Genomic DNA, 144,179 nt, shown 5'->3' with positions numbered 1-144,179 from the left:
AAACCCAGGGGCCAGGAGCTTCTTCAGGTCTTCCTCATGAGTGCAGGGGCCCAAGGACTTGGGCCATCTTCTACTGCTTTCTCAGGCCATAGCAGAGAACTGGATTGGAAGTGGAGCAGCAGGGACTTGAACCAGTGCCCATATGGGATGCTGGCACTGCAGGCAGCAGCTTTACCTACTACACCACAGTGCCAGCCCCTTGATTTATTTTATTGTTTTTCTTTTGGGAACTTCATGGTTTTAAGATTGAGTTAATCTTACTCCTTATTGTGATGCATGCTCACCACTTATCTAGACCGTATATGTAATTACTAACAGTTTTCACTGGGCACAACTAGTTTACAAAAGTCTCACACACTAACATGACATGCAAGAAGTTGTAGCTCATACTGATTATTAATACAGGACTGAGTTTCACCTGAATATCAAATGAAGCTGTTAGTTTCTCCAGACTCCTTCACTCTGTATTTTGCTGTCACTTGCTGCTATTCAGGGGTATTAGATTGTGGCCTGTATATTCCTGCTATTTTTCTGTGCCTCCGCGGTTCCCCCAACCTCCCTTGGGCCGGGACAAGGCGCAGCCCCAGGAACCCTGTGCCACCTGGCTGGCACGTGGAGGCCCCGCCCACGGGCAGGGCAGCAAGCTCCATAGGCCCACGGCCAAGCCTGACCCTGCAGCCTGCCTGGACGGCCGGAGGCACAGAGTTGGGAGGGCTCCCCCGGCCAAGCCAAGGTTGGCACAGCGCACCCCCAAAGCCTCCTTTGGCACTGCCCGGGAGGATGGACCTGGCTGCTCCTCAGCTGGCTGGCTCCCTCCCTCTGGTCGGGCATTGCAAACCCAGACCCACTTCTGGTCCCTGTATTCCTAGCTTGAGAATGCGCTGTCTAGGATTCCCAGCACCTGTGGCCTGTATGCCCCCCCTCTTGGCCATTAGTAGAAGCCAGGTGGCCTCATGGCCTAACCACTGGTGTGAAGCTCCACTCTCATTCTAATGGGATTCACTGCTCCTGCTTCCCTGCCTGCCCTCCAGCTAAGTTTTAAAAGGAGCTGTTCCTGAACATGTGGTTCTCTGCTCTGTCTTGCTCCCTTCTCTCCTTTCCCCTTTCCTCTCAGCTGTTCTCATCTTCTGTCTCTAGCTCTCTCCTCTCTCCCTCTTTCTCTCCATCTCCTGGCCTCTATCTCTCACATTCTCCTTCTCCTTGTTTTCCTTCTTTGCTTCTCCCCTCTGGCCTGCTGCGTTTTAGTCAATAAATCCTTTCCCTTACTCCAGTGTTTGGTGTGTTTTGTGGTGACCTTACAATAAGGGAATCTCCACGAGAAGGAGACCTGAAAAATGGATGGAGTTTTTTAACTGCAATTTGGATGAGCAGAATAATCACAGCTAACAATCAATCAGAGGCTGGGGACAAAATCCTGTCTAGCTTGCTCTTGTAAAACAAAAATCCAGCTGAATAGTAGGATAGGCAAATTCTTTCTATTCTCTTGATAAAACTAGAAGCTCAGAAGGGTGGGATCATTGCTTCCTCGATATTCTCATGATAAAGCTAGAAACTGCTAATAGACAGGTCCTGGGGAGAAGCAAGCATCTTGTCCACTCTTACAAGGACTCCCCATTAGGTCATCTAGTCCTTACACCAGCACCCCCTGCCTTAGAACCTCTTTATAAACCCCCAATCACCCTCCTCCAACAGCATGGTAGTCCTAATGAAAGCACCCTACATTCCCCTCATCTTGTGAGTAATATTTGCAGAAGAGTTTTGGAAGCCTACAGAAAAAAAGGAGATGATTTGGAAGGGCAGGCTTTTGACCCAGCTGACAGAGAACCCTCCCCCCAACTGAGGCAGAATGCACCTCCCACCTGACACCCTGGACTCCCCTGACTGGCTGGTGGGAGCTTCCTCAGAACAAAGTCTGAAAATCTGCATAATTATCAATTGAATAGACTCATTGTTTTATTTCTAGCCTGGTGCTCCAATTACCCCTGTCCCTTTAAACATCCTCTGTGCTGCACAGTTTGGTAGCAAAAGGCTTCTTTGGTTTGAGAGGACTTTCTTTCCCAAGACTGTAGCTGCCTTCTGGAAATATTTATTTATTGGAAAGTCAGAGTTACACAGAGAGGAGAGGCAGAGAGAGAGAGGCCTTCCATCCAATGATTCACTCCTCAATTGGCCATAATAGCCAGAGCTGCATCCATCTGAAGCCAGGAGCCAGGAGCTTCTTCGGGGTCTCCCACACAGGTTAGGGGCCCAAGGACTTGGGCCATCTTCTACTGCTTTCCCAGGCCATTGCACTGAGCTGGATGGGAAGAGGAGCAGCCTGGACTAGAACTGGTGCCCATATGGGATGCCAGCGCTTCAGGCCAGGGCATTAACCCACTGAACCACAGCACTGGCCCCTGGAATGTATTTTTCAAGTGGCTTAACCCTTTCACATTAGTAAGGAGGGCAATGGTCACTTGTACCTCCACCCCAGAGCTGCTCTTGAGCTAATATTTTGTTACAGTCGAATTAGAGTTGAATTGCTCTTGCCACCCCAAAAACGCTCCAAGAGACCTTCTCTCATGTAATTAACAAAGGGTAAAGTTTATTGATGTTCCGACATGTCGGGGCCCCCGTCCCAGTACAGGCGAGCGGCCTCGAATAGTCTTGGGTTGGGGTTTTTATACACATTGAAACAAAGAAAATCAATCATTGCATAGAGCAGACAGTGGTATAGAGTAAACAATTGATACAAGTTAAGTGATTTTACAACCAGTTGATTTATGAATACAGGGAGTGATACCTAGGAATGCAGCCGAATGGCGATAAGGGACACATGGTGGAGTCAGGGGTCCAGGAGGCAGAGATATATGGTGACTTCTTCTATCTCACTTAGGTGAAACTGAGGTTACGCTCACATTGGGGTAATTTACTGACTAATGGCTATGCAGAGCAAGTCTAACGAGGTCAGGAAAGTTCACCAGAGGAGGTTGGGGGGGAGTGGCTTTTAACTTTTTAACCCTTCAATTTTAGCTGGGACTCTGGGGACATCCCAGCAGCTTCTGAGAGCACTTTCTCTCTGGGACTTTCTTTTATCTTCCTGCTGTGCATTAGCTACCTTGCAGGGAGTCCATGGCTCCCCTTTGTGCCTAGAGTCAACAGCTCAGAGACTGGGTAAGTTGAACCAGGGGCATACCTGCAATTTCTGCCTCTGCTCTTTGGGCTCATGGCATTTGGACCTGGTTTAGGTCATTTTTTGTGATACTGGTGTGTGGGAGACAGATTCTAAGATTTTTACTTCAGCCTCCCTGTGAGGAAATTTGGATATTTTTTGGAAGAGTACTCATTTGATTATTTGTATGAGGATTTCTTCCTCTTTGGTGAAATATGAGTGGTTCAATTTAATTTCCATCCAAAATCACCTTGAGTTGCATCGTGGCTGATTGGGCAAGATATAGTCAGGATCTTATGACTAAGAAAAAAAAATGGTGTTCTATTGCAATATTGCATGGCCTGCATATGTGTTAAATTTAAGAGAAGGTGGTTGTTAAGTGGAATTTTTAAATGTTTATTTTATTTGAAAAGCAGAATTACAGAGAGGCAGAGGCGGGGGGAGGGTGTCCTGTTAGGAAAAGAGTCACAGAATAGAGAGGAGGCAGTGTACCAATTTATATCCAGACCAAATTTATTCAGAGAAAATAAATCCGTAGAGATGGGTAACCAACTGCCACTGTCAATGTGCCCATGATGGAACACCTGACAGAAGACCCTGACCCCCAGGGAAGGTGGGGGATGGGGGTGAGGTAGGGGGCAGCAAGCAGAGGGGAATTCCTGGAACTGGTCTTTCAGGTGGCTGTAAGGGGTGGAGTATGAAGACAATAGAGTGTGAGACCCAATTGAGTTTTTTCTTTAAAATTTTTTATTTACTTGAAAGTCAGAGTTACACAGAGAGGGAGAGAGAAGGCTTCCATCCTCTGGTTAACTCCCCAGATGGCCACAATGGCCAGAGAGGTACATCGATCCGAAGCCAGGAGCCAGGAGCTTCTTCTGGGTCTCCCACATGGATGCAAGGGGCCCAAGGACTTGGGCCATCTTCCATTGCTTTCCCAGGCAATAGAAGAGAGCTGCATTAGAAATGGAGCAGCCAGTGAATTAGGCAGGCATACAGGTTAAAATTGATCAGATTTATGAACTGGAAAACCACGCCTTCACCACGCTGCTGTGTGACCTCATCCCCCTACCTGGCCACACCTGGATGCCCACCAGCCAATCAGGTTAATTAACCACTCTCCTTTGGAAGTGGGTTAAAAGCTGGGCCACCCCTTGGCACAGCCAGCTTTTTTTCCCTGGCCTCTTGCTAGGAAGGGGGATTGCTGTAGCCCCACACCTCCAGGGCGCATGGCCTTTGGGCCATGTGCTCTAGGCTTCCTGGCCTAGATGCTCATCCACATGGCTGGTTCCTGGTGCTTGGTATGAACCCCTATTTACCTCTCTCTTAAATAAAGCTCTCACTCTCCTATGTATTTTTCTCACTAAATAAAAGCTTAAAATGTACCATGCTGCCTCATTTATCTGTGCCGGTATTTAGAATTCTCCTCTAAATATTAGGCAAGAACCCTCTTGGGCTTATTAATATTGGGGATTTAGTAATAAGCCCGTGGTGAAATCGTAAGGCACCCAAAATTCCAGTAGCACATGTGGCACCCTAGATAGCATTTCTAGGGAACTTTAAGGGGCCACATTTTAGTGTAAAATTTAGGGGGTCTTCTCCAATTTCACCAGAACTCAAACCGGTGCCCATATGAGATTCTTGCACTGCAGGCAGCGGCTTTACCTGCTATGCCACAGCCACAGTGCAGGCCCTCCAATTGTGTTTCAAGGACAAAGAATACATTCCAATGTTTATCTCTTTTGGGCAATGCAGGAGAATGGCTGCCCAAGCTTCAGTTCTACCTCTGTAGGGTTAAAAAGTTAAAAGCCGCTCCCCCCCACCTCCTCTGGTGAACTTTCCTGACCTCGTTAGACTTGCTCTGCATAGCCATCCTCTATAAAGTTAATTAGTCAGTAAATTACCCCAATGTGAGCGTAACCTTAGTTTCACCTAAGTAAGATAGAAGAAGTCACCGTATATCTCTTTGCCTCCTGGAACCCTGACCCCACCATATGGCCCTTATCGCCATTCAGCTGCATTCCTAGGTATCATCAAGGCAGTTCCTGCAACCTTGTTGTGTTTGTTGTGTGGCCCTCCCTTTTGGCAATAGGAGGCTTTTTGATACTCCCTGTATAGGCCATATGGTTCTCTGAGGTCTAATCAGGCCCTTACTCGATATCCTGTACTCCCTGTATTCATAAATCAACTGGTTGTAAAATCACTTAACCTGTATCAATTGTTTACTCTATACCTCTGTCTGATCTATGCAATGATTGATTTTCTTTGTTTAAACGTGTATAAAAACCCCAACCCAAGACTATTTGGGGCCGCTCGCCTGTACTGGGACGGGGGCCCCGACATGTCGGATCATCAATAAACCTTACCCTTTGTTAATTGCATGAGAGAAAGTCTCTTGGAGCATTTTTGGGGTGGCAAGAGCAATCCAACTCTAACACCTCAACCCAATAGTAGAGCAGAGACCTTGGGGCTCCCTGATCTCTTAAACATCTATTGTATGGGTCAGTGCCATGGCTCACTTGATTAATCCTCCACCTGCAGCACCAGCATCCCATATGGGCACCGAGTTCTAGTCCCAGTTGTTCCTCTTCCAGTCCAACTCTTCTGTGGCCCAGGAAGGCAGTGGAGGATGGCCCAAGTGCTTAGGAACCTGCACCCACATGGGAGACCAGGAGGAAGCACCTGGCTCCTGGCTTTGGATCTGCACAGCGCTGTCCATAGTGGCCATTTGGGGGGTGAACCAATGGAAGGAAGACCTTTTTCTCTGTCTCTCTCTCTCACCATCTGTGAAATAAATTTAAAAAATTTAAAAAAATCTATTGTAAATTTCCAGATGCCTCTGATAAAATTGACTATGAGGAACAAGAGTTAATAATGCAATAAAAGATGTTTCTCTAACAGAGTGCCTACTGAATATGAAATGAAGATATAATTATGTTTATGTATGTTAGTGTCCAGTACCATCACTGGGACTAGAGTTGCTTTCCGAGTTAAATGCTGAAGTAAAGTTTTCAGGTTTCCACTGAGGAACAATAGGGTTAACTGAGGTTACCAATAGAGGAAATAATTATATTCAGTTGATTGGAGCTTTTAAAAAGGAATTTTAACCATACTAAAGCCATCCTCCTTCCCTTTTCCTTTTCACATTTTATATAGCAAAAATCAATTACTGATACTGTATATTGCCTGAATTACTCTGGGGAATAGTAGCATTTGTATAATGGTGGACTTTTGCCCCAGTTAACAAAGAAGCCTTCACCCAACTGATGCTGAGCCCCCTGGTTAAGAGGCCTCATCAGAAAAAAAGCTTGGGCATTTACATATTGTCAATTAAGGTGACTCATTGTTTTATTTACCTTCCCCTGAAGCTACCCTTGTCCTTTAAGAAACCCTTTAGCAGTTATGGCTTGGGATAGCAGTAGAAGATGGCCCAAGTCCTTGGGCTCCTGCACCCAAGTGGGAGACCCAGAATAATCTCTGGCTCCTGGCCTCGGATTGACACAGCTCTGGCCATCACAGCCAATTGGGGAGTGAACCTTTGGATGAAAGACCTCTCTCTCTACCTCTCATTCTCTGTGTAACTCTGACTTTCAAATAAATAAATAAATCTTTTAAAAATTTAACCTGTAACAGAGATATTACATTTTATATCAAGAGCTCTCTCTCTCTGGGGCTGTACTGTGGCATATAGAGCTGGACCTCCACCTGTAGTACCACCATCCCATGTGGGTACCATTTCATGTCCCTGTTGGTCCTCTCCTGCTCTGGATCTCTGCTTTGTGGCCTGGGAATGTGGTGGGAGATGCCCAGGGGGGCTTGGGACCCAGTACCCGTGTGGGGGATATGGGGGAGGCCCTGGCTCCTGGCTTTGGATCAGACCAGCCCTGGCCATTGTGGCCATTTTGGGGGTGGCCTTGCTGGTAGAGGACCTTTATCTCTGGCTCTCCCACTCTCTGTGGCTCTGTCTCTCAAATGAATAAATAAAATCTTAAAAAAAGAGAGATATTTCTTTCCCCAAGATGCCAGCTTGTAGAAATAAGCTCTTTCCTCTTATCAACATTCATATCTGTACAATTGGCTACCCACATGGTGAGCCATAGGGCCTGATTAAAAGATTTAAAAAGAATTGCAGAGATTTCTATATTTTTCTGTGCCATAATGTATGCTATGCATTATATGTGTGTACTGTTGTATGTGTAAAAGTTGGTTGTGCTTATTTGTGTGATTTAAAATCACAACGTAATTTTCACCTAAGCACAAACAATAGATGAAAAGATGATGCAATGTTCATTGCTTCCTATGAAGTCCAATTTAAAGTTGTTCTTTGGCAAGATCATGACTTAAGAGATTAGCCATACTTATCTAATGTTTTAGTTTCTCAGGCAATGTAAGTATAATTGCTAAAAAATGAATTGGTGGTCTTTGCTGTGGCACCTTGTGCATCATCAGGTCCCTGCAACCTAAGGGATGTCTCCCTCTCCTCATCTTCCTGAGATATAAACTCAAGTATTCACTGACTGGAGAGGAGGTAGAGAAGATAATGTAGCAGTGCTGGGTCAGAATCCACAGCAAGGTTCAAGCTGATGCTGCAAGCCTTGCTGGATTCATGGATATGTGTGAGATGGAGCAAACATCAGCATCAAGCCAACAGGTGAGCATTTCTGCCTGATCTTTGACACCAAGGGGCCATCTTGCTGTTCACTACATCACAGCAGAAGCCATGTGGTGGCAGACATGAGCTGGAGGTGGTATACAAACTGAACACACACTGAAGAGAATGCCCAGTACAAGCTGTGCAAGGTGAGGAGGATGACTGTGGGTACAAAGGGAATCCGACTCCTGATGGCCCATGATGCTTGTGCCATGCGCAACCCAGATCCTCTCATCAAGGTGATCACGGGATGGATTACTGATTTGGGGCCCCTATCCAATTTGACATGAGGTAATGAACCTCAGGTTTTCCTGCCCAGGGATAAGAGCATCTCTGACTTACAGTGGCTGCAGAGAGATAAAGCAGTGTAGCAGCTAGAGAGACCAAGGGCTACTCTGCAGTAGGATGATTTTTTTTTGAATTGCTAAGTGTAAAAGATAGAGTTTTCTAAATACATGTACTCTTGGCTTCTTAAAATATATAGAAGGCATTGGGCCTTTTGGTAAATGTTTTCATAAGTTGTTAACATATAACTGTTCAAAGTTACCTGCTAAGTTTTCACTAAACAGTAAGTTACCAAGGATAAGAAATAATTTTTTAAGATTTATTTATTTTAATATTTGCAAATCAGAATAACAGAGAGAGGGAGAGGAGAAGGAGAGAGAGGGAGAGAGAGAGAGAGAGAGAGAGAGAGAGAGAGAGAGGTCCTCCATCCACTGGTTCACTCTCCAGATGGCTGCAATGGCTGGACCTTGCAGATAACAAGCCAGAAGCCAGGAGTCTCCTTCCACTCACCCACATGGGTGCAGGGGCTAAAGGATTCTGGACCACCTTCCACTGCTTTCCTAGGTCATTAGCAGGGAGCTGGATTGGAATGGAGCAACCAGGACTTGAACCAGTGCCCTTATGGGATGCCAGCACTCCAGCACTGCAGGTGGAGGCTTAACCTACTATGCCACAGCACCAGCCCCAATAAGAAATAATTCTAAGTCAACATCCCAAAGTTTAGAATTTTTGAAAGATTTATTTATGTATTTGAAAGGCTGAGTGAGAGAGACAGAGGCAGACATCTTCCATCTACTGGTTCATCCCCAGATGTCTGTAATAATCAAGCACTGGGCCAGACTGAAGGCAGGAGCCTGGAGCTCCATTCAGGTCTCCTACATCAGTAGCAGGGGCCTAAACACCTGTGCCATTTTCCTCTGCTTTTCCCAGGCCATTAGCAGGGAGCTTGATCTGAGGTAGAGCAGCTGCAATATGAACCAGTGCCCATATGGGATGCCAGCATCACAGGTGGTGGCCTTACCCATACATCACAACACTGGCCCTGACATTAAAAATTTTCAAAGTGGGGGGCAGAATCATCGGTTAAATGCAGTCTATCATACCTGCATCCCATAAGAGTGCTTTTTTGAGTCCAAGCTGCTGCACTTCTAATCCAGTACCCTGCTAATATGCCTGGGATAGCAGAAGATGGCCCAAGTGCTGGGACCCCTGCCACACATGTGGGAGAACCACATGGACTTCCCTGGCTTCTGGCTTCAATCTGTCCCAGCTCTGGCTGTTGTAGATGGATGGGGAGTGAACCAGATAGACAATCTCTTTCTCATTGGCTTTATTTTCTGGAATTCTGTCTTTCAAATAAATAAAACTAGGATTTAGTCCCCTATGTTAAATCAGTAAAGTTTTTTTAGAAAATATAAATAATGATAAATATTTGCTAGAGGTGTTTAATATTTGATTTTAAAGTCTAATAACTTTCTAAAAAAAGATTTATTTATCTGAAAGGCAGAGATACAAAGTGAGAAAGAGGAAAAAAAGAGATCTTCCATCCAATGACTCACTACCCAAATGGCCTCAATGGGTGGGGGTTGGGTCAGGCAGGAGCCAGTAAGCAGGAGCTAGGAGCGCCTGCTGAGTCTCCCACACAGGTGCAGGGACTCAAGTACTTAGCCCACCTTCCTCTGCTTTTCCCAGGTGCATTAGCAGAGAGCTGGATCAGAAGTAGAGCAGCTGGGACTCAACTGAGCCAGAGTCCACATGAGATGCTGGCACTGAGGAGGAGGCTTAACCTTCTATACCACAGTGCCTAAAATTTTGAGAGAGAGAGAGAGAGAGAGAGAGAGGGAGAGGGAGAGGCAGAGTGAAATGTCTTCCATCCACGGGTTCACTCCCCAAATGGCCGTAATGGCTGGAGCTGAGCCAATCCAAGAGGAGCCAGGAGCTTCTTGTGGGTCCCCCATTCTCAAGCACATCTTGCACTTCTTTCCTAGGATTAGCCTACTACGCTCCAGTGCCTGGCCCCTCTAATAACATTTTCAACCATCTTCTCAACTGCAGCTTCTTACAATTTCCATTTGATTGACTCCTTTCCAACAACTAGCCATCTCTTATAAGCTATTTTCTCCTCCTTTATTGTTTAGTTATGGCCTGTCATGAGAAATGCTTGTCTTTACAGCTGATATTGTGGCACAGCGGGTTAAGATGCTGCCTGTGATGGCAGCAACCCATATGGGCACTGGTTTGATTCCTCGTGGCCCACTTCTGATTCATCTCCTAGCTAATGCACCTGGGAAAACAGGAGAGGATGGCCCAAGTCCTTGGGACCCTGCACCCATGTGGGAGACCTGGATGAGTCTCCTGGCAGTGGCTTCTGTCTGGCCCAGTTCTGGCTGTAGTGGCCATTTGGCTAATGAACTAGCCAATGGAAGATCTCTCTCTCTCTGTAACTCTACCTTGGAAATAAATTAATCTTGAAAGAGAAATATTTATCTCAGGAGACTGGGGATCATAAGGGTACTTGATTCTTTACACCTAATTTTTTAAAAAGCTTCATTTATTTATTTGAAAGTCAGAATCACACAGAGAGAGGAGAGGCAGGAAGAGAGAGAGACACATCTTCCATCTGCTGGTTCACTCCCCAGATGGCCGCAACAGCCAGAGCTGTGCTGATGTGAAGCCAGGAGCCAGGAGCTTCTTCCAGGTCTCCCAAGGGAGTGAAGGGACCCAAGGTCTTGGGCCATCTTCTAATGCTTTCCCAGGCCATAGCAGAGAGCTGGATAGGAAGTGGAGCAGCTGGGACTCAAACCAGTGCCCTTATGAGACGCTGGCAGTGCGGGCAGTAGCTTGACCTGCTGTGCCACAGTGCCAACCCCTACACCTAATTTCTTTAAGCTTTCTTTTTATTTGGAAGGCAGAGTTTACAGAGAGAGGGAGAGACAGAGATCTTTGGTCTACTGCTTCACACCCCAAATGGCCACAATGGCTGAACTTGAGCCACAATGGCCAGAAATCAGGAGCTTCTTCTCAGTCTCCCACCTCACTGTCAGGGGCCCAAGGACTTGGCCATTTTTCATTGGTTTCTTAGGCACATTAGCAGGGAAGTGTATCAGAAATGGAATAGTCCAGGACTACAATCAGTGCACATGTGGAAGCCTGTGTCACAGGTGGTGGCTTTTACACACCACACCACATCACTGGCCCCTACACATGATTTTTCTAGATGTATTTAAATTGTTCTATGGGATTTTTTTTCTGCTTGTGTTTCTAAGGTGTATTATTTTCTTTTATTTATTTATTTATTTGAAATGCAGAGTTACAGAGAGGCAGAGAGAGAGAGAGAGGTCTTCCATCTGATAGTTCACTCCCCAGATGACCACAATGGCCAAAGCTGCACTGAGCTGCAGCCAGGAGCTTCTTTTGGGTCACCCACAGGGATACAGGGGCCTAAGGACTTGGGCCATCCTCTTCTGCTTTCCCAGGCCATAGCAGAGAGCTGGATCAGAAGTGGAGCATCCAGGACTTAAACTGACACCGATATGGGATCTCAGCACTGCAGGTGGTGGTTTTACTTGCTAAGCCACAGTGCTGGCCACTGGTGTATTCTTTTCTAAGTTTTCTCATTCTTTTATAATGCTGAATTTATATATACCTGAGAGAGAATGAGAAGTAAATGGAAATATATAGAGACGTTTTTTTTTAAAAAAAAGATTTTATTTATTTATTTGATGGGCATAGTTACCGGGAGAGGAGAGACATAAATTTTTTATCCACTGGTTCAGCCTCCAAATGGCCAAAACAGTTGGAGATGGGCTGAACCCAAGCTAGGAGCCAGGAGCTTCCTCTGGGTCTCCCAGGTGGGTTTAAGGGCCCAAGGACTTGAGCTATCTTCCACTGCTTTCCCAGGACAAAAACAGAGAGCTGGATCAGAAGAGGAGAAGCTGGGACTAGAACCGATGCCCATATGGGATGCTGGCGCTTCAGGCCAAGGCATTAACCTGCTGCGCCACATGCTGGCCCCTTTTTTCTGTATTTGTGTTAAGCACTATGTATTAAAAATTCCATAGATATAACCCATGGACTTGCAGTGCTATCTATCTATGAGCGCCATCTACTGCAGCTAATGGTCTTTTAATGGCTTTCTCAGGTAACCAATGACCCAGCTTCTTCAAGGCTTCCACATTTAAGCTGTGCATCAGCTGTCATTTTGACCTCAGGCTGATAGAATGGTGTCTACTGATGGTCACTGTGGCTTCAGTATTCTTTTTTTATTGAACCAACCAAATAGGTGTTTTCAGGAGATTCTTTGAGTCTTGCAGGTATAAATTGTGTGCAAACAATCTTTTTTTTTTCAAGACTTAAAAGTTAAGCTATTGCCTGTAGTGCCAGCATCCCATATGGGTACCAGTCTCACTTCTTTGCATCATATTCTTGTTGATTTTTTTCCAAATTTCAACTTCCTGTGCCAGTGTCCACAGAGTCTTTCATGCACACATCATGGAACTGAACACTTTCAACCCTCTGCGTAACCAATTAGTACTGAATTGCGTTCACGCTTCCTGTCTTTTTCTTCACTATTCTGACTACTCTATGTCTAATGGTTAGTGATCACGTCTTCTCCATTTTTCCTCCCTATCTCTCCATTCTCCTTCCAGACGTTGGCTCTTAAATTCAAATTTTCTGGGGGCTGGTGATGTTGCACCAGCATCCAATATGGGTACCCATTTGTGTCTTGACTGCTCATCTTCTGATCCAGCTCTCTGCTTGTGGCCTGGGAACATAGTGTAAGATGGCCCAAGTGCTTGGGTTCTGGCACCCACATGGGAGACTTTGAAGGAGCTCCTGGCTCCTGGCTTCTGAGTGACTCAACTCTGGCCACTGAGGCCATTTGGGGAGTGAACCAGCAGATGGATGAAATATTTTCTATCCCTCCCTCTCTGTGTCTGTAGTTGTACCTCTCAAATAAATCAATAAAATCTTTTTTTAAATCTTGTCCCTTTTATCTGTTCTTTTTAAATTTTTATTTTTATTTATTTGAAAGTTAGAGTTACAGATAGAGGTAGAGCCAGAGAGAGAGAGGTCTTCCTTCCACTGGTTCACTCCCCAAATGTCTTCAACAGCCAGAGTTGAGCTGATCCAAAGCCAGGAGCCAAGAGTTTCTTTTGGGTCTCCCACATGGGTATAGGGGCCCGTGTACTTGGGCCATCTTCCACTGTTTTCCTAGGCCATAGAAGAGAGCTGGGTTGGAAGTAGAGCAGCTGAGACTCAAACCGGTGCCCGTATGGGATGCTGGCACTGCAGGCTGGGGCTTTAACCCACTATACGACAGTGCCAGCCCCAATAAAATCTTTAAAAAAATGCTAATCTTCTAAGATTATTTTCCATGTTTCTGTGCCCTGTTTGAGGACATAGGCAATATCTTTTATGTAAGCAATAGCAATTACATTGATTTTTGGAAGAAATATGAAAAAGATTATATATATACTTTTGTTTATAAATAATTTTCAAAAACAGTGATTCATTCAGTTAACACTTCTTTGAACATGTTTACTGTTTTTTTCTCCTCACAGTCCAGGACCACTCACCTAGATATGGTGCAGTTTGTAGTTCCCATCCCTTGGCCTAGTTTTTTCTTTGTCTTTTTGCCAGTGTGTTTTTCAATTTTGTATTCATGAGAATACATTGCTGAAGAGACAACCATCTATATCTTTTTTGTGAAGTGTAACCTGATGACACAAAAAATTTTTATTTACTACTTATTTATTTATTTGAAAGAGAGTTACAGAGAGAGAATGAGATAGATCTCCCATATGCTGGTTGCCACAAATTGCCACAATGGCTGAGAGAGAAGGAAGCATGGAGATCACCCATCAACTCTTCTTCTCCACAACTGCTCTACAATAGCCTGGGCTCAACCAGCTTGAGGCCTAGTGCCTACAACTCAAGCCAGGTTTGTCCCATGAATGGCAGGGTTCCAGATACTTGGCCCATTCCTGGATCTCTCCTAAGAGCACATTTCCAGGAAACTGGAATGTAGTGCTGAGGCAGGATTCAGAATCAGGCACTCAAATATAGGATGTGGGCATTCACAGAGGCATCATTAGCACTAGACCAACTGCATCCCTGATTTTCCTGTGAGATACATTGTGGGCAGAAAATATCATATCATAGTTCAATTCTACAACAACTATGGAGGCTATTTGATGACCCAGCATATCATTTCTCTGGAAAATATTGCATACATACTTGCAGAGACTATGTATTCTCTTGCTGAATGAAGCGAGGTGGGATGTGTATGTGTGTAATCAATTAAATCAAAATGTTCCATGGTTTTTCAGTGTGTTTTAGTTGTCCTGTCTCTTATTCCAAGTAGTATATTGTCATGTTCAGGTACTGCTCTTGACCGGTCTACTCTTTATTTTTACTCATTTTTCATGAACTGTTCAACATGTTTCCTTAGAAACGTGTGTTCGTATAATTGTCATTTTGACCAGATTCACTGATGCTCTTGCTAGAGAAAATATGTCTTATTTGTCTCCATTAATATCTTTTGTTTTCAAGTCCATTCTGTCCAGTATTGGATTGTCCATATAGTATAGCCAGTTCTCTTATCATCATTCTGTTTTTTAAAAGAATAATTCATTTGAAAGGCAGAGTTGCAGAGAAGCAGAATGAGAGTGTAATGGCATTAGAAAGCACAGCCTGTAATAGATTAGTAAGATGCTCACCAGTGGCAACACTAAACTTATGGTTTCTTCTGAAAGAGTTCAATGTTCAGGACAACTTCAGGTAGGCAAGACAACTTATTTTTTTTTAAGATTTATTTATTTATTTATTATTTATTTGAATGGCATAGCTGAGAGACAGAGAGAGGGAGAGAGAGGGAGTGAGAGAGAAAGGTCTTCCATCCACTGGTTCAATCCCCAGATGCCTGCAGTGGCTAGAGCTGCATTGAGCCAAAGCCAGGAGCCAGGTGCCATCTTCCACTGCTTTTCTAGGCCATAGCAGAGAGCTGGATCAGAAGTGGAGCAGCCAGGACTCAAAGCAGAGCTCATATGGGATGATTGATTTATTTGAAAGGCAGAGTCACAGAGGAAGAAAAGGTAGGGGAAAAGGTCTTCCATCCAGTAGTTTACTCCCCAAATGGCTGCAAAGGCTGGAGCTGAGTCAGTCTGAAGCCAGGAGTCAGGAGCTTCTTCCAGATCAGCCACACATGTACAGGTTCCACACACTTGGGCCAAATTCCATTGCTTTCCCAGGCCATGGCAGAGAACTCGATCAGAAGTGGGCAGCTGGGACTCAAACCAGCACACATATGGGATGTCGGCACTGCAGGCAGTGGCTTTACCCACTATGCCACAGTGCTGGCCCCTCAAGTTTTATCCTGCTATGGATTGCATGGAGCATTTCTCTTTGTATTAATACAAAAAGTTTTTAAAAACATTTTAATCCTATACACATTATATTGTTTTGTTTTTTAGTGTAACCTGATAATCTTTGCCTTTTTAAAATATTCTACTGAGAAATAGTTGTACATGTTTGTAGGGTATGATGTATTCATTTGATGAATGTTAATTCTGGGATTTGGGATTCTCAAATGAGAATTGTTCACATTCTTCACCTCATATTCTATGGTGGGAACATTTAAAAGCCTCTACAAGAGGGGAGGGAGTATTGAGTAGTTGCCCCTCTGAAGCCACACTATTTTTTTAGATTCATTTTGTTGGAAATAGGTACAGAAAAAGGTAGGGAGATCAATAGCTAGAAAGATAGATGTGTCTTCTATGCACTGGCTCACTCACGAAATGACAATTGCCAGAGTTGAGCTAATCCAAAGCCAGGGTCTTCTCCTGGGTCTCCTACATCAGTGCAGGGGCCCAAGGACTTGGCCATCACCCACTACTTTCCAAGGTGCCTTGCCAGGGAGCTGGATTGGAAGGGAGCAGCCAGGCTCCCATATGGGATGCAGATGCTGCAGGCTGGTACACCACAGCACAAGCCAAATCACTAATTTACAACTTCAAAATATTTCTACATGTCTTCAAAAGCAGAGGTGTTGAAATTAATATAATCATGACTGGTGCTGAGTTGTCATCCTAAACAATAAACAGAGTTACAAGGCAATAGCAGAATATTATACTATAATTGACATTATATAAGAAACTAGAAATGTTGATTAATCATACATTAATAAGCCCCATAACACATTTTTTGAAAAAAGATTTATTTATTTATTTGAAAAGCAGAGTTACATAGAGGCAAAAGCAGAGAGAAAGTCTTCCATCCACTGTTCACTCCCCAAATAATTGTAATAGCCAGAGATGGGCCAATACAAAGGCAGAAGCCTTGGAGCTTCTTCCAGTTCTCCCCTGTGGGTGCAGGGTCCCAAGGACTTGGGCCATCTTCTACTGCTTTCCCAGGCCACAGCAGAGAGCTGGATTGGAAGTGGAGCAGCTGGGACTAGAACCAGCACCCATATGGGGTGCCGGCACTTCAGGCCATGGCATTAACCCACTGTGCCACAGTGCCAGCCCCTTAGTGCTTTTTTTAAAAAAGTTTTTTTCTTTCCCTCAGAGTTCTGGAAATTTTTATCAAAATTAGTCAAAAACCTGCAATTAAGAACATTTGGGTCTGGCACTGTGGCTTAGCAGGTAAAGCTACTGCCTGCCATGCCAGCATCCCATATTGGGTGCTGGTTCAAGTCCCAGCTGCTCTGCTTCAGACCCAGCTCTCTGCTGTGGCCTGGGAAAGCAGTAGAAGATGGCCCAAATCCTTGGGCCCATGCACTTGTGTGGGAGACTCAAAAGAAGCTCCTGGTTTCAGGTTGGTATAGCTCTGGCCATTCATCTGGAGTGAACCAGCAGATGGAAGACCTCACTCACTGCCTCTGCCTCTCTGTAACTTAGGTCATATATAAGGACTTTTGAAAGTCTTAATCTTGGCCCAGCACTGTAGCATAGCAGGTAAAGCCATTGCAAGCAGCTTTGGCATCCCTATGGGCTTTGGTTTGAGTCTCAGCTGCTTCACTTGTGGTCCAGCTCCCTACTGATATGCCTGGGAAGGCTGTGAAGGATGGTCTAAGTGCTTGAGACCCTGCAACGAAGTGGGAGACCCAGAAGAAACTCCTGGCTTTGGATCAGCCCAGCTCCGGCCATTGCAGCCATTTGAGGAGTAAACCAGTGGGTTGGATCTCTCTCTCTTTCTAACTCTGCCTTTCAAATAAGATAAATTTTTTTTTAATCTCTCTTCTTTTCTCATATTCCCAGGTAAGAAGTCAGATTGCTTCACTTGCTCACCTGTCTGCCTTGCAAATCCCATGCCCCACTCTCCCTCTGTCAGAGCCTCATTCACATTGTAGGTCAGAGGAGCATAAAGGGAAAGACATGGGGTCAGGAGACCAGCTCACCTTCCCAGGGCTGTCCCTGTCACATCAACCCCTGAAAGTGTTGTTGCTATGGTAACTCTCCAACCTTGAAGCTAGTGCTTCAGACTTCCTCTGACTGTAGGTCCCCATGTATCCCCTGGCCTCAGCAGGCACTCTAGATGCAGATTTGGTCCATGAGTACTGAAGTGCTGGCCAGGCAGAGGCAGGGCTAGCTCAAACTCCTGCCTATCACCCATTCTTTGTGTGTCAACAGCTGGAGCCAGCACCATGAGGCCACAAATATCTTCCCGCCTTCTGTGCCCTGCCTACCCTGTTGGCAAATGTGCAATGAGGCCAGCCTGTGAGGCTTCTGCTGTATCCTTGGATGAATGGGTTCTAGTGGGTTGGGGCTTTTTCTCTTCACATGGTTTTGAAAGTGTCAACATAGTGCTTGCCCACCTCTAGTCTTAGGGGATTTTTCATTTTCTGGGAGCTTATACTCAGGAGGTTGGCAGCTGGGCACTTGTGAGCTGCGAAAGGGATTATTTATTTATCTTTTTTGCCTTTTAAAAATTTTTATTTATTTGAAAGAATTATTTATTTATTTGAAAGAGAGAAGTAGAGACAGAGAGGTCTTCCATCCAATGGTTCACTCCCCAGATGGCTGCAACTGCTAGAGCTGCACTGATCCAAAGCCAAGAGCCAGGAGCTTCTTCCAGGTCTCCCACAAGGGAGAGAGGGTCTTAATAATTACTTCATAATGCATGACAGTTTAGATAAGATGGTCTTGATGTTTGATCTTACCTAGAGGGACATACCTGTCGCTCCCCCTCTTCGCGGAGGAACGACACAGGACCCTGCGCTGTTCTTTTGTCTGCTCGGCCCTCCCTGGGTTTGCTGCTGGTTCTTCCCGGGTTGGCTACTGACCCTTCCACCTCTGTGGAAGGACGGTTCCCCCTGCCACTTTCCCCACTTCCGTGGGGGAGCGGCACACCACCGGCCGGCTCTCTCGGGGGTTGCTCAGATGTTCCTCAGGTGTTCCTGGTGCATGTTGTCCCTCTCCTCCTTTATAGTCCTCTTCCACCAATCCCAACTCTGCTACCCACACGCCGAGTACGCTGCTCTCCTCCAATCAGGAGCAGGATCAGCTCCTGCAGGTCATCACTCAAGTTGGCGAGAGACAGCTGCGTAGAAGCTGTTACTCTCTTCTCAGCGCCATATTGTGGGAGAGCAGATGCATAGAATAAGTCTTAATTCCAGTAACTTAGTCTAGTCCGAGTTGCTCCCCACAATACCTTTCCTTATGAGCATAATCTTATCTTTCTTTTTTATTTTTATTTATTCTAAAGGTTTATTTTTATTTTATTTATCTGAAAGAATTACAAAGAGAAAGAGAAGTTCCCCATATGCTGGTTCACTCTGCAAATGGCCACATGAGCAGAACTATTCCAAATCCAGGAGCAGAGCTTCTTCCTAGTTCTCCCACATGGATCCAGAGGCTCAAGGAGTTGTGCCATCCTCTGCTGCTTTCCCAGGTGCATTAGCAGGGAGCTGGATCAAAAGTGAAGCATCTGGGTCTTGAACTGGCATCCATATGGTGAGCCAGCACTGCATGCTGGGGCTTTAACCTGCTGTGCCACAGTACCAGCCCTGGAAAACACTGTGATAACATAGCTGTGACCACAGATTTCTAGCTCTGGCCACCAAGGATTAGGGATGGGATTGAGCACCCCCTTGGCTGACCTTCCCAAAGGCTGCCTCTGTAGTCCACTTTAACAGAGATTAGGAGGAAGAAGAATTATTTAGGCAGCAGGACCAATGTAAGGATAGATGGCAGGCCAATTAATGGCTGCCTTACATAGGAGTCTTCCACCAAGGAGACCCAACAAAGCCGGTCTACCTCAAATGGCACTGATTGGCAATATGAGCAATCTGGGCATTGGGCAAGCAGCGGTCATGCTAGAAGATGGCTCGTGAAGGGGCCTGACAACTCTACCAAGAGCGACACTAGTGGAAATGGAACTGCCCTGGAGGTTGAAGGACTCCAGGGTCAGAGCTTCAGACCCTGTTGGCCCTCCCTAAACTGAAAAAGCCCTTCACTCTTCCCAACTTCCAAAGTAACCAGCATGGTTGAAGGGATGACCTAGGATCAGTAACATTGCAGGTAGAGCTCTAAATTTCTTTTAGAGATGTCACCTATTAAAACTAATCTATTCAAGCCAGCTCTCCTCCCAGGCCAGCTAGGTAATGGAAGTCAACAGGGTGTCTTCTCTAAGGAGGTTCCCACCTCATTTATGACGTCACTTCCAGTACCCCATGTGAAGAGTTAGATAGGTCTGGGCCTCACTTATACCTGGCCAGGCCTTAACATCAACCTGATAATTATCAAGCCTTTCTTGTCAGTTTCCTTTTATCCCTCAATGGGAAAACTCCCTCTTGGTTTGGACAGCACCTTTCTTAGATACTCTAATACTGACTGTCTTGGTCTCTGTGTATCTAATTTGCTTGTTAGATTCATTTTCTCCAGACTTAGGCAGAGAAATTCTAGATGGTCATGCACATGAAACCTTGAATGGAGACAGTTTCTGTGAGCTGGCACTGCAACCCCCTTGAGAGGCCAGCTTCTGCTGGAACGCTGTCTTGATCACAGGTCCCTACTTTGCCCCTATTCAGCTGGAAGAAAGCAGAACAGTCTTCGCCTTAACCCCTGACAGCAGCCAGGGTTCCATACACAGAGGGAGGAAATGAGGGGCCCCAGAACTAGAAGCAGGCCAGACTAACTACCCCACAGCTCCTTGACTGCACATACACACTAAACAAAGCAGGAGCACTCAGGCGTACATCTGTCTTCACATTAACTGGGCAGGACTCTTTTGCTCTCCTATATCCCTCTTTGTTCTCCTCATTTTGGCCATCTTTCCCACCATGGGCAATGTTTCTAATTTCTCCTTTTATCCTCATAATCATAATGCTTCCATTATTACCATGTACAATTAATATATTTCAAAAGTCTTTACAGGAGCACATGACTACTATATCCCCAGCAATTATGCAGGAAAAACCCAAGACTGCTCTTCAGTCAATCCAATCCAGAGTATAGATACCCACCCCATGTCAATGATTCATATCAGCAAGAAGTAACCAGAAAGAAACTGGCACCCCATATCCTTATCTATACTCAGAGACAGGACTGATGGAACAAGGACATAAGCCTCAGTCATTTCAGGTTCTTGTTATTTCTTTTGTTTCCTTCCTTCCTTCCTTCCTTCCTTCCTTCCTTCCTTCCTTCCTTCCTTCCTTCCTTTCTCCCTCCCTCCCTTTCTTCCTTCCTTTAATTCATTCATTCATTCATTTCAGATTCTTCTGTTTCCTTCCTTCCTTCCTTCCTTCCTTCCTTTCAAGATTTATTTTTAATTTGAAAGAGTTACACAGAGAGAGAAGGAGAGGCAGAGAGAGAGAGAAAGAGGTCTTCTATCTGCTGCTTCACTCCTCATATGTCTGCAATGGCCAGAGCTGAGCTGATTGGAAGCCAGGAGTCAGGAACTTCCTCTGGGTCTCCCACGTGGGTGCAGGGGCCCAAGAACTTGGGCCATCTTCTACTGCTTTCCCAGGCCATAGCAGGGAGCTGGATAGGAAGTGGAGCAGCCATGTATCAAACCAGTGCCCACATAGGGTGCTGGCACTGCAGGTGGTGGCTTTACTCACTATTCCACAGTGCCAGCCCCTATATTTTATAAGAAGTTATTTTAAAAGTTTCATGGACAATACACGTTATCATTTAATTTTATAACCATGAAATTTTGAGTACTTTTATATAAAGCATTGTTAAAGAACTAAAAATCATGAGGGTTATAGAATTTATGTATGTAAATTCCACAGAAGAGAAAAAGCTGCCTAACCTGGACCTCCATATCTGTTCAAGCTGATGTATTAAGACATTTAAATTGATGTAATGATTGAAAGTTTTAGAAGTTCCCAAAACAGATGTGCCTATTTTTATTCTATTTGATTGTAAGTAAAATATGCAACTTGTTTTTTATTATTATTATTTTTAAAATAAAATTAGGCCCAGCACTGTGAAAATAGTGGGTAAAGCCAGCAACTATGGTGCTGGTATCCCATATGGCCACCAGTTCAAACCCCAGATGGTCCAAGTATTTGGGGTCCTGCACCTCTGTGGGCAACCCAGAAGGAGCACCTGGCTTCTGGATATGGATTAGCCCAGCCCTGGCCATTGTGGCCATTTGGGATGTGAACCAACAAATGGAACCAATCTCTCTCTCTCTCTTTCTCTCTATTTCTCTATACTCTCGCTATAGCTATCTCTATAATTCTTTCAAATACATTTAAAAAATCTCCATCAAAATGGGTTTAAATATTTTCAGCTATTTCCTACAATACAGAAGTATAAAGGACCTTTGAAGAAACATGAAAGAATTCTTTTTTTTTTTTTTGACAGGCAGAGTGGATAGTGAAAGAGAGAGAGACAGAGAGAAAAGTTTTCCTTTGCTGTTGGTTAACCCTCCAATGGCCACCGCGGCCAGTGCGCTGCAGCCGGTGCACCATTCTGATCCAAAGCCAGGAGGAAGGTGCTTCACCTGGTCTCCCATGTGGGTGCAGGGCCCAAGCACTTGGGCCATCCTCCACTGCACTTGCTGGCCACAGCAAAGAGCTGGCCTGGAAGAGGGGCAACCGGGACAGAATCCAGTGCCCCGACCGGGACTAGGACCTGGTGTGCTGGTGCCACAGGTGGAGGATTAGCCTATTGAGCCGTGGCACTGGCCTAAAGAATTCATTTTAACTTTGGATAAAATCACCTATTTTTTCTCTTTTTAAGGATATATTGCACTCATTTGAAAGGCAGATTTGTAAGGAAGGAGAAACAGAGTCAGAGACTTTCCATCTGCTGCTTCACTCCCCAGATGGCTGCAATGGCCAGAGCTGGGTAAAACCAAAGCCAGGAGAAAGAAGCTTCATCCTGGTCTTCCAAGTGAATGGCAGGGACCCAATCATGTGGGTCATTTCAGCTGCTTTCCCAGGCCATTGGCTGGGAGCTGGATAGAAGTGGAGCATCAGGACCTGAACAGGTACCCATATGAGATGCCAGCATTGCAGATAGGACATAACCTCTTCAGCCACATTGATGAGCTCCTAAAATCACCTATTTCTAAAGAGTTTATTTTTATTTATATTCTTTTTATAAAAGACTTATTTGTTTATTTGAAAGTCAAAGTTTACAGAGAAGAGGGAAAGACAGAGAGATCTTCCATCATCTGGTTCATTCCCCAAATGGCTACAAAGGCAGGGGTTGGGTTAGGTCAAACCAGGAGCTTTTTCCAGGCCTGCCACATGGATGAAGGAGCCCAAGCACTTGGCCAATTCTCTGATGTTTCCCCAGGCCATCATCAAGGAGCTGGATCAGAAGTGTAGCAGCCAGAACTTGAACTGGCACCCATATAGGACTTCATTCTCACAAATGGTGGCTTAAATGCTAGCCCCTCCTTATATCCTTTATAAAATTATTTTAAAAGTCTCCTTCTAAATAAACAAAAGATATCTCTATTATTTACCAAGGTTAGTGTTCAATTTATTAACTGTCTCTATTTACAAGTCAAACTAACACCAGCATTTGTTCGAAGACCCAAATGGGGGGCAGTGCCATGATGCAACAGGCTAAAGCCCTAGCCTGCAGCACTGGCATCCCTTATGGGCACCAGTTCGAGTCTTGGCTGCTCCTCTTCTGATCCAGCTTTCTGCTATGGCCTGGGAAAGCAGTGGAAGATGTCCCAGGTCCTTGGGCCCCTAACCCACATGGGACACCTGGATGAAGCTCCTGGCTCCTGGCTCCTGGCTCCTGGATTGGATCAGTTCAGCTCTGGCTGTTGCGGTCATTGGGGAGAGAACAAGTGGAATGGAAGACATCTTCTCTCTCTCGCTCTGGCTCTGGCTCTGGCTCTACCTCTCTCTGTTACTCTGTCTTTCAAGCAAATAAAATACATCTTTAAAAAAGAAACTTAAATGAGTCCTACCCCTTGGGCATAAACTCAGCTAAATCTACAGTGTCGTGTCTGTAATCTGTCCATAGTGAAACTCAAGTCTGGTGCATATCTCTCTTCTGCTAGACATTACTGTGTCCTTCCTTTAAGAATCAAGAACAGGGGCCAGCATTTGGTGCAGATTAAGCAGCTGCTCACAATGCTGGCATCCCAGGTGAACTCAGGTTCCAGTCCCAGTTCTGATCCAGTTCACTACTAATGTGTGTAGGAAAGCAGCAGAACATTGCTGAAGTACTTGCGCACCTCCCACCTATATGAAAGAACCAGTTGGAGTTCCATGCTCCTGGTTTTTGCCTGGCCTAGTCCCAGCAATGGTAGTTATTTGGGGAGTGAACCAGCAGGTGGACGATCTCTCTCTCCCTCTATCTCTCTTTCTCTCTCTCTCTTTCCCTATCTCACCCTCTCCCTCCTCTGTAAATCTGACTTTCAGATAAGTAAATAAATAAATCCTTTTAAAAAAAGAAACCAAGAAAGCAAAATAGATTCAAGAATAAACTAAATAAATATTTTAATAGAGTCCAGAAAAGACTATAAATGTGCTACTACTGCACATTTGTCACTATGATGTGCTGAATAAAAATAATTAATGTATATTATCCTGCACTTATTTGGATGATTGATTACTGGTAATTAGTATTTAGTTTTAAAGAAAAAATTTCAAGTGACAATACTCATCAACAGGAAAAAGTTGAAACAAAGCACTCTCTTAATCTCACAAAGTCATGTGAATAGGAGAAGACATATCTGATTTTTTATAATCAGCCTTCCTAAAATTTACAATTTTTTTCTGGCAACAGTTAATTTGATCATCATAGAAAGTTCTTTGAAGACTCTTGTTAAACTTGTACCTCTTTGAAAAAGTAAATTTTACTGCACGATACTGCAGGAGGTAAATTTTTGATTTATAGGAAATTTGAAAACCAATTATGATTAGTCTCTATTTTCTGATTTACTTTATAGAACAGAAATTACACAGATAAATGTCACTAGGTCTAATTTTTTAAAAATATTTACTTATTTATTTGATAAGCAGTCACAGATAGACAAGGGGAAAGACCAAGAGAGAGGTCTTCCATTTGCTAGTTCACTCCCCAAATGGACACAATGGCCAGAGCTGGACCAACTCAAAGCCAGGAGCCATGAGCTTCTTCATACATGGGTGCAGGGGTTCAAACACTTGGGCCATCTTCCACTGCTTTCCCAGGTCATTAGCACAGAGCTGGATTGGAAGTGGAGCAGCCGAGACATGAACCAGCACCTGTATGAGATACCAGTGCCACGGCAGAGGCTTAATGACTATGGCACAGCACCAGCCACCACTTTATCTAAATTTACAGTAAACCCATGAGTTGTACCACAATGCTGTTTTGTTTTCTTTCTTTCTTTCTTTCTTTCTTTCTTTCTTTCTTTCTTTCTTTCTTTCTTTCTTTCTTTCTTTCTTTCTTTCTTTCTTTCTTTCTTTCTTTCTCTCTTTCTCTTTCTCTTTCTCTTTCTCTTTCTCTTTCTCTTTCTCTTTCTCTTTCTCTTTCTCTCTTTCTCTCCCTTTCTCTCTTTCTTTCTCTCTTTCTTTCTATTTCTTTTCTTTCTTTCGGTTAATTTTTCTGTGTCATGAATCTTGCACATTGCATCCAAGGACATGGACCAGGGAGAGAGGCTTATGATTACTGTGTGCAAGAACTCTCCTCTTGAGGGTCAAAGCATCTGACAAGGAAGCTCTCCTGGATTAAGTCCTCAAGTGCCTCTCTCAATAACAAGCAAGAGAAGGTGTGCTAACTGGAGAGCATCTTTGGTTGAATTAACTCTGGGAGGTCTGAGTGTTACTGGAGTCCTCGTTGGGATATAATAATGGGTCATGAGTCATTTGAATATGACTATTCACCACTAGAGGGCTCTGTAGGGTCAATTACATTTTCACAGTCATTGACACCTGATTCCCCACTGTTGTCCCTGGCTGCTCTTTTGGGGAAGAAAATCTGCTCCACTTGCAGGATACTTAAGTCCAGCAGTGGAGGAAGCATAATTGAAAGAGCCCACAGCTGAGATAAAGGCAAAAAGACACTTGCTTCCATGTGAGAGTGACTGAGAAAACTGTCTTGGTTGGGTAAAACTCATCATGGAGAGGATCAAGGACCTCTGCGTCTCCAAGCGTATTTCTACCTCCCAGCTGTGAACCCATAATAGGGAATCCATTGATTAAACAATGATTCCATACTTCCATGTGATGCTTCTCTGCTTAACATTGCCATATATTTTTACCTAGCATGATTAATTTTATCACTTCCGCCTGACAACACTCAACAATTTACACGCTGCGCTCTGCATTTGCACACACTGCCAGCACTTTCACTTGATGTGCATTATAAACCTGATAAATTGTCCTAATGATTTTTATTATTCCATCATTGTAAAAATGCCAGTGTCATGTTCTTTAATAAGTTTGGCATAATACTGAAAGGTGGGAGCCTTTGCCATTGAAGACACTGTATTTTTGCTCACTAGTATTACCTAGATTAGGAGTAGTGCTATCCTCTGGTTATACCTTCAATTTGAACTAAATTCTAAAACATGAATGAAATTACTGATAATGAAGATGAAGCTGAAGAGAAGGAAGCCAAGACTGGGCACTCTGGTGGTGTGAGTGAGCTGTTTATGGGTGAACTGTTCTTAATACAAAACCTGCTGCTGCAGGTTTGCCAAGTTATGTACCTCTCAATAACCTTTTTCACATATCTTTAAGAATTCTGTCACAAATATCATCCTTTAATTTCACTTTCACAGTTACAGAAAATGAAGTTTTGAACAAAGCTGCTGATTATGGATTTCCATTATTTGCAGAAAATCTGTCTTGCTAATGTGTGAGTCACTGATGCTAAAATATTCCTCTTATCTCTCCCAGCAAGAAACTTTCATTGCCCACACTTTCGCTGGTGCTATAGAAACTTAGAGTGCTGAAGGTGTAGTCCAAAATGGGGACTGTCATGATGAAATTCTCTGAGTGCATTATTTTAATATCATGCATTTTAAATAATCATTTATTGCATTTTTGTGTTGCTATTGACTAACTCACAGTATCATGTTATCCTTTGCCTGTTCAGCTGAGCTATACTGCAATCTTCTTTAGGGACATGATCATCACTTTTTACCCAGAGATCAGTATTCATTACACATCTCCTCTGAGTTAGGCAAGTATCAAGGAATGAGGTTGTGTTGGTAAATAATTTACTTATACTGTGTGTTCTGTGGAATTTAAAGTTTAAAAGAGATAATTTATCATAACCACCTCAAAGGTCCTTTGGTACATCTTTCTGAATCACTTATGGATGAGAACTCCTTTGAAAGAAGAAATGAAGTAGGTGACATGTGGAGCCACTGCCTGTAATGCCAGCATCTCATGTGAGCACTGGTTTGAGTCCCAGCTGCTCCATTATGATCCATCTCCCTGTTACTGCATCTATTTGGGGAATGAACCAGCAGATGGAAGATCTCTATCTCCACTGCAACCTTCTCTCTCTGTATCTCTGCCTTTCAAACAAATACTGTAAATCTTATTTTAAAAGATCTTAGGGTCCAGCACTGTGGCATAGTGGGCTTAGCCTCTGCCTGTGGTGCCAGTTTGAGTTCCATCTGTTCTTCTTCCTATCCAGCTCTCTGCTTTGGCCCAGAAAAGCAGCAGAAGATGGCCCAAATGCTTGGGCTCCTGCACCCATATGGGAGAGAAGAGTGAAGCTCCAGGCTTCTGGCCCCTGGCTTCAGATCAACCCAACTCAGTCTGTTGTGTCTACTGGGAAGTAAACCAGTGGACAGAAGATTTTTCTCTTTGTCTCTCCCTTTGTTTGTAACTCTACCTCTCAAATAAAATAATAATTTTTTATAAAAAAGTTGAGTCTCACATTTGGAAGTTTTAGTAATTTTGATGGGTTGAGAGGAAATTTGTAAAGTTTGTGATACAACTGGGAGCCTTCTGAGTCCTAGCATGTACGAAGAGAATAGCAAGCAGACAGTTGGTAGACAAGACCTAATAGCATTGTCTTTCTGAAGACCACAGTAAGTCCTATGGTCCCTGTTCAAAGGTCATGGGAAACCATCCACACGGTTGAAAGAGGAGTGTGACTTGATGAGATTTTTGTTTGTAAAATGGCCTTAGTACTAAAGAACATCTCCAGAGAAAACATAGAGGAGTACAGCTGAATGGTAAATCTTCATTAATAGTAACAAGATTTGATGAAAGAAATGGCACCTTTAAGGGAAATGTAATTCAGGGAAGGGAGATAAGAACTAGTGAATCTTTTCTCCTAGGATGGTACTTACACCAACTGTAGATATTGGGGCCCTAATTTGGTGTGTTGAAGAGGATTCCACTAGGATCTGGAATAACTTGAGCATCAGAACACATAATTTCAGACTGTAATACATTTAACAAGATAAGAATCTATGAACTCCTAGTGATATAGTACATAATGACACACTAACTAGGACAGAAGAGTGAGCCCTTAGCTTTGATGCTAGATCAAAATATAATAAATATAAATGACATGCTTATTAACATTTCTATGGTCCTGTTTCTAAGAGGAACCATAAATAATTAGAATTTGCAGACACTAAACACACAAAATATGTCATTAAAACAAAAATTATTTTAACACCCATTATAAATTAAACCTGTTTGATTTAAAATGACCAAAAACTCACAATTGTAGCCAAATTTACACACACACAGAGTTTATTTGCTTTTCATATCCAATGTAGTGCATCTCACTATAGTATGCTACTTCAAGACCAAAGATGCTTCTATCTTATAAGTTCACCTAGGCAGAATACATTGGTTTCATTTGCTCAGGCTAAAATGAGAAATTTTGGAAAGCATGAAAATAATTTCTTAACATTCTTATAGAGATAGGCATATGATATTTTGATGTTTCTACTGGAAGTCAAGATTGTCCAGTTGAGCTACTTAGTGCCATAGGGGCTATATAAAATGAATCATGCGGATATTTAGAAAGTATAAGTCTTCCGGTCATCAAATAGTTTTTTGATTCTTTTAATGTAAAAAGATTCTCATAATGTAAAAAGACAAATTGTATAATCAACTTTAAATATGAAATGAGAAAAAAATTGTAGTCACTAACATGTACACATGTTTCAAAATGTCTGTAGGCTATTAATATAAAAGTTTTTGCAAAAAATTAAGTTCATGCATTATGAGAAATCTTATAAAGTTCAGAAAAAATACTTATTATGAAAAAACTGCATGGAATTCAAAGTTTTCAACAAAATAGATATCTTTTAGTTTCATTTACTCATGATTTTTAAAATTAGTCTCATATATAATATATGCATCAAAACCATATATAGTGGAAAAACCTTCATATATTTATTTTTCTAGATACATACATGCATGCTCTAACATTAGAACAGGATAATGATAGGAGATACTAAGCAGTCAGTAATCTGGAGGAATATAAATGTTCTCAGGAAGTCATGAGTAGAAGCTCTCAAGTTTACAATAATTGGTAGGAACTTTCTTAATTAGAACTCCTGATCTGGCTTCTAAAAGTGGCTTCCTAGACTTTACCTAGTCCCTCAGATAATTTTTTAAATATCTGGAATCTTCCTTTTTTCCTGATCAAATATAGCAGTGTCTGAAATTAGTGTTGGACCTCATACTCCTTGAGGGTCTACATAGCCTTGCAAGCATGCTTTATGGACGTGAGTGAGAAGACACATAGCATTGTTTTAAACAGTTTCTTTTTTAATGATATATATTCATTTGAAAGTCAAATTTAGAGACAGAGGGAGAGACAGATCTTCCATCCACTGTTTCATTTCCCATATGGGAGCAGTAGTCAACTGGCTGGATCAGACTAAAGCCAGGATCCAGGAACTCCATCCATGTCTCCCAAGGTATGCAAAGGCCAAAGTACTTAGGCCACTTTTGGTTTCTCTCCCAGGTGTATTAGCAGGGAGCTGGATTGAAGTGGAGCAACTGTGCCACAGAAAAGCACCCGTACAGGATACCTGAATTGCAGGTGTTGGCTTAATCTGTTGTGCCAAAGTGCCAGTCCCAGATACTGTGATAGTTCATCTTAGACAATATGTGCTACTCAAACTGTGTCAATTTTCTTATTGTTTTGTGTTGAAGTATCACATCGTAAATATAGATATATTTTAATATATATTAAGTATATAGATATTTCTCAAATCTCTATAATTTTTGAGTCCTCATATATCCATCTCTTTCATCCTCCTCTTTCCCTCACTCTACATTATTATTGTCAGTGTTTAATTATATGAGAAACAAGTGAAATGCCAGATACCAAAACAAATTTAATTCTTGAATTATTACCTTGAGTTGGGGTTTTCTTGTGGCAACTATTTATTTTGAGGTTTTGGTTTTTTAAATTTAAGAATAGACTTAGCAATCTCTACACATGATTATCTAAGTGTGTCAATTGTTTCCATTTTGCAGCTTTGGCAGCATCATTCTCTCATGTGTGCATGTATTTTTCCTAAACCATTGAAGAGAAGTGAAGACTACCCTTTTACTATCAAGTAGTTCTGTGTCTAGTTTCTACGAAAAATATGACTTTTTAAAGTAATATCCATATAATAATGATTATGAAAGCCAAAAAAGTTAATATTCATGCAACATTATTACCTAATTCAAAGTAATCTCTTCTAAAGCATAGCCATATGAATACTTAATGTGGCAACTCTACCAAAGCACAAGGACATCCTTCTTGAGTATTTGTGGAAAATTATGTAGTTAAAAGTGATTGTGGGTGACTTTCGACAATTCTTTAATCATATAACTGCATGTACACACCAATATATGTAAAATATTATCAATATAAAAATTTGGAAAGTTCAGAAAAATTAAAAAAGAAACTATATCATTTGAGATAAACCTCTGTGCCTTTACACACATATATATTTCAGTGTGAATATAATATATAATAGACTTGATATTTTTATTTTTGTTTTACATTTGATGAGAGCAGTATTTTTATTTCATATTATATATTCAACAGGCAGAGAGATGGTAGGGTGGATGACATAAAGACAGACAGAACTCTCACTGTCTGGTTTGTTCCCCAAATGCTTGCAAATTCTGGGGTTGACCTGGGACCAAAACAAGAGCCATGAGCTCAGCCTATGTCTCCCATGTGAGTGGCAATAACTCAGGTACTTGAATTATCATCTGCTACCTCCAAGTATGTATACTAGTAGGGAGCCTGAAATGGCAATAGAACTGAGACTCAAAGCCAGCCACACTGACATGGGATATAAGCACCCAGATAGGCATCTAAACTGCTAGGCCAAAGGCTTGACCCTGAGAACAGTATTTTAATATGTTGCAACATATCATAAAATATTTAACCAGTCCCATACCACACTATTCAGCAATATATATTTTGAGGTTTTAAAACAATGAAGACATTTATATATATGCATTTTTAGCTCTTAATGTTTCCTTAGGTTAATTATTAAAAATATGATTTGATTTTCATTTCACTGATTGCTAGTGATCTTGAACATTTTTTCATGCATCTGTTGGCCATTTGGATTTCCTCTTTTGAAAAATGTCTATTGGCCGGCGCCACGGCTCAATAGGCTAATCCTCTGCCTTGCGGCGCCGGCATACCGGGTTCTAGTCCCGGTTGGGGCGCCGGATTCTGTCCTGGTTGCCCCTCTTCCAGGCCAGCTCTCTGCTATGGCCCGGGAGTGCAGTGGAGGATGGCCTAGGACCTTGGGCCCTGCACCTGCATGGGAGACCAGGTGAAGCACCTGCCTCCTGGCTTCGGATCAGCGCGCTGCACTGGCCGCAGCGTGCCAGCCGCGGTGGCCATTGGAGGGTGAACCAATGGCAAAGGAAGACCTTTCTCTCTTTCTCTCTCTCACTGTGCACTCTGCCTGTCAAAAAATTAATTAAAAAAAGAAAAATGTCTATTTAGGTCCTTGGCCCATCTCTTAAGTGGGTTGTTTGTTTTGTTATTGTGGAGTTTCTTGATCTCTTTGTAGATTCTGGTTATTAATCCTTTGTTGGTTGCATAATTTGCAAATATTTTTCCCATTCTGTTGGTTGCCTTTTCACTTTCCTGACTGTTTATTTTGAAGTACAGAAACTTCTCAATTTGATGCAATCCCAATTGTTAATTTTGGCTTTCACTGCCTGTGCCTTTGGGGTCTTTTCCAAAAAGTCTTTGCCTGTGCCTATATCTTACAGCATTTCTCTGATGTTCTCTAACAATTTGATGGTGTTGGGTCATAGATTTAGATCTTTAATCCATGTTGAGTGGATTTTTGTGTAAGATGTAAGATAGGGGTCTTGCTTCATGCTTCTGCATGTGGAGCTCCGGTTTTCCCAGCACCATGTGTTGAATAGACTGTCTTTGCTCCAGGAATTGGTTTTAGGTCCTTGATCAAATATAAGTTGGCTGTAGATGTTTTGATTGATTTCTGGTGTTTCTATTCTGTTCTATTTTTCTATCCATCCCTTTCTGCATCAATAAAATGCTGTTTTGATTATAACTGAATGGCTTACATAAAGAAATCAACTAACAACAAATGTTGGTGAGGATGTGGGGAAAAAGGGACACTAACCCACTGTTGCTGGGAATGCAAACTGGTCAAGCCACTATGGAAGTCAGTTTGGAGATTCCTCTGCAACCTGAATATAGGTCTACCATACAACCCAGCCATCTCACTCCTTGGAATTTACCCAAAAAGGAAATTAAATTGGCAAATAGAGAAGAGCTGTCTGTACCTCAATGTTCATTGCAGCTCAATTCACAATAGCTAAGACATGGAATCAACCAAAATGACCATCAACAGAAGACTGGATAAAGAAATTATGGGATATGTACTCTATAGAATACTATACAGCAGTAAAAAAATGAAATCTGGCCATTTGCAACAAAATGGAGGAATCTGGAAAACAAGCTGAGTGAAATAAGCCAATCCCAAAGGGACAAATATCATATGTTCTCCCTGATCTGTGACAACTAACTGAGCACCTAAAAGGAAACCTATTGAAGTGAAATGGACACTATGAGAAACAGTGACTTCATCAGCCCTTGTCCTGACTGTCGTGGAACAACATATTATTTTATTCCTTTTAGTGTTTTTTTTTTAATTCTTCTTAATACTGTTGATTGAACTCTTTAATTAACACACAATTATTCTTAGTCATTTAAATTTAAGTGAAAAGTGGTCACTGTTAAACATAAGAGTGGGAATAAGAGAGGGAGGAGATGTACAGTTCGGCACATGCTCAAATAGAATTACCCCTCATGATAGAGCTAGAAATGTGCCAGGGGAATTCCCATTCATTCCAATCAAGGTGGCATGTACCAATGCCATCTTATTTGTTAAAGTGATCCATTAAAGTTCATAATTGATTGAAAAGATAGGATTAATTGTCAAAGGGATTACATAAATCAGACCAGTGTGTGCAAATAATTGATAGAATAAAAAGGAGAGAATGATCCTACATAGGAAGCAGGATACACAGCAGACTTATAGAATGGCAAAAACCCTAAGCATCACTCTTGTCTCAGAATCAGCCCTTAAGTCATTCTGATCTGGCTAAAAATCCCATGAGAGTTTCTCAGGCATGGAAAGCCAAGACATTGTGGCAAAAAATTGACCTAAATGAAAGATCTCTGTGAGTGAGATCCCAGCGGAAAGAATGGACCATCAAAGAAGGCAGTACCTTTCTCTGAAGGCAGGAGAGAACTTCCACTTTGACCATGGCCTTGTCTAAATAAGATCAGAGTTGGTGAACTCAAGAGGCTTCCATAGCCTTGGCAGCTCATGTCAAGAGCCTCGGGTGATTACTGACATCATAAATAAGAATGTCAATTGTTAAATCAACAATGGGAGTCACTGTGCACCTGGTCCCCATGTAGGACCTCTGCCCTTAATGTGTTGTACTATGCGAATTAGTGGTAAAACCACTACTCAAACAGTACTCTATACTTTGTGTGTCTTTGTGGGTGCAGTCTGTTGAAATCTTTATGTAGTATATACTAAGTTGATCTTCTGTATATAAAGATAATTGAAAATGAATCATGATGAAGAATGGGATGGGAGAGGGAATGGGAGATGGGATGGTTGCAGGTGGGAGGGAGGTTATTGGGGGGAAAGCTGCAATAACTCAAAAGTTGTACTTTGGAAATTTATATTTATTAAATAAATGTTGAAAAAATATAATTTGGGGTGGGTGCAGTGGTGCAGCCTGAAGTGCCGGCATCCCTTATGGGCACCAGTTTTAGACCCAGCTGTTCCAATTCTGATCCAGCTCTCTTCTATGGCCTGGGAAAGCAGTAGAAGATGGCTCAAGTCCTTGTGCCCCTGAACCCGCATGGGAGACCCAGAGGAAGCTCCTAGCTTCTGGATTCAGATCAGCACAGCTCCAGCCATTGCTGCCAATTGGTGAGTGAATCATCAGATGGAAGACCTCTCTCTCTCTCTCTCTCTCTCTGCCTCTGCTCTCTCTGTGTAACTCTGACTTTCAATAAATAAATAAATCTGAAAAAAAAACCAGAATTTTGAGTTCAAATGCATCAGGAGCTTTTAAAGGTTGACAATATATATTGTAAAACTGCACAGAGAAGTATTTTCCTTGATATATTCAGCATTGATGATCATTCTCTTTTCTCCTTTCAGCTGAAAGAGTATGCTGGAGAAAACTAATAACTTTGTTTATTTACTCATAGACAATTATAGCATTATTAAAATTCTTGGTGTGAAAAGCAATAGGAATTTAGAATATGAGTATCATATATAACTGACCTTAATAAATCAATTATTTACTGTCTGATATTTGTATTATAAGCCAATTGATGCTACTTTTTATATTTCCAAAAATGCAAAAAGATTATCATACAACTGACATATCAGAGTTTTCAACACTTCTAAAATTTATCATATTATTTTATGATAATATATGATATTTTATCATTTATTTGAAAGGCAGTGAGAAAGAGAGTTTCCATCCTCTTGTTCACTCTCAAAGGGGATGCAACAGCTAGGGCTAACCAGGCTGAAGCCAGGAGCTGGGAGTTTCTTTTGGGTCTCAAATATTTGGGCCATCATCTTCTGTCTTCCCAGATGTATTATCAGGGAAGGGAGATGGCTACTTATTTCTGTGGCAATATGTGTTTTTGCATATGGCAAGTGGTCAGAAGAAAAAAATTACTAGACTTTGTTGAACATTTTGAGTTCTTTTTATTTTATCCACTTATTCTCCAAAGTTACGCCATCATAGTTACTATTTATTTTCCTCTTCCCTTAGTTGGAGGTGAGGTGGGGCTTTCGTTGTGTATACTTATATTTGAACTGTCAGCTGTTCTTTTTTGTGCATTCATTGTGTATGTTGTATTTTGCTTTTGTTTTTACTTTTATTGCCGTTTCACTTGTTAAAATGGGTGTCCTTAATTTATTTTTAAATACAATTCTTTATTAGTTGCATGTTTGGCAATGTTATCAGGCTGACATATTAATTATTATATGGTATTATTCTTGAATCAAATTTTATGTTTTAGGGTTGTCATGTTTGTGAGTACTTTAATGTATTATTGACAGTTTCATTTTTTGCAAAAAAGAGAGTTTCTTCAGCATTAAAAATGTGTTTACTTATACTTCTTTCCCCCTCTAGTATGTAAAGTTTTCTGTGTTAACACAGATATGTTTCTGGCTTACTTGGCTTTTCCATTATTGATTCAAACATCACATTTTTTTTAATTACTATAAATATTTACATTGAACTTAATAAGAAGCTTTAGCAGCTACTAGGATATTTTCATACACTCATTCATTTTGAAAATGATCTTGAGAGTTCTTGATCTTTTTAATCTTTAAGGATGTTAGGGCATGCTTGAAAAATAAATAGAAAGCATTAGTATTACTTTGATTTGATAAGCATTGAATTTAAAGATAAATTTATAGACAATTAAGGTCTCCAGTGATTTTTCTTAAATTTTACATTTTTATCACTGTTTTGTTTTCATTGTCTTTATGCTACAGTGGCATCTTTTTTTAAAAAAATAAAAACTCATAAAATTCCAATTTTCAATATATTGTGTTAAACTCTATTACTGTTGAGTACCAGAATAGATTGTGTTACTACCCAGTTATTGCTCATTCCATATCTTACTGTGTTCTGAGAGAAATTTGCTATATGTATATTAGCAAGAATGAGACAGTTTTCAGCCAGTCATGTTACCCACTATCCTGCATGGAATGTTTGGAATCCTGCAGATTGGCTTTTTTTTTTAACTTTTATTTAATGAATATAAATTTCCAAGGTACAGATTATGGATTACAATGGCTTCCCCACCCCATAACTTCCCTCCCATCTGCAACCCTCCCATCTCCCACTCCCTCTCCCCTTCCATTCACATCAAGATTCATTTTCAATTCTCTTTATATACAGAAGATCAGTTTAGTATATATTAAGTAAAGATTTCAACAGCTTGCACCCACATAGAAAGAGAAGTGATCACAATGTACAGCACATTAAAGACAAAGATCCTACATGAGGAGTAAGTGTACAGTGACTCCTGCTGTTGACTTAACAAATTGACACTCTTGTTTATGGCTTCAGAAATCTCCCTAGGTTCTTGTCATGAGTTGCCAAGGCTATGGAAGCCTTTTGAGTTCACTGACTCTGATCATATTTAGACAAGGTTATAGTCAAAGTGGAAGCACTCTCCTCCCTTCAGAGAAACATTCCTCCTCCTTTGATAACCTGTTCTTTCCACTGGGATCTCACTCATGGAGATCTTTCATTTAAGTCATTTTTTTGACAGAGTGTCTTGGCTTTCCATGCCTGAAATACTCTCATGGGCTTTTCAGCAAGATCCGCAAGCCTTAAGGGCTGATTTTGAGGCCAGAGTGCTGTTTAGGACATCCACCATTCTATGAGTCTGCTGTGTATCCCGCTTCCCATGTTGGATCGTTCTCTCCCTTTTTTATTCTATCGGTTAGTATTTTCAGACACTAGTCTTGTTTATGTGATCCCTTTGACTCTTAGTCCTATCATTATGATCAATTGTGAACTGAAATTGATCACTTGGACTAGTGAGATGCCATTGGTACATGCCACCTTGATGAGATTGAATTGAAGTCCCCTGGTATGTTTCTAACTCTACCGTTTGGGGAAAGTCAGCTTGAGCATGTCCCAAATTGTACATCTCTTCCCTCTCTTATTCCCACTCTTATATTTAACAGGGATCATTTTTTCAGTTAAGTATCAACACTTAAAAATAACTGTGTATTAATTACAGAATTCAACCAATAGTATTAAGTAGAACAAACAAACAAACAAATACTAGGAGGGATAAAGTATTAAGTTGTTCATCAACAGCCAGGGCAAGGGCTGATCAAGTCACCGTTTCTCAGTGTCCATTTCACTTCAACAGGTTTCCTTTTTGGTGCACAGTTAGTTGTCACCGATCAGGGAGAATATATGATATTTGTCCCTTTGGAACTGGCTTATTTCACTCAGCATGATGTTTTCCAGATTCCTCCATCTTGTTGCAAATGACTGGATTTCATTGTTTCTTACTGTGGTATAGTATTCTAAAGAGTACATGTCCCATAATTTCTTTATCCAGTCTACTGTTGATGGGCATTTGGGTTGATTCCAGGTCTTAGCTATTGTGAATTGAGCTGCAATAAACATTAAGGTGCAGACCGCTTTTTTGTTTGCCAATTTAATTTCCTTTGGGTAAATTCCCAGGAGTGGGATGGCTGAGTTGTATGGTAGGGTTACATTCAGGTTTCAGAGGAATCTCCAGACTGACTTCCATAGTGGCTTTACCAGTTTACATTCCCAACAACAGTGGATTAGTGTCTGTTTTTCTCCACATCCTCACCAGCTTCTGTTTGTTGGTAGATTTCTGAATGTGAGCCATTCTAACCGGGGTGAGGTGAAACCTCACTGTGGTTTTGATTTGCATTTCCCTGATTGCTAGTGACCTTGAACATTTTTTCATGTGCCTGTTGGCCATTTGGATTTTCTCTTTTGAAAAATGTCTATTGAGGTCCTTGGCTCATCTCTTAAGTGGGTTGTTTGTTTTGTTGTTGTGGAGTTTCTTGATTTCTTTGTAGATTCTGGTTATTAACCCCTAATCTGTTGCATACTTTGCAAATATTTTTTCCCATTCTGTCGGTTGCCTCTTCACACATCTGACTTTTTTTTTGCAGTACAGATCTCTACGATGAGATCTCTATGATGAGAATTACAAAATCTTAAAGAAAGAAATAGAAGAGGATACTAAGAAATGGAAAAATCTTCCATGCTCATGGATTGGAAGAATCAACATCATCAAAATGTCCATTCTCCCAAAAGCAATTTATAGATTCAATGCAATACCAATCAAGATAACAAAGACATTCTTCTCAGATCTGGAAAAAATGATGCTGAAATTCATATGGAGACACAGGAGACCTCGAACAGCTAAAGCAATCTTGTACAACAAAAACAAAGCTGGAGGCATCACAATACCAGATTTCAGGACATACTACAGGGTAGTTGTAATCAAAACAGCATGGTACTGGTACAGAAACAGATGGATAGACCAATGGAACAGAATAGAAACACCAGAAATCAACCCAAACATCTACAGCCAACTTACATTTGGTCAAGGATCTAAAACCAATTCCTGGAGCCAGGACAGTCTATTCAATAAATTGTGCTGGGAAACCTGGATCTCCACGTGCAGAAGCATGAAGCAAGACCCCTACTTTACACCTTACACAAAAATCCACTCAGCATTGATTAAAGACCTAAATCTATGACCTGGCACCATCAAATTATTAGAGAACATTGGAGAAACCCTGCAAGATATTGGGACCAGCAAAGACTTCCTGGAAAAGACCCTAGAGGTGCAGGCAGTCAAAGCCAAAATTAACTATTGGGATTGCATCAAATTGAGAAGTTTCTGTATTTACCAGGGTTTTACTAGTAAAGTGGAAAAAAACCCATAATATTAAATAAAACATGCTTCAAAAATTAAAAATTGATTTTGGGGAGGTGAGAATGATTTATGTAGTGATTGGTGATGTTTAAATAAGGCAGATAACAAGTACGTTGTGATTACTATTAAAATGGAAACTATGAATCTAAGAACTATTATAAGTGACCTCTAAGGATGGGAAATGTTTTATGGGTTCTCTGATATGTTTGCAATCAAGCTACAGAGGAAATGAAAACTGCCATCAGTGATGGATGAAGCAACTATCTTACCTTCAGTTCTGCCTAGTGGAGCAATTAATCCCTGTTCCTGGTGACAAAAATAGAAGAAAATCCATTTGATTTTCTACCCACTTTCAGCAAGGTCTTCTGGCTGTATTCATTCATTCACTCATTTATTCATTGCTATTACATATGCCACAAGTGATGTTCCTGCAACAATAAGAAGGTACAGGGGCTTCCTTCACTGCTTGTGACTAATTATGTGTACTATTCTATTGCTGAATAGTACTGGGGAATGTTAAGTTGTCACCAAACCAGAGAACAAATAACAATAAAAATAGCTACATGATCCACAGTATGGTTCAACGTAAAGGACAGGATCTGTGGTCTGTGCTGGGACCAAGAACTCTAATCCCAGAGACTGCACAAATGCAATTTTCCTACTTCCTTTGGGGATGTACATAACAGGATATTTGGGCTTTATGATATTATTTACTTTCTGAAAATTCATGAGAAAAACAAATAACAACTAATGAGTTAGTTCTAGAACACCATATTTTGATTATGCAATGTTCATATAGTTTAGCAAAAATTAGACCACACTGCATTAGCATTTATACTGATTTTTCAGCCGAGGCGAGGGCATGACTGTTGATCAAAGGCATTACACAGATTGCTTTTATAGAAAAAGTGAGTTGAATAGGCCTACATGAGAAACTTATTTTGATTTCCTTTTAAAAATATTTCTGTCATAGTTAAATTGCTATTATTACACCAAAACTAGGTACTTAATAAAATTTTTAAGAAAGATAAATTTATACACAGAAATGATTAATAGAGATACTAAAGAAATAATCCACTGACCAGTGGCTAATGACTCATAATTAAAAATGTTTTATGAAATATCTTCAAAACACTGAATGTTCTAAAAAAACTCAATATTTTAAAGGCCGACATGAATATCTCAAAGCAGTATCTTTGAAATAGCCAATATTGGCTGGCATCACGGCTCACTAGGCTAATCCTCTGCTTGCAGTGCTGGCACTCCGTGTTCTAGTCCCTGTTGGGGTGTTGGTTCTGTCCCGGCTGCTCCTCTTCCAGTCCAGCTCTCTGCTGTAGCCCAGGAAGGCAGTGGAGGATGGCCCAAGTGCTTGGGCCCTGCACCCACATGGGAGACCAGGAGGAAGCACCTGGCTCCTGGCTTTGGATTGGCACAGCGCGCTGGCTTTAGCAGCCATTTGGGGGGTGAACCAACAGAAGGAAGACCTTTCTCTTTCTCTCTCTCACTGTCTAACTCTGCCTGTCAAAAAAAAAATAGCCAATATCATAGTTTCAGAAAAAATAAATTTTCCAGTACTGCCTTTCTCTTTTTACTCCTCTTCCTTTATACTTTTTAGAATTGTGATACCATTTTCTCAAATAACTTATGCTAATCCTTTTCTGTACATATAAAATATGTGATCTAATTATACCAAGGCTAAATAGAACCTTCCATTAAACAATTTTTTCAAACTTCACTATTTTGTCTAATTATACATATTAGATATAACTAATATTTATGAAAAATGTTTTAAGCAGTGTCTAACACAATGTCAATTTTTGGTTGACAAATGAACATCAAATTCATGTAGTTACAAAATAATTTCTTTACAGGAGTAACAAGTCATTTTAAAAATTGTGTTATAAGTGATACCTACCCCATTTTATCTCTCACCCCTGTTTTTCAAGGCTTAATTCTCAAAACCTTTGAGTATGAAACATCATATCACAGAAACAATTAGGGATGTGATTGATTTCAGGGTGTTAACCAATTGATCACTTAAGCGACAGGTTATTCTGTATTACCTGTCTTGGTCCAATGTAAAAGTACCTGCCCTTAAAAGTGAAAGAAGAAACAAGAAGATTGGCTCAGAGAATGTAGCAATGGATAAAGAGACAGGGGAAATTTGAAACATGTGATGTACCTCACCTACTGTGTCTGGTTTTTGAAGATGAGGGGAGTGGGTATAGCCAAAGGATGCAGGTGGTATCTAAAATGCTGAGAATGGTCTTTAAGTGACAGGCATCCAGGAAACAAGGATCTGCACTCTACAGTCATAAGGGATTGAATTCTGCCAACAACCTGGAAGCACAAAGAAATAGATCCTCTCTTGAAGCCTCCAAATAGGAAATTAGTTCTCTGGGGCCCTTGATTTTCATTTGATCTCATCCACGTCAGACTTCTGACCTCTGATATGCACACACAAATACATTTGTATTTCTATGTTTCTTTTCAATCACAAAACTTGTGATGGTTTGTTAGAGCTGTGACAGAAAGCTAATAATAGTATCTTTTTTTATTTGATAGATAGAGTTAGACAGTGAGAGAGAGAGAGAGACAGAGAGAAAGATCTTCCTTCTATTGGTTCACCCCCAAAATGGCTGCTACGGCCAGCACTGCACCAATCTGAAGACAGGAACCAGGAGCCCCCTCCAGGTCTCCCACATGGGTGCAGGGGCCCAAGCACTTGGGCCATTCTCCACTGCCCTCCTGGGCCACAGCAGAGAGCTGGACTGGAAGAGGAGCAACTGGGACTAGAACCCGGGGCCCATATGTGATCCAGGTACTGCAGTTGGAGGATTAACCAAGTGAGTCATGGTGCCAGCCCCACAAGTATCTTTTCAAGTCCTTTGTTTTGTATGTGAGAAGACTGAGACTTCCAGAGGAGCAATGGCTTAACTATACCATAATTAAGAGAGTTGATTCTGAACTTTATGTTGCCAATCACACATTCTTATGTCATCCAATCCATTGTACTCAATATAATCTGAATACAGGTAAGCCAGATCAGATCATGTACATTCTATGGATTCTATGAATGACCCTTTTCATGCCCTGAAAGGCAGTTTGGCATCTGCCTCTTCCCTTACCTCATCCAGCTCATAGACTTCCTTGCAGCATGGCTCTGCTCTAGGGGCATGCTTACTGCTTCCTGATGGCTGCTCTTTCTTTCCACTTGTCCCAGTGTCCAGACACATATCCTTGTCTACAAAGTTCTCAGCAGAGCTGGTGAATTTTCATAATCAAAGTGTCAATTTAGATATCAGTTCCTTAGAAAAAGTTCTCATTTATATACTTTAACTCACCGTATAAATTTCTATCATTGCAATCTTTTCAACCATTATTTGTTTCTTTTCTCACTTATAATCTGCTTCTTCTAGAACTTAAGAACAGTTGGTATAAATAGTTATCTTTTATATAAATAAATGACATTTTATAAGAGTATCTAATCAAATAATTTTATTATAATAAATGTATTAAAGTCACTTCATACTCATAGTTCATAGTTCATGGCTTTTATCCACTGAACACTATTTGCTACTTTAATTATAATTACCATTCAAATACCTCCACAATCAAATGTCTATTTTTATTGAAAGTATGTACTTGTATTTGCCCATCAGTTTTTCTAATTAAGATAAATAATGTAAACTCATGAAATGTACTTACACACAAAAAATTGCCTCTTTTATCTCATGCTTGGGAAATTTAAAGAGTTTTCCTCTATCTTTGCTGTTACAATGAAATGTGGTTCTGATGGATATAAATATAGTACAACTTATAAAAAGCAGTAAAAAGGAGAATTAATCAGGAACAGTTAGAAAATATTCAATAGATAAAAACTCAGAGGCAAGGTGACCAGACTCAGATATATTTTACACAGAAGGATGGCAGGTCTCAGGTCCTGGTAAGTCAATGAGAAGATAGAATATGGTGGGTTATGGGACTATTAACCAGAAATATGGAGTAGCTATCAGTATATCTTATGATAGGATTTATCATAGGTTCAAATATTAGTCAAGAAGGACAATCACCCAGTTACCAAGCTTAAAAAAATTACTTGATTAATTCACACTGCTTGTACAGAACTGATAGAAAAGTTTTCATTATTCCAAATATCAAGTGAATAGAAAAATTACATACCACAAAACATTGTGGATCTAGTGGATGATAATCTGTCCTGAGATAGATTTGTTGAATATTTTTGGAGTTTCCATCATCTAAGTTGGAAATGCTCAGGAGTCTTTTCATTTCCATGAATGGATTGAAAATTTAAGCAATATTTTTATTTTTCTGAAAAGAGAGTATAGGAGCCAGTGCTGTGGCACAGCAGGTTAGGCTGCCATCTGCCACACAGGCATCCTATATGGGTGCTGGCTCAAGGCCTGGGTGCTCCACTTCTGATCCATCTTCCTGCTAATGCACCTGGGAAAGCAGCTTAATATGGCCTCAGGGTTTGGTTCTGTACCACAGGGGAGACCTAGAAGAACCTCCTGACTCCTGGCTTTGGCCCGGTCCAACCCTGGCTGGTGCAGGCATTTGGGGAATGGATCAGCAGATGGGAGAACTCCCTCTCTATGCAAATACACATTTCAAATAAAACATTTTTAGCAGAGTAAAAATAAAGTATAATTTTAGAATGCATTGCTAAATGAATTTTTTAGAATGTTACCTTATTGCTATCACTTAAGTTATCTTCAATAATTTATAATTTTCTGAATGTATTATCTAGTTTAAAATTTCTAGTATTGATGAAAAACACTTCTTAGATTATATTGCTTAGATTTATTATTTATACTATTATTCATTTGACCATTCAACCTACTAGCTGGACATTAAAACACAGAAAATAGACATGAATTTATTCTTAAATTTGGCTTTAAAATATATGTCCAAAGGTCTCAGTGCTCCTTAAAATAAAAGCCTGTTTGAATCTGATGAGTCTTATCCTTTCTTGTTGCATTCCATGGAAAAAATAAATTCAAGAACCACATTTATGGTTCATTTAATGATGGGACACATTTTGAGAAATGTGTCGTTAGGCAATTTCATTGCTGAATGAATCTCATGGAGGACACTACATAAATGAAGAGGGCTAGAATGTCATTAGGGGATAAAATTTCACAGGGCACATTGTTGTGTATCTAGTGCCTCACAGATCGAAATGCTATCGTATGTTATGTGGCACATGATTGTATGCTATTTTGTTGATCATTTATACACAAATGTCAAGATTCACTAACTTGGATAAGTGTATTCTGGAACTGTCTCTGAAAATATGATATTTACACTGACAAGCACAGAATAAAGGGGGATGCAATCATGTAAGGAAATGTGGAAGGACGGTACTGGAAAAGACCATACATGCCATATTTTGTTATATCATTGTGGCCTGTGGGTGAATTAAATCATCAAGTTCAAGTCAGGACATGCACATTGTGCTTAGAAAATATTTATTCATTAATTCAATGTACACCTCTCTATGTAATTTTAAGTCTTTGATGGAATATAACACTGTTCAATTATATTCCATGGCTCTCTGTGTAATGCTTACATCCTTGCTGTAAGGAACTCAAGAGTGATCATGTCATCAGCTGGGGCAAAAACATATATAAGTGCATTTATACACATGTATGCATATATGCACATATACACACATGTAAAATATAAATGCTATATATATTATGTAGATATAAAGTATAAAGGATGTATGAAAAAATATATACACATAAATTATGTGTGACAATAATGATCGGAAGTCCTAATAACTACTGGGACATGTGGTTTTACAAGCTTCCTTTTGCTCTACAAGAACAAGTAGCAATGTCCCAGACAGATTACTCTGTGGCTTGGCTCCCAGCTTGAAAACAAAGTGGAAAATTGATTGTGAATAGCAGTAATAAATTTCTTTTTTTTTTTTTTTTTTTTGACAGGCAGAGTGGACAGTGAGAGAGAGAGACAGAGAGAGAAAGGTCTTCCTTTGCCGTTGGTTCACCCTCCAATGGCCGCCGCTGCAGCCGGCGCACCGCGCTGATCCTGGCAGGAGCCAGGAGCCAGGTGCTTTTCCTGGTCTCCCATGGGGTGCAGGGCCCAAGCACCTGGGCCATCCTCCACTGCACTCCCTGGCCATAGCAGAGAGCTGGCCTGGAAGAGGGGCAACCGGGACAGAATCCGGCGCCCCAACCGGGACTAGAACCCGGTGTGCCGGCGCCGCAAGGTGGAGGATTAGCCTATTGAGCCACGGCGCTGGCTAATTTCTTTTTTTAAAAAATAATCCAGTGGGATTCTAGGATGTAAATGTTTAGTATTTTCCTAGCAGTATTGCTTTTTTAATGTTCTTTTTTAAAAAAGATTTTTTTCTTCTACTTGAGAGATACGATGGTTTGGGTTGGGGAGACAGAGGCATTGAAGGAGACCAGAATGGGAGAAATCTTCCACCAGCTGGTTCACTCTCCAAAGTTATATCTGAGCCAGGCGATACCCAAAAGTCTACAATTCCATCCATGGCTGGCCATGCATGGCAGGAAACCAACAACGTGTGCCATTATATGCTGTCTCTGTGATGCATTAGCAGGAAGCTGGATTGGAAGTGAGATAACTGGAGCTTGAACCAGGAATTTGGATATGGAATGCAGGCATTGTAATCAGTGGCATAAAATGCTGTGCCATAATGCTCAACCTACTGCAATATCTCACAGAGCATCTTTATTGATATAGTCAGATTTGAAAGTTTTGAAAGTGTGTTGCTTCTTATTAAGAAAGTATTCCTACCCTTCCTTTCCAAACTAACCACTAGCCATTAGCTTATTTTAATCTAAATTAAATAATTCATTATATAATTTAAAATTAGTTTCTAAATGAAACAATTTATGTGCTCAATAGCCACACAAAGGTAGTGAGTAGCATCTAAAACAGCACAGTTACTGGACATTCCACCATCCAAGAAAGTTCTACTGAGAAAGAGTGATTCAAAATGTGAAGTATCTGGACATTTTTCCAGGTTGCATCATGTTTCCAGTTTATATTAATTCATCTACCTCATTTCTCTGGGGGCAATTAAATGTCATCAAGGAAAGAGCTTTAGTTCTCTTAAGCATCTTAAATCTCATTGCCTTCATCTGAATTTTTATTCCTTTTTATCTAAATCTAACTGAAGTTGTTACTGGACCAATTTAAACCTCACTAACGGCCAGAGTCCCTGGAATTCACTAATGCTGTTACACACTAATCAATAACAACTAACATCCTCACTTCAGCTTGATCTCCTGGTTCCAGAATTAGCAGCCTGACACTCTTGATTTAATTGATAAATGAAGGAATTTCTGAAGCCTCTTAGACTAAATTGATTTCAACATTAAAAATGATAATCCTATTACTCATCTGTGTATCCCAGCGAAAATGAGGTTGAGAAGAATCTATGAGCCAGTTAACACACTATCTACTCTAGGCATTCCAATTGTGGCTCTATCTCATTTTAAATTTTCAGGGCTCCTATTTTTCTAAAGAATAAATGGTATGCTTTGATCGAAAGATCAATGTTCTTGTTCCACCTAAACTTTTTAAAATCTGTATTTTCTCCTTATTCCTCTAAATATTTCTTTACTTCAATCGGTATTATTTTGTCACTGTTTACCAAATTTCCTTTACTCTTTCAAGTGTGGATAATGAATAAATCTGTTTACTTCCATCTAGCTACCTGTTAAGATCCAATGTATCTCAATTTTCACGATTATTTCCCAGATCTTTTTAAACCACATCGATTAGTGTTTCTTCAGAAACATTGTGGTAGTTTCATGTACAGTCACTCCCTATGCATCTTACTCATTTATTCAATGATTATTTTTGTATGTCAGAAAGTGAGATGATTATTCTTTTTGTATGTAGATAGTGATATAAGGACTCCAAAAATATCAATCAAAAATTAAAATAAATTAATCCCTGGGTCTTTTAATTTAGGAGAATCTGTTATGCTTTGAGTTACTAGACATTTTAAGTTAAATTCGATATAATGTCCTCGAATGCAGGTGCTATTTATTATATATTTTAAAAAGTCACTTTAAACACTGCTTTGAGGCAAGTAATATGTTAATGATAAACTTATATGTAACATACTTCCACGTACATAGATTTTTTTTTAACTTTTATTTAATGAATATAAATTTCCAAAGTACGGCTTATGGATTACAATGGCTTCCCCCCCATATCGTCTCTCCCACCCGCATCCCTCCCCTTTCCCACTCCCTCTCCCCTTCCATTCACCTGAGGATTCATTATTGATTCTCTTTATATACAGAAGATCAGTTTAGCATACATTAAGTAAAGATTTCAACAGTTTGCTCCAACACAAACATAAAGTGAAAAATAATAGATGATTTTTTAAATGATGATGAAATCAGATCAGACCTATTGTCATGTTTAATCCCAGTGAGATTCAAGTTGGGAATTGATAATTTCTTCTTTTTTTTTTTTTTTACAGGAGATCAGTTTAGTATACATTAAGTAAAGATTTCAACAGTTTGCACCCCTATAGAAACACAAAGCGAAATATACTGTTTGAGTACTCATTATAGCATTAAGTCTCAATGTACAGCACATTAAGGACAGAGATCCTACATGAGGAGTAAGTACACAGTGACTCCTGTTGTTGACTTTACAAATTGACACTCCTGTTTATGGCATCAGTAATCTCCCTATGCTCCAGTCATGAGTTGCCAAGGCTATGGAAGCCTTTTGAGTTCACCAACTCTTATCTTATTTAGACAAGGTCATAGTCAAAGTGGAGGTTCTCTCCTCCCTTCAGAGAAAGGTACCTCCTTCTTTGAAGACCTGTTCTTTCCACTGGGATCTCACTCACAGAGATCTTTCATTTAGGGTTTTTTTTTTTTTCAGAGTGTCTTGGCTTTCCATGCCTGAAATACTCTCATGGGCTTTTCAGCCAGATCGAATGCCTTTAGGGCTGATTCTGAGGCCAGAGTGCTGTTTAAGACATCCACCATTCTATGAGTCTGCTGAGTATCTCACTTCCCATGTTGGATCACTCTCCCCTCTATTTATTCTATCGGTTAGTATTAGCAGGTACTAGACTTGTTTATGTGCTTCCTTTGACTCTTAGTCCTTTCATTATGATCAATTGTGAACTGAAATTGATCATTTGGACTAGTGAGATGGCATTGGTACATGCCACCTTGATGGGATTAAATTGGAGTCCCCTGGTATGTTTCTAACTCTACCATTTGGGGCAAGTCAGCTTGAGCATGTCCCAAATTATACATCTCTTCCCTCTCTTATCCCCACTCTTCTGTTTAACAGGGATCACATTTCAGTTAAATTTCAACACTTAAGAATAACTGTGTATTAATTACAGAATTAAACCAGTCATATTAAGTAGAACAGACAACAAAACTACTAAGAGGGATAATGTATTAAGTTGTTCATTAACAGTCAGGGCTATGCTGATCAGGTCACCATTTCTCATAGTGTCCATTTCACTTCAACAGGTTTCCTTTTTGGTGTTCAGTCAGTTGTCACCGATCAGGGAGAACATATGGTATTTGTCCCTTTGGGACTGGCTTATTTCACTCAGCATGATGTGTTCCAGATTCCTCCATTTTGTTGCAAATGACTGGATTTCATTGTTTCTTACTGCGGTATAGTATTCTAAAGAGTACATGTCCCATAATTTCTTTATCCAGTCTACTGTTGATGGGCATTTGGGTTGATTCCAAGTCTTAGCTATTGTGAATTGAGCTGCAATAAACATTAGGGTGCAGACCGCTTTTTTGTTTGCCAATTTAAATTCCTTTGGGTAAATTCCAAGGAGTGGGATGGCTGGGTCGAATGATAGGGTTATCTTCAGGTTTCTGAGGAATCTCCAGACTGACTTCCATAGTGGCTTGACCAGCTTGCATTCCCACCAACAGTGGGTTAGTGTCCCTTTTTCCCCACATCCTCACCAGCATCTGTTGTTGGTAGATTTCTGAATGTGAGCCATTCTAACCGGGGTGAGGTGAAACCTCATTGTGGTTTTGATTTGCATTTCCCTGATTGCTAATGACCTTGAACATTTTTTCATGTGTATGTTGGCCATTTGGATTTCCTCTTCTGAAAAATATCTATTGAGGTCCTTGGCTCATCTCTTAAGTGGGTTGTTGGTTTTGTTTTTGTGGAGTTTCTTGATCTCTTTGTAGATTCTGATTATTAACCCTTTATCTGTTGCATAGTTTGCAAATATTTTTTCCCATTCTGTCGGTTGTCTGTTCACTCTCCTGACTATTTCTTTTGCAGTACAGAAACTTCTCAATTTGATGCAATCCCAATAGTTGATTTTGGCTTTGAGTGCCTGTGCCTCCCGGGTGTTTTCCAGAAATTCTTTGCCTGTGCCAATATCTTGAAGGGTTTCTCCAATGTTCTCTAGTAACTTGATGGTGTCAGGTTATAGATTTAGGTCTTTAATCCATGTTGAGTGGATTTTTGTGTAAGGTGTAAGGTAGGGGTCTTGCTTCATGCTTCTGCACGTGGAAATCCAGGTTTCCCAGCACCATTTATTGAATAGACTGTCCTTGCTCCAGGAATTAGTTTTAGATCCTTGATCAAATATAAGTTGGCTGTAGATGTTTGGGTTGATTTCTGGTGTTTCTATTCTGTTCCATTGGTCTATCCATCTGTTTCTGTACCAGTACCATGCTGTTTTGATTACAACTGCCCTGTAGTATGTCCTGAAATCTGGTATTGTGATGCCTCCAGCTTTGTTTTTGTTGTACAAGATTGCTTTAGCTATTCGAGGTCTCTTGTGCCTCCATATGAATTTCAGCACCATTTTTTCCAGATCTGAGAAGAAGGTCTTCAGTATCTTGATTGGTATTGCATTGAATCTATAAATTGCTTTTGGGAGAATGGACATTTTGATGATATTGATTCTTCCAATCCATGAGCATGGAAGATTTTTCCATTTCTTGGTATCCTCTTCTATTTCTTTCTTTAAGGTTTTGTAATTTTCATCGTAGAGATCTTTAAAGTCCTTGGTTAAGTTTATTCCAAGGTATTTGATTGTTTTTGTAGCTATTGTGAATGGGATTGATCTTAGAAGTTCTTCCTCAGCCATGGCATTGTCTGTGTATACAAAGGCTGTTGATTTTTGTGCATTGATTTTATACCCTGCTACTTTGCCGAACTCTCTTATGAGTTCCAATAGTCTTTTAGTAGAGTTCTTTGGGTCCCCTAAATAAAGAATCATGTCATCTGCAAAGAGGGATAGTTTGAGTTCTTCCTTCCCAATTTGTATCCCTTTAATTTCTTTTTCTTGCCTAATAGCTCTGGCTAGAACCTCCAGAACTATATTGAATAGCAGTGGTGAGAGTGGGCATCCCTGTCTGGTACCAGATCTCAGTGGAAATGCTTCCAACTTTTCCCCATTCAATAGAATGTTGGCTGTGGGTTTTTTCATAGATTGCTTTGATTGTATTGAGGAATGTTCCTTCCAAACCCAGTTTGCTTAGACTTTTCATCATGAACGGGTGTTGTATTTTATCAAATGCTTTCTCGGCATCTATTGAGATAATCATATGGTTTTTCTTCTGCAGTCTGTTAATGTGGTGTATCACATTGATTGTCTTGCGCACATTAAACCATCCCTGCATACCAGGGATAAATCCCACTTGGTCTGGGTGGATGATCTTTCTGATGTGTTGTTGCATTCTATTGGCCAGAATTTTATTCAGGATTTTTGCATCTATGTTCATCAGGGATATTGGTCTGTAATTCTCTTTCAATGCTGCATCTTTTTCCAGCTTAGGAATTAAGATGATGCTGGCTTCATAGAATTTGGGAGGATTCCCTCTTGTTCGATTGTTCTGAATAGTTTGAGAAGAATTGGAGTTAGTTCTTCTTTAAATGTCTGGTAGAATTCAGCAGTGAATCCATCTGGTCCTGGGCTTTTCTTTGTTGGGAGGGCCTTGATTACTGTTTCAATTTCTGTCTCAGTTATGGGTCTGTTTAGGTTTTCGATGTCTTCCTGGTTCAATTTAGGTAGTTTGCATGTGTCCAGGAATCTATCCATTTCTGATAGGTTTCCCTGTTTGCTGGCATACAAGTCCTTGTAGTAATTTCTGATGATTCTTTTTATTTCTGTGGTGTCTGTTGTTACATTTCCTTTTTCATCTCTGATTTTATTGATTTGGGTCTTTTCTCTTCTTTTTTTAGTTAGTTGGGCCAATGGGGTGTCAATTTTGTTTATTTTTTCAAAAAACCAGCTCTTCGTTTGGCTGATTTTTTGTAATGTTTTTCTTGATTCAATCCTATTGATTTCTTCTCTGATTTTAATTATTTCTCTTCTCCTACTAGATTTGGGTCTGGTTTGCTGTAGGTTTTCTAGATCCTTGAGGGGAATTGAAAGCTCATCTATTTGGTGCCTTTCCAGTTTCTTGATGTAGGCACCTATTGATATAAACTTTCCTCTTAACACTGCTTTTGCTGCGTCCCATAAGTTTTGGTATGTTGTGCTGTTATCCTCATTTACTTCCAGAAAATTTTTGATTTCTCTTTTAATTTCTTCTATGACCCATTGTTCATTCAGGAGCATGTTGTTCAATCTCCATGTGTTTGCGTATGCTCTAGGGATTCCTGAGTTGCTAATTTCCAACTTCATTCCTTTATAATCTGAGAAGCTGCATGGTATGATTCTAATTCTTTTGAATTTGCTGAGACTTGCTTTATGGCCTAGTATGTGGTCAATCCTAGAGAAGGTTCCATGTACTGCTGAGAAGAATGTAAAATCTTTAGCTGTAGGATTGAAAGTTCTGTAGATATCTGTTAGATCCATTTGGGCTATAGTGTCGTTTAAATCTACTGTATCCTTGTTGATCTTCTGTCCTGTTGATCTATTTCTGAGAGTGGAGTATTGAAGTCCCCCAGTACTATTGTATTGGGGTCTAAGTCTCCCTTTAAGTCCCTTAACAAATCTTTTAGATAAATTGGTGCCCTGTAGTTAGGTGCATATACATTGATAATTGTTATATCTTCTTGTTGTATTGATCCCTTAATCATGATATAGGGTCCCTCTTTGTCTCTCTTAACAGTTTTTGTGGTAAAGTTTATGTTGTCCGATATTAAGATGGCTATGCCTGCTCTTTTTTCATTTCTGTTGGCATGGTATATCTTTTTCCAGCCTTTCACTTTCAGTCTGTATGGATCTTTGTTGGAAAGATGTGTTTCTTGTAAGCAGCCAATAGATGGGTTTTGTTCCTTAACCCAATCAGCCAATCGGTGTCTTTTAACTGGACAGTTCAGGCCATTCACGTTCAATGTGACTAATGATAAGTGGTAACTTTGCCCTGCCATTTGCCAAAGATAAGTTCTAATATATGCTTTGAATTCCCTGTGATCTTTTGCTGTGAGGTTTCCTTCCTTTATCTTCTTTCATATTGATGACCGTGTTTCTGTGTTTCTGTGTGTAACACATCTTTAAGCATCTTTTGCAGGGCTGGACGAGTGGTGACAAATTCTTTCAATTTCTGTTTGCTATGAAAAGTCTTTATTTCACCTTCATTCACAAATGATAGCTTAGCAGGATATAATATTCTGGGCTGGCAGTTTTTCTCTCTTAGTACCTGGGCTATATCTCACCATTCCCTCCTAGCTTGTAGAGTTTCTGATGAGAAGTCAGCTGTGATTCTGATTGGAGATCCTCTGAGAGTAATCTGACGTTTCTCTCTTGCACATTTTAGGATCCTTTCTTTATGTTTCACTGTGGAGAGTTTAATTACAACGTGTCGTGGTGAGGATCTCTTTTGGTCGTGTTTATTAGGGGTTCTGTGAGCTTCCTGTACTAGGATTTCTCTGTCCTTCTCCAAACCTGGGAAATTTTCTGCTAATATCTCACTAAAAAGGCCTTCTAATCCTTTCTCCCTCTCCATGCCTTCAGGAACTCCTAGAACCCGAATGTTGGTTTTTTTAATAGTATCCTGAAGATTCCCGACAATATGTTTTAGATTCCTAATTTCCTCTTCTTTTCTTTGGTCTGACTGTATCCTTTCCTGTTCTCTGTCTTCTAAGTCCGATATTCTCTCTTCTGCTTCACCCATTCGGTTTGTAAGGCTCTCTATTGTGTTTTTCATTTGATCTATTGAATTCTTCACTTCAGTCACTATCACAGTTTCCTGTTGTACTAGTTGTTTCATTTCATTTTGATTCCTCCTTAATATTTCATTTTCACGAGAGAGATTTTCTATCTTGTCCATTAAGGATTTCTGTAGTTCAAGAATTTGTTTTTGAGAACTTCTTAATGTTCTTATCAATTTTTTGAGATCTGCTTCTTGCATTTCTTCTATCTCATCATCTTCATAATCTTGAATTGGGGTGTCTTTTTCATTTGAGGGCTTCATGGTGACTTCCTTGTTTTTATTACCTTGGTTTTTGTGTTTGTTATTTGGCATATTGGAGATATTTGGTTTCTTCACTGTGGTGCTTTTTCTTGTTATACTATGACTCTAGATTAAGTGGACTATCTGTTTTTGATGGAGCCTTAGGGCTTGAGATGGGTGTGGCCTGAGAGCTCTGTTTGGTGTGCAAAAGGTGACACTCCCAGGTTAGGCGTGGTAAATCTCTCTCTCTCTCTCTCTTTCTTTTTTTGATTCAAAAGGGAAGTAATTCTGCACAGCTGAACGAAGTTGGAGGTAGTTAGCAGGCAAATGATATACCCACAGGAGCCAGAGATCGGAAGCTCTTTCCCAAGGACCACACAGGGAATCTGTTCTGCCCTCAGAGTGGGCTCAATGTCTCCTTCAGTCTCCCACTGGGTTGCCAAAGTTACGGAATTGTAGCGTTTCTGGAGAGTGCTCACGTGAATTCCATGAGTTCTCTCCCCCACCATCTCTTTTTTCACAGTCTCAGTTCAGTAGCACCACAAATTTACTAGGTCCTAATCTCCTGTTAATTTGCCCCGCCCAGAGTCAGGTTTTTCTGCTAGGCTCAGGGCCGATGCAGACCTGAGGTCGCTCTGCTTATGACGTATGTCCAAGATGGCGCCTGCTCTTTGTCTTACTCGCCCTTGAGAGGTGAGCGGAGAGAGAGAAACCCGTGTCCGTACCAGTCACCTTTTTTTTTTCTCTCTCTCTCTTCCAGTTAGCCTGGTGAACTTTCCCCCCCCGGGGGTCGTTCCCTCTAGTCTCCTCTCTCCGCTTGCCTGCCGGTGTCTTGGGCTATTGAGGTTCAGCTCACCTCGTGTTCCAGCGCTGGTGTGTTGAATCTGCCACTGGTGTCCCGAACTGTGGGCTCCCATGCTCTCCACGCAGGTCTGCTGTGAATCATGCGTTCCAGAAGAATTTCTTCTGCTGTTTCCTCCCCTACTCTTCCTTGAATCTGCAGTATCTCCACTTTTATTAAACTATCTCTCCCCGGACTATCAGTGTGCTCCCTTCCTATTCTGCCATCTTGCCTCCTCCAGATTTTTTTTTTTTGACAGGTAGAGTGGACAGTGAGAGAGAGAGACAGAGAGAAAGGTCTTCCTTTTTTCCATTGGTACACCCACCAATGGCCACTGTGGCTGGCGCGCTGCAGCCGGCACACTGCGCTGATCCGAAGCCAGGAGATAGGAGCTTCTCCTGGTCTCCCATGTGGGTGCGGGGCCCAAGGACCTGGGCCATCCTCTACTGCACTCCCGGGCCACAGCAGAGAGCTGGCCTGGAAGAGGGGCAACTGGGACAGAATCCGACGCCCTGACCAGGACTAGAACCCGGTGTGCCGGTGCTGCAGGTGGAGATTTAGCCTATTGAGCCGCAGTGCCAGCGATATTCTGTTTTTAAAGAGCAATTTGGTTTCTCCTTTTATTTGGCCACCAAAATAATCAAAATATCTAGGCTCATCCAGACTGCCACTGGGCATTTTGGCTTTCAGAACCACTGTTCTGTCACTCTCTTTGTGATTCACCTTTTCTGTCTCTGAAGAAATAGCAGAGAGCCATCCATCAAGGGGTTGAGCTCACTTGTTTTGTCAGTATTGAAGTCTAAATTGTGCAGTGTAACAATATCTGATTCTTGAAAGGAAAGCAGTATGATTGTGTTTTGTTAAAGATCAACAGAGTTTTCTAACCAACTGGCTAACTCTGATAAGTGATGGAAGCTATGTTGACATTTGGCTAATCCTCCGCCTTGCGGCGCCGGCACACCGGGTTCTAGTCCCGGTCGGGGTGCCGGATTCTGTCCCAGTTGCCCCTCTTCCAGCCCAGCTCTCTGCTGTGGCCCGGGAGTGCAGTGGAGGATGGCCCAAGTGCTTGGGCCCTGCACCCCATGGGAGACCAGGATAAGCACCTGGCTCCTGCCATCGGATCAGCATGGTGCGCCGGCCGCGCCAGCCATTGGAGGGTGAACCAACGGCAAAGGAAGACCTTTCTCTCTGTCTCTCTCTCGCTGTCCACTCTGCCTGTCAAAAAAATAAATTGCTTACTTGCTTAGTTTGTCTCATAAGAATTGACTGACTGGTAAGCACATCTTCCTGTGGCCTCTAAATTATGATTCTGGTTTATAATGTATTTAAATGCTATTTGCAACCAACCTCAAAAATACTGGATAAGTCATATATATATATAAAATCTCTATAGAGTGAGATATTTAATTATGAAATATAGAAAATATATATAGTGATATTTTTAACTATGTGTTCAAAGGGTAGCCTCTGGAGATATGATCCTTAGATATCAAGCTTTGCTTTCCTTTGGTGGGGGCAGGTAAAAACTGTTGTAGCATCTATATTTGGTCTCCTTTGGGGACTAGCAGTGAAGAACTCAGATATCTGAATACATGGAGTTCCTTGGCTTAACAGTGATTCCCAATTTTCTAAAGTATTTCACATGTTTTACATACTCCTACTGACTATCTTTCAAAACTCACCATACATGTCATAGTTCTCCATGAAATACAATTAAAAATATAAAATATGACTATGATTCATCTCATGTCTATTATGTGATTGGGACCTAGTTTTCAAAATGTTGTTTCTGTGTAGAATGTGATTACAGAAGCCTAGTAATTTTCCTAGCAGTTCATAGAGAGTTCCTACTTGAGAAACTCAACATTTTTACCTTCACGGAAAATAGATGGCATGCGGCAAGCTGTGAAATTCACTAATTAATTACTAGACTTTGTGTATATTTTCAAGATAAAGTTCAAAGAAGCAGGACTATCAAATTGTGTGTAGCCAGATTAGCCTAATGAGTGTAATGATTACAGCAAGATTTAGCCATTTGCACACACTGGAATTCATTTTCTGATTTACTCCTTTACTAATAAAAAATTCAAACTTAAAAACCTTTTGGGAAAAAATTTTCATTTAATTCTGGATGAATTACAGAATATTGTAGTTCTTTTTCCTCTGTTTTAGAGCACTTGTTTTCACATGTTATTTACAGACATACAGAATATATGTGTGTGTGTGTGTGTGTGTGTGTGTGTATTTACAGATACAGAATATATCAGGGATTTTGTCATGATTGCTACACTGGGATTTTAACACTACTTGACATCTATAGCATGAAAGTAAATAACTGAGTAAAATGTGAAAAAGTCATTCTACAAATAAAGTTTAATATCTTAAGTGCGATGTTTACCTAAAGAAAAAAGCTGGTGGATTCTTGAAACTTTCATTTTAGGGTAAGCACACACCTGGTGGCCAACTCGTGCTTGATTTACTTTTTCAAAGAGAGGAACACATGTATTAGGAATACCATGAGAAATCAGAGACACCCCTTGCCTTTAGTCTTCACAGTTCATCTTACAGTTTATTAGGACATATGACTTCATCTCTAAAATACCCAAATTTCACAGAACCTGTCTGTAAGGTATAATTCTATTTTGGAAAATGGATAATAGGCTGAATGACAACTTGAAGAAATAGAGGTCAGAGACTACTCTTCTAAATTTATTTCATAATAGATTCTGAACAAAATATATGGACCCCAAAATCCACAAAGACAATATATCTATTTCCAGGGATTTTTCTACTTTATTTTATTTTATTTTTAAAGATTTATTTATTTATTGGAAAGTCAGTTACACAGAGAGAGAAGGAGAGGTGGGGGAGGGAGAGAGAGAAAGGTCTTCCATCTGTTGGTTTACTCCCCAACTGGCCCCAATGGCCAGAGCTGTGCTGATCTGATGCCAGGAACCAGGAGATTCTTCCAGGTCTCCCATGTGAGTGCAAGGGCCTGAGGACTTGAGCCATCTTCTACTGCCCTCCCAGGCCACAGCAGGGAGCTGGATCAGAGGTGGAGCAGCCAGAACTTGAACTGGCATCCATATGGGGTACAGCTTTACCTTCTACGCCACAGCACCAGCCCTTCTACTTTATTTTAAACTACTTGCAATTATGCCAAGAGATAAATTTGTGCCATAAAGGGAAAGAAATAGACCTATTGGAGTTGTCCAAAAAGCAGGAAGCCAGCAAGCATGAATTTTTATTTAATTAATTTGGACACTTAACTCTTCATTTTACAATCACCCTGATTAAAATTTAATGTATGTTGAGAGTTAATCACATGCTATATGTGTGTATTTTATATTATTTATATTTTATGATTTTATTATAGTGTTATGAAAGGAAAACTTAGAAGTATAAAGTTGAAAAACGTGTTCCAAGTGACTCAGAGAACAAGTATTAGTGTCCAATTATTACTCTTGCTTTCTGCACATAGTTCCTAAACACGATCTATCAACCCTCAAAGAATATGACACCGTTTTTAGTTGACAAGTTAAAAAAGAATTGTTTGCCCTTTGGTGTATTTTAATTTTCTTTTCCATACTGAATTCAGTTGCCATATTCTACCAGAAAAAATGGGAAACCTGGACAAAACAAAGACTAAATACACAAGTTTATTCCTACAGAGGATACTATCTTAATTGTGGGAATTGTGAGGTGAAAATTCTCCAGGATACCACTACCATCTTGAAACATTTTTGAAGGTAGGAAAAAAGATATCAGTGGATGAGTTTTGTCATAGCACAAAATAAGGGGTCCACTTTCTTTCTTTTCTGTTTATGCATTAGATACTATAAGCACAATTTATTAAAAAGATAGCCCTTTTGCAAATGTCTATTCTTGCTACTCTTGTTAAAAATCATTTAATACAGTAATAATCATGGTACTGACATAAAAATAGACACATTGACCAATGGAAAATTATGGAGATCCTAGAAATAAATTTATGTAAATAGCCAAATATTTTCCAAAGTGCTACCAGGAATATACATTCAGGAAAATGATTGTTATCACCAATAAATGGTTCTGGGAAAATCAGATATTAACACAGAGAACAAGGAAAGAACAAAATCCTCCCTCCATTTCTCACCAAATACAAAAGTCAAGCCAAAATAAATTACAGTGCAATACTAGAAACTAGGAAATTCCTATAAATAACATAGGGAAGTGCTCCATACAATTATTCTGGTTAAGAAAATTCTGGGTAAGGTTCAAAAGCATAAGAAACAAAAGTAAAAACAATTGTATTATATCAAACTAGAAGACTTCTGTGCTGTAAAGGAAAAATGGAGTAAACAGACAATCTATAGAATGGGATAAAATAATTGCAAATAATAACCTGAGAAAGCTTTAATATTCAGAAATTGTAAGGAAATCAGCCAACAATAGCAGAAAAAATGTTCTGATGTAGAAATGGGTAAAATACCTGAGTAGATATATTTCAAGTAGAAGATATACAAATGGTTAACAGGTATATGAAAAAATGCTTAGATGGATTGATCATAAAGGAAATGGAAATCTAAACAACATAGTTATTACTTTAGTCCAATTGCACAGGCCATTATCAAACAGACAAAAGATAAAAAGTATTTGCAAGGATTTAAAAAAGGAAATCTTTATGCTCTTTTATGTGGGAACATCCATCAGTGAAGGAACGGATTTAAGTACAGTGATATAGGGGCCAGCATTGTGGCAGAGGTTAATCCTCTGCCTGCAGCACTGGCATCCTATATGGATACCAGTTCTAGTTACAGCTGCTCCTCTTCTGATCCAGCTCTCTGCTATAGCCTGGGAAAGCAGTAGAAGGTGGCCCAATGCATGGGCCCCTTCTCCCACGTGGGAGACCTGGAGAAGGCTTTTGGCTTTGGATTGGCTCAACTTCCACGTTGTGGCCATTTGGGGAGTGAATCAGCAGATGGAAGACCTTTCTCTCTGTCTCTTCCTCTCATTGTCAGTAACTCTACCTCTCAAATAAATCAAATCTTTAAAAACAAAAAAGAACAGTGATATAAATAGACTGAGATGTTAGTCATCTGCAAAAATGGAAGAGAATCTTCTAATTTAGGACAACATAGATGACCCTTAAGGACACCATACCTAAGTCAGTCACAGAAGGACAAAGGCATGATTCTGTTTAAATGAGGCATCTAAAATTGTCAAATTAAAACAAGCAAACAATAACATTGTTTTGGCCATGATCTGAGTGTGCTAATCAACAAGAATATAATTTCAGTTATGCAGAATAAAAATTTCTAGAGATCTGTTCATTTTACCAATAAATAACAATAGTATATTGTACACTTAAAATCTGTTAAAAGAGTAGGTCTCATGTTAAATATTTTTATAAGAATGAAATTCAAAAGGAAGAGGGGAAGGCATTTAGTCTAGCAGTTAAGACACCCACATTCCATATCAGTGTACCTGGATTTGATTTATGGCTCTTGCTCTGATCCAGTTTCCTGCTAATTTGGATCCTGGGAAACAGTAATAATAGTTTAAGTAGTTGAGTATCTCACCCTTGTTGGAGAACTGGATTGAATTCTTGGCTCTGATCCATGCTGATGTGGTCTTTCAGGGAGTGAGCCAGGGAATGGAAGCTCTATCTCTATGCCTTTCTGTCTTCCTTTGTGTCTCTTTGTCTCTCTTTTAAGAAAAAAAATTAAATATTTATATTATTATATATTTATATTATTTTATATTTATATTATGTTATATGGCTAATGATTGAAGAATAAATCTCAAACAGTTCTGGAGTTACTGAACACATGTGTGAATATTGTTTTGTCTGAGTAATGCTTCATAAATGGGTAGGGCATCATTTTCACTTGGGAAAATAGTTGACAGTTGATACTCTTATGTTCTAATGCTTGCCTTGTAGGGTTGGAGCTAAAGTCAGCTCTCCATGTTCACACTTTCTGCATCCTCAGATTTAACCAACCAAGTGCTGCAAGTACTCTCTTAAAACAGTGTGTCTGAATATTATTACAAAACTAGAGATGATTAATTTATGAGAGGATTTATATAGCTATGTAAAAATACTATGCCATCTTATGAAAGATAGAATTCATGGATTTTTGGAGTATAAGGATGCCTAAAATCAATCTTCCATGGATATCAGGAATTACTGTAAACATACAACAGCATTGCTTACTTATTTATACATGTTTTCCAATGCTGCTATATTTTTCTTTTGTAAAAATTACCATTTAAAAATCCAGAAGCAAAAAGCCTAGAGATAATTAAGCCTTAGATGATATCTATCTTAAAGATGCAGAACTCTAGCCTGTGCATTTGCTAATGAAGAGCCCACACAGAATTAATCATTTGAGAGTTATGGCAGACTACTTTGTTTAATTTTGAAAAGTAAAATCATTCATATTTGCATGTTATTTAGGAACACTTAAAGCATATTTGATCAATGACTATCTGCAATTACATTTTATAACAACTCACTTAAATTATCTTTATAATTCTCTAGAACATGTTATTTTATTGTATATTTCCATTTTTACTCTTCCTTCCATCTTTTTTCTCATACATTTATTAGGAAATATTATTTACATTTCTATGTATTCACCAATGAAAGTATTTTTACCACCTATTCTCTGTATATGCAAACATTCACATTCACACACACACACAAACATAAATCTACACATACTTCAGCCATTGAAAATTGAGTTGCAGACATCATGATATTTAATCCCATCAAAATAAGAATGTCCTCCCATATAAATACCCCACCAAATACCAATATCATATTCAGTCATATTGAAACACTGTTAATAATGGGTTCAAATTTAAATTTCCATACTATACCATGAATGCCCTTATATTTATTCATCTATGTTCAGTCCTGTATTCAATAAACTGTACAATGAATATACTTTTTATATATCATCTCATTTGAATTAGATTGGTTAAATAATATTTTTATATGGAATTGATATTCTTCATTGTGTATTTCTCTTGTCTTGCAATGCGTCCTACATTCTTGATTTGTCTCATGGTTTCCTCATTAACAGATTTAGATTTATGTTGCTGTCATTAGCACTACAGAGACAAGGATGTCTGCTCCCCATCTCATTAGGTTAGGAGGCTGTTGAGTCTCATGCCTTCCTTACTAGTGATAGAAAGCTTGAGCCCTTGTTCTTGTACTCCAGATTTCTCCATTGTCAAGTCAACTGGTCTCTGTTAACTAGTGGTTTTGAAGGAATTATTTGAGACCGTGTCTTTCCTGTTCTCCAGTGATATCCATAAATGCTTTACTGCATTCACTAATATTCCTTGCTTGAATAAATCATTGCAGGATTGACTGCATAACTGGTAATTTCTCATTCTATCCCTTCTTCCACAAATATTAACTGGCATACTTCTCTAGTTAGGCACATTTATCTTTTATTAAACTTATTTTTTTTTAATTTGACAGGTAGAGTTATAGACAGTGACAGAGAGAGACAGAGAAAGGTCTTCCTTCCATTGGTTCACTCCCCAAATGGCCACTATGGCTGGTGCTGTGCCAATCCAAAGCCAGGAGCCAGGTGCTTCTTCCTGGTCTCCTATGTGGGTGCAGAGGCCCAAGCACTTGGGCCACCATCCACTGCTCTCCCAGGCCACGGCAGAGAGCTGGACTAGAAGAGGAGCATCCAGGACTAGAACCCAGCACCCATATGGAATCCTGGTGCACAGGCCATGGCGCTGGCCCCTATTAAACTTATTTCTAAAGTTTCATAGCTATTTTATTCAATGTATTAAATACTGTTATTGGGGACTGGCACTGTAGCTCAGCGGGTTATCACCCTGGCCTGAAGTGCCAGCGTCCCATATGGGTGCCAGTTCTAGTCCCTGCTGCTCCTCTTCTGATCCAGCTCTCTGCTATGGCCTGAGAAAGCAGTGGAAGATGGCCCAAGTCCTTGGGTCCCTGCACCCACATGGGAGACCTGGAACAAGCTCCTGGCTCCTGGCTTTGGATCGGTGCAGTTCTGGTCATTGTGGCCAATTGGGGAGTGAAACATCAGATGGAAGACCTCTCTCTCTCTGCCTCTCCTCTGTGTAACTCTGACTTTCAAATAAATAAGTAAATCTTTTTTAAAAAATCTGTCATCATAGTTACTGTTTTTTGTGAATAGGTTGTCCAAAGTGTCACTAGTGAAGTGCTTCCATGATGGTGGCTGTTTTTTCAGCACATCTCTAACAATCTTTGAGCTCCTTTCCATTTTTTGGTGCTACAAATTAGGTTAGACTCTCTTGTGTTTTCTCTGACCTGTTCATATTAGAGAATATAGATTTTCTTTTTAAATTAAATACTGTTTTATAAAATTATTGAATTTCAGTTTTTTGAGATGAGACCATAATTCTTTGCTGTGAGTGCATTTCTTTCTTTCTTTCTTTCTTTCTTTCTTTCTTTCTTTGACAGGCAGAGTGGATAGTGAGAGAGAGAGACAAAGAGAAAGATCTTCCTTTTGCCATTGGTTCACCCTCCAGTGGCTGCCACTGCTGGCGCCACGGATGGCACTTGGGCCATCCTCCACTGCCTTTCCGGGCCACAGCAGAGAGCTGGCCTGGAAGAGGGGCAACCAGGATAGAATCTGGCGCCCCAACCAGGACTAGAACCCGGTGTGCCGGCACTGCTAGGTTGAGGATTAACCTATTGAGCCGCGGCACCGGCCAAGTGCATATGTTTCATTGTTTGGTTGTACAGTTCTTTATTTACACAATCAGGTATTTTGTTTATAAAACTAAAAATACACAACTAACATATTTGTAGAACCATCCTATAATTTAATGTTAATGTATTTTTATTAAAAAGTATATCAAGAATATATATGCTCAGAAATTATGAAATCATGTTCACCACTTAATGTATTCTTAATTAAAGGCAATTTTTTTAAAACCCAAATGTACTACTTATGGGGTTTTATCTGCATCATATAGTACCCGTATTCTCTGTTTTGTGATTGCTGCTAAGGGTTATACTTTGTATATGATTCTTTAATTTTAAACTTTGAGCTTTAGAAACCGTGGTCTACTTAAGTGTAACAATTTCTGTACTGGGTATTTATTGCATTTTTCTTGTATTAATGTAGAACACTGAAGTTTAAAAAGGTTAATTAATGAGGTTCCAAGATGGCAGAATAGGGAGAGTGCTTACTGATCTAGTCCAGGAGAAGATAGCTTAATAAAAGTGGAGAGAGTGTAGTCTCAGTGAAAAATTAGGGGGAAAATGACAGAGGAAACTATTCCAAAATTAGAGGAACATGGTGGGCCTATGTGGAGGGCATGGGTGCCCATGGCTCAGGACCCCAGCTGCTGAAAGCTTCCGCACCTGCACTGCAAAATGAGGTGAGATGAGACCACAGTAGCCCAAGACACTGGTGGAAAAGCAACAGAGTCTAGAGGGAACAAGGCTTGAAGCCCCATGGGGGAAAGTACATCAGCCTAACTAGAGGAGAAAAAAATAAAAGGGATGGCACAGACATGATTCTCTCTCTCCAATCACCTTACAAATGCAATGAGCTGATAAAGCAGGTGCCATTTTGGACATATGTAACAGCTGTGCCAGCTCATGTCTGTGCCCAGCAATCAGCAAATCAGCAGAGTGTAGAAACCTAACTCTGGTGGGGAGTAATAACAGGAGACTAACATCTAGTAACTGTGTGGAGCTTCTGAACCGGGACTGAGGAAAAAAACAAACAGGGTTTGTGGGAGAACTCATGGTGTGGCCAAGACTTTGAGTAGTCTCAGTGGGAGATGCCACAAGCTCGGGTGGCCCTGACTACCCAATGAGAGACATGGCAGGGGAATCTGAGCTTACACTGAGGACCACACAGATCCTTTGTGTGGTCCTTGGGACAGAGCAGATAAATATTATACCTACTGCGGGTAGTGCTCAGGCACTGATCGCCATCAAGAAGGGCTCAGCTGAGTGGGATTATTTCCTTCTGATTAAAAATAAGAGAGAGAGAGAAAGAAGATTTGCAACACCAAACCTGGGTGTGTCACCTTAGGCACACCCTTAAACCTAAAGAACTGAACAGAGCTCTGTGACCCACCCACCACAAGCCTCTAGAGATACACTGAAAGCAGACAGTCCACTTTTCTACAGTCATAGTACAACAAAAATAACCATCGCAGTGGGAAAAAAAGAAGAAACCAATGAGTATCTCCAGAAATGCCGAATAATAAATGCAACAACCCAAGAAACAAGAATAAAGAAGACAACATCATGCTCCCAAAAGAACATGACACTTCAATACAAGATTATGAAGATGATGAGACAGAAAAAATGCAAGGAATGGAACTCAAAAAATTGATGATAAGAATACATAGAAGCAATCAAAAACAAACACACGAACTACTGAAATCCATGCAGGATATGAAAGAAAATCTTTCTCATGAAAATGAAATCTTAAGGAGGAATCAAAATGAAATGAAGAATTCAATAGAACAAATAATACAGTTGAGAGCCTTAAATCAGAAAGAGTGATGCAGAAGAGAGAATATCAGACTTACATGACAGAGCACAAGAAAGTATGCAGTCAGACCAAAGACAAGAAGAGGGAATTAGAAATCTAAAAAATATTGTTGGGAATGTACAGGATACTATTAAAAAAACCAACATTTGAGTTCTAGGAGTTCCTGAAGTCATGGAACGAGAGAAAGGATTAGAAATCCCTTTTAGTGAGGTACTAGCAGAAAACTTCCCAGGTTTGGAGAAAGAAAGAGACATCCAAGTACAGGAAGCACACAGAACTCCCAATAGACATGACCAGAAAAGGTCTTCGCCATGGCACATTGCAATCAAACTCACCACATTGAAACATAAAGAAAGATTCTAAAATGTGCAAGAGAGAAATGCCAGATTACTCTCAGAGGATCTCCAATTAGACTCACAGCAGACTTCTCATCAGAAACCCTACAGGCTAGGAGAGAATGGTGAATATATTCCAAGCACTAAGAGAAAAAAACTCAAAGCCCAGAATATTACATCCTGCAAAGCTCTCATTTGTGAATGAAGGTGAAATAAAGATGAAACAAAGAGCTTTCATAGCAAAAAGAAATTGAAAGAATTTGTCTCTACTGATCCAGACCTGCGAAAGGTGCTTAAAGATGTGTGACACACAGAAACACAGAAACACAGTCATCAATACAAAAGAAGGTAAAGGAAGAAAATCTCTCCGTAAAAGATCACAGGAAGTTCAAAGTATAAATTTGAAATAACATTGGAAAAATGGCAGGGCAAAGTCACTACTTAGCAATAGTCATATTGAATGTCAATGGCCTCAACTCTCCAGTTAAAAGACTCAGACTGGCTGAATGGATTACAAAACGAAACCCATCTCTTTGCCCCTTAAAAAAAACACATATTTCCAACAAAGGTGCATGCAGACTAAAAGTAAAAGGTTGGAAAATGATATTCCCTGCCAACAGAAACCAAAAAAGAGCTAGCTTAGCCAGCTCTTTTGTTAACACAAAAACTTAAATAAGACAAAGAGGGTCACTATATAATGATTAAGGGATCAATTCAACATGAAGATGTAACTATTATAAATGTATATGCACCTAATTACAGGGTACCATCTATTTAAAAGATATGTTAAGGGACTTAAAGGGAGACATAGACTCCAATACAATAGTATTGGGGGACTTCAGTACTCAACTTTCAGCAATGGACAGATCAACCAGACAAAAAATCAACAAGGAAACAGTAGATCTAATCAACAGCATAGAACAATTGGATCTTATAGCTATAACCGAACTTTTTTTTTTTTTTGAGAGGCAGTGAGAGAGAGAGAGACAAAGAGAAAGGCCTTCTTTTCCTTTGGTTCACCCCCTAAATGGCTGCTACAGCTGATGCACTGCACCGATCCGAAGCCAGGATCCAGGTGCTTCCTCCTGGTCTCCCATGTGGGTGTAGGACCCAAGCACTTGGGCCATCATCCACTACCTTCCTGGGCCACAGCAGAGAGCTGGACTGGAAGAGGAGCAACTGGGACAGAATCCAGTGCCCCAACCGGGACTAGAACCCAGGGTGCCGGTGTTTGAGGATTAGCCAAGTGATCCATGGCACCGGCGTATAACAGAACTTTTCATCCTACACTTGAAGAATTTACATTCTTCTCAGCAGTGCATGGAACTTTCTCTAGGATTGACCACATGCTAGGCCATAAAGCAAGTCTCAGTAAATTCAAAAAAATCAAAATCATGCCTTGCATCTTCTCAGACCACAATGGAATGAAGCTGGAAATTAGCAACTCAACAATCCCTAGAGAATATGCAAAAACATGGAGACTGAACAACGTACTCCTGAATGAACAGTGGGTGATAGAAGAAGTCAAAAACTTTCTGGAAGCAAACGAAGATAACCACACAAAATATCAAACCTAATTGGATACAGTAAAAGCAGTGGTAAGAGGAAAGTTTATAGCAATAAGTGCCTACATCAAGAAATTGAAAAAGTGCCAAATAAATGAGCTATCAATGCATCTCAAGGATCTAGAAATCTATGGCAAACCAAACCTAAAACTAGTAGGAGGAGGGAAATAATTAAAATTAGAGAAGAATTTAACAAAATGGAATCCAAAAAAATTATGAATGATCAGCAAAACAAAGAGCTGGTTTTTTGAAAAAATAAACACAATTGACACACCAGTGACCCAACTAACCAAAAAAAAGGAGAAGCCGGCGCCGCGGCTCACTAGGCTAATCCTCCGCCTTGCGGCACTGGCACACCGTGTTCTAGTCCCGGTCAGGGCGCTGGATTCTGTCCCAGTTGCCCCTCTTCCAGGCCAGCTCTCTGCTGTGGCCAGGGAGTGCAGTGGAGGATGGCCCAAGTGCTTGGGCCCTGCACCCGCATGGGAGACCAGGAGAAGCCACAGTGGCCATTGGAGGGTGAACCAACGGCAAAAGGAAGACCTTTCTCTCTGTCTCTCTCTCTCACTGTCCACTCTGCCTGTCAAAAAAAAAAAAAAGGAGAGAGAAGACCAAAATCAATAAAATTAGAAATTAAAAAGCAAATATAACAACAGACACCATACAAATAAAAAGAGACTTCAGAAATTACTACAAAGAATTGTATGCCAACAAACTGGGAAATTATCAGAAATGAATAGATTCCGGGACACATAAAACCTACCTAAATGGAACTATGAAGACACAGAAAACCTAAACAGACCCATAACTGAGACAGAAATCGAATCAAGTGAAATGCACAAATTATGAATGAAGAAAATAGTTATATTAGTACAAATTCTTGAGATATTAATAATAGAGATGTTCAAGAGGAAACATGCTAACATAAATGAAATAGACAAGTTCCTTGAAAGATAAACTCAGTCAAGAAGAAACTCACCACCTGTATTAACCTATTTCTATAAAGCAAAATACAGTCAGAGTTACAAATCTTCCTAGAAAGCATCACCTGGCCCAGATACCCACACTGATGCATCCTTTCAAATATTTTAGAAAGAAATTATATAATTCTACGTGCTTTTCAAAAGATGAGGAGGAACACATCTGAACTAATTCTATAATGAAAATATTATCCTGTAAAAACAAACACAGATATTGAAGAAATCAAATTTCCTCATGAGCAATAATGTAAAAATACAAACAAATTTTGAAATAATGAAGATATTCTCATATAGGTGAATGTATGAGTGAACTGTGCTGTATCATACAAAAAATAGTTTATTGCTAAAAGGAAATGAGCTAACAAATCATGAAAACACACAGAGGAATCTTTGGTATATTACCAAGTAAAAGAAGTTGATGTGAACAATTATACGTGGTCATCACTATGTAACATTTCAGAATGGCACAATCATGAATCTAGTAAAAAGATCAGTTGTTGACAGGATTGTAGAGGGAAGAAATGGATGACTAGGCAGACAAGATTTTAGGGTAATGAAATGCTGTATAATAAAATGATAGATACACATTATTATAACTTTGCATGAATTCATAAAGTTTACAATACAAAATCCTAATGTCAATTATGGATTTGAGGTTTATTAATATAATAATATAAACCACTAGTGAGGTTTATATTAATAAGAGGAGTGATTATGCCACTATGGGAGCAGTTAATTTTGGAAAATCTCTGTACCTTCCTCAACCTAAGATATCACTAAAGATAAGATGTGTTAAAAATTTAGGACATCATAAATAGCACTCTGGCCTCAGAATCAGCCCTAAAGGCATTTGGAGCTGGCTGAAAAGCTCATGAGAGTATTTCAGGCATGGAAAGCCAAGACACTCTGGCAAAAGATCTCTGCGAGTGAGATCCCAGTGGAAAGAACAGGTCATCAAAGAAGGAGGTACCTTTCTCTGAAGGGAGGAGAGAACCTCCACTTTGACTATGACCTTGTCTAAACAAGATAAGAGTCGGAGAACTCAGAGGGCTTCCATAGCCTTGGCAACTCATGACTGGAGCATAGGGAGATTACTGATGCCATAGACAGGAGTGTCAATTGGTAAAGTCAACAACAGGAGTCACTGTGCACTTACTCCTCATGTAGGATCTCTATCCTTAATGTGCTGTACATTGAGATTTAATGCTATAACGAGTACTCAAACAATATATTTCACTTTGTGTTTCTATGGGGGTGCAAACTGTTGAAATCCTTACTTAATGCATACTAAACTGATCCTCTGTAAAAAAAAAAAAAAAGAAATTATCAATTCCCAACTTGACTCTCACTGGGATTAAACATGACAATAGGTCTGCTCTGATTTCATCATCATTTAAAAAAAAATCATCTATTATTTTTCACTTTATGTTTCTGTGTGGGAGCAAACTGTTGAAATCCATACTTAATGTATACTAAGCTGATCTTCTGTATATTAAGATAATCGAAAATGAATCTTGATGTGAATGGAAGGGGAGAGGGAGTGGGAAAGGGGAGGGTTGTGGGTGGGAGGGACGGTATGGGGGGGAAGCCATTGTAATCCATAAGTCGTACTTTGGAAAATTATATGCATTAAATAAAAGTTTAAAAAAAATTTAGGACATCAAATTCAATAAATAAACTAAATAAATGTCTAAACAAATGGGATATATTCCAGGAATGCAGGGCTTGTTTAACAATAACACAACAATAAATTTTATTATGGTATTAATAATATGAAAGAGAAAAACTGCAGGGTTACTATTGTTTCGCTCCTCTGGGGGATGCCAGATACTCTGGTCCAGGACTCTCTCTCAGTATAGAAATAATGGGCTGAGTCCAAGATGTGCAAAGCAAAAGTGGATTTATTGTGTAGAAAGGAGTACAGACTCCTGAGAGAGAGGAGGGGCTCAAAGCTGGGAGTTCATTATCAGAAGAGTGAGCCTGTTTTTGAGCTTTCAATTTTATACTTTACCACTCTCCATGGGATGTGTTTTGTTTTGTTTTGTTTTGTTTTGTTTTGTTTTTGTGGGAGACATGCAGAGGTTCCTGCTTTAGGACTGCACCCCCTACTTGGGTCTACAGTCACAGATGTACACTTGACTGTACACTTGACCCTTAGCCTGCATTCCAAAGGGCAAAACATCTTTGGCCCACATTGTGACATATGGTTGCTAGGCAGGGGGTCTTTGTTTAAGGTTCTGAACACATGAGCTTTTTGTGAAAAAATTTTCTGTGGCTAAGGTAGGTGAGACTTGGCTCATGTGGGCTGTCAGCATTAAATACCTCATCCTGTTTCATGGCATGAACATGCAGGTGAGTGTCTGTGAGATGGGATAACTTCAGTCAGAGTAAAGGTAGGTCTCAAGATGGAATCTGAGTTCCTGTCACTGTTTTCCGCCCTTACCAAGACCTGAGGCAGCTTTCATAGTCTATCCATGGCTGTGTAGGGGTGTCCAGTCCCTATAACGCCTCAGTGGATAGAGGCATTTGACAAAGTTAACAATCTTTCCTGACTTCACAAATCTCAGGAAACTAAAAATACAAGAGGACTTCATCAGCATAAGAAAGAGCATGGATAACAAACTCCAGAAAACATAATTAATGACAGAAATTAAAATACTTTACCTTTAATATCAGAAACAAGATAGTAATTTGTTTTCACTACTGTTATTCAACATTGTAGTTAAGATTCTAGTCAGTATGCTGAGGCAATAAAAATAAATAAAAGCAGTCAAGTTGAAAGGAAGTATTGAGGATCTCTACTTACAACAATGACCACATAATAGGGGTGTGAATTCTCCATCTTCAAACTCATTTGTAGGCCAGCTTCAGGCTTTAGTAACAAAGTTTTATTGAAACACAGATATGCTCATCAATTTACTTATCTATGGATGCTTTAATACTAAAGTGATAAAAAGTTGTCACAATAATTGTATTGTTACAAATCAGAAATATTTACTATCATTAGTAAGACAATAATTTGAGAAAGGAAACAACTGGGCCAGCACCGCAGCTCACTAGGCTAATCCTCCACCTAGCGGCACCAGCACACCGGGATCTAGTCCCAGTCAGGGCGCCGGATGCTGTCCCGGTTGCCCCCTCTTCCAGGCCAGCTCTCTGCTGTGGCTAGGGAGTGCAGTGGAGGATGGCCCAAGTGCTTGGGCCCTGCACCCCATGGGAGACCAGGAGAAGCACCTGGCTCCTGCCATTGGATCAGCGTGGTGCACCGGCTGCAGCACGCTGGCCGCGGCAGCCATTGGAGGGTGAACCAATGGCAAAAGGAAGACCTTTCTCTCTGTCTCTCTCTCTCATTGTCCACTCTGCCTGTAAAAAAAAAAAAAAAAAAAAAAAAGGAAACAACTGACAACCTTTGGGCTACACAAAAATTCTGATGCATAAGCCAAAATTGTAATGAGCAAAAAGTGAGTTTAGTAAAACTAGAAGATACAAAATCAATACAGAAAAGTAAAATAAATTTCTATATACCAGCAATAAAAAATCAAAATTTTAGAATCACCACTATTTCATTTAAAATATAAAATATACATCTGATGAAATATTGACAGACCTACAAAAACAACTTAATATTCATATGAAATTAAATATTTCTAAGTGGAGAGAGACATTTTACTCAAAAAAAAAATCTCAGGATTTATCTTAACATTATAGACTCAACACAATCTCAATCCCCTTCCCAGCAAGCAATCTGATTATTTTTAAAAGTAACATGTTGATATCAACTCTTAGGAGAATAACTCTGAAAAAAATAATAAAATCAGAGAAATGACTACAAGAATTATAAATTTATACTAAAGTGTGATGATGTCATACAGAAGGTCAGAAGAATGGACACAAAAGAAGATCTATAAAAGTTCGAAACACAAACGGTGAACAGGTTTTCTACAGAGTCACAATTGCAATGCAGGGGAGAAAGTATAGTCTTTTCAATATGGTGCTGGCGCAATATGATAATTTCCAAAAGAAATTTCCACTAACAAAAATGTAAAAAATTCACGACATATCTAACTGCAGTATGAAAACTATAATTCTTGAAGGAAAAAAATCATAGAATAAAACTTTTGTGACTTTAAATTAGGCTTGGCCGGTGCCGCGGCTCAATAGGCTAATCTTCTGCCTTGCAGCGCCGGCACACCGGGTTCTAGTCCCGGTTGGGGTGCCAGATTCTGTCCCGGTTGCCCCTCTTCCAGGCCAGCTCTCTGCTGTAGCCCAGGAGTGCAGTGGAGGATGACCCAAGTGCTTGGGCCTTGCACCCCATGGGAGACCAGGAGAAGCACCTGACTCCTGGCTTCGGATCAGCGTGATGCGCTGGCCACAGCGCGCCAGCTGCAGCAGCCATTGGAGGGTAAACCAATGGCAAAAGGAAGACCTTTCTCTCTGTCTCTCTCACTGTCCACTCTCTCTGCCAAAAATAAAATAAAATTAGGCAAAGATTTCCTAGATATGTCAAAAAATAAAATGTATAATTGCATAAAGGGATAAATTATATTAATCAATATTTAAATGTTCTCTTCAGAGATAAAGTTTGGGCAATGGCGATTCAGGAGGCCTTGTTCTGGGCTGACCGGAGGCTACGGTCCTCCCCACAATTGACTGAATCTGAATGGCTGGCTCTAGGGCCCCAAGATGTGGATGGGGTCCAAGATGCCCACCAGCACCATTCAGGTGAGCTTCGTGTGCTAGCGCTGCAGCCAGCCCCTTAAGCTGGACACGAGCTTCAAGATCCTGGACCAGGTTGCCATCCAGGAACTCACAGCTCCATTACTTGCCACAGCCCAGGTCAAACCAGGAGATACCCAAGAGGAAGAAGCTAACTTAGGAGAGGAAGCATTTATTGAAACTCACCAGGATGGTGTCTAGCAGATTCATCCCCCCAGCCATTATGATGGCTACAGAAAGTGCCAAGAGCTTCACTCTGATGGGAAGGCAACCGATGGCGGCACCAAGGAGAACCTCAGCCCAAGACTGGAGGTCACTGGGGACCTTTTTGACATCATTTCAGGCCAGACAGGTGTGGATCACTCACTTTGTGTGGAATGCACAGATTCTCAGACCAGCTGGACACTCAGCTTCATGTCACTGACAGTGAGTGTCAGAACTAATGTTGTTTGGAGATCTTAGAGCAGATGAATGAGGATGACAGGGAACAGTTGCAGAAGGGGATAAGGGAGCTAGCCTTGGAGGAGGAAAGGCTAATCCAGGAACTGGAAGATGTGGAACAAACCACAAAATAGTGGCAGAAAATCTGGAGAAGGTCTAGGCTGAGGCTGAGAGACTGGATCAGGAGGAAGTTGAGTATCAGACAAAATACAATGAATGTAAATAATAACAGGGGGCAGTGCTGTGGCACAGAAGGTTAATGCTCTGGTCTGAAGCACAGGAATCCCATATGGGCACTGGGTTGAGACCTGGCTGCTCTACTTCTAATCTAGCTCTCTTCTAGGGCCTGGGAGGGCAGTAGAAGATGGCCCAAGTCCTTGGGCCCCTGCACCCACATGGGAGACCTGGAAGAAGTTCCTGGCTCCTGGCTTTGGATTGGCTCAGCTCTGGGTGTTGCAGCCAATTGGGGAGTAAACCAATGGATGGAAGACCTCTCTCTCTCTCTCTCTCTCTCTCTCTCTCTCCCTCTCCTTCTCTTTCTATGTAACTCTGACTTTCAAATAAATAAATATTTTAAAAAATGACAGCAGCTGGAGCTGGATAAAGAGCTGAAAAGTGTATAAAACCAGATGTCTTATGCCCAGATGCAGCTGGACAAGCTGAAGACCAATGTCTTCAACACGACCTTCCATATCTGGCACACTAGACTCTTCGGCACAATCCATAACTGCAAGCTGTGCTGCCTGTCCAGTGTTCCTGTGGAATGGAATGAGATTAATGCTGCTTTGGGCCAGATGGTATTGCTGCTTCATGCCCTGGACAATAAGATGGGTCTGAAATTTCAGAGGTATTGACTGGTACCCTATGGAAATTATTCATATCTGGATTCTCTGACAGACAAATCTAAGGAGCTGCCATTATACTGTTCTGGGGGGTTGTGGTTTTTCTGTGACAAAAAGTTTAACCATGCAATGGTGGCTTTCCTGAACTGCATGCAGGAGTTTAAAGAAGAGGTTGAAAAGGGCGAGACATATTTTTGTCTTCCGTACAGGAAGAATGTGGAGAAAGGCAAGACTGAAGACACAAGAGGCAGTGGTGGCTCCTATTCTATCAAAACCCAGTTCAATTCTGAGGAACAGTGGACAAAAGCTCTCAAGTTCATGCTGATGAATCTCAACTGGGGTCTTGCTTTGGGTATCCTTAAAATTTTATAGCAAATGACTTTTTCCTTAGGGATGCTGTCTCAAATTTGCTTCAAATTTTTTTTGCAGAAAGTTTAAATTTGGGTAATATTAAACAGCATATGTCTACAATACCAACAAAGACAAAAAGCCACAAAAGCCACTTTATTTTAAAGTATCATGACAGTCTCCAGAGCTACCACATGCCATGGACAGCCACTGACCCTTGCCAAAGTTTTAACTCTTATCCCTTGCCTGCCTTTTCCTCTTTCCCCTGAAAACAACTTAGTTGAACTGAGATCGACATGTTCTCACTGGACTTCAGCTCTCTCCACTTCCTGCACTTAAAATATGAAATAGAAACTTTTGTCTGCACTGAGAGAGATGTTTGAGGTACAGTTGGAATATATGAAGAACTCTTAGAGTGCAACACAAAAGGTACCTATAGCACAACCCCTAGTTCTGAAATAGTAAAGCATTTTAGAAATAGCTCATCACAGAAGATGGAAGAGAGGACTGTTGGGGCACAATGGGATGAATCACCTCCTATAATACTGGCATTCCATATGAACACCAATTTGAGTTCTGGCCACTCTTCTTCCAAACCAGCTCTGTTGGAGTACCTGGGAAAGCAACAGTGGATTCCCCACGTGCTTTGGCCCCTGGCACATATGTGGGAAACTACGTGGAGTTGCTGTCTCCAGACTTTGGCCTGGCCCAGCCCAGGCCTTGGGGCCATTTGGAGAGTGGACCAATGCATGGAAGACACTCTCTCTCCCTCTTTCTTTAAAATAAAACAAGGATTTAGAAAATAGAGAAAGGAAAGGATGATGTGAAGGAAGCAGAGATTGATGGAGATTCTATTTAATGCTTCATACCCAAAATGGCCACGAAATCTGGATCTAGGCCAGGACAAAATCAGGAGTCTGGAAAATCATCATGGTCTCCTACATGGGAGGCAGGTTCCTAAGTACTTGGGATATCTTCTGTGTACTTCCTAGGCACATGGACATGAAGCTGAATCAGAATCATTCTGATGAAAGATGCCAGTGTCACAAGTATTGGCTTGACATACTGCATTACAACAGCGGCCCCAAAATCTGCATATCTTAGAGGAAGGCCACTGAAAATCCTCCAAGGCTGTTTCACATGACTGGGACATGCATCATTGCCATCTGTAGGATTTTTGTGCTTTTTTCCAGTAACATAAATAACCCTGTTTCAAAAATATAATTAAATATTTACTATATGTTTAAGTTTACAGAAGTAGAAATTTTCTATTTTCATGTGAGTAAAACCACAAGTTCTTCCAAAAGAACTGATTTCTTTTCATAACTATCTTATTTCCCAGCTAATATTTTTAATCATTTTCTCAAAGTAAATATCTTCACACAAATGAGGTTATCTAGTATTGCACTTTATAACTGATGGTATTTTTTTAATTTCGTAATGTAAAACCTGTGCTGTAATCATGTATATTTTTCAGCATAGTAATACTTTTTTGTTTTTTAACTTTTATTTAATGAATATACATTTCCAAAGTACAGCTTATGGATTACAATGGCTTTCCCCCCACCCATAACTTCCCTCCCACCCACAACCCTCCCCTCTCCTGTTCCCTCTCCCCTTCCATTCACATCAAGATTCATTTTCAATTATCTTTATATATAGAAGATTAATTTAGCATATATTAAGTAAAGCTCTCAACAGTTCAGCATAGTAATACTTTTAAATATTTTTTAAACCTTAAATGATATAAAATAATTTTCCAGGTAAACATTAAATATACAAAATTCAAAGAATATTTAAAACTATTACATTTTATTCATTATCTGTGCCTTTAAAATTGATTTCTCCTATTCATAAAGCACATAGGCAATTTAATATATAGTAATATTCTATAAGTGAGATTAAATTTAAGAGCAACATGTAGGAACAGGAAAATACACTACTAATAATAAATAATTAACTTTACATCAAACTTTCTATCAAAGCAAAAGCAAAAAGACAGTGTTACCTTCATTATATGTAGGAATAAATAAACCAGGCTTGATTGTCATTGCTATTTTCAAGATTGTGTGTCATTAAAATCTATTTTGGAAGGTGTTACTCTGAGAGAAACCTTTGTATTGATGATAATAGACTTTTCAGGACATAATACAGAATTAAAAGTGTTGTGTTAAGTATTGTTCATGTGTTAAACCGTTGTTAATCCTCACAGTTCTGTGAGTAGGTAACATATTAGACATCCTGTACAGGAATTAACTAGGTACAAGAAAGCCAAGAGATTTGCCTAAACTCATACAGCCCACATGCAGCAGACTCCAAATTAAAATCCTGGAATTCTAGCCAGAAGACAGGTTTTTTTATTTTTAATTTTTATTTTTTTAACTTTTTTAATAAATATAAATTTCCAAAGTACAACTTTTGAATTATAGTGGCTTTCCCCCCCCATAAACTCCCTCCCACCCACAACCATCCCATCTCCCATTCCTTCTCTCATTCCATTCACATCAAGATTCTTTTTCAATTATATTTATATTCAGAAGATCAATTTAGTGTGTATTAAGTAAAGACTTCAACATTTTGCACCCACACAGAAACATAAAATATAGAGCACTGTTTGAGTACCAGTTACACTGTTAATTCACACAGTACAACACATTAAGGACAGAGATCCTACATAGGGAGTAAGTTCACAGTGACTACTCTTGTTGACTTAACAATTGACACTCTTATCAGTAATCACCCGAGGCTCTTTGTTGTGAGCTGCCAAGGCTATGGAAGCCTCTTGAGTTCACCAACTCCGATCTTATTTAGACATGGTCATAGTCAAAGTGGAAGTTCTCTCCTCCCTTCAGAGGAAAGTACCTCCTTCTTTGATGGCCCCTTCTTTCCACTGGGATCTCACTGACAGAGATCTTTCATTTAGGTCTTTTTTTTTTTTTTTGCCACCGTGTCCAGAAGACAGGTTTTAACACATACTGAAAGTAGATTTTACTTTTAGAGTTTTAAATAAGAAAAACTATATAGGGACAGGTATGAGAAAGAATAACATTAGTAGCATTTTGGACCTGTTAGGATTTAAATACACAATAGATAACCAAAGAGAGATCACAAGTAGGCAGTATGATATACCAATCTGAATGATGGAGGGTTCCTGCTCTGGAGAGACAAATTTGGAAATCATTAGTACATACAGGGTAGTAAAAGTCATTAGAAAGAATATCAAAGATTGACCTATAGAACAATTCTATGTTTCAAAAGAGGGAGATGAGAATAAACAAACCAAAGAAGAAGACTATGATGTATACACTAGAAAGCACTAGAAAACTAGATAAATGGAGGTAGTTTTAATGCTTATTTCAGAATGCTTATTATTGATTATGGCCAGCATTTGTCATTTTTTGATTTTGGATGATAGCCATTCTAACTGGGGTGAGGTGACACCTCATTGTGATTTTTATTTGCATTTCCCTGATGAGTATTGATCCTGAGTTTTTTTTTTTTTTCATCTTCTGGTAGCTATTTTTATTTCATCCTTTGAAAAATGTTTGTCATGTCATTTGTCCATTTTTAACTTGATTGTGTGTTTTGTTGTTAAATTCCTTGAGCTCCTTATATATTTTGGATATTAATCCTTTATTGAAGGCAAATATTTTTCCCATTCTGTTGATTACCTCTTCACTTTGTTAATTATTTCATTTTTTGTGCAGCAAATTCTTGCTTGATGTAATTACATTTGTCTATTTATATTTCCTTTATTACCTGTGCTTCTGGGATCTTACACAAGAATTCTTTGCCTAGACCAGTATCTCATAACCTTCCTTATATGTTTTTCTTTAGTAATGTGATGGTTTTGGGAATTAGGTTTATTTTTTTACATATTTTATTTTTTTAACTTTATTTAATAAAAATAAATTTCCAAAGTACAACTTTTTAAACTTTTATTCAATAAATATGAATTTCCAAAGTACAACTTTTGGATTATAACAGCTTTTTACCCCCATAACCTCCCTCCCCCCCACAACCATCCCATCTCCCATTCCCTCTCCCATCCCATTCACATCAAGATTCATTTTCAATTATCTTTATATACAGAGGATAAATTTAGTAAATACTAAGTAAAGATTCCAACAGTTTGCACCCACACAGAAACACAAACACTGTTTGAGTACTAGTTATACCATTAATTCCCATAGTACAACACATTGAGGACAGATATCCTACATGGGGAGTAAGTTCACAGTGTCTCCTGTTGTTGATTTAACAATTGGCACTCTTATTTATGACGTCAGTAATCACCCTAGGCTCTTGTCATGAACTGCCAAGGCAATGGAAGCCTCTTGAGTGCGCCAACTCTGATCTTATTTAGATGAGGCCATAGTTGAAGTGGAAGTTCTCTCCTCCCTTCAGACAAAGGTACCTCCTTCTTTGATGTCTCACTCTTTCCTCTGAGATCTCACACACAGAGGTCTTACATTTAGGTCTTTTTTTTTTTTTTTGCCACAGTGTCTTGAGTTTCCATGCCTAAAATACTCTCATGGGCTCTTCAGCCAGATCCAAATGCCTTAAGGGCTGATTCTCAGGCCAGAGTGCTGTTGAGAACATCTGCCATTCTATGAGTCTGCTGTGTATCCTGCTTCCCATGTTGGATTGTTCTCTGCTTTTTAACTCTATCAGTATTAGCAGACACTAGTCTTATTTATGTGATCCTTTTGACACTTAATACTATCAATATGATCAATTATGAACTGAAACTGATCATTTTGAGTAGTTAGATGTCATTGGAACATGCCACCTTGATGGGATTGAATTGGAAACTCTACATTTCTAACTCTACTATTAGGGGTAAGTCCAATTGAGCATGTGCCAAACTGTACATCTCCTCCCTCTCTTATTCCCACTCTTATATTTAATGGGGATCACTTTTCAGTTAAATTTCAACACCTAAGAATAATTGTGTGTGAATTAAATACTTCAACCAATGGTATTAAGTAGAACAAACAATAAAAATACTAGGAGGGATAAAGTATTAAGTTGTTCATCAACAGCCAGGGCAAGGGCTGATCAAGTCACCGTTTTTCATAGTGCCCATTTCACTTCAACAGGTTTCCTTTTAGGTGCTCAGTTAGTTGTCACCGATCAGGGAGAACATATAATATTTGTCCTTTGGGACTGGCTTATTTCACTCAGCATGATGTTTTCCAGATTCCTCCATCTTGTTGCAAATGACCAGATTTCATTGTTTTTACTGCTGTATAGTATTCTATAGAGTACATGTCCCATAATTTCTTTATCCAGTCTACTGTTGATGGGCATTTAGGTTGATTCTAGGTCTTAGCTATTGTGAATTGAGCTGCAATAAACATTAAGATGCAGACTGCTTTTTTGTTTCCCAATTTACTTTTGTTTGGGTAAATTCCAAGTAGTTGGATGGCTGAGTTGTATGGTAGATTATATTCAGGTTTCGGAGGAGTCTCCAAACTGACTTCCATAGCGGCTTTCCCAGTTTGCATTCCCTGCAACAATGGGTTAGTGGCCCTTTTTCCCCACATCCTCACCAGCATCTGTTGTTTGTAGATTTCCTTTTGTAAGCCATTCTAACCGGGGTGAGGTGAAACCTCATTGAGGTTTTGATTTGCATTTCCCTGATTGCTAATGATCCTGAACATTTTTTCATGTGTCTGTTGGCCATTTGGATTTCCTCTTTTGAAAATTGTATATTTAGGAATGACATTCATTCTAACTGTGGTGAGGTGAAGGATTTAATTAATTCCTTAGAAGTCCGATCTCCAAATATTGCCACACTTGAGATAAAGGCTTCAGCATGTGAATTTTGAGGTGGGTACAAAACTTCAATCCATAACATCCCATTTCCAGCTTTTCTGTTAAATTGTTTTTCACGTACTATGCATTTGCTCCAATAGTTTTCATAACCTCCAGTATTCTCAGTGTTCAACTACTGCTACTTCTTGTTTTCAATAAGTCTCTCAGAGGGGAAGAAACCTTTTCTTACAAGGTTAGCCATGGGTTGGCTCAAATTCAGACAGGCCTCCTAGTGGGATTTCCAGAGAAAAATCACTTTGGTTAAGAAAAGGCAGCCCTTTCTTAATGTTGCCTCCTCTAATGACTGCTCAGCTGCTCATTTTTCCTGTTAGTCTGGACTTGTTGATTTTCAATCTTCATATAAAAAGATTGGAAATAGAATTTTTAAATTTTGTAATATTTATAGATTTCTTAGTGAAAAATAATGGATAGGACTCAAGTCTAATCTTGAAACTCATTTAAATGTGGACTGTTCATAGGTTTATATAATATTTTTAGTGTGCTTACAATTTTACCAAATACCTCATATGATGTCAGGTCTGGAATTTCTCTCTTATGGTGAGCAGGGTTTGAACTTTGGAGGTTTGGGGTTTTGGATTTTTGCTTTAGGGAAGTTCAATCTTATTCTACTATGCAGAAAGGGGAAGGAAGATCTAAATACAAAATTATTCAGTTTCCCAAATCTCACTTTTACCAAAATTCATATAACATTTTTTAATTTATTTCATTTTTTATTTATTTGACAGAGTTAGACAGTGAGAGAGCTAGAGACAGAGAGAAAGGTCTTCCTTCCATTGGTTCACCCCCCAAATGGCCACTACAGCTGGAGCTATGCCAACCCGGAGCCAGGAGCCAGGTGTTTCTTCCTAGTCTCCCACGTAGGTGCAGGGCCCAAGCACTTGGGCCATCCTCCACTGACTTCTCGGGCCACAGCAGAGAGCTGGAGTGGAAGAGGAGCAACTGGGATGAGAACCTGGCAACTATATGGGATGCTGGTGCTGCAGGCAGAGGATTAACCAAGTGATCCATAGCGCCTGCCCCTCAGATGCCATTTTTAAGTACTCCTCAGGTTATGGCAAGTTTTTAAGTAATTTCCAAATTTCTATAGACATATATATATTGACAGCTTTTGACATATTTCATATTGCTTTTGTAGAGGAAAGCATTACTCAGATAATCATGTTGAGTAATTTCCAGTTATCCCTCACTTCCTCATTTTAAAAAAAAATCATTTTGTACTACATTTTTTTAACTTTTATTTAATGAATATAACTTTCCAAAGTAGAGAATATTGATTACAATGACTTCCCCCCCATAACGTCCCTCCAACCCGCAACCCTCCCCTTATCCACTCCCTCTCCCCTTCCATTCACGTCAAGATTCATTTTCGATTCTCTTTATATACAGAAGATCAGTTTAGCATACATTAAGTAAAGATTTCAACAGTTTGCTCCCACACAGAAACATAAAGTGAAAAATACTGTTTGAGTACTAGTTATAGCATTAAATCTCAATGTACAGCACACTAAGGACAAAGATCCTACATGAGGAGTAAGTGCACAGTGACTCCTGTTGTTGACTTAACAAATTGACACTCTTGTTTATGGCATCAGTAATCACCCTAGGCTCTTGTCATGAGCTGCCAAGGCTATGGAAGTCCCCTGGGTTCACTGACTCTGATAATTTTTAGACAAGGCCATGGTCAAAGTGGAAGTTCTCTCCTCCCTTCAGAGAAAGGTACCTCCTTCTTTGATGACCCGTTCTTTCCACTGGGATCTCACTCACGGAGATCTTTCATTTAGGTCCCCCCCCCCCGAGTGTCTTGGCTTTCCATGCCTGAAATACTCTCATGGGCATTTCAGCCGGATCCGCATGCCTTAAGGGCTGATTCTGAGGCCAGAGTGCTGTTAGGACATTTGCCATTCTATGGGTCTGCTGTGTATCTCACTTCCCATGTTGGACCATTCTCTCCCTTTTTGATTCTATCAGCTAGTATTTGCAGACACTATTCTTGTTTATGTGATCCCTTTGGTTCTTAGTCCTATCATTACGATCAATTGTGAACAGAAATTGATCAGTGGGACTAGTGAGATGGCATTGGTACATGCCACCTCAATGGGATTGAATTCGAATCCCCTGGTATGTTTCTAACTCTACTGTTTGAGGTAAGTCAGCTTGAGCATGTCCCGAATTGCACATCTCTTCCCTCTCTTATTCCCACTCTTATATTTAACAGTGATCACTTTTCAGTTAAGTTTCAGCACTTAAGAAGAATTGTGTATTGATTACAGTATTCAACCAAAAGTATTAAGTAGAACAAACAAAAAAATACTAAGAGGGATAACATATTAAGCGGCTCATCAACAGTCAGGGTGAGGGCTGATCAAGTCAGTTAAAATTTAAACTCCTAAGAATAATTGTGTGTTAATTACAGAGTTCAACCAATGGTACTAGAACAAAAAAATACTAAAATGGATAAAGTATTACAAATACATCAACCTTCAGGACAAGAGCTGATCAAGTCACTGTTTCTCACAGTGTCCATTTCACTTCAACAAGTTTCCCCTTTGGTGCTCAGTTAGTTGTCGCCAATCAGGGAGAACATATGATATTTGTCCCTTTGGGACTGGCTTAATTCACTCAGCATGATGTTTTCCAAATTCCTCCATCTTGTTGCAAATGACTGGGTTTCGTTGTTTTTGACTGCTGTATAGTATTCTATAGAGTACATGTCCCATAATTTCTTTATCCAGTCTACTGTTGATGGGCATTTGGGTTGGTTCCAGGTCTTAGCTATTGTGAATTGAGCTGCAATAAACATTAATGTGCAGACTGCTTTTTTGTTTGCCAATTTAATTTCCTTTGGGTAAATTCCAAGGAGTGGGATGGCTGGGTTGAATGGTAGGGTTATCTTCAGGTTTCGGAGGAATCTCCAAACTGACTTCCATAGTGGCTTTACCAGTTTGCATTCCCACCAACAGTGGGTTAGTGTCCCTTTTTCCCCACATCCTCTCCAGCATCTATTGTTGGTAGATTTCTGAATGTGAGCCATTCTAACTGGGGTGAGGTGAAACCTCATTGTGGTTTTGATTTGCATTTCCCTGATGGCTAGTGATCTTGAACATTTTTTCATGTGTCTGTTGGCCATTTGGATTTCCTCTTTTGAAAAATGTCTATTGAGGTGCTTGGACCATCTCTTAAGTGGGTTGTTTGTTTTGATGTTGTGGAGTTTCTTGATTTCTTTGTAGATTCTGGTTATCAACCCTCTATCAGTTGCATAGTTTGCAAATATAGTTTCCCATTCTGTCGGTTGTCTCTTCACTCTCCTGACTGTTTCTTTTGTAGTACAGAAACTTCTCAATTTGATGCAATCCCAAATGTTAATTTTTCCTTTGACTGCCTGTGCTTCTGGGGTGTTTTCCAAGAAGTCATTATCGGCACCTATATCTTGCAGGGTTTTTCCAATGCTCTCTAATATTTGATGGTGTCAGGTCATAGATTTAAGTCTTTAATCCATGTTGAGTAGATTTTTGTGTAAGGTGAAAGGTAGGGGTCTTGCTTCATGATTCTGCACGTGGAAATCCAATTTTCCCAGCACCATTTATTGAATAGACTGTCCTTACTCCAGGGATAGGTTTTGGATCCTTGATCAAATATAAGTTGGCTGTAGATGTTTGGGTTCATTTCTGGTGTTTCAATTCTCTTCCATTGGTCTATCCATCTGTTTCTGTACCAGTACCATGCTGTTTTGATTACAACTGCCCTGTAGTATGTCCTGAAATCTGGTATTGTGATGCCTCCAGCTTTGTTTTTGTTGTACAAGATTGCTTTAGCTATTCGAGGTCTCCTGTGTCTACATATAAATTTCAGCATCATTTTTTCTAGATCTGAGAAGAATGTCTTTGGTATCTTGATTGGTATTGCATTGAATCTATAAATTGCTTTTGGGAGAATGGACATTTTGATGATGTTGATTCTTCCAATCCATGAGCATGGAAGATTTTTCCATTTCTTGGTATCCTCTTCTATTTCTTTCTTTAAGGTTTTGTAATTTTCATCATAGAGATCTTTAACGTCCTTGGTTAAGTTTATTCCAAGGTATTTGATTGTTTTTGTAGCTATTGTGAATGGGATTGATCATAGAAGTTCTTTCTCAGCCATGGCATTGCCTGTGTATACAAATGCTGTTGATTTTTGTGCATTGATTTTATACCCTGCTACTTTGCCGAACTCTTCTATGAGTTCCAATAGTCTCTTAGTAGAGTTCTTTGGGTCCCCTAAAGAAAGAATCATATCATCTGCAAAGAGGGATAGTTTGAGTTCTTCCTTCCCAATTTGTATCCCTTTAATTTCTTTTTCTTGCCTAATAGCTCTGGCTAGAACCTCCAGAACTATATTGAATAGCAGTGGTGAGAGTGGGCATCCCTGTCTGGTACCAGATCTCAGTGGAAATGCTTCCAACTTTTCCCCATTCAATAGGATGTTGGCCGTGGGTTTTTCATAGATTGCTTTGATTGTATTGAGGAATGTTCCTTCCAAACCCAGTTTGCTTAGACTTTTCATCATGAACGGGTGTTGAATTTTATCAAATTCTTTCTTGGCATCTATTGAGATAATCATATGGTTGTTCTTCTGCAGTCTGTTAATGTGGTGTATCACATTGATTGTCTTGCGCACATTAAACCATCCCTGCATACCAGGGATAAATCCCACTTGGTCTAGGTGGATGATCTTTCTGATGTGTTGTTGCATTCTATTGGCCAGAATTTTATTCAGGATTTTTGCATCTATGTTCATCAGGGATATTGGTCTGTAATTCTCTTTCAATGCTGCATCTTTTTCCGGTTTAGGAATTAAGGTGATGCTGGCTTCATAGAAAGAATTTGGGAGGATTCCCTCTTTTTCGATTGTTTGGATTGGTTGAGAAGAATTGGAGTCAGTTCTTCTTTAAATGTCTGGTAGAATTCAGCAGTGAATCCACCTGGTCCTGGGCTTTTCTTTGTTGGGAGGGCCTTTATTACTGTTTCAATTTCTGTCTCAGTTATGGGTCTGTTTAGGTTTTCGATGTCTTCCTGGTTCAATTTAGGTAGGTTGCATGTGTCCAGGAATCTATCCATTTCTGATAGGTTTCCCTGTTTGCTGGCATACAAGTCCTTGTAATAATTTCTGATGATTCTTTTTATTTGTGGTGTCTGTTGTTACGTTTCCTGTTTCATCTCTGATTTTATTGATTTGGGTCTTTTCTCTTCTTTTTTTAGTTAGTTGGTCCAATGGGGTGTCAATTTTGTTTATTTTTTCAAAAAACCAGCTCCTCATTTGGCTGATTTTTTGTAATGTTTTTTTTTTCTTTTGATTCAATCCTCTTGATTTCTTCTCTGATTTTAATTATTTCTCTTCTCCTACTAGATTTGGGTCTGGTTTGCTGTAGGTTTTCTAGATCCTTGAGGTGAACTGAAAGCTCATCTATTTGGTGCCTTTCCAGTTTCTTGATGTAGGCACCTATTGATATAATCTTTCCTCTTAACACTGCTTTTGCTGCGTCCCATAAGTTTTGGTATGTTGTGCTGTTATCCTCATTTACTTCCAGAAAATTTTTGATTTCTCTTTTAATTTCTTCTATGACCCATTGTTCATTCAGGAGCATGTTGTTCAATCTCCATGTGTTTGCGTATGCTCTAGGGATTCCTGAGTTGCTAATTTCCAACTTCATTCCTTTATAATCTGAGAAGCTGCATGGTATGATTCTAATTCTTTTGAATTTGCTGAGACTTGCTTTATGGCCTAGTATGTGGTCAATCCTAGAGAAGGTTCCATGTACTGCTGAGAAGAATGTAAAATCTTTAGCTGTAGGATTGAAAGTTCTGTAGATATCTGTTAGATCCATTTGGGCTATAGTGTCGTTTAAATCTACTGTATCCTTGTTGATCTTCTGTCCTGTTGATCTGTCTATTTCTGAGAGTGGAGTATTGAAGTCCCCCAGTACTATTGTATTGGGGTCTAAGTCTCCCTTTAAGTCCCTTAACAAATCTTTTAGATAAACCGGTGCCATGTAGTTAGGTGCATATACATTGATAATTGTTATATCTTCTTGTTGTATTGATCCCTTAATCATGATATAGTGTCCCTCTTTGTCTCAACAGTTTTTGTGGTAAAGTTTATGTTGTCCGATATTAAGATGGCTATGCCTGCTCTTTTTTCATTTCTGTTGGCATGGTATATCTTTTTCCAGCCTTTCACTTTCAGTCTGTATGGATCTTTGTTGGAAAGATGTGTTTCTTGTAAGCAGCCAATAGATGGGTTTTGTTCCTTAACCCAATCAGCCAATCTGTGTCTTTTAACTGGACAGTTCAGGCCATTTACGTTCAATGTGACTAATGAAAAGTGGTAACTTTGCCCTGCCATTTGCCAAAGATAAGTTCTAATATATGCTTTGAATTCCCTGTGATCTTTTGCTGTGAGGTTTCCTTCCTTTATCTTCTTTCATATTGATGACCGTGTTTCTGTGTTTCTGTGTGTAACACATCTTTAAGCATCTTTTGCAGGGCTGGACGAGTGGTGACAAATTCTTTCAATTTCTGTTTGCTATGAAAAGTCTTTATTTCACCTTCATTCACAAATGATAGCTTAGCAGGATATAATATTCTGGGCTGGCAGTTTTTCTCTCTTAGTACCTGGGCTATATCTCACCATTCCCTCCTACCTTGTAGAGTTTCTGATGAGAAGTCAGCTGTGATTCTGATTGGAGATCCTCTGAGAGTAATCTGACGTTTCTCTCTTGCACATTTTAGGATCCTTTTCTTTATGTTTCACTGTGGAGAGTTTAATTACAACGTGTCGTGGTGAGGATCTCTTTTGGTCGTGTTTATTAGGGGTTCTGTGAGCTTCCTGTACTAGGATTTCTCTGTCCTTCTCCAAACCTGGGAAATTTTCTGCTAATATCTCACTAAAAAGGCCTTCTAATCCTTTCTCCCTCTCCATGCCTTCAGGAACTCCTAGAACCCGAATGTTGGTTTTTTTAATAGTATCCTGAAGATTCCCGACAATATGTTTTAGATTCCTAACGGGGCAGAATCCAGTGCCCCAACCGGGACTAGAACCCAGTGTGCCGGTGCCACAGGTGGAGGATTAGCCTAGTGAGCCGTGGCGCCGGCCCTTATCTTTCTCTTAATGGTTCTCAAATTTGTTGGCATGTGCTTTTCACAATCTATAATGGGCAGTGATGTTTCTGTGTTATCATATGCATTGTCGCATTTTCATGTCTGCTATTGACTTGAGTCTTCTCTGTTTTTATTGTCTACCTAAAAATTTGTTCAAGTGTATTTTTTTAGAGATTTATTTTATTTATTTGAAAGAGTTACAGAGAGACAGAGGCAGAGAGAGGTCTTCTATCTGCTGGTTCACTCCCCAGTTGGCCATAATGGCTGAAGCAGCACTGATCCAAAGCAGGAGCCTCTTCCAGGTCTCCCACGTGGGTGCAGGGGCCCAAGGATTTGGGCCATCTTCCACTGCCTTCCCAGGCCATAGCAGAGAGCTGGGTTGGAAGTGGAACGGCTAGGACTTGAACCTGCACCCTTACGGGATGCCTGCAATGCAGACTGGGGCTTTAACCTGCTGTGCCACAGCACCAGCCCCCACAACAGTATTTTTTCCTTTATACTATCTGAACTCTTAGTGTAGAGTTACCCTTAGGAATATAAAGTGAACTGAAAATAGATTTTTGTAAAAATTAATGGAAATAGGAGAGGGAGGAGGAAGAAGGGTTGGAACGTGGGTGGGAGGGAGGGAAGGATGGGGAATATCACTATGTTCCTAGATCTGTATATAGAAAATACATGAAACTTGTATACCTTAAATAAAATTTAGCCTCCGAAGCGGTCAGCTGCTTCAAAATGAAGCTGAATATCTCCTTCCCAGCCACTGGCTGCCAGAAACTCATCGAAGTGTACAATGAACGTAAACTTCGTACTTTCTATGAGAAGTGTATGGCTACAGAAGTTGCTGCTGACGCTCTGGGTGAAGAATGGAAGGGTTATGTGGTCTGGATCAGTGGTGGGAATGACAAACAAGTTTTTCCCATGAAGCAAGGTGTCTTGACCCATGGGCGGTCCACCTTCTGCTGAGTAAGGGGCATTCCTGTTACTGACCAAGGAGAACTGGAGAAAGAAAGCTCAAATCAGTTCGGGGCTTCATTGTTGATGCCAATTTGAGTGTTCTCAACTTGGTCATTGTAAAAAAAATAAAATAAAAAGAGAGAGAGAAAGATATTCCTGGATTGACTAATACAACGGTGCCTCGTTGCCTGGGTCCTAAAAGAGCCAGCAGAATTTGTAAACTTTTCAGTTTCTCTAAAGATGATGATGTATGCCCGTATGTTGTAAGAAAAGCCCTTAAACAAAGAAGCTAAGAAACCTAGGACCAAAGCACCCAAGATTCAGTGTCTCGTTACTCCACGTGTCCTGCAACACAGACGCCAGTGAATTGCTCTGAAGAAACAGTGTACTAAGAAGAACTAGGAGGAGGCTGGAGAATATGCTAAACTCTTGGCCAAGAGAATGGAGGAGGCCAAAGAAAAACGCCAGGAACAGATTGTCGGGAGATGTGGGCTGTCTTCTCTGAGAGCGTCTACTGCTAAATCTGAGTTCAGTCAAAACTAAGGTTTAATAACAACAGATAAATAAGATTGTGTTTCAGATCTCAAAATAAAATTTAAAAATACAAATTTTGTTCACCTTTTCAAAAAACCTAATCCACTCATCTTTTTAAAAATTTATTTCATGTTTCAGTTCTGATATTATTTCTGTCTTCTAACTCTGGGATTTTCTTGCTTTTTGCGGTCCTTGAGGTGCATTGTTGTGTTTGTTGCATTTCCATTTCTTAGGCCATCCTCTGCTGCTTTCCCAGGTGCATCAGCAGGGAGCTGGATCAAAAGTGCAGCAGCTGGGATTTGAACTGGCACCCATATGGGATGCCGGTGCTGCAGACAGAGGCTTAACTTGCTACACCGTGGTACTGGCCCCTCAAATCAGTTTTTCAAAGTTCATTCTGATGTGCCCTGACCTCCACTGCTGCCTGGAGGCGCTCACAGCCTGAGCCCTGAGGGGCCGTGTGGTGTCCTGGCCAGCCTCGAGCACCCTTGGTATGGCTTTGGCTCACAGCTAGTTAAATGCCCTTGAACTTGTCCCCCATGTACACAAAAATTATCTAGGGGCTGGTGTTTGTGATGTAGCATGTAATGCTGCTGCCTGTGATGCCAGCATCCCATATGGCACCAGTTCAAGTCCTGGCTGCTCCACTTCCAGTCCAGCTCCCTGCTAATGCACCTGGGAAATTAGTGGAGGATGGCACAAGTGTTTGGGCCCCTGCACCAATGTGAGATCTGGAAGAAGCTCCTGGCTCCTGGCTCTTGACTTTGGCTGGGGCCAGCTTCAGCCGTGAGGCCATTTGGGTAGTGAACCAGTGGACAGAAGATCTGCCTCTCTTCCCCTCTCTCCCTGTAACTCTGCCTTTCAAATAAATAAAGTAAATCTCTAAAAGATTATCAAAAATATGTTGATACTGAGATCACATACAGCATCCTAAATATATAGCCCCTTAGTTGAGTCAATGCCACCTACAATAGCATACACAAATTCTGCTCCTGTGTGTCCTGGTCCGATACTGCTTTTCTTGTTATTGATAACATAGTCATGCCTTGTGTACACAAACTTGCCTGTGTATAATTAATTTTATGTAATTCCCTCTTAAGTGTTGTAGGAGTAAAAGGTGGATTCCTGGGGCAGCAATAAGTCACCTCCTGGTGTCCACATCCCACATAGGATTTTCTGGGTTTACATCTGGTCCAGTCCTGATTCCAGCTTCCTCCTGATGTGCACTGTGGGAGACAGCAAGTCTCACAAGGGCCCAAAACACAGCCCACAGTTCTTTGTGGGCTCCTGTGTTGGAGTGTGGGTGGGTGTGGATGATACGGGACTTTGCTTGTCATGGAATGGGAGCTGGAAACACAGCTGCTTAGAAGCTGACAACCAAGGCACAGAGATGAGTCTGAATCCCATTGTTTCAAGCATGTGGAGGCAAAACCCCCAAGTTACTTCTGGGAATCTGTGCCACCACTGGGAGAAGTACTAGGCTAAGACTGTCGGGGGGTGTGTTTGGGCATTCGTAATTTGCCGGAGGATACAGACATGCATGCAGTTTACAATAGACCCTTTCCGGGCCATATTCAGGAGTGGGAGAGGTTAGTGATTTCCCACAGATGAGAGTGTGAGTTTTCTACGTGAGTGCAGATTTGTGTTAGCCAATATAGTATATCTTCTCCTAGACAAGCCCTTGTTCACCCCTCATACACACTGCTCTGCACAAAGGTGCCTTGCCCAAGAACTCCTCTTCACTATTCCTCCCTGTGAGAAGTAAACACTTGGTTCATTTTCAAAGTAAGAATGGTAGATTCCATGCACCTGAGTTTTTAGGGACCCAGGAAGGTTGTGGCCAAACAACTGAAGCAAATGCCAGGAAGATTGTCACGCTGTTGTTACTCAGCCAATGAGGAACTGGGGGAGGGATCTGCTTGCTAGGAAATAAATAGCTTGCTGGAACCTTCTCCTGGAGTGCTGGCACAAGGTGTTGCAAGATCGGAAGTTGGGTCTCGCTCTTGTTGCACTCACTGAGTCGAGTCCATCACTTGAGCGGATGGGTGAGGCTGTTTCTCACACAGACCAAGCTTTAGGAATCATCTGTCAGCCAATGGAGAGCCACCCGTGGTGAGTGTGTGTGTTCTGCAAGAGGCAAACATGCATGGCCTTGCCTTCATTACTTGGCTGTGGTTTCCTGGGCTGTCCTGGGCTTCAAAGACCCCCAGGGATGAAAGAAGGCAGGGACCGCAGTTTCCTTGCTGTGGGAACTGAGGCGATGCCTGTGAAAGCACATTTTGTGCACATGCGAGGGTTGTTAGGAAATGGCTGTACATCTCTGCTAGCTGCTTCCTGAGTTCAGGAAGCTTGGCCCTGGTTGCAGTGCTGGTCACGATGGGGTGAGGGTGAGGGTGAGGGACTGAGCTAGAGCTCGGGGCTCCGCTTCAGGGGGCTGTGCTCAGTCTGAAGTTTTACTCTTTCTGCTGATGCTTTTTTTTTAATTAAAGATTTATTATGTATTTGAGTTACACAGAGAAGGAAAGGCAGAGAGAGGCAGAGAGAGAGAGGCAGGCAGAGGCAGAGACAGATGTCAGTCTTCCATCCGCTGGTTCACTCCCCAGTTGGCCACAATGGCCAGAACTGTGCTGATCTGAAGCCAGGAGTCGGGAGCTTCTTCTGAGTCTCCCACGCAGGTATAGGGGCCCAAGGACTTGGGTCAGCTTCTACTGCTTTCCCAGGCCTTAGCAGAGAGCTGGATCGGAAGTGGAGCAGCCAGGTCTTCAACTGGCACCCATATGGGATGCCGGCACTGCAGGCGGCGGCTTTACCTGCTATGCCACAGTGCTGTTCATCCTTATGACATTGTTGTGTTTTTTCTTTTTTTGAAGATTTATTTATTTGAAAGAGTTTTACACACACACACACACACACACACACACAGGTCTTCCATCTGCAATTGGCTGCAACGGCTGGAGCTCTGCCGATCCTGAAGCCAGGAGCTTCCTCCAGGACCTGGGCCATCTTCCTCTGCTTTCCCAGGCCATAGCTGGATCAGAAGTGGAGCAGCTGGGTCTTGAACCAGTGCCCATAGGGATGCTGGCCCTTCAGGCCAGGGCATTAAGCCGCTGCAGTACAGCGCCAGCCCCTGTCTTGTCTTCTGATTCCTGGTGTTTCCAAACTCTCCATCTTCTTGTCCTCCAGTGAGCCCCTCCCCTAGCCTGCCTTTTTCACCCCTTCTCCCCTCCAGCCCTTCCTCCTCCTGTCTGCCTATGGGTATCAACTGTTATGGCTGTGAATGCTAAAGTCCTGCCTTACTCCTGGTGTTTTATTTCATGTTTGATCCTAGTATGAAAGGTGATTTTATGTAATGACTGGAGGGGGCCACCAAGTGCCCACACATTTGGCCAGGCATAAATTTGATGTTTCTGTGTGGGTACTTCTGGCTAGGTTTAACATCTATAGACTTTGTCAAGGAAATTGCCCTTCCTGGTGAGGTTTAGTAGAGCAGAAGGGCTACTCAGTCCGTGAGCAGGAGCGGAACCTCCTACCTTAATGCCTTAGATAATTGACCAATACTCTGATAGTGTCCTAGAATTGAATGAATGGCTCTCCTGGGTCTCCAGATGGGGACATGGGCATCTTGGTCCCTGGGATCCTCCCCAAATGACTCAGGAGCGTCAGTAGCTGTATAATGCATCTTTCTTTGCCAATACAGGCAAATGCCAGATACATAGAGGGATGAATGGATGGTTACATAGATCAACAGATGCATACATGGAGATTTCTGCATTCTGTTGTGTCTACTTACATTGGCATTTCTGGTTAATTTCCACAGAAATCTTGAGGATCTGAATTATGCTAAGGTGTCAGGCAGTGTGGTTTTGTAAAGATGAAAGAAACGGAAGTGTACCCTGAACGCACAAGCTTGGTGGGTAGATAAAGCAAACTCACCTAAGAAGACAAAGAACAAATCAAAGTAGAGCACAGGGAGATGCTTTGTCTCGCAGAACAGGAGCACAGTTGAAATTTGTGCCTGTGTAATCCGCAATGAGGCCAATTGTGGTCAGAATAAAATTAACTCACCTGTTTTGGGGATCAGTAGGAGCAGTAAGACACCTTGGTTTTTCCTTAAATGAGCTGATTCCTCCACGTTGGATGTCCATCAGCCACACCTGGGTAGACCCCTGAGCTGTGATGACCCGAAGATCTCAACACGTTTCAGCCTTGCCTGAGCCTGTGGGTCTGGCCAGGCATTAGATTCCCTCCTTGCAAAATGCCCTGCACAGTGCTGAAATAGTTTGTCCAAGCTCTCTGTCTGATGGCTGAACTGCTAGTGGTGGTGATGTACTAGTCTGTTCTCATCCCAGATTAGATCCATGGTCACAGCTTCAGTGAGATACTCTTGGAATCGAGGAGCTAAATTTTTCATGCTCCCCTGGGACCTGTCTAACCAAATCTAGTTGCAAATGATACAGTAGCTTCTCTGGGGAAGGAAGATTGTTTCTTTGGTTTCTAGGAATAATCTGTTACACCTAGAAGAAGAGTATTCCTGGGTGGAATCCAAAACTCCCCAGCCAGCTATCTGAGTGGCACACAGGGAGGTGTATACAATGTACCATAGTGATTCCTTTTTTTATGATTTATTTTATTTATTTGAAATAGGTAGAGACAGAGAGGTCTTCATCTGCTGTCTCACCCCCCGACCCCCCAGATGGCCACAATGGCCAGAGCTGTGCCGATCTGAAGCCAGAAACCAGGAGCTTCCTTTGGGTCTCCCATGTGGGCAAAAGGGCCAAGGACCTGGGCCATCTTCTATTGCCTTCCCGGGCCATAGCAGAGAGCTGGATCAGAAGAGGAGCAGCTGGGACTTGAACCATATGGGATGCTGAAACTTCAGGCCAGGTTTTTTTTTTTTTTTTTTTTGAGTTAAAGAGAAAGGTCTTCCTCCCATTGGTTCACCCCCCAAATGGCTGCTATAGCTGGAACTATGCCGATCTGAAGCCAGGAGCCAGGTGCTTCCTCCTGGTCTCCCATGTGGGTGCAGGGGCCCAAGCACTTGGGCCATCCTCCACTGCCTTCCTGGGCCACAGCAGAGCTGGATTGGAAGAGGAGCAACCGGGACTAGAACCGGTGCCCATATGGGATGCCAACGCTGCAGGCGGAGGATTAACCAAGTGAGCCATGGCGCTGGCCCCAGGCCAAGGCTTTAAACCCACTGTGACACAGTGCCGGCCTCACCATAGTGATTCTTTAATATGTAGAAATGACTTTTTTTCTTAGGGATGTACTGTTTAAAAGTCTTCCTGTAATCCTTGCTGGTATATAGGAGAATCAACAATAGCCTTTGGGCATTGTTGTAAAATGGACCTCATGGTGTTTAATTTTTCACATTATGCTTGGGATTATCTCAAAGACCACTGGCACTGAAGTCAGTGTTCACGTAGCCAATGGATGAATATAATCCAATTTAGCATGTTTTAGCTGTCTCCACATTAGTTATTCTGCATCTGGCATCTGTTAAATACTAATCAATCAATGCTATTGATGTAAAGATCTTCAACCACTGGTGTTTACTGAACACTTTACTCCAGGTTCTCTACCCCTTGTTGCTAAAGAGAGCCCCTCTCTGCTTTCCCCTTGTTCCTCAGGAGGGCCTGGTCCTATTCTGATCTGGTTGGGGCCTCTCCCTCTCATATCTTCATGGCACCATGCTGGGAGGCACTTCCTGAATGAAGCATCTGGTGCAGTATTTACCCTCTTAGTCCTGTGTCTTCATGATCTGCCCTCAAGGCCTCAACCTCACCACATTTGGCAGGCTAGCTTTGTGGTAAAGTGTCTGGAATTAGGTTTGTGAAGGGGAGTGGGGAGAGGAGCATAGGTTCTTAGTCGTATGTCCCAGAATCCAAGCAAGACACTAAATGGCAGTATCCTTAGATATCTTTAAATGGCGCCTGTTTTAGAAAGAAAAAGCCTATCATGGTTTGAGGGTTCTTGTTTCCCACTTAAGTGCAGTGTAAGAACTTTTGCTCTCAGGTTGTAGAATTGCCAGGCTCTTAGAGTGTTGAAAATCAAGGTTTCTTTAGTTGTGTCTCACTGATCCCCTTTCCTCAGCCAGAAGCTTCCAAGAAAGGATGGACACCTTCAAAACCGTCCTCTTGTGACCATCCTCTCACCTAGGTGGGGGAGAGGAGGATGATGGTGAACCTTGTTTTCACAGTGGTGTTAACTTTACTGTTTCCTCTCTACTCTGAGGAATGCTTTCAGTACAACAACTCCATTTCCCAAAGTTATCCTGGTCTTCAGTATTTGAAAGGCACAGTTACAGAGAGGCAGAGGAAGAGAGAGAGGTCTTCCCACCGCTGGTTCACCCCTCAAATGAAAGCAATGGCTAGAGCTGGGCCAATCCAAAGCCAGGAGCTTCTTCTGGATTTTCCATGTGGGTGCAGGGTCCCAAGTACTTGGGCCATCTTCTACTGCTTTCCACAGCAGAGATCTGGATCCGAAGGGGAACATCCAGGACTTGAACCAGTGCCTGTGTGAGATGCCAGCACTGTAGGAGGTGACTTTAACTGCTGTGCTATAGCACCAGCTCCATAATATTTACAGAAATACTAATATACATTGACATTTTCTTATTTATTTTGGAATCATACTTTTTGTCTTTTAAAATTTAAGCTCCTATCTATAAGGGAGCAAATGTAGTATTTATCGTTCTATGTCTAGCTTATTCACTCTTATTATCTCTTTGCAGCCAAGTCTTCTGGCAACAAAGTAGAGATTTTCAAATAAGTTCTGAGCAGACAATGTTATCCAGTAGAAGAAGTTAACAAAGGTAATGCTGCAGTCTACAGCTAAGATTGGCCCTTCTGAGGCGATTGATACATTCCATTTTATGAATATCAAAAATCTTATCAAAATGAAAAATACTTTAAAATTTAATTCTAAATGCTTTTTAAAATACATTGATACTTTGAGTGTCTACCAGATGCCAGCTGCTACAAGAAGAACTACAGAAAAGGTATACCCAAAGGAGGGGCATAATTTCTGTCCCTAAATTCTGCTACCAAATCTGCAATCTGGACATGATCCAGAAGCAACAGAAATTGTTTGTAAATTTATATTTATTAAATAAAAAAAGAAAAAGTACAACTTTTGCATTGTTGTGGCTTTTTCCCCCATAACCTCCCTCCCACTTGCAACCATCCCATCTCCCACTCCCTCTCCCATCCCATTCTTTGAGATTCATTTTCAATTATCTTTATATGAAGATGATCAACTTAGTATATACTAAGTAAAGATTTCAACAGACTGCACCCACACAGCCACACAAAATAGAGTATTGGTCGACTAGTAGTTTTACCGTTAATTCTCATAGTACAACATATTAAGGACAGAGATCCTACATGGGGAGCAGGTGCACAGTGACTCCCGTTATTGATTTTTTTTTTTTTTTGACAGGCAGAGTGGACAGTGAGAGAGAGAGACAGAGAGAAAGGTCTTCCTTTGCTGTTGGTTCACCCTCCAATGGCCGCCGCGGCTGGCGCGCTGCGGCCGGTGCACCGCGCTGATCTGAAGGCGGGAGCCAGGAGCCAGGTGCTTTTCCTGGTCTCCCATGGGGTGCAGGGCCCAAGCACCTGGGCCATCCTCCACTGCACTCCCTGGCCACAGCAGAGGGCTGGCCTGGAAGAGGGGCAACCAGGACAGAATCCGGCGCCCCGACCGGGACTAGAACCCAGTGTGCCGGCGCCGCTAGGCGGAGGATTAGCCTAGTGAGCTGCGGCGCCAGCCCCCGTTATTGATTTAACAATTGACACTCTTATTTATGATGTCAATAATCACGAACTGTCGGTGCTATGGAAGCCTCTTGAGTTCACCAACTCTGATCTTATGTAGTCAAGGCCGTATCACAGTGGAGGTTCCTTCCTCCCTTCAGAGAAAGGCGCCTCCTTCTTTGATGGCCCGTTCTTTCTGCTGGGATCTCTCTCACCGAGATCTTTCATTCAGGTCATTTTTGCCAGTGTCTTGGCTTTCCATGCTTGCGAGACTCTCATGGGCCTTTTAGCCAGATCCAAATGCCCCAAGGGTGGATTCTGAGGCTGGAGTGCTGTTTAGAGCATTTGCCATTCCATGAGTCTGCTGTGCATCCTGCTTGCCCCGTAGGATCATTCTCTCCCTTTCAATTCTATCCTTCATTATTCCAGAAGCAGCAGAAATTGTATTTATCTTTTGCAAAGATGGGGCTTGGGCTGGAAGGGTTTTGCTCTGACTCCATTGTAACTGTTTAATCAATTTACTTTATGTAAATTACTTTACTTCATTGTTTAATAGAGTAAACTTGATTATATTGTCTATTATTTGACATTACTGTGATTCTCTCGAGAGAGTTACAATATACATATAATATACATTATATTTCCTATAATATTTAAATATTTAATATTTATATATTTATATATTTGATTATTTAAATATTAAATATTCAAAGTGTGTACTGTTCCAATATTCACTTTGTGGAAGTATTTAAAATAGATGTTTAAAAATTAAATATTGGCTGGTACACCTGAGCATTCAACCACTCACCCTATTCCCAACTCCCACTACAAATGCTTCTCAAACTATTCCAAACAATTGAAAGGGAAGGGCTACTCCCAAACTCCTTCTTTGAGGACAGTATCACCTTAATTACAAAACCAGAAAAAGATACAGGAGAGAGAACTACAGACCAGTATCCTGATTAACACAGATGCAAAAGTCCTCAAAAAAAATTCTAGCTAATCCAATTGAACAACACATCAGAAAGCTTATTCACATAAACCACGTGTGATTTTTTCCCTGGTATGTAGGTTTGTTTCAACACATGCAAATGAATAAATGTGATGTGTCACATGGACAGACTGAAGAATAAATACCATATAATTATATCAGCAGGTGTGATAAAGCACTTGATGAAGTATAACATCTTTTCATGACAAAAATCTTAAGCAATTTGGTTATAGAAGGAACATACCTCAACTCAATCAAAGCAATATATGACAAACACACAACCATCATCATATTGAGTGGGAAATGTTGCAAGTATCTCCACTAAGATTTGGAAGCAGACAAAGATGCCCACTCTTACATCTGCTATTCTGTATACTTCTGGAGGTGTTAGCCACAGCCATAGGCAAGAAAATCAATTCAAATAGATAGAGATTAGAATTGGAGGAAATCAAATCATCCCTGTTTGCAGACATCATGATTCTGTATACAGGATCAATGGACTCCAACTTGGTATAGTTCCAGCATATAAAGTCAACACATGACAATCAATAGCCTTAATAACAAATGCAATGTCATGGCTGAGAAAGACGTTCTAAGATCAATTCAATTAGCAGTAGCTCCAGAAATATTTTAAATATCTTATAAAATTAACCAAGAATGTGAAACATCTCTACAGTGGAAACAAAAAGGCAACCAACAGATTGGCAGAAAATGTTTGCAAATTATGCAACTGATAAGTGATTAAGAACCAAGATATGTAAAGAGTTCAAGAAACTCCAAAACAATAAAAACAATACAGTGAAGAAATCTGACACGACATGAACAGTCAGTTTTCAATGCATGAAATACAAATGATCAATAGACACATGAACAATTCCTCAGGATCACCAGCCAACAGGAAAATACAAATAATCACAATGAGGTTTCACATCACCCCAGTTAAAATGTGTACAATCCAAAAATTAAAAAAAAATGCTGGCAAAGATGTGGGGGGAACAGGTACCCTAATACACTATTGGTGGGAATGTAAACCCATACAATTATTATTGAACACAGTATGAAAATTCCTTGGAAATATGAAAATATATCAAATGTATGACCCAGCCATTCCACTCCTGGTAAGTGACCAAATGAGATGAAATTGGTACGTGAGACATATTTCTACCACCACGTTCATTACAGCTCAATTCACAATAGCTAAGCTATGGAATCAGTTCAGATGTCCATCAGATGATGACTGCATAGAGCGAATGTGGCATATATACACGACAGAACACTACAGATAGAAAAAAGGGGTGACATCTTGTCTTTTCTAAAAAAGTTAATGCAACTGGAAACCATTATGTGTATTGAAATAATCCAGTTCTTGAAACACAAACATCATAGGTTTTCTTTTATATGTAATAAGTTAGAGTACAAAAGTCTATTGAAATGACATGGTCCTCTTGTGATTGCACTGTTGTTTTTAGCCCATGTTTGTACTGCTGTGGACCTGTGGTCTTTCTGCTTTTTACTTGTTGACTATTATGGTTCGTGGTGCACTAAGCCCGTGATTACATACTGAAATTGTTTTTATAAAAATTAAAGGAAAAAAAGATGAAAGAGGAGGGTTGTGGGAGGAGAGATGGGGGATGAACTACGGTTATCAGAACTGCACCTACAAACACATGAAATCTGATATTTTGTTAATAAAAACTAAAAAAGAATACTACTGAGTCTCTTGAAAGAAAATACATGAAGGGGCTGATCAGATTACATGAATGATCAATTTTCATGTTGCCTGACAAAAGACAAAGTTAGAAAATCTTATATAGACTCATTGTGAAGGGATGGAAAAAAAGCTACCTTCATATGTCCTAAGTTCAGACACAGGTGGTTTTATCTTTAACAAAATAGAAAATCATGATTGTACTTTAAATAAAAAATAGTAGAAAGTTATTTAGAATGTTACTGAGCCATGATAAATATGTAATTCATCAACAGGATATGAAAATTCTAAGTACATATTCCTGAGTATGAGGCAAATATCAAGAGGACAGAGGTGAAAGACAGTAATATACTGGTAATAGTGGGTTCTCATATGTCACATTGAACACAGGACCCATGTTCAAGACAATAAAGCAATAAGATAGTGGACTTGGACTACTCTTTAGACAAAATGGACCTAACAGAGAGCTGAGCACATTTCACTCAGCAGCACAGAATACACATCTTTCTCAGACACACAGAGTGCAGTACTCAGGACATCCTATGTTATGCCCAACTGGAACAATTCATCTTTTTCCAGACACACATCCAGGTTGCACATGGCATCCTTCAGCTCTCCAACAGAGATGTGTCCGAGATCCTCTCAGTACCAGACAAGGTCTGAGCTTGACCATGACTCGTTACACTTCACCCTTCTCATCCTGTGGGTAACAGTCGTTCTCCTGAGTGCCTCCTATTTTTTTTTTTTTTTGACAGGCAGAGTTAGACAGAGAGAGAGAGACAGAGAGAAAGGTCTTCCTTTACCATTGGTTCACCCCCTAAATGGCTGCTATGGCCAGCGCGCTGTGCCAGGAAGCCAGGAGCCGGATGCTTCCTCCTGGTCTCTCAAGCAGGTGCAGGGCTCAAGCACTTGGGCCATCCTCCACTGCCTTCCCTGGGCCACAGCAGAGTGCTAGACTGGAAGAGGAGCAACTGGGACAGAACCGGCGCCCCAACTGAGACTAGAACCCGGAGTACTGGTGCCATAGGCAGAGGATATGCCTAGAGAGCTATGGCACCAGCCAATCTCCTATTTTTTCACTCCCTTTAAGTACATGCCCTTCCACACTGGCACTTAAACAGTAGTTTGTCTTCAAAACTGACAATATTTACCAAAGGATGACGGGAATTCAGAGCAGAGCTGGACTGGAAGAGGAGCAACTGGGACTAGAACCCGGCGCCCATATGGGATGCTGGCGCTGTAGGTGGAGGATTAACCAAGTGAGCCACAGTGCCAACCCCTAGCAGAGATAGTTTTTAAAAAGTGGAGGGAGTGCAGTCTCAGGGAAGAGTTAGGGAGAAAATGGCAGAGAAATCTCTGCACAAATTAGAGGGACACAGTGGACCTATGTGGAGGGCGGAGAAGCCCACAACTCAGGACCCCAACAGCAGGGATTTCTGCACCAGCATTGGAGAGTGAGGTGAGACCAGACTACAGCCGACCAAGCCACTGGCGATAAAGCTGCAGGGAAAGCCTAGAGAGAACCAGGCTTGGAGTCTTGTGGGGGATGGTGCACCTGCGAAACTAGAGGAATAACCAGGACATATAAAGAGATCTAGAAACTCCACAACAAAACAACCCAGTTAAGAAATTGGCAAAGGACTGAAATATTTTTTCAAAAGACAAAATCCAAATGGCCGACAGACTCATGGAAAAATGCTAAGGATCGCCGGCGCCATGGCTCACTAGGCTAATCCTCCGCCTTGCGGCGCCGGCACACTGGGTTCTAGTCCCGGTCGGGTCGCTGGATTCTGTCCTGGTTGCCCCTCTTCCAGGCCAGCTCTCTTCTGTGGCCAGGGAAGTGCAGTGGAGGATGGCCCAAGTCCTTGGGCCCTGCACCCCATGGGAGACCAGGATAAGTACCTGGCTCTTGCCATCGGATCAGCGCCGTGAGCCGGCCACAGCGCGTGGCCGCGGTGGCCATTGGAGGGTGAACCAACGGAAAAGGAAGACCTTACTCTGTCTCTCTCTCACTGTCCACTCTGCCTGTCAAAAAAAAAAAAATGCTCAGGATCACTAGCCATGAGGGAAATGAAAATCAAAACCACAATGAAGTTTCACCTCACCCCAGCTAGAATCTTGATTTCTGAATGAAATCCATGTGGGAGGCCTGAATGAAGCCCCTGTCTCTGGGCTTCAGTCACTCAGTCCGAGCCAGCCTGGGCTATTGGAGCCACCTGGGGAGTGAGCTGGCTACCGGAAAATCTCTGTGCGATTCTGCCTTTCAATCAAAATCAAAGTTTAAGAACCAAAATCATCACAGTGAGATGAGGGGCACATTGTGAATGTTTTAGACCAAATGGGAAACATGTTGATAGAGGAAATGCCCTTATGAATTTTCTAGGGAACTCACAGAATTCCACAGATAATGAAGTAAAAGAAGAGGTTATTCCTTACAGTTCTGGAGGAAGGGTTACAGAGAGCACACTAAGGGCTACTATCATGTCTTCTGGCCTCTCTCCTGGTTTGCAGATGGCTGCCTCCTCACACTGTCCTCACCTGGCTTGCCGTCAGTGCACAAAGCTCCCTGCTGATTCTGTGTATGTCCTAATATTCCCTTCTTCAATGGACACTCCAGCTGGATTATGGCCCACCTGAATGATCTCATTTTAATTCAACGACTCTACTAATGCCTAATATCTTTGCATTTGAAATCCTGGGAAGTTGAGCTTCAACATGAATTTGTGTCTGAGGAGAAATGCAATTCAGTTTAACATGCTTTGGAAATTCCGAGAAGACTTTGGAAATAGAGTGATAGAATTTTTGGAATGGAAGGCCTGAATTCATCTGACAGGCTGATCTTCTCAAAATAGTTTGTTTTCTAAACAAAAATGTTTTGCCCAATAGCCACAGAGCCTCTGGGTCACCTGGCCAGGCATTCTCATTGCGGAACACCCATCTTTTACTAATGATGCATTTCTAGGGGTTAAGGAGTCTTTGGGTGAAAACAGACATCAGATTGCACTCATCTGAATGACCTCAGCCACACGTGTTAGACCCAGTTTCGTAATCAAAAGTACATTCATGGTAACATCACTAAAAATTCCCAAGCAGGGAGATCTAGTGCTCCATTGTGCCCCAGCAGCAACAAAACCTAGAAAATCCACAGGAATCAAGTTTCCGGAACCTGGGATGGATTTACCACCTTACAGCAGTCAGGGGAAGGGTTCACACAGAAAGCTGCAGCTTTAAGAAAGCGCTGCTGCAGTTTAAATCCCTGCCCCATGTTCCATTCTCAGGTGAGCAGCAGTGCTAATGGCAGCAATACAAACTCCTGATGCAAGCTTCCGAGACCAGAAGGGGCAATGCTGACATCAGTCTCAAAGACCACGCTTCTCCACTGGACTGTGAGAAGGTCTCTGAGGTGTGGCACGGAGGCTGCTTGCCTCTGGTGTGCCCAGCTTGAAGCCTTTCCAAGGATGTGATAGCTTCTCAGGCAACATTTGCAGAAAGTCCATAAAGGCACAAGCATTGGCCCCAGAAGGCCGAGGGACCAGAGATCAGATGGGATGAGCCACAGATACTCTGAAGAGGGGTAAGTGAGGGGACGGGTCAGGAGCTACTTGGGATAACAGGACATTTAAACTTCTTGTGTATGCCTTGTAATCATGGACATCATCACATCCGCGAGGTGGGCTGTGTGCACAGGAGATGAGAGAAGTGTCCCAAGATTTCAGCTCTGGCTGATGTGCAGGATGCACACAGGAGGTGTTGAGTGTGGCACAGAGGACAAGTTGCTGAAAAGCACTTGGAGTGGAGTGGAGTGGAGCAACATGGAGTCAATCTGCAGGACTGAAAAAGGATTTTCTTTTCCTCAGTTTCCTTTGACTTAAAGAATTTTAGGAACAGAAACTGAACACTTCAGTAGACACAGAAAACATAAGACAGACATTCCAAAAGAGATGATAGAAGAAAATGAACACATAGGCCACACAAAAAACGGGAACAATGAACCTGAGGTGGGGTTGGGGCAGAGATGACAAGAGCTGTATGTCTTGGATAAGAAATTGTGTGCCATACAAAGAAACATGAAAGCAAGTCTCTCTTGCAAGAAGAAAATGAAAACATAGAAATATTCTACAAGGACAAAAACAAGTCAATTTTATTTTGTGCAAAAAAATCAAATCATAAAGATCTAGAGCAAATGAGCAAATTGGGAAAACCACACATGAACAAAATGAGAATGTCTTCAAAGAAGCAAATTTTAAACAGGAAGCAAACAATTTATAGAGCTGCAAACATAGCTGCAATGAAAAAAAATCACAATAAATGCTTAAAAGTTGATTTGAGTGTGATGAAGAATAGTGAGCCTGAATGCCAGATAATTGAGATGTCCCAGTGCAAGGAACAGAGGAAAAATAATGAAGAACAGAGTTTAAAAACAGTGAAACTGTATCAAATATACCATGACTTGTACAAGATAAGCTGCATAAGAAAAGGAGACTTTAAGAAGCAGAAACAGGCCGGTGCCACAGCTCACTAGGCTAATCCTCCACCTGCGGTGCCAGCACCCCGGTTCTAGTCCCAGTTGGGGCACTAGATTCTGTCCTGGTTGCTCCTCTTCCAGTCCAGCTCTCTGCTGTGGCCTGGGATGGCAGTGGAGGATGGCCCAAGTGCTTAGGTCCTGAACCTGCATGGGAGACCAGGAGGAAGCACCTGGCTCCTGGCTTCGAATCAGTGCAGTGCACTGGCCATAGCAGCCATTTGAGGGGTGAACCAATGGAAGGAAGACCTTTCTCTCTGTCTCTAACTCTGCCTGTCAAAAAAAAAAAAAAAAAAAAAAGCAGAAACAATAATGACATGACATAAACACTATCTGAGGAAAAGCTTGAGCCTATACCTCCAAGATGCACAAGAAATCCATGGCAGAATAAACCTCAAAGACATCCAAATTGAGATAAAAAAAAAAAGATTTGGGAAACAAATCTGCCCATCTCCATAAGATGCCAATGAGCACACCCCCATCCCACATCAGAGTATGTCTTCAGCTCTAACACTTAGTCTTTTTTTTTTTTTTTTAACAGGCAGAGTGGATAGTGAGAGAGAGAGAGACAGAGAGAAAGGTCTTCTTTTGCCGTTGGTTCACCCTCCAATGGCCGCCGCAGCTAGCGCACTGCGGCCGGCGCACCGCACTGATCGGATGGCAGGAGCCAGGTACTTATCCTGGACTCCCATGGGGTGCAGGGCCCAAGCACTTGGGCCATCCTCCACTGCACTCCCTGGCCACAGCAGAGGGCTGGCCTGGAAGAGGGGCAACCAGGACAGAATCTGGCGCCCAGACCGGGACTAGAACCCGGTGTGCCGGCGCCGCTAGGCGGAGGATTAGCCTAGTGAGCCGCGGCGCCGGCCCTCTAACACTTAGACTTTGACCTTGATGCTTCTAGGTAGATTCCTGGAATTCACAAATGTTGACATTCTCAATTGGGAGCAATTCAGAACGTCAACATGAAGTAGGGGAGAGATAGTAATTCCCTTACATGCTTTGTTTTACCCAGGACTAAACAACCAGAATCAAACAGTAGGAAGTGCTCCAGATGACACCCCTGAGGCAATCTGCTTTCTAGTGGGGACCTTAGATCAACACTCAGAAGGATGCCCTTCTGTCCCTTAAGGATGTCCCATTTTAGCATGAAGCCATCAGTATGGTAGCAGTCCCCATATCCCTAACACTGCTGTTAGGGTCCATTCTTCTGGGGGAGGGGTGGTAATGTGAGGAGGTATTTGAAAGAACAGGCAGTTAGGTCAGTTCCCCACTGAAATGGGGAAAGAGGATGTCCCTTTAAGCATGGACAAGATGCATTATTCTGCTGAGAAGCTGCCTTTAGCAAGACAAAAGTGCCAATTCCATGCTTCTGGGTCTCTAGCTTTATCATGAGAATATAAATAAGTTTACTATCATACACTTCTGAGGACTTTTGTATTTTATCATGAGCAGTCTATAGGGGACTGCATTTCCAGGATTCTGTTGAGTTGGGCCCTTACCATCTGTTACCTGAAATCCTGTACCTCAACTCAATTGTATTTAAAGGACCCCGTCTGTCATTTCCAGAATTTTTTCCTCTCTTGAAGGCCCCTTCTGATCTCTGTGGAAAGAGCATCCTGACTTAAATACATCTTGCTTGCCACAGGTATGGAAGTGCACACACACACATACACACAGTAGGTTAACAAAGATGTCAAAAAGAGGTTGCAAAACACTTAGAATTTTAATTGCAATGAGAACAAAATACAATCACCTGTGAAATCAGGGCCTAGAAGAAAATTTATACCTATAAGCAACTACAATAAAAACAAATATCTGAACTCAATTCAATGTACATAGTTAAGAACAAGCAAAAAAAAACCTAAATCCAACAAAAACTAGCAGAAAAAAACAAAAGTAGAGACACATAAAGTGCCACACAGTAAAACAACATCAAGAAATCACTACCAAGACAGAAACTGAATCAGTAATAAAGACCCTTCCAACAAAGAATAGCCCACGACTGGATGGCTTTACTGCTGAATTCTAACAGGAATTTGAAGAAGGTCCAATCCTTCTCAAGCTATTCAAAAACTATTTAAAGGGAGAGAATCCTCCCAAATTCATTCTGTGAAGCGAGCATCACCTTAATTCATAAACCTGAAAAAGATGCAACAGAAAAAGAACTACAGACCAATTTCCCTGATGAACATAGACACAAAAATCCTCAAAAAAGTTCTAGCCAATTGAATCCAACAACACATCAGAAAGATCACTCAGCTGGACCAAGTGGGATTTATCCCTGGTATGCAGGAATAGGTCAACATTCACAAAGCAAACAATGTCAAACATCACATTATCAGCCTGAATAACAAAAACCATGTGATTATCTCAATAGCTGCAGAGAAGCCATTGGATAAAATACAACACCCTTTCATGATGAATACTCTAAGAAAATTGGGTAAAGAATCAACATTCCTCAATACAATCAAGGCAATTTATGCAAACCCACAGCCAGCATCCTATTGAATGAGAAAAGTTGGAACCATTCCCACTGAGATATGGAACCAGACAAGGATGCCCACTCTCAACATTTCTATTTAAAACATTCATGGAAGTTTTAGCCAGAGCCATTATGCAAGAAAAATAAGTCAAAGGGATACAAAATGGGAAGAAGGAAGTCAAATTACTCCTATTTGCACAAGACATTATTCTATATAGAGAATCCAAAAGACTCCACTAAAAGACTATTGGACCTCATAGAAAAATTTGGTAAAGTAGCAGGATATAAAGTCAATTCAGAAAAATCAACAGCCTTTGAATACACAAAGCCATGGCTGAGAAAGAACTTTTAAGATCAATTCCATTCATAATAGCTGCAAAAAAATCATACCTTGGAATAAATTTAACCAAGGATGTCAAGGATCTCTATGAGAATCACAAATTATTAAAGAAATAGAAGATACCAAAAATGGAAAAATCTGCAATGTTCATGGATTAGAAGAATCATCAAAATGTCCATTCTTCCAAAGACAATTTATAGCTTCAATGCAATTCCTATCAAATACCAAGGATAAAAAATGATGCTGAACTTCATATGGAAACACTGGAGACCTCAAATAGCTAAAGCAATATTATACAAAGAAAGCTGACGGCATCACAATACCAGATCAAGACATACTACAAGGCAGTTGTAAACAAAATAGCCTGGTTCTGGTACAAAAACAGATGGATAGACCAATGGAACAGAGTAGAATTGCCAGAATTCATTTCAAGCATCTACAACCAACTTATATTTGACCCAGGATCTAAAACCAATCCCTGGAGCAAGGACAATCTCTCCAACAAATGGTGTTAGGAAAATTGGATTTCCATATTCAGAAGTATGAAGCAGGACCCCTACCTTACATCTTAACCATGCACTCATCATAGATTAAGGACTTAAATCTGTGACCTGATACCATCAAATTATTAGAGAACATTGGGGAAATCCTATAACACTTTGGAACAGGCAAACAATTCTTGGAAAAGACCCCAGAGGCACAAGCAATCATAGCTAAATTAACAAATTGGATTATATTAAATTGAGAAGTTGTGCAGTGCAAAAGAAACATTCAGCTATTTGAAGAGGCAAATGACTGCATGGGAGAAATTATTTGCAAACTATACAATCTATAAAGGTTTAATAACCAGAATATACAGAAAGATCAAGAAGCTCCACAACAGAGCAAACAACCTAATGAAGAAATGGGCAAAGGACCTAGACATTTTTCAAAAGAGGAAATCCAAATGGCCAACAGACACAAAAAAAAAGGCTCAGGATCACTAGCCACCAGAGAAATGCAAATAAAAACCACAATGAGGTTTCACCTCACCCCAGTAAGAATGGCTTCCATACAGAAATCAACAAATGCTGGGAAGGATGTGAGGATAAAGGTACCCTAACCTACTGTTGGTGAGAATGTAAACTGATAAAACCACTGTGGAGGACAGTATGGAGATAGCTCAGAAATCTGAATATAGATGTACCATATGTCCCAGCCATCCATTCCTGGGGATTTACCCAAGGGAAATGAAAACAGCACATGAAAGAGTTATCTGCACCCCCCCCATATTTATTGCAGCTCAGTTTACACTAGCTAAGTCATGGAAGCAACTCAAATGCCCATCAACTGAAGACTGGATAAAGAAATTATGGGATATGTACACCATGGAATACTACACAGTGGTTATAAAAATGAAATCTGATCATTTGCAACAAAATGAATGAATGTGGAAAACATCATACTTACTGAAATAAGCCAGTTCCAAAGGGATAACTCCATATGTTCTCTCTGATCTGTGATAACTAATAGAACACCTAAAAAGAAATCTGTAGAAGAGAGGCAATGACTAACAGTCCTTGTCTTGATTGTTGAGGAACGGAGTTTTTTTTTAAAAAAATACTATTTGTCAAACTCTTAACAGAGTTTAACATATGTGTATATAGTCAATTGAAAATAGATCTCAGTAAAAAGAGTAGGAATAAGAGGAGGAGGAAGAGGGGTGGGAGTATGGGCATGAGGTGGGCACAGTGGGAAGAATCACCATGTTTCTAAAGTTGTAATTATGAAGCATGTGGAGTTTCTAACTCTAAACCTGTATAGTTCTGCATACTTTCCTATGGACTTACTTACAGTTTAAATACTTGCCATGGGACCTCAAATACCATTAAACTGTTGGTAAATATATCATCTTCAGTGTTAAGTTGATCATATGGATAGGATTAAGGGTCTGGTAATAGAATTAAAAAGGAATGGATGTTCCAACATGATTAGCAGTTCACACAGCAGACTCAGAATCTGAGTAGATTATGATAGACAATCCCTTTTTTTTTTTAAACTTTTATTTAATGCATATAATTTTCCAAAGTACGACTTATGGATTACAATGGCTTCCCCCCCATACCGTCCCTCCCACCCACAACCCTCCCCTTTCCCACTCCCTCTCCCCTTCCATTCACATCATGATTCTTTTTCAATTATCTTAATATACAGAAGATCAGCTTAGTATACATTAAGTATGGATTTCAACAGTTTGCTCCCACACAGAAACATAAAGTGAAAAATAATAGATGATTTTTTTAAATGATGATGAAATCAGAGCAGACCTATTGTCATGTTTAATCCCAGTGAGAGTCAAGTTGGGAATTGATAATTTCTTTTTTTTTTTTTTTTTTTTACAGAGGATCAGTTTAATATGCATTAAGTAAGGATTTCAACAGTTTGCACCCCCATAGAAACACAAAGTGAAATATATTGTTTGAGTACTCGTTATAGCATTAAATCTCAATGTACAGCACATTAAGGATAGAGATCCTACATGAGGAGTAAGTGCACAGTGACTCCTGTTGTTGACTTTACCAATTGACACTCCTGTCTATGGCATCAGTAATCTCCCTATGCTCCAGTCATGAGTTTCCAAGGCTATGGAAGCCCTCTGAGTTCTCCGACTCTTATCTTGTTTAGACAAGGTCATAGTCAAAGTGGAGGTTCTCTCCTCCCTTCAGAGAAAGGTACCTCCTTCTTTGATGACCTGTTCTTTCCACTGGGATCTCACTCGCAGAGATCTTTTGCCAGAGTGTCTTGGCTTTCCATGCCTGAAATACTCTCATGAGCTTTTCAGCCAGCTCCGAATGCCTTTAGGGCTGATTCTGAGGCCAGAGTGCTATTTAGGACATCTGCCATTCTATGAGTCTGCTGAGTATCTCACTTCCCATGTTGGATCACTCTCCCCTTTATTTACTCCATCGGTTAGCGTTAGCAGGTACTAGACTTGTCTATGTGTTCCCTTTGACTCCCAGTCCCTTCACCATGACCAACTGTGAACTGAAACTGATCACCTGGAACAGTGAGATGGCATTGGTACATACCACCTTGATGGGATTGAATTGGAATCCCCTGGTATGCTTCCAACTCCACCACTTGGGGCAAGTCAGCCTGAGCATGTCCCAAATTATACATCTCTTCCCTCTCCCATTCCCACCACCATGTTCAACAGGGATCACATTTCAGTTAATTTTCAACACCTAAGAATAACTGTGCATCAATTACAGATCTAAACCAGTCATATTAATATAGACAATCCCTTTAAGTAGCACTCTGACCTCAGAATCAGCCCTTTAAGTCTTCCTGGTCTGTCTGAAAAGTCCATGAGAACATTTCAGGCATGGAAAGCCAGACACTGCAAAAAATGTCTGACAAGAAGGACCTTGGTGGGCGAGACCTCAGTGGAAAGAAGTGGTCATCAAAGAAGGAGGTACTTTTCTCTGAAGGCAAGAGAGGACTTCCATTTTACTTATGGCCTTGTCTAAATACTGATAGAGTTTGTGGATTCAAAAAGCTTCCATAGCCTAGGGAGCTCATGTCAAGAGCCTTGGGTGGTCATTGACATTACACATAAGAGTTTCAACTATTAAATTAACACAGGGGTCACTGTGCACTAACTTCTCATGCAGTACCTCTAAGAGTTGAATTATAATTATGTCTAGGTGCTCACAAAAAGATGTATCATTCTTCAGTGCTTCTTTAAATTTAATCAAGTTTCTAAAAAAATTAAGTGAAATTAACTTCAAGATGAAAGGACTTTGAACAGTCCTTGTCTCAACTGTTGAGGAAGTTTGTTTGGTGCAAACTGTGAAACTCTTAACTTAGTAAAGAGCTGGTCTTCTGTGTATAAAGTTAATTGAAAATGGACCTTAGTGGAAAATGGGACTGGGAATGGGTCAGGGAGAAGGAGGTGGGATGAGAGAGTGGGTGGGAGGGTGGGTATGGTGGGAACAATCACTATATTCCTAAAGCCGTACTTATGAAATGCATGAAGTTTGTATTCCCTAAATGAAAGTCTTTGGGAAAAAAAGAAATCATTGATGGGACTGGTGTTGTAGCATAATGTTGCCACTTGGCATTTCAAGTTCCAGCTGCTCCACTTCCAATCCAGCTCCACAATGGACCTGGGCAAGCCAGAGAATGCTCAAGTATTTAGGTCCTTGAACCCTTGTAGGAGACACACAAGAATCTCCTGCCAGGATGGCCCAAGTGCTTGGGCCCTGCACCCACATGGGAGACCAAGAGAAGCACCTGGCTCCTGGCTTCAGATCAGCGCGATGTGCCAGCCGCAGCGCGCTGGCCACGGCGGCCATTGGAGGGTGAACCAATGGCAAAAAGGAAGGCCTTTCTCTCTGTCTCTCACTGTCCACTCTGCCCGTCAAAAAAATAATAAAAATAAAAATTAAAAAAAAGAATCTGTCATCAGATAGGCCTAGCCCCAATCACTGCAGTCATTTGGGGAAGGCACCAACAGATGGAAGATCTTCTCTTTGTCTCTGAATCAATCAATCAATCTCTTTCAAATAAAGCTTTACAAAGAAAAATCAGAGTGGGTGTTGTGGCATAGCAAGTTAGGCTTCTGCTGCTCACCTGACATCAGAATGGCAGACCAAGTCCCAGATGCTCTTTCCAAGCCAACTCCATGTTAACATCCCTGGGAGGCAGCAGACCATGGTTCAAGGACTTGAGTCCCTGGCTCCCACCTGGGAGATCCCCATGGAATTCCTGATTTCTGGATTCTACCTGCCCAGCGCTGGTTGAACCTGTGGGTTGAAGACTTCCCTCATTTCCTCCCTTACTCTCTCTCCCCCTCCCTGCCTCCCTGTCCCTCCCTTTATACCCCACCCCCCCATGTGTGTGTGTTCCTTTGTCTCTGTCATGGTCCCTTTTAAATTAATAAATCTTTAAAAAATAATCAGTGGAAGCAGACAATGTGGGATGTTGTTCTTGGTATCATGATGTGATACTATGGATCCTTTTGTGTCAAAATATTTTAATCCATTTTCTTCATCCCCCTCTCCTTTTGCAGTACATAGCTAGTTCATGAAGAGGGTAATCTGCTAAGAGCAAAGTGAGTTGTTTTTCTCCTGTCCATCCCAGAACCATGAGGAGACTGAAGCAAGAGAGAGATGAGGTGCCTGTGGGCCCGGAATCTTGGAGGATGGCTCTCCACAATTCAGAATGGCTTAAACATGTCATGCAATATTCTACACCTTCTGCTTCTATCCCCAACCTTTACTTCCCTCTGCTCAAGTCAACCAGAGACAGCATGAGGACCCTGCTAAAATGTCTCCATCCACAGATCTCCTTGGTACTATCCCAAACCATGCAAACAGAAGCTTCTCAGGCCCATCCACCATGAGTAGACTCTCTGGGAGACAGATCTGTGTTGCTGCCTTGGCATGCCCTCCACAGCTCATTCTGAGATTTTACAAGGAGGTGACTTCAAGCTGGACAGACCTCCAGGGAATAAGAAAGACAAGTTTCCCAATTTCCCTGCACATGAGAAGTGGGGTGCAATATTGGGTCAGTGATAATGGCTTGCTGGACACAACTGCTCTCATGATCCCCACCGTTGGCCTCTTCCTCAGGTGAGGAGAGACTGGAGGGAAATCTGAGAATGTGGGCTACCTGCTACACCATTTAAATGAACACATATACATGAATCAACATGCAAAAGTAACAAGTGTAGTTTATATGCATTTTGTGAGGATGCCTTTAGCAGATGCCTTGTTTTCCTTTTCAGTTTGAGAAGGTTTCACATTGCTCACTTGATTAAGCCATGCTCAAGTTCAAATCTGCCTCCTATTCAGAGTCAGGAAGCACTTCTCTGTCCCCTGCATTGAGCTTCTCCAGAGACTGAAGACGGAAGATAATAAAAAACAAAATATAGGCCTCAGAGTACGAAGGTATAAGAACAAGCTATAATTTTATTTCCTTGTGCATACTCCAGTTCATACCCCCCCTTCCAGAAAGAGGCTCAGAAATAGTAGGCACAATCTAGACTCTGTAAACTCAATACACGGACTTGAGAATCTGACGGGATTATCAGATGGTGCATACTAAGGACAGCATAACAAGGCAGACCACAAATGTAGGCTGGGAGGCTGAATGCATCCTATCAGGTATGTGTATGACACAGTCCTTATTGCTACATTTTCTGCAGTCTGGGACAGACAATGACCCAAGTTTACAAACAATGTGTCTTGGGGCCAGTGCTGTGGAATAGTAAGTAAAGGCAAACCCTGCAGTGCCAGTATCCCATAGGGGCACTGGTTTGAGCCCTAGCTGCTCCTCTTCTGATCCAGCTCTCTGCTATGGCCTGAAAGCAGTAGAAGATGGCCCAAGTCCTTGGGCCCCTGCACCCACATGGGAGACCTGCAAGAAGCTCCTGACTCCTGGCTCCAGATTGGCCCAGCTCCAGCCATTGCAGCCAACTAGAGAGTGGACCAGCAGATGTAAGAGCTCGCTCTCTCTCTCTACCTCTCTTCTCTCTGTGTAACTCTTTCAAGTAAATAAATATTTAAAAAAGTCTCTCATTTGTACATGTTTTTGAAAGGACAGAGATGTCCCTGGCACTACAGATGCTGTGGTTAATAAAACAGGGTTCCTCTTTTGCATGAGCTTAGACTAGTGGTGAATAACTTTAGAGATGTACATTTTTTGTTAGCATTTGAAAAGCAAAGTAACAGGGAAAGAAGACAGGGAGAGAGCTTGAGAGACAGACAGATATCTTTTATCCTCTGGTTCATTGTCCAAATGGCCACCACAGCAGTGGTTGGGCCGAGCCACAGCCAGGACATGGAGCTCCATCTGGGTCTCCTACATGGGAGGCATGCACCCAAGGAATGGGACAATTTTCTGCTTTCTTGCCAGGCATTATCCAAGGGAGCTAGATAGGAAGTGGGGTTACAGGTACTAACATTCATGACCTTATGGGTGCTGATTTTGCAAGCAGCTGCTCAGACTGCTGCTCCACAACACAGCACCCTAGTTATGATTGTGTTAAATGCTTGATAGAGCAAGTGAATTCTAATCCATTAAGTCTGGAGTGCTGAGACATGTCTACATAGTCAGAGGTGGAATGAGGTAAAGGGGACCAGGGCATTGTTTTAGGAGAACAAAAATGAGAACTCAAGGGCAGGAAGGTAATGAATCAAAGCCAGAAGAAGGCAAGCAGGGAGAAGGAAATACTCATGTTTGGGAGCACTGGATGACAGGATGTTTGTCTAAAGACAAGTGTGCTCACAGGAGGTTAGGCACATGCATCTCACTGAGGCCCACTGCAAGGTCCTGCATCTACTTGCAGAAGAAGCTAGAGCACAGCTTCTCTTTCCTGTAAGGGCAGGAATAGAGTTTGCAACTGGCAGACAAGAAAGCAAAAGTGAAGGGAGTGGGCAGGGTCAGACAGCTAAGCTCCAGTCAGATCACAAAGACTAGGAAGGATGGCTTCAGGTGCCTGGGCCCAGCCCTGTCCCGTCTTCCTTAGACCCATCTGCTTTGGTCCAGGGAGCAATGGGAGAGTATGAATGGAAGCAGCTCTGCTTTGCTGAGCTTGATGCCCAGAGATGACCCACCAGGCTTACGCTGGGTGTCCGAGCCATATCTTGGGGAGCCTTGGAGTGGCATCCAAGAGCCCCTGCAGCCGTGGGAAGATCTCCATTGCCATGGGCCCCAGGAATTGTGCCCATGACACATCAGAGTACAGGACCTTGGAAATATTTCTTGGTAGTACGTGAACAAATCCTGTCACTGTGCCTTGGGCCAACTCTTACTAAGGCCTTGCATAGCCCTTTAACCCTGTGGGGAATGCCAAGGATCCCTCAGCACCTCAGGGATTCCAGCACGGAGGCAGCACTGAGGAGAGCAGGGAGTGAAATGTGCACTGAGTTTGCAGCAGGTTCATGTTGCACCATCAAGATGAGGATGGAGCAGCTGCCACCAAGCCAAGGATGATGGCAGGGATGCAGCAGAGGAGTTTAGCACAGCTTCCCGCCACTCAGCTGCCAAAGGCTGCTGGTCAGACAGCAGTGGCAGCTGTGCTGGAAGTGGTGCGGTGGAACACTGTTCTCCACCCTGCACTGGGGCTCGGCCATGGCGATGTCCTCTGCTGCCTTGAGCAGCATGGAGGAGGAAAAGGAGAGACTGGAGCACTAGCACTTCTAGAAGATCACGAATGCTCTCAGCCACTATGGCCCCAGAATGTAAGAGTTGGCACATTGAATAGAAAGAGAATTTTGCTACCAGACATTTAAAGAAGAACTGACTCCAATTCTTCTCAAACTATTCAGAACAATCGAAGAAGAGGGAATCCTCCCAAATTCTGTCTATGAAGCCAGCATCACCTTAATTCCTAAGCCGGAAAAAGATGCAGCACTGAAAGAGAATTACAGACCAATATCCATGATGAACATAGTTCAAAAATCCTCAATAAAATTCTCGCCAATAGAATGCAACAACACATCAGAAAGATCATCCACCTAGACCAAGTGGGATTTATCCCTGGTATGAAGGGATGGTTTAATGTGCGCAAGACAATCAATGTGATACACCACATTAACAGACTGCAGAAGAAAAACCATATGATTATCTCAATAGATGCCGAGAAAGCATTTGATAAAATACAACACCCGTTCATGATGTAAACTCTAAGCAAACTGGGTTTGGAAGGAACATTCCTCAATACAATCAAAGCAATCTATGAAAAACCCACAGCCAACATCCTATTGAATGGGGAAAAGTTGGAAGCATTTCCACTGAGATCTGGTACCAGACAGGGATGCCCACTCTCACCACTGCTATTCAATATAGTTCTGGAGGTTCTAGCCAGAGCTATTAGGCAAGAAAAAGAAATTAAAGGGATACAAATTGGGAAGGAAGAACTCAAACTATCCCTCTTTGCAGATGACATGATTCTTTATTTAGGGGATCCAAAGAACTCTACTAAGAGACTATTGGAACTCATAGAAGATTTTGGCAAAGTAGCAGGGTATAAAATCAATGCACAAAAATCAACAGCCTTTGTATACACAGGCAATGCCATGGCTGAGGAAGAACTTCTAAGATCAATCCCATTCACAATAGCTACAAAAACAATCAAATACCTTGGAATAAACTTAACCAAGGACGTTAAAGATCTCTACGATGAAAATTACAAAACCTTAAAGAAAGAAATAGAAGAGGATACCAAGAAATGGAAAAATCTTCCATGCTCATGGATTGGAAGAATCAACATCATCAAAATGTCCATTCTCCCAAAAGCAATTTATAGATTCAATGCAATACCAATCAAGATACCAAAGACATTCTTCTAAGATCTGGAAAAAATGGTGCTGAAATTTATAGGGAGGCACAAGAGACCTCGAATAGCTAAAGCAATCTTGTACAACAAAAACAAAGCCGGAGGCATCACAATACCAGATTTCAGGACATACTACAGGGCAGTTGTAATCAAAACAGCATGGTACTGGTACAGAAACAGATGGATAGACCAATGGAACAGAATTGAAACACCAGAAATCAACCCAAACATCTACAGCCAACTTATATTTGATCAAGGATCTAAAACTAATTCCTGGAGCAAGGACAGTCTATTCAATAAATGGTGCTGGGATAATTGGATTTCCACGTGCAGAAGCATGAGGCAAGACCCCTACCTTACACCTCACACAAAAATCCACTCAATGTGGATTAAAGACCTAAATATACGACCTGACACCATCAAGTTACTAGAGAACATTGGAGAAACCCTTCAAGATATTGGCACAGGCAAAGAATTTCTGGAAAAGACCTGGGAGGCACAGGCAGTCAAAGCCAAAATCAACTACTGGGATTGCATCAAATTGAGAAGTTTCTGTACTGCAAAAGAAACAGTCAGGAGAGTGAACAGACAACCGACAGAATGGGAAAAAATATTTGCAAACTATGCAACAGATAAAGTCTTAATAACCAGAATCTACAAAGAGATCAAGAAAGTCCACAACAACAAAACCAACAACCCACTTAAGAGATGGGCCAAGGACCTCAATAGACATTTTTCAAAAGAGGAATCCAAATGTCCAACAGGCACATGAAAAAATGTTCAAGGTCACTAGCAATCAGGGAAATGCAAATCAAAACTACAACGAGGTTTCACCTCACCCCGGTTAGAATGGCTCACATACAGAAATCTACCAACAACAGATGCTGGCGAGGATGCGGGGAAAAAGGGACACTAACCCACTGTTGGTGGGAATGCAAACTGGTCAAGCCACTATGGAAGTCAGTCTGGAGATTCCTCAGAAACCTGAAGATAACCCTACCGTTCGACCCAGCCATCCCACTCCTTGGAATTTACAAAAGGAATTTAAATTGGCAAACAAAAAAGAGGTCTGCACCCTAATGTTTATTGCAGCTCAATTCACAATAGCTAAAACCTGGAACCAACCTAAATGCCCATCAACGATAGACTGGATAAAGAAATTATGGGATATGTACTCTTTAGAATACTATACTGCAGTAAGAAACAACGAAATCCAGTCATTTGCAACAAAATGGAGGAATCTGGAACACATCATGCTGAGTGAATTAAGCCAGTCCCAAAGGGACAAATACCATATGTTCTCCCTGATCGGTGACAACTGACTGAACACCAAAAAGGAAACCTGTTGAAGTGAAATGGACACTATGGGAAATGGTGACTTGATCAGCATTGCCCTGACTGTTAATGAACAACTTAATACATTATCCCTCTTAGTAGTTTTTTTTGCCTGTTCTACTTAATATGACTGGTTTAATTCTGTAATTAATACACAGTTATTCTTAAGTGTTGAAAATTAACTGAAATGTGATCCCTGTTAAACATAAGAGTGGGAATAAGAGAGGGAAGAGATGTATAATTTGGCACATGCTCAAGCTGACTTGCCCCAAATGGTAGAGTTAGAAACATACCAGGGGACTCCAATTCAATCCCATCAAGGTGGCATGTACCAATGCATCTCACTATTCCAAGTGATCAATTTCAGTTCACAATTGATCATAATGAAAGGACTAAGAGTCAAAGGAAGCACATAAACAAGTCTAGTACCTGCTAACACTAACCGATAGAATAAATAAAGGGGAGAGTGATCCAACATGGGAAGTGAGATACTCAGCAGACTCATAGAATGGCAGATGTCCTAAATAGCACTCTGGCCTCAGAATCAGCCCTAAAGGCATTCAGATCTGGCTGAAAAGCCCATGAGAGTATTTCAGGCATGGAAAGCCAAGACACTCTGGCAAAAGATCTCTGTGAGTGAGATCCCAGTGGAAAGAACAGGTCTTCAAAGAAGGAGGTACCTTTCTCTGAAGGGAGGAGAGAACCTCCACTTTGACTATGACCTTTTCTAAACAAGATAAGAATCGGAGAACTCAGAGGGCTTCCATAGCCTTGGCAACTCATGACTGGAGCATAGGGAGATTACTGATGCCATAGACAGGAGTGTCAATTGGTAAAGTCAACAACAGGAGTCACTGTGCACTTACTCCTCATGTAGGATCTCTGTCCTTAATGTGCTGTGCATTGAGATTTAATGCTATAACGAGTACTCAAATAATATATTTCACTTTGTGTTTCTATGGGGGTGCAAACTGTTGAAATCTTTACTTAATGCATACTAAACTGATCCTCTGTAAAAAAAAAAAAAGAAATTATCAACTCCCAACTTGACTCTCACTGGGATTAAACATGACAATAGGTCTGATCTGATTTCATCATCATTTAAAAAAATCATCTATTATTTTTCACTTTATGTTTCTGTGCGGGAGCCAACTGTTGAAATCCTTACTTAATGTATACTAAGCTGATCTTCTGTATATTAAGATAATCGAAATGAATCTTGATGTGAATGAAAGGGGAGAGGGAGTGGGAAAGGGGAGGGTTGTGGGCGGGAGGGACGGTATGGGGGGGAAGCCATTGTAATCCATAAATCGTACTTTGGAAATTTATATTCATTAAATAAAAGTTTAAAAAAAAGAAAGAGAATTTTGATCACTTCCAGTTAATCAGCAGAAACTGCTTCCTCAATATCTTAACTTGGACAAGATCTCAAACTGCACTGATCCTAATCAAGACATGCTACTGACCATTGTGAACGACTTTATAAATATGTTTGGAAATAAAGGATATGAAGAATACGGAAAGAATGGAAAGATTTCGCCAGCATCTACACTTCACATGCAAGTTAAAATCCATACTGAGACACTTTGTGAGACTGTAGTGAAACTGGCGAAGCAGGATGGGATTCCTGCTGCCAGCCAATCATTATAAAAATGTTTTTTAAATTTTCCAAGATATGGGATCCTTCAAAAACAAATATTCTGGTACATGGTGCTAGACTAGAAAGATTGGTCTGGAAAAATATCTCTGCTAGGTTGTGAGTGTCAAGGAAAGGAATGGACACTTTTGTGCTTTTCTTTGAGGTTTATACTAGAAAGATGCTCTGAAATTAATAAACTTTATCCCTTGCCCTTAGTTCCCTCAAATGTTCTATGAAGAAAGTACATAATCTGCATGCATCTAGACTGTTCATCATTTTTCCAGACAAAAGTTTCAGAAAAAATCTGCAATGTCACAGCGGGTGTGCATGTGGGAGGGACAGAGGCTGACATTGAAAGCCCCTGAAACTGGCACCTGAGCCACTTCCCAAAGGCATTGAAACAAGTGTGGTATGTGGAAGACACCCAGGACTAGAGCATATTCAAATAGAGGTGTAGGCAGAGGTCCTATGAAGGAAAGATTGAACATTGCTGCAGAAACCTTCGTGTGTGCCCATTTCCCAATCTGGATACCCAGGAGAGTCATTCATCAAAATCTAGAACACTATCCAGAATATTCTGACGTCAATTATCTAAGACAGTGAAGGAAGGAGTGTGACCTCTTGATTACAGACTGCTCTGTCCTTTTGCTCTATTCAAGCCTCCCCAGGAAGGGCCATTTCCTTTGTACGCTGTAGCTGTTCAGATGTTAAACCAAGCCAGAAATACCCACGTAGACACAGAAAGAATGAGGTTAGGCCAAAGGTATGGGCACTCGGTGGCCCAATCCAGTCATTATGTAAAATTAACTATCATACTATGACCACACAGAAAATAAAAAATAAAATCAAGATTAAGGCAGGGTTTCTGCATCCATAGCCATAATCCTTGATATGCGTAGTCAGGCATGAAGAAGGGGGCTGGAAAGGGAGAAGAGGTAAAAATGGAGCCAAGAGAAGGGGTATACTAGGGGTCAGGAAAATGATGAGACTGAAAAGGCAAATGACCAAAGAGAAAAGAGTTCCTGAGGGGTGAGCAGAATGAGTAAAACTCTAGGGTGAGAGCTGTATCTGAAGCCTGAGCCCCCAAGCTTACCTCAATCCCTCCTCCCTCACCCCATGACGACCAAAAATATCACTGGGCCAACCAGGGCCCATTTCCCAAAATACAGGAAGAAGGTATCAGAGTAGACATGGGCAGCCATCTCCAAACAACTCTCACTTGCATAAAAGGTTCATCCAAAGGCAGCTCCTCAGGACCCACAGCAGTGAAATGGGGGCTCCTGCCTGTCCTCATTTCTGGGCATCTTTGGAATTCAGTTTAGTATAGTAAACCACAGCCAAGTAATGAAGGCCAACACATGTGTGTGTGTGTGTGTCTCTCTAGGGACACATACTCACCGTGGATGGCCCTGCATTTGTTGACTGATGCTTCATAGACTCATTTGTGTGATGAATAACCTCACTCATCCAGTCAAGTGATGGGTTCAGGAAGTGCATGCACCAACATCGAAACTTGGTTAACAATCTTGCAAGATTTCCAGCTTGGTAGGTCAGCATACCTGGGGCGGTTAGAGCCAACTATTGATTTCCTAGCATGAAGATCCCTCCCCTGCTTCCTCACAGGCTGAAACACTGGGGTTACAAGCTGTCCTGCATTCTCTTCACCTGTTCTTGCCACTATAATCCTGCTTATCTTGTTTGCCTAAAAGCTTTCAGGTGCTTGTAACCTAGCAGTCTTACTTTAAAACATAAATCAAGTTTTATTTCAGAATCAGGCTAAAGCCAGGAGCTCAAAACTTCTTCTGTGTCCTACAAATTGTAGCAAATACCAAGTATTTGAACCATCATCTGCTGCATCCTGGTTGCACAGCAGTGAGCTGAATTGAGAGCAGAGCAAACGGAGTGTTCACATCTCAAATATTCAAGAGAGTCAGGTCCTGGCCAGGCCATAGTTTGGAACCAGGTGGACATCTCCCACTTTTGTGGCAGGGACCCAGGTTCTTCAGCCATCACATGCTGCTGTCTGTGAGCTACATCAGCATGAAAAGCCATCTGTAGCCATAGCTGTGACTAGAGCCCAATGCCCTCAGCTACAGGGAGGTGCTTGGTGTCATGAAATTGGCTTTGAGCGCTTCCCAGAAGAGCAGACCCAGGTGGGAATTTCTGCTAAGGGAAAAGACCTATCACTTCAACCCAATTCACCTGGCTTCTGCTCAGAAGAAATACAGTGAAAAGGAATCGCGAGCCCTTCTTGCATGTCTGCCTGACCTTCCAAGCAAAGCAATGCAGAGCCTTCTTGCCAAAACTGTTAGCATAAGCTACACAGTGGAGACAAAGCCAAACATGGACAGGAGTGCACCTTAAGTGAATCATGAGTATCTGACTATGCAGTCAATACAAACCAAACTGAAAACAATGTTGCTCCCTCATGTATCTCTCCTATTAATTTGGCTTTGTTGTAAAGAACTCTCAGAGAAGCATCTTATTTCTTTGGTCAAGAGGTCCCCAACATACACAGCTGTATGGTAAAATCGCCAGTGTGAGAATATGCTTTCTCATAGGATTAATAAGGATGGGAAGCTAGAAATCCCGGGAGATATGTTAGTGCTTTTCACAACTATGACTAGCCCCTGCCTGGATCATGCAAGTCAGATCAAGGTTGTGTTGTTTATGTGACTTTGATATCCCCAAGGTTTTCCAGACCTCACACATTTCATGTAACCAGATGCATTGATAACTGTTCGTCATCATCTACCAGGCTGCGAGGGTCAACTAACTTACTTAAGTGACATTCTCATGGGCCTCCGTCAACAGTCCCTAGTTAATCACCCCATGAATCCACTTGGTGTTTGTGACTGAATGCTTAGCATCTGACATCAGCCCTTTATATTACCTGCAGCGTACAATCCATGTGTGGGAAAGTATTAATTGTGTACACGTCTCCTATCCCTTGGTTGAGAGGTATCACAAAAGTCACCCAGGAAACTATTCTACCAAAAAAAACAAAAACAAAAACAAAAACAAAAACAAACAAACAAAAAAAAAAACCAAAAACCTGATAGGGTTTAAATAGCACTGTGGTTTCAAAGTGTCCATTAAAAGTTCATGGTTTGGGCCGGCGCTGCGCTTAATAGCCTAATCCTCCGCCTGCGGCACCGGCACACCAGGATCTAGTCCCAGTTGGGGCACCGGATTCTGTCCCAGTTGCTCCTCTTCCAGTCCAGCTCTCTGCTGTGGCCCAGGAAGGCAGTGGAGGATGGCCCAGGTCCTTGGGCCCTGCACCCGCATGGGAGACCAGGAGGAAGCACCTGGCTCCTGGCTTCGGATCAGCGTGCTGTGCCAGCTGCAGTGGCCATTGGAGGGTGAACCAACAGCAAAAGGAAGAGCTTTCTCTCTGTCTCTCTCACTGTCCACTCTGCCTGTCCAAAAAAAAAAAAAAGAGTTGCCAACTTACACAACTTACACTGTCTTGAAAACAGCTGAAATGGTGGACTTACATTCTGGGAAAAAGAAAAAAAGTTCATGGTTTGGAACTTTAATTATTCAATGGGACAGTTTTTGGACATGGCGCCTAATAGGAAGTGTGTCAGTTATAGAACTGGAGCCTCGATAAATGAATTAAGGTCTTTTCCCCAAGAGGGAACTCTTGTTCTTACAGAACTAAATTTGCAAGTGTGAGCCAGGCATGACGAGCCTGCTTCACACCAGCAGAAGTCAATTCATCCAGAAGTCGTTAAAGATATTTGAGAAGCATCACCAGCAACAGCAGACACGCAACTGTTGTGTTGGTTATTTGCTCGAGTGGTACTATATTTATTTCCTGTGTGCTCTATTCAAAATTTCTCTTTTTTAAAAGATTTATTTATTTATTTGAAATTCAGAGTTACATGGGGTGGGGGGGAGAGATAGAGAGAGGTCTTCCAACCACTGGTTCACTCCCCAATTGGTCACAATGGCTAGAACTGCACTGATCCAAAGCCAGGAGCCAGAAGCTTCTTCCTGGTCTCCCACATGGGTGCAAGGGCCCAAGGACTTGGGCCATCTTCTACTGCTATCCCAGGCCATAGCAGAGAGCTGAATCAGAAGAGGAGCAGCCAGATCTTGAATTGGTGCCCTTAAGGGATGTCGGTGCTTCAGGCCAGGACATTAGCCCACTGCGTCACTGTGCCGGCCCCTCCAAAATCTCTTTACACTCTGTTGATTGAACCAGTTGTAGAAGTGTCTCATTTTAATTAAATTTGAGCTTAGAAAACTAATTTGATGACAATGCAATTTCTGTCTGCCAAGTATATTTTCATAAATTTCTTAGAAAGATAAGCTTAAATTCTCTCCTCTGTTTCAAACATAATATTCTTATTTGACTTTAATGTCAACCACTGCTATAGCAGCAGTGTCCAAATCATATTCATAAACAAGGAAAACAGAAAGATGCTGAAATGATGGGCTTGTTGTGATGTAATCTGCTTTAAAAAGCATTCTTGGCTGGCGCCATGGCTCAATAGGCTAATCCTCCGCCTGCAGCGCTGGCACACCTGGTTCTAATCCTGGTCAGAGTGCTGGATTCTGTCCCGGTTGCTCCTCTTCCAGGCCAGCTCTATACTGTGGTCCGGGAGTGCAGAGGAGGATGGCCCAAGTCCTTGGGCCCTGCACTCACATGGGAGACCAGGAGAAGCACCTGGCTCCTGGCTTTGGATCAGTGCAGCGGCCATTGGAGGGTGAACCAACAGCAAAGGAAGACCTTTCTCTCTGTCTCTCTCACTGTCCACTCTGCCTGTCCAAAAAAAAAGCATTCTTAAAATCAAGCCTATTCCTTTGTACTTTGACAAGATTATGTTAAGAATTACTACATCTATATTCTTTTCTGGATTCAAGATGGTATTCAGAGTGCATTAAAATTTATAAATCTCAGGCACAATTTTAGAGTTTGAAAGAACCTCAGGGTTTTCTATTATCAGTTCATCAGCATCTTAGGGACAAATTACAAAGCTTCAGAGAAATGGCTGTGACTTGCTCAGGGTTCCCCAGCAGTAATGGAAGCATGGCAGGGACAAGGCTAGAACAAGGTCTTGTGGGTGTTTTGGGTTTTTTTTTAATGTATTTTTTGAGAGGCAGAGAAAACAAGCTCCTGTCTGCTAATCCAATTCCTCAAATGCCAGAAATTACCAGGTCTTGGCCAGGCTGAAACTGAGAGCCAAGAACTCCATCCAGGTCTTGACTGTGGGTAGCAGGAACCTAACTACTTGACCCATGACCTGCTGCCTCTAAGGGTGCACATTAGCAGGAAGCTAGAATCTGAAGCTGTGCCTGGACTTGAACCCAGATGTTCCAATATGAAATATGGGCATCCCAACCACTGTGTTAACCAGTAGGCCTGTCCTGGACCAAGGCTTGCTAGTTCCAAACTCTGTTTGCTCCATCTCCAGTGTCTGGATTGCAGTCACAGCCTTCTATGCCATTGCTCTCTGCTCCAGTTTCTTCCTACCTCTGTAAATCCTTTATAAATGCTACCAGCCAGCTCTTCCATGTGTTTTCATCAAGGTATTCTCTGGTTGAGAAACCTAAAAGGATGGTGCAGATTTGCAGCATTACAAATTTTCTATATCAAGTCCAAGTTGGCTATTTTTTGTCCCTGGTTTTGAGTCCTTCTTTGCTAAAACAAGTTCCTTTACCTCTGTGAGCCTCAGGCTTCTCACCCACAGAGTGAAGATAATGATGCCTGCACCTTGGGGGTGATCTGAGGATGGAGTGAGGGGCTGTGTGGATGATGATGGAAAACTCACCTCATGCCTGCTTCCAATAGCACACACTGGCTCTGCTCATTTCTCTCTTGGGTTCCAGATAAATACAAATTGGAATTATTCATCTGAAACAAAACAAAAACAAAATGTCAAACATGTACCTGCAATGGCTTCTCCACCAAGGAAACACCCAGAAGGGGGAATCCAATGCTCCTACTTCCTCAGGAGCATCTGGGACATTTCCCATTTCTACATATCCAGAGATCCCTAGTATCTCTTTCAGTAGCATTCATGGTTCAGGGCATCATATGGCTCATGTGCAAATGTAAAACAGTGCTTCTTGGAATCATTTGTCATCCCTAAGTTATATGCCAACCAGCCCTGTTACAATGAATCTTTGTTGAAGAAGGCAAGCAGATAATGGTTCCTATGCTCAAATTTTGTGACATTCATACCCAGAATGTTGAGAGGAACCATCACCAGGAAAATTCAATGGCTGTCAGCTGTGTCAACTGGGGTGAGGTCTTTCACTTCCCTGCCCCTAAGTTCTCTCACATGTTCTATGAAGGGAGGGGGTGCCCTCTTGATCAGACTGTTCAGTCCTGTTGCTCTATTCAAGGTTCACCAGGAAGAGCAATTTCCTTTACAAACTCTAGCTGTTCAGATGTTAAATCTACTCAGAAATTCCCATATAGACACATCGAGAATGAGGCTGAGCCAAATGTATGGGCGGTTGGTGGTTCAGGCCAGTTATATAAAATTAATGTTCATACTATGAGCACACAGAAAATAAAACTCCAAGATTAAGGCAGGATTTTGGCATTCATAGCCATAACCCTAGATAAGCAAAGACAGGCAGGAGGAGGAAGAAGGGTTAGGAAGGGGAGAACAGGTTCACAAGGGAGCCAAGGAAAGGATTTTACTAGGGAGCAGGAAAATGATGAGGCTGGAAAGGTGAATAGCCAAAGACAAACAGTCCCATAGGGTCAAGCAGAAAGTGTAAAACTCTAGAGTGAGAGAGCAGTTTCCTAAAGCCTGAGCCCTTGTGGTTCAGGCTATCCAGCAGCTCATGTGCAAATATGACACACACCCTTTCTTGGGATCATTTTTCCTCCCAGTGTATATGCCAACTGACTCTGGTGTGATGAACTTTTGGTGAAGGAAGAAAGAAGACAATGGTTCACATTTTATAAGATGAGAAAAAAAATGTTGTGAGGATCTGACCATCTAGAGAACACCATGCCTGCCTGCCAGCTGTGTCACTTGTGGCCATGGCTTTCACCACCCTGACCTGTAGTTCCCTCAAATGTTGCATGAAGCAGGTACATGATCTGGATTCACCTTGACTGTTCATTGTTCCAGAGAAATAGTTTCAGAAGAAGCTTGTAATGACACATTGTTCTGCATGAGGAAGGGATTCGGGCTGGCCATTGGGAACCCCTGAAATTGGCACTCTAGCTACCCCCCAAAGCATTTTAAAAAAGTGTGATGTATGAAGAACCCCAGGACCAGTGCACATTCATGCATAGTGGCCATGTGTTTATTGTTAGAAGGAAAGTTGGAGAATCCAGATGACTGAGAACAAAAACAAAAGATCAAGGTAACTCTGGGAAATACCTGTTGCTCTGAAGGTGTTTCCTGAATGTAGAGAGGGAACAAAGTTTAATGCCACCATGAAAACCAACTACACCACGACCCTCCTCAGCTCCTGCTCTATTTGAGAGGATGGTGAATCGAGGATGGTTTTATAGTTGTCCATACTTTCCTTTTATTTCTTATTACAATTAAAAGAGAAATACATAAACATAATTAGAAATAAGCATGTTCGTGCACAGAAGTTATAATAATGTTATTTTTGACCAAGAAAAAAAAAAGGGTTGGACTGAGGCGTATAGGAACATTGTCTTTGTGTGCTATTGCAGGTGGCATCAACTCAGGCTAAGTGGCTATGTATTTTAGAATGTTATACATAATATACATTTGAGACTTTTTACATATTTGGGGCATGCATCCTTACTGGTGCATTAACTTTCAGGCCCAATTCAAACCCCATATTGTCTTCTTGACCCAGTAATTTTCCTCAATAATGTTCTTCTTTGTCTCCTATATTAATCTTGCCAAGGTAAGTATTGGTAATAAGAACAAAAGTATCCTAAACATGTACAAATAGGAAAATGAGAAGGGAATCAAAAGTGTTCACTACAAAATCCAAGGAAATGAAGAAAATGCTGTGTGGGTTGAAATGAGATAAAAATAGTCTAAGAGAGAACAAAAAGCAAATGTAAAATTTCAGAAGTAATGTCATAATTATTCCAATATAAATAGTGTCAACACTCTAATGAAAAAGCAGATATCAGAATGCTTTAAAACTAAATCCAACCGTATACCGTCTACATAAAATCACTGTAGATTCAATAGAAAGGAGGTTCAAAGTGATGGACAGAAAAGGAAATGTAGAATTGTATCATAGGTAAAAAATCCAACTGGTGTGGTTATACTACCATCAGACAATTATATGAGAGACAAAAATCATTGCAGGAGACAAAAAGGACATTACATATTGATACAAATTACTGTGTTAAGAACATATAACACGGAGGGGCCAGTGCTGTGGTGTAGTGGGTTAATCTTTCCACCTGCAGCACTGGCATCCCATCTGGTTGCCGGTTCTGGTCCTGGCTGCTCCACCGCCAATCTAGCTCCTTTCTCAGGCCTGGGAAAGCACTGGAAGATGGCCCAAGTCCTTGGGCCCCTGCACCCATGTGGGAGACCTGGAGGAAGCTCCTGGCTCCTGGCTTCAGATTGGCGCAGCTCTGGCCATTGCAGCCATTTGGGGAGTGAACCAATGGAAGGAAGACCTTTCTTTCCTGATTCTCCTTCTCACTGTCTGTAACTCTGCCTCTCAAATAAAATAAATAAAATGTTTTTTAAAAGAACATACAATATGGAATAGGCATTTGGCCTATTGGTTAAGATTCCAACCAGTTAGGATGCCTAAGTGCCATATGCATATACTTGGTTTCTAGTCACAGTTATGGCTACTGGTACCTGTTCTGCTAATGTAGATCACAGAGAGAAGTATGTGATGGCACAGGAACCTGGGTCCTGGCCACCAATGTGGGATATAGCTATAGAGTTTCAAGCTTCTGGCTTTCGGCAAACCTGGACCTGACCGTATTGAGTATGTGGGAAGTAAACAATCACATTGCTTTGCTCCCCATCCAGCTCACTGCTGTGCAAATAGGAAGCAGAAGATATTCGTTCAAATACCTGGGGTTTTGCCACCATTTTGAAGACCCTGATTGAGTTCTGTACTCTTGGCTTTGGCCTGATTATTCCCAGGCTACTGTGCTGATTTGGTGATTAAATCAGAAAGTCAAAGATATCTCTCTCTTTCCCTCCCTACCCCCCCTCCATCTTTGCCTTTAAATAAGTACATCTTTTTAAAAATCACCAGAATCAAACTTGATTCTTTGACAAATGAACACATATTACAAACACTTAGATTACAAAGGAGAGACTCAGAATCTTAACTCACAAATGAAACATAGACTGTTACCAACGAATTCACAGAAACAGAATTTTTTTTTTATCTTTTATTTAATGAATATAAATTTCCAAAGTACGACTCATGGGTTACAATGGCTTCCCCCCACCATACCGTCCCTCCCACCCACAACCCTCCCCTTTCCCACTCCCTCTCCCCTTCCATTCACATCAAGATTCATTTTCGATTATCTTAATATACAGAAGATCAGCTTAGTATACCTTAAGTAAGGATTTCAACAGTTTGCTCCCACACAGAAACATAAAGTGAAAAATAATAGATGATTTTTTTTAAATGATGATGAAATCAGATCAGACCTCTTGTCATGTTTAATCCCAGTGAGAGTCAAGTTGTGAATTGATAATTTCTTTTCTTTTTTTTTTTTTTTTACAGAAGATCAGTTTAGTGTACATTAAGTAAAGATTTCAATTGTTTGCACCCCCATAGAAACACAAAGTGAAATATACTGTTTGAGTACTCGTTATAGCATTAAGCCTCAGTGTACAGCACATTAAGGACAGAGATCCTACATGAGGAGTAAGTGCACAGTGACTCCTGTTGTTGACTTTACAAATTGACACTCCTGTTTATGGCATCAGTAATCTCCCTATGCACCAGTCATGAGTTTCCAAGGCTATGGAAGCCCCTTGAGTTCTTCGACTCTTATCTTGTTTAGACATGGTCATAGTCAAAGTGGAGGTTCTCTCCTCCCTTCAGAGAAAGGCACCTCCCTCTTTGAAGACCTGTTCTTTCCACTGGGATCTCACTCACAGAGATCTTTTTGCCAGAGTGTCTTGGCTTTCCATGCCTGAAATACTCTCATGGGCTTTTCAGCCAGATCCGAGTGCCTTTAGGGCTGATTCTGAGGCCAGAGTGCTATTTAGGACATCCGCCATTCTATGAGTCTGCTGAGTATCTTGCTTGCCATGTTGGATCACTCTCCCCTTTATTTATTCTATCGGTTAGTGTTAGCAGGTACTAGACTTGTTTATGTGCTCCCTTTGACTCTTAGTCCTTTCATTATGATCAATTGTGAACTGAAATTGATCACTTGGAATAGTGAGATGGCATTGGCACATGCCACCTTGATGGGATTGAATTGGAATCCCCTGATATGTTTCCAACTCTACCAATTGGGGCAAGTCAGCCCGAGCATGCCCCAAATTATACATCTCTTCCCTCTCTTATTCCCACTCTTATGTTTAACAGGGATCACATTTCAGTTAATTTTCAACACTTAAGAATAACTGTGTGATAATTGCAGAATTAAACCAGTCATATTAAGTAGAACAGACAAAAAAAATACTAGGAGTGATAATGTATTAAGTTGTCCATTAGCAGTCAGGGCTATCCTGATCAAGTCACCATTTCTCATAGTGTCCATTTCACTTCAGGAGGTTTCCTTTTTGGTGTTCAGTCAGTTGTCACCGATCAGGGAGAACATATGGTATTTGTCCCTTTGGGACTGGCTTATTTCACTCAGCATGATGTGTTCCAGATTCCTCCATTTTGTTGCAAATGACTGGATTTCGTTGTTTCTTACTGCAGTATAGTATTCTAAAGAATACATATCCCATAATTTCTTTATCCAGTCTACCGTTGATGGGCATTTAGGTTGGTTCCAGGTCTTGGCTATTGTGAATTGTGCTGCAATAAACATTAGGGTGCAGACCGCTTTTTTGTTTATCAATTTAAACTCCTTTGGGTAAATTCCAAGGAGTGGGATGGCTGGGTCGAATGGTAGGGTTATATTCAGGTTTCTGAGGAATCTCCAGACTGATTTCCATAGTGGCTTGACCAGTTTGCATTCCCACCAACAGTGGGTTAGTGTCCCTTTTTCCCCACATCCTCGCCAGCATCTGTTGTTGGTAGATTTCTGTATGTGAGCCATTCTAACTGGGGTGAGGTGAAACCTCATTGTGCTTTTGATTTGCATTTCCCTGATTGCTAGTGACCTTGAACATTTTTTCCTGTGCCTGTTGGCCATTTGGATTTCCTCTTTTGAAAAATGTCTATTGAAGTCCTTGGCCCATCTCTTAAGTGGGTTGTTGGTTTTGTTGTTGTGGAGTTTCTTGATCTCTTTGTAGATTCTGGTTATTAACCCTTTATCTGTTGCATAGTTTGCAAATATTTTTTCCCATTCTGTCGATTGTCTCTTCACTCTCCTGACTGTTTCTTTTGCAGTACAGAAACTTCTCAATTTGATGCAATCCCAATAGTTGATTTTGGCTTTGACTGTCTGTGCCTCCCGGGTGTTTTCCAGAAATTCTTTGCCTGTGCCAATATCTTGAAGGGTTTCTCCAATGTTCTCTAATAACTTAATGGTGTCAGGACGTAGATTTAGGTCTTTAATCCACATTGAGTGGATTTTTGTGTGAGGCTAAGGTAGGGGTCTTGCTTCATGCTTCTGCACGTGGAAATCCAATTATCCCAGCACCATTTATTGAATAGACTGTCCTTGCTCCAGGAATTAGTTTTAGATCCTTGATCAAATATAAGTTGGCTGTAGATGTTTGGATTGATTTCTGGTGTTTCAATTCTGTTCCATTGGTCTATCCATCTGTTTCTGTACCAGTACCATGCTGTTTTGATTACAACTGCCCTGTAGTATGTCCTGAAATCTGGTATTGTGATGCCTCCAGCTTTGTTTTTGTTGTACAAGATTGCTTTAGCTATTCGAGGTCTCTTGTGCCTCCATATGAATTTCAGCATCATTTTTTCTAGATCTGAGAAGAAGGTCTTTGGTATCTTGATTGGTATTGCATTGAATCTATAAATTGCTTTTGGGAGAATGGACATTTTGATGATGTTGATTCTTCCAATCCATGAGCATGGAAGATTTTTCCATTTTTTGGTATCCTCTTCTATTTCTTTCTTTAAGGTTTTGTAATTCTCATCGTAGAGATCTTTAACATCCTTGGTTAAGTTTATTCCAAGGTATTTGATTGTTTTTGTAGCTATTGTGAATGGGATTGATCTTAGCAGTTCTTTCTCAGTCATGGCATTGCTTGTGTATACAAAGGCTGTTGATTTTTGTGCATTGATTTTATATCCTGCCACTTTGCCAAACTCCTCTATGAGTTCCAATAGTCTCTTAGTAGAGTTCTTTGGATCCTCTAAGTACAGAATCATATCGTCTGCAAAAAGGGATAGTTTGACTTCTTCCTTCTTGATTTGTATTCCTTTGATTTCTTTTTCTTGTCTGATGGCTCTGGCTAAAACTTCCAGAACTATGTTAAATAGCAGTGGTGAGAGTGGGCATCCCTGCCTGGTGCCAGATTTCAGTGGAAATGCTTCCAACTTATCCCCATTCAATAGGATGCTGGCTGTGGGTTTTTTATAAATTGCTTTGATTATATTGAGGAATGTTCCTTCTATACCCAATTTGCTTAGAGTTTTCATCATGAAAGGGTGTTGAATTTTATCAAATGCTTTCTCTGCATCAATTGAGATAATCATATGGTTTTTCTTCTGCAGTCTGTTAATGTGGTGAATCACATTGATTGATTTGCGAATGTTGAACAATCCCTGCATGCCAGGGATGAATCCCACTTGGTCTGGGTGGATGATTTTCCTGATGTATTTTTGTACTCTATTGGCCAGAATTTTATTGAGGATTTTTGTGTCTATGTTCATCAGGGATATTGGTCTGTAATTTTCTTTCAGTGCTGCATTTTCTCTGGCTTAGGGATTAAGGTGATGCTGGCTTCATAGAAAGAATTTGGGAGGATTCCCTCTTTTTCGATTGTTCTGAATAGTTTGAGAAGAAATGGGATTAGTTCTTCTTTAAATGTCTGGTAGAATTCAGCAGTGAATCCATCTGGTCCTGGGCTTTTCTTTGTTGGGAGGGCCTTTATTACTGTTTCAATTTCTAGAAACAGAATTATAAGAGAAGTCTATGGAGAAGGAACTCCAAAAAACCAGATAATGAATATAGGGAAAAATTCCCTGCAAACATGAACACCATCGAAATTCTTTACAGAATAATTATTAATCATCATAGACATAGTACAAAAACGATGGTTAAGAACAATGCCATGGCATTCATGTTTTATGTGTAGTATACCAGAGTTAAAACACAAATTTAACTGGTTGTGATCTCTGAGTTTTGTGTTGTAGAAGCAATCAAACCTTCCTATCATGGAGGATAGAACAGAAAAAGAGGTGTTGGTAGGAGAGGGGCTACATCTTGGCCTCCCAGTGCAACCTGTAGTTCTCAGCACAGAGAAGCTATTGTAGAATTGGTCAGCTGCAGCCACCACACTCAGTCAGCAACTGAAAAAAGAATCTTAGGAATGGGAAAGATATGCCCATTTCTCATTTACTATTATGAAGTTAAATACTTCTCTAACTCCAGTTTCAATAACTGAAGATAAACCTCAGTTGCCAAAAGTGGGCAATTCTGTAGTCAGATGTTCCTATGTGTTTCTTTGTGCTTATTGTTGCTGGTGCTGCAGTTGGATATCTATGGCCTTCTCATCTCACATCAGTCAGCAGATCAACTATTCATTGTAAAGGTAGCAGCGGGGTGCTCCTTGAGTAACTATCTTGTGAGAATGCAGTAAGTGAAATACCAACAGAAAGATAGGAAAATTACGGGTTCTGGGATATAGAAGTGTCCTTTTTTCTTAAATAACTACAAGATACCAGGTTCTGGTGTCGGAGCAGACCACCACATTTTCTTTTTTCTTTTCTTTCTTTCTTTCTTTCTCTTTCTTTCTTTCTTTCTTTCTTTCTTTCTTTCTTTCTTTCTTTCTTTCTTTCTTTTTGACAGAGTGGACAGTGAGAGAGAGAGAGACAGAGAGAAAGGTCTTCCTTTTGCTGTTGGTTCACCCTCCAATGGCCACTGCGGCCGGCACGCTGTGCTGATCCGAAGGCAGGAGCCAGGTGCTTATCTTGGTCTCCCATGGGGTGCAGGGCCCAAGGACTTGGGCCATCCTCCACTGCACTCCCGGGCCACAGCGGAGAGCTGGCCTGGAAGAGGGGCAACTGGGACAGAATTCGGCACCCCAACTGGGACTAGAACCCGGTGTGCCAGTGCCGCAAGGTGGAGGATTAGCCTAGTGAGCCACGGCACCGGCCAGACCACCACATTTTCAACCTGTCAGCAACAGTTTCCAACTATGGCATTTCTATAGTGATCAGTGAGGTAACGTCTTTCAACTCTTTCTACTCAGAAAGATGGCATTCTCAGCTCATCAGAGACCAGGACCACTTTCTTGATGTATAGAATGTTCTAGGTATTGGAAGCCAGATCAGACCTCAATAGAGAGATAACCTGGTCAGAGACAATGACCACTTCCTGAAATGTATGTAAGGAAGCCATTTCTCAATTCACCAGAAACCAGACCCCTGAAGAAAACATATGCAAACATGAAACAAAACAACAAAGCAGGCCCCAACATAGGCGATTGATCAATCAACAGGCAATTGCTAAATAAGCTGTGTTGTCCACAACCTTACTGGAACACTCCCTTGGATCCCCTCCTCAGTGAAACTTTACTTCTCCTTTTTCTCACACTCATTATCCAACCTGAAGTAAAAAACTGACTCAAACTCCTGCAACAATTTGATTCTGTAATTCTTAATTGTGATTTCAAATAAATTATTTTCCTAGGACATGCTGACAAATATGGAAACAATTATGGTTGAAATAATTTGTCAAAATTGCTGAGGGCTGTTCAGAGAAGAAACAGCCAAGTAATGTTTAAGACATAGGGTTCTAGGCTGGCACTGCGGCTCGTTTGGCTAATCCTCCACCTGCAGTGCCGGCACCCCGGGGTTCTAGTACCAGAGGGGCCATTGGATTCTGTCCCAGTTGCTCCTCTTCCAGGCCAGCTCTCTGCTGTGGCCCAGGAAGGCAGTGGAGGATGGCCCAAGTGCTTGGGCCCTGCACCCGCATGGGAGACCAGGACGAAGCACCTGGCTCCTGGCTTCAGATAGGTGTAGTGGCCATTTGGGGAGTGAACCAATGGAAGGAAGACCTTTTTCTCTGTCTCTCTGTCTCTCTGTCTCTCTGTCTCTCTCTCTCACTGTCTAACTCTGCCTGTCAAAAAAAAAAAAAAAAAAAGAAATCATCAAAAAACAAAAAAAAAAAAACCATAGGGTTCTGTTGTAAGAGTGACCATATCATTTACCAAGAACCCCAGTATTGAAGACTATCACAACAGGCTAAATATACCAACAGATATATTTGAGGAAGCCATGAACATTCACTCTATAGTGCAGTCATGGAGCAGCATTTGATAGCAGACTAATACATTTGTGAATCTGTAATTTCTAGAGGAATAAGGACCCTCATGTGATATCTTTTTTTTTTTTTTTTTTTGACAGGAAGAGTGGACAGTAAGAGAGAGAGACAGAGAGAAAGGTCTTCCTTTTGCCGTTGGTTCACCCTCCAATGGCCGCCGTGGCCGCTGCAGCCGGCACACCTGGCTGATCCGATGGCAGGAGCCAGGTACTTATCCTGGTCTCCCATGGGGTGCAAGGCCCAAGCACTTGGGCCATCCTCCACTGCACTCCCTGGCCACAGCAGAGAGCTGGCCTGGAAGAGGGGCAACCGGGACAGAATCCGGTGTCCCGACTGGGACTAGAACCCGGTGTGCCAGCGCCACAAGGCAGAGGATTAGTCTAGTGAGCTGCAGCGCCAGCTTATCTTTTTCATATTCATTAAGATACTCCAAGATATTTTGCTTCTCCTTATCATACAGAAGCAAGATGTCAAATAGAATACATAAACTTATGTTCAGTAATTACTGTTTCAGTACTTTATCTGGCTTAGAAAGGATCTAGACTCTACTCTAGAGAGAAATAATATTAAAGAAAGCTAGCCATTGTTTTCAGTAATTTCCTAGTAACTTTTTATAACATGTATGTATGAGGAGACAGAGCTACTATTATTAAGCGTATGATACTACTATTTTACTTACCAAACATTTAAATAATCACAAGCATTTGAAAGCAATTTGTTTCCTTTATTTATTTCTTGGAGGTTTAGAAATATATATCTATATATTTTTTCATACATTAAACACAACCATTCACATGCTAACCAAGACTAGGAATACAGGGTTACCACATGCTCACAGCACCTTCAATAATGGTCAGCTTGTAGCCTACAAAAACACTCTACAAGCTCTAGTTTTTCAGAACTAAAGGAAGAAGAACCAAGTGGCTTTTACCAGGTATCACGGGATAACCATTTATGCCTGCCTTACCAGTGAGGTAGCCTGCTGTCTGTGACTCAGAAATGAACAAATCATGTTTCTGATCTTTGAAACAGGATTTCATTCACTTATGGAATAAAGCAGGAAGGCCACACAGCCATCTCAACCCAGCAAGTGCCAGAAAAACACCATCTCTGTGCTGGGCCATGACATTAAGACAGAAGAGTTTCCAGAAACTGAGGCCAAAGAACTAATACTTAAAACCACTGGGGAAGTGACATTTCTAGGCTCATGCTCTATAAATGAAAATGCTACCCAAAGGTCTCTGACACACGACAGAGCAGAGCCACCATGCAGCAGAAGGCAGTGATGTTAGACACAGAAGCTGTACGGGTGGGCCAGGATCATTCAAACACCAAAGAAATATACTCAAGCTGCTCCACACTGTTGACTCCTCCACGGTTTCCACCATCCAAACCTGTAGCTTTGCTGTCACAGGAGCCATGGTCACTAAGAAAGAAGGGCTGACTGTATGAAGGAGGCAGCCCCAGCAGATGGCTCTGCTGTTGAGGCTAAGCACTGCCAATGCAGAAGCCAATGCAGCATGGCCTAGCTCCCTGCAACAGTAAATTTCCATGGCATTGTTTGCTGTGCCGCTGTCCTGCTACCTTGTTGCCTGCATGCAGGGGTCGAGGCTGCTTCCAGGAACATGAAGGGAAGTTCACACTGTCAAGTAAACCCATCGGCTCTACTCCAGGCTGCTTAGTGAAACAACAGTAACACACATTCATCTCCACTGCTGCCGTTCCTAACCAAAAATAGGCCTGAATTATAACAGGCATTCAAAGGAACCTGCAAAGCAATAACCTGGAGGAACAAATAGCTAGAATAGTTGGACTCCTAGAAAGCAAAGCAGACCAGAGAGAAGCATGAATTTATCACTGACCCAGGTCCAAATCACCAAGAAGCCAGACAGAGATGGAACATCACCCAGAAACTCTCCCTCCACACCCTATTTTTTACAACACATGGTTTAACTTCTATCCACAGCAATGGACTGAGATATGTTAATTCAAATTGTGATGTTTATAAAAAGCAAAGGAAACCCGAACGGAAGCTGAGCGCGGGCTGGCTCGGGCCTCCACCGGCGGGAGGGCGGCCGTTGGGGCCGTTGAGGTGGCGGCGACTCTGCGCCCAGGGCTCCAGATGGAGGCGGCCCGGGATCCCGGGCCCAGGCTCTGCTGCAAGCCTGGCGGGCGGCTGGACATGAGCCACGGCTTCGTGCACACATCCGACGGAACCAGATCGCCCGGTACCTCCCCACCCCGCGCCACCACCACCCTTGGCCTGGCCCGGCCTGCTGTCCCTGACTCCCGCTCGGCTCCCCGCAGGGACGACTACGACAAGAAGGTGAAGCAGGCGGCCAAGGAGAAGATGGCTCTACCCGCCCAGGCAACCCAGACTTGGAGGAGTCCAGTGAAAGCAGCAGTAGTGGTGGCTCTGAACTAGAGCCTTCTGGCCATCAGCTCTTCTGCTTAGAATACGAGGCGGACAGTGGCGAGGTCACATCAGTTATTGTGTATCAGGACGATGACCCAGGAAGGGTGAGCGAGGAGGTGTCTGCCCACACGCCTCTGGATCCGCCCATGCGAGAGGCTCTCAAGTTGCGTATCCAAGAGGAGATTGCAAAGCACCAGAACCGTCACTGACCAACTTGAAAGCATTCTTTGCAGGCTGGATTCACTGCCCGTGGAAGAATTCTGCCCAGGGAGCTCAGCCGTAGCCTGAGGGCACCTGCACCACTGTTTGATCTTGACACTGCCAGAGCTGCTGCATCCCCAGGGTCATTCCAAGACTCCACCTGGCCCATGTCCCCCACAACTGTTTACTGGTTGGCCTGTTGACCAGCCTCATATTCTGGAATTCTCTGAGAATTCGGTGTGGCTGACTTGGTGTTCTGGGAGCACAGGCTTGAGGGCGAACCAGGGTCCATGAAGCCTTTCGCCATCATGCTGCGTTCTCAGAGGTCACATGCCTGGCTGCTTCGTGTCCCACCCAGCTCCGTGAGCGCTGTTATGTCATAGTTCCTTTCCTTCGTGTTGTGCTCACTTCACTTCCACCCGTGTTTCCCTGGACTTTTTTTTCTTTTTTTTTCTTAGCTTTATTCTTTGTTTTTCCTTTTCTTCATCTCTCTGCCTCAGGTCGAATCTCTCAGTTCTCTCCCCACCCCCTCAACAGGACTGTGCACCTGCAGCTGCTCAGGACCTTGGAGTGGGGGGACTGTGAGGCTCTGCCTTTCCAACAAGTTCTCCAAGTAATTCTGACGCCAGAATAAAGTGGGAGACCTTTATTTCTGAGGCCCACTCACAAGCACGTCTCCCTCCCCTCCCATGCTTTCGTGAGCTGCTTGCATGCGCCACACCACTGTCAGACAGCAGACCTAGGAAGAAGATCCTGGTGCTAAACTGCAAGGATTTCTTGCAGCAAAACCTGCCTGGAGCTGCAGAATTCCAGCTGCAAATAGCTGCGAATAGACTCCTCTGCTCAGGACAACCAATGGAGAATTATCAAAGCAAGCTTGAAACTAACTCTCCAACCGTGACTTAAAAGTCTAGACCATAAGTACAAAGGGAAACTCAACATTAACAATAATTGCCTGTTTGGAGCCCTAGTTGCAAAAAAAAGGTGGGGGGGGGGACTACACAACTCTCCTTATCTGTTCCCTCTCCCTGTCCAATGTCCTGTCCCATGCTTCCTCCCTCGCTATCTCAAGGATATGCATAAGGCAGCTTCAAAAAGTTCATGGAAAGTGGAATCGAAAGACAGTCTGAATTGTCTGTGAACTTCTTGAAGCCCTCTGGTGTACGTATAACTGAGGTCCTGAAAGAGTCCCAGGGTAGCGCTGCTCTTCCCGAGGGAACATTTTTTTCTACCACAGGGTTAGGCTAAAGTCTGAAGTCCACAAGACATCGTGTGCACCAAAGTTTCCAAGGCACATCTATCTGCGAGCAAATCGGCGTGACCTCAGTGACTTGAAGTTTACAGCTTAAGTGAGCCAGTGAGCCCTGGAACTTCCTGAAACCAAAGCCCCTTGGCCCCCTGGTTTCTCCACATCAGGGTCTCAGGATCAGGCTGGCAGTTCTATTGCAGCAGTTCTTCTCCTAAAAGACACCCAAGAGAACTGTTGGTTTGTGCCCCGCACTCCTGAAAATCATCTCCCTCCAAATGGGGCAAGGCGGCTCCTTCAGCTACGCCATTAGAACGTGGAATGCTGAGTTGCAGCCTGCAGCGCCAGGGAACGCTGGGACAGTGAGTGAGGCAGATAAGGTCGAGGGGCCTGGTTGTGAAAGCCAGTGAGCAGAGTGCTGCAAACCCGCAAAGCTGCACCAGGTTAAGTGCCTTGAACTTACCAGTCCTGGGCTCAGGTCTACTTTCAAAGGAGAAAAGTCTTTGCCCTCTACTTAGGCAGCTGGCTAAAAGTGCCTTCTGTTCACTACCCTCCACAGCCTGGGTCATGGAGGCTGTGCCGAGCCCTACCCCCGTTCTTCACACAGCCTAGAGGACCAGTCACTCTAGTCCTCCAGCTCCTCAATGGATCCTATGGTTGGGACATAGGACTTCACTGGAATTCCATGACGGCTTAGAAGGAAATACTTTCTGGATTCATCTCACAACTGGATCACCTGTGTCCTATTTTTATAGAACTCAGAACACCAGAGGGTTGAAGTCTGGGGGCGTGACCCCTGACATTTGAGCTTCTGTTCCTGTTTTGTGTGGAGGGAAGTTGTCAGTGTTTACACATCGTGTCCTTTCGTGTGTTTGTCATGGGATCCTCCGAGATCCCCTCAGGTAGATGGATTGAAACTCCTTGCCTCTAAACTTGCTTTTCTTGCAGCACTTTGCTTATCAAGTGTATGTAAAACATTTTCTACCCAACAGAGCACTCTAATCCGTGTAGCATGACCTGTAAAGCACTAAGCCTTGTACCTGGAAGAGAGCCTGTCCATCAGAACTGGGCTCTTGGAGGCAAGGCTGCCTCTCTGCAGACGGACAGCCTCAGCCTTACCGCTGACTGCCACCCCCTACTGGAAGCCCAAAAATGGTACTATCTCATCACCAGACCTGCCTCCAGACACCTTCCACCAGTTACAAAAATTGGTGCTTTGCCATCCAGGACTGTGTTCTCCCACTGACTCCAGGATGTCTCAGGACTGCCCTGTGTTGTGTGGGACAGTGGCAACACTTTTGGACTAAATAGAACTTTCCAACTGGCTGCTTCATAATCAGTGTTCGTTTGATTAGATAAATTCTTGGCTGTCTTAAAAAAAGTCTGATAGGCATATCTCTCAGCATTCAATATGCAGTATTAATTCTTAACTGAAGGTAAGCCTGGATTTTAACGCTTTGTGTTTCCTGAGCCAGCAGGTGATGTCATAGGTACAAGGAACTTAGGCTTGCAGGGACTTTGGGCTGTGCAAGAGTAAACACTAAACCTTGAATCATAGCCAGTTGGCAGAGATAGTGCTTAAAGAATGTAACACAAGAAAGGAAGGGAATTATACAACTTTTTGGTTTGTTTTTGTTTTGTTTTGTTTTTTAATTTGAAAGAGCTCCCATCCATTGGTTCACCCCCCAAATGTCCACAATGACCATGGCCTGAGCTGGGCTAGGCCAGAGCCAAGCTTCAGTCAAGGTCTCCCATGTGAATGGTAAGAATCCAGTTACTTGAGCCATCACCGCTGCCTTCCAGAGTCTGTATTAGGGAGCTGGAGCCAGGAATTGAAACCAGGTATTCCTTGTGGGACACGGGCATCCTAACCACTGGGCCAAACCACCTTTCTCTAGAAAACCTTGTACCCATTGAGAGAGCCTCTGGAGGCCAACCAGCCAGTGGGCCCTTGTAGGCAATTACAAGCGCATCTCCCTGTGGAAAGGATGCTCATGTGGTCGGTCCACTCTGAGGGGCACTGCCTGCTAGAGATGAGCCCATGTGGAAGCGTTTGGAGGTAGTATGTATCCAGTCTGCCATTCATTTGGCAGGACCAGTGAATGGTTGGTAGATCCCCAGCCAGCTCACAAATTTAGGGGAACCTTTCTAAGAAGAAAGAACAGTAAGGACATCACTTTCCTACCTCTGAGCTGCCTTTTGGGAGAATTGCCACGGCATGTTGACAGTTAACTACTTGAAACGTCTTAAATCCCCTCATCGAATTCCTGCCCTGTTGAGGAATCAGCTGGGAGGAGCCATAGGCACCCACCCCAAACGTCCCCAGGAGTTGGAGCAATGTTCAAAACGAAAACCTGAGTGACAACTCCACTGCCTGCAACAGATGAGACTGCACTGCTTGTGTTAAATGTATAAAAAGCCATATGTTCTGTTTCCTCATTTCCAGTGTTTCTGCTGTGTGGATTAATAAAATTAAGTGCAAATTATGTGACTGGCCCAAGAAAAAAAGGTTCTTTTAAAATACAGTATTTTTTTAAACAATAAACTTACTCTTTTTACAGCAAAAAAAAAAAAAAAAAAGCAAAGGAAAAAGCAGTCTGAAAATCAGAAACCAACACAGTGCTCTGATGTGCTTATGCTTTATACTGCAGAACTATTACTAGGCATCAGCTGACTACATCTGAGCGGCTTCTCATGGCCACTCTGGAAACACAACTAATGGGAACTTGTGTTATTAAAACCATGCTTACACCAGAGAGGTGGGAAAGTAAATAAAATCGAGCAAATGAAGGGAAAAAGGAAACTACCTCAAGATTATCTGTCTTTAATGTTAAAATGATCTCCTTAGGTTCACATTAAAATGAGTTTATGCTTTCATCCCTTCATGAATGACAAGAGGGAACCTCATATAATGTTTGCAGTCAATAATGCAGAAGGGTTGGTATCCCAAAGAGCAAATGCAAATTCATAGAGAATAAAGAAATGACTGGAAAAATCAAGGATGAATAGATTTGTTAATTCATTAACAAAGGCAATGTTTAAAAATAAAACTACTTTGGGCTGACATTGTGGTATAGCAGGTTAAGCTGCTGTCTGTGATGCTGGCATCCAGTATGGGCACAAGTCCAGGACCTGACAGTTTCATCTCCTGTCCAGCTCTGGGCTAATTTGCCTGGAAAAACAGTGGCAGACGACTCAAGTGCTTGGTCCCCTGTACACATGCAGGAGACTTGGGAAAGATCTCTGGGCTCCTGACTTTGGCCTGGACCAGTCTGGGCCATTGTAGCCTTTTGGGGACTGGGCCAGTAGATCTAAGACCTCTCTGTCTTTCTCTGTTACTCTCATATAAATTTTAAAATCTTTAAGAAAACTAAAAAAAGAAAAAGGTCACCTCTAAATCTTGAAATTTACAGTTAATATGCAGTGGAATTTGATCCTTCAACTCTCACAATAAGCAAGCTTCCTGGGTTTTTCAGTGCCTCATGTCTGGAGGGTTTTATGGCAAGCTCTTTGGTCATCAGAGCTGATATCATGAATTTTTCTACATAAAGTAGAGAATCATTCAATGTTGCAAAGCTGTGTGCTTGTCTAACATATGTATACATCTCTGTTAGAGATGAAGGTACACATGAAGATATACAATAACAACACTAACAGAGATGTATACATATGTTATACAAGCACACACATCACAATGCATGCATGTGAACACTAACATATACTCATGCACATGTGCACACAGATACAGACACAGATGCACAATCAGAAGGTTCCAGAGAAAGTAAATTTATCTCTATTAAGATGTTTGAGAATTTTAAAATGAAAAGGAGACATTAACACAAGAAAGGTGGAATAAATATTCCCAAGCCTCTGAGAAACAGGGGTGCAGATACTAAAGCCTACGTCTTACTGCTCTCTTGTGGTGGTTCTAAAGAACACCTTTCTGAGCACTGAACAGTCTCTCCTTCCTTCCCAAATGTCCAAAAAATAATAAGCCTCTCCAAATGTTTTGGAATCCACTATGAGAAACTGATGATATTTGACAATTATTACAAAACCAATAATGGAGTATCATTTGGTCAGAACTAATTACCTCCTGATTGCCATGTTCTGCATTCAAGGACAATCATATACCAAATGCTTGGATTGGTTTAAATTATTATCCCCTAAGAATTCCCTCACTATATTTGTTAGCCATTTGCATTTCTTCTTTAGAGAACTGTCTTCTGACGTCCTTTCCCCATTTCTTAACTCGATTGGTTGTTTGTTGTTGAGTTTTTTATGTTGCTGATATATTTTGGATGTTAACCCCTTATCAGATAAGTAGCTCACAAGTATTTTTGCACTTTCTGTTGGACGTCTCTTCACTCTATCTTTTCCTTTGACATGCAGAAGCTTCTGAGTTTTGATATAATACCATTTGTCTAGTTTTGCTTTTGTTGTCTATGCCTTGGAGACCTTAACCAAGACGTCACCATCTACACCAATGTCTTGAAGTGTTTCCCCTATATTTTCTCCTAGCAAATTTAGTCATAGGCCTTAAATTCAGGTCTTTAATGCATCCCCAGTAAGCTTAGGAGCCCCAAAATTATTCAGCTATCTGATGGTAATAAGGTATATAACATGCAATATCTTTTAAGATGATTTATTTTCTTTATTTGCAAGATAGAGTTAGAGGAAGAGAGAGAGAGAGAGAGAGAGAGAGAGAGAGAGAAAGAGGAGAGAGAGAGAGAGAGAGAAAGGGGGGCATCTTCTATCTACTTCACTCCCCAGATGGCTGCAATGGCCAAGGCTGGGCCAGACCAAAGCCAGGAGCTGGGAGCTTCTTCCAGGTCTCCCACGTGGGTGCAGGGGCCCAAGCACTTCTGCTACTACCCCAGGTATGTTAACAGGGAGCTGAATTGGAAGTGGAGCGGCCAGGACTCAAACTGGCACCTGTATGTGATGCTAGCACCTCAAGCAGTGGTTTAACCCACTGCACCACAGTACCAGCCCCCAAATGCAATCTTATTGTAAATACATCCTTAAGATGAACATTTTCAGAGAAAGAAAACAATTAGGAAAAATATTTTAATTCGGTGCGATTGCAGCATACCACACAATGAAAAATGGCTCTCAGATGAAAGGCAATCTTCCCTCATCAAAGCACAGACAAACCAAAGAGAAATTGTTTATTGATATTTCTCATTTCTAAAGTAAGTGCACTCCAAAGTCCCTTGTATGTTGATTTTCTACCAGTGTCTTGCATCAATCTCTTTGCATGGTCTGAGCATCGTATGCAATGTTCATCTGTGAGACAAAACCTCTGCATCACATGTCTTTGTGAACACTTGACTCTCTTTTCAGCAGGAAGCATGGACTCGTGTGTATACTCTTGTCCATGCTTCTGCCATTCTTTCTTGGGCTCATCCTAATTGGGCATTTACCACCGTTCTAGGGACACTTCCTGTATGGTCACTAACAACCATGAGTCCTGTAGCGCCGCCTCAGCTCCTGACTTGTCCAACCTGCTGCAGCCCTGGAGCTGATGCTAAACTCTTGGTTGCCTAATAGTAACTATTGTAAAGGACTCAGCCTAGGTATTATCCATTGTGATCCAATATTGTTGTTTCAAAGTATTTGGCATAGCATTCCTTATGTTTTCCTTTAAGAACTCCCCCTCCCTCAGACTCTTTGAGTGCACCATAGTCTATTATGACACATGTTCAACCATTGCGTTGCTCTACCATTCCCAAATGAATATCATTCTTTACAAAACCTGATTATTTTTGCTTTTGAGATTGCCATTGTCCTGGGGATATCACAGAAAACCTGGCCAGGTGGCCCAAGGCATCATGTTCTCTCCCAAGAGGCCCCTTCTTTTCCTACATGCCCCAGACAGGTTCCAAGAGGCCTGACTACTGGCCTTGGAGTTGTCACTGAGATCCTATGTGAAGTGGGGGCCAGGATGAGCTCATTCTGGTGTTGAAGGTGCTGACCTTTTGAAAGGATGAAAGAGAGGTTGTTCTCTAGTCACTGAGCTGCAAGGGGCATCTCTACTCCTAGATTCAATTAATCCATAGCCTGGGGGAGAAAAAAACAATTTCCTGCAGCCTCAGGCCCCCGTAGGCAAAAGTCCCTTCTGGCTCAGTCATCCTGCCCTCCCTGTGTACTCTCAGAGCCTCCAGAGGTTTTGTGGGGAGTCTCAGAATATCCTGATGCTGGTCAGTGGTGGTGAGGCAGGCCTGAGAATGGATCTTAGGCACCCCAGGTGTGGGGCTGTGTGAGTGGGCAGAAATGAGTGCAGGCATCCTCAACTCTAGCCAAGTACAAAGCACTAGAGAGAATCCTCTTCCTGGGTCCAGGCCTTGGGGAGCTCCGGGCTGGTCTATGTATCAGTGTGTGCAAAGCTCATGAGTATTCACGTGGGGCCCAAATCACCTCATCGTTAGAGAAGTAACACCAGTAACTGGAACATCTCTTCTATGTGGTGTGGATACCTGTTCATTTGTCAGGCACCCCCAAGTGGCACCTGGAGACCTGGCTTGGACTGGAAGCTGAGTATGAATTCTTGGTTAACAACATCCAGGTGCAGAATGCAGTTTCTCTCTGAATAAAGGAGAGAAGATAAAAATTTGGATGGGGGAATGAAGTAGCAGGGTAAGACCCTTCAAGCTAATCAAGGGTGGGTTATCAGGTAACTAACTAACAGGAGCTACCCTGCAGATTCTCTCTGGCAGGTGTGTTCCTGCAGGGCTCCTGGAGCTACATCCAGGCC

The 144,179-nt window shown here is 41.4% G+C and overlaps 2 pseudogenes; both read left to right on the top strand.

The window, feature by feature from the left end:
* Positions 1 to 71,814: 71,814 nt before the first annotated feature.
* On the top strand, positions 71,815 to 73,494 carry LOC100339945 (beclin-1-like; annotated as a pseudogene).
* A 14,341-nt stretch (positions 73,495 to 87,835) lies between these two features.
* LOC100348047 (UPF0561 protein C2orf68 homolog pseudogene) lies at positions 87,836 to 136,184 on the top strand (annotated as a pseudogene).
* Positions 136,185 to 144,179: the final 7,995 nt, after the last annotated feature.

The sequence above is a fragment of the Oryctolagus cuniculus genome, chromosome 12 (genome assembly GCF_051225735.1).
Source record: "Oryctolagus cuniculus isolate XC-2025 breed Fujian yellow rabbit chromosome 12, ASM5122573v1, whole genome shotgun sequence".
In the NCBI taxonomy this organism is placed as follows: Eukaryota; Metazoa; Chordata; class Mammalia; order Lagomorpha; family Leporidae; genus Oryctolagus; species Oryctolagus cuniculus.
The sequence above is the reverse complement of the archived record's forward strand: the minus strand, read 5'-3'. Positions and strand labels throughout refer to the sequence as shown.